Raw genomic sequence first — 144,179 nt, 5'->3', positions numbered from 1 at the left:
CCTGTACGACTGTACCCCAAAAACCCAAAACTGACCCTGAACCCTAAAAATACCCCTTTACCCAAAAACCCAAAACTGACCCTGAACCCTAAAAATACCCCTTCACCCATGAACTGAAAACTGACCCTGAACCCTAAAAATACCCCTTTACCCATGAACTGAAAACTGACCCAGAACCCTAAAAATACCCCTTTACCCAAAAACTGAAAACTGACCCTGAACCCTAAAAATACCCCTTTACCCATGAACTGAAAACTGACCCATAACCCTAAAAATACCCCTTTACCCAAAAACTGAAAACTGACCCTGAACCCTAAAAATACCCCTTTACCCATGAACTGAAAACTGACCCATAACCCTAAAAATACCCCTTTACCCAAAAACTGAAAACTGACCCTGAACCCTAAAAATACCCCTTTACCCAAAAACTGAAAACTGACCCTAAACCCTAAAAATACACCTTTACCCAAAAACTGAAAACTGACCCTGAACCCTAAAAATACCCCTTTACCCATGAACTGAAAACTGACCCTGAACCCTAAAAATACCCCTTTACCCAAAAACTGAAAACTGACCCTAAACCCTAAAAATACACCTTTACCCAAAAACTGAAAACTGACCCTGAACCCTAAAAATACCCCTTTACCCAAAAACTGAAAACTGACCCTGAACCCTAAAAATACCCCTTTACCCAAAAACTGAAAACTGACCCTGAACCCTAAAAATACCCCTTTACCCATGAACTGAAAACTGACCCTGAACCCTAAAAATACCCCTTTACCCATGAACTGAAAACTGACCCTGAACCCTAAAAATACCCCTGTACCCATGAACTGAAAACTGACCCTGAACCCTAAAAATACCCCTGTACCCAAAATTAATTAATATTATTTAATTACCAATTAATTATTAATTAACAATAACAATAAAGTAAATATATTAGCACATTTGCTGTAATTAATTTAATTTAATAATTAATATTATTTTGCACAATTAATTAATTAAGAATAACAATAAATTATATATAAAAAAATTACTATAATTAAAGTAATTAAATAATTAATAATAATTAATTACCAACTAATTAATAATTATACATATGTAAAAATTATAATAATTAATTAACTAATTAATAGAAATTAATGACCAATTAATTATTAATTAAAATATGTACAAACATATATCAATTAATTAATTATTATTAAATTACTTCCCACCCTATTCCCCTATAAACCCATAACCCGCTACAGAACATATTTATCTATTAATAAATTAATTAAAAATAATTAAAAATTAATTCTCAATTAATTAATTAATAATTCCTACTAATTAATAATTAATTTAACATAATTAAATTACTTCCCACCCTATTCCCCTATAAACCCACAACCCGCTACAGTAGTAAAAGACAATATTTAATAAAATAACATTAAAAATAAATAATAAAACATAATAAATACAATATAATATACACTCAATTTATTTAAAACTTGATATTAGTAACATCAAAGTTATTAATTTCGATATTATTAACATCGATATTTACAACTTCGATATTACTGATATCATGCCAATATCGATATTTAGACTGTCGATATTACTTACCTTCGATATTTTTGTATCTCGATATTTAAACTTCGATATTTTGTCTTTCCGATATTTTATTTTCGATATTTTGTCTGTGTACCATTCAAACTCTCTAAATGTTTATTGTAACCCAAAGGGAAGTTCAGTAAGTTTACTATACTTCCGTCTCGGAAACGAAACAGTAAACCCCTGTTCCACCTACTAAGTTGCAGACGTAAATACCTATATGGTGGACCAGGATGTTTAATGTGTGGTTCCGAATAGCCCATATATTTAATAACAGTGCATTTAGTCGAGTTCTTCCCTTCACGTTCTCCTCTATACAAATCATATAGTGCCCTAAGAATAATAGTCTTATGGGAGCGGTTTATTAAACTCGGTGTGGAAAACAGAGAACCCTGCCCTACACTTTCAAGGCAATCTTTTACCGCTTTTAACCACGGTATGCAGTTTGCCCTATCGCATTTTAGACAATCTAAAATTATTTCACGGGTCAAAATGGCAGCCGGGTTATTCCATAGCTTTAGCCAGAAGAGTACTGGTCTCGATCTTACAAAATCTTCTATGTATGAAATATTTAACTCATTGTGGCATACATAGTTAGGGGAACAGATAACCCCGCCGAGCACCTTCCGACAAAACCGGTTTTCTTCCATTTGAATGTGGGAGCATTTTGTGTAGCCCCAGACCTCGGCGCCATAGGTACCAGTTGGCATACATTGAGTTTGATAGATCTTAACCAGTGGTGTGATTACGTCAGCATAGTTGGGTTGTCTCAAAGAAGTGACACAATTTATAGCCTTGCCCAACTTATTCCTAGCATAAGATACATGTGCATGCCATGTACCAGTGTTTGAGAACAGCAACCCCAGATATGGAAAGGTACTGGTACTTTTCAAAACATTTGACCCTGATTTGATCTCGGCAATTTTATAATTCTTAGGACCGCAACTCATGATTAATGATTTTTTAAAATTAGTTGTCAAGCCTAAATCGGCCATAAAAAGAACAAACCCGGAAATTAAAATGCGGAGTGCCTTCGGGGTGCGGCCCATCAGGACCGCATCGTCAGCGTAAAGAAGGGTAGGTATTGGGACTCCATTTACATGAGGTACATCTTTTGTTAAAATACTCAGGGCGCCGCTTAAATTATTAATATACAAGATAAACAGGAGGGGGGCCAGCACACACCCTTGTCTGACCCCCCTACCGATACTAATGTCATCAGAAACTTCGCCAGATTGATTTATACGCACACGTGCTTTTAAATCACGGTGTAAAAAAGCTAAAAAGTGGACCAAATAATCGTCTAAACCATACTCAAGAAGGGTGGACCAAAGGCGGGAACGGTTAACAAAAGAACTCAAATCCATAAATCCAAAATATAGAGGGGATTTCTTGGCAATATTATATTTCGCCATAATCAGATTCAGGTTTAAGCATTGTTCCACCGTTCCAACGCCACTACGGAAACCAAGCTGACTGGGATGTAAGATCTTACTCTCGTCAGCCCAAGTTCTAATCCTTTTAAATATGATCCGCCCCAGAACTTTCAAAGTATTATCAATTAATGAAATGGGGCGGTAACACCCCGGGTCCAGTCTGTCACCCTTTTTGAAAATTGGAACGATTGTGCTGCAGGACCATGTTTCTGGAATTTGCCCATTTGTTAAATTATTAAAAACATTACATAGCAGTGGAGCCCAAAAAACGGGCTCACACTTCAACTGGTCAATTGAGAGGCCGTCAGGGCCGGGCGCTTTATTTCCAGCGCTTTCTAATATTGCATCCTCAACCTCAGATACAGAAATATTAAGTGGGTTTAAGGGTAATAGAGTTAAAGGAGGAGTATCTGGAGTTGCATAAATTTTTGCAAAATGTTCCATCCAGACAAGGCCAGTGATGTTGCAGTTAATCTCCGTTAGATTAGAGCCTATAGATCTTATCTCCTTTACCTCTTTCCAAAACCCTGTGGTATCTTTCAATTCGGCTGAGCGTGCCAGGGAGCCCCAGTGAGATTTAAGCAGTTCATTTGATCTAGTTCGTAGGGTACGTTTGTACTCTGTTCTGAGCAATCTTATTTGTGGTAGGTCCCTTGGTTCAGCTTTAAGGGCAGCTCTCAAGTTCCTGTTTGCTTTGGAACAGAGGGCATCGAACCATCTAGGTGTTTCCACAGCTTTACTAGAAGCTGGTCTGGAGATCTCACCTTTTATTACGGAACAGAGTTCAGAAAATGACGTAATTATGTTAACCCCATGGTCATCAGTGGTGAGACAATTTTCGATCAAAACTGGATATTTTTTGATAATTTCAGCTAGGATTCCCCGGTTATCCACGCCCTTCCAAATTACCCTCAATTTATCAGTTGAAACCTTCAAGTTTTTAGCACCTATTTCTTTTCGTATGCACTTACCCCTCAAAAGTGATAGGTGAATAACAATTGGGTAATGGTCGCTATAAATTTTACATACAACTTCAGCCCTTATTAGAGCATTAGCGACAGGAGGTGAAACAAAAACATAATCAATTGTAGTACCACCCCCATGACCAATAAAAGTGGAAAATGGGGCGGTGCTATCCTCCATACCTACATGTTCCATACAATTTACAAGGTCTCTAGTTATTAGAAAATTTGATAGTTCTGTTCCTCTTTTACATGGGGGGTTTCTTGAATGTATATGGGCATTAAAGTCCCCTCCTAGGCAGATACCATCAAATTTCCCAAATTTCTGACCATCCATAATTTCATCAATAAAATCAAACAAAAGAATAAAATTGGGGTTAGGTAGGGACAAAAAGTCATTATTATAAAAGTTGATTAAACATAGTCTTGTCCTCTGAGTATACGATAATGCCATAAAACTAGTGCAATTTGTTAGCAGGTTCTCAACTTTGACTTCCGCAGTAATCTTTATCCAGATTGATAATCCACCGCTAGGACGACCAAACGGAGGAACTGGAACGATCTTATTATGGCAGGTATACCCCTCAAATAACAAATCAACTGTGCACCAGGTTTCTTGGAACATTAATATGTCATGACAGTTAACCCAATCTTTCCAAGAGGTAATTTCCATCTTTGCCTTCAGCCCGGCAATATTCCAACTAAGAATTTTTAAATTATTATCTGGCCTAGAGCAAGGGCCCTGGTCAGAAACTGGGACGGATGTTAATGTAATGAGCCCTTGTTGTTCACATGATATACCAGATAAAAAGGTGTTAGATGTCGACAGAGGCACCTCAGGAAATGTTTCCACTGACCGATCGATAACAGAACACACAGGAATCGGTTCAGTGGTAGTGGGAGGCAGTCAATCCAAAGATTCCAAATCCTGAAATATTGCAAACCTATTGTGTAAGGGGAAAACCGGTGGGGGCTGCATCATTTTGTGTGGGGGACGGTAGAAATAATTTAACGGTAGGGGTTTCACCACAGTAGATGGGCCGTGTCAAACAGAGGTTCTGTTCAACAGAAATTTTGCAGTTCCCGGGTTTCTAAAGTTAATTACAATGCAGTCCCCATAAATGTTTTTGAATAGAGGACCGACCCAGGTTACTCGTCTTGTGGACAGAATCTCTTTAGAAATGTCATAGCCCACCCCCTTATGCTTTGCTAGCCAGTCTATACACTTATTGTGCAGTTGGACCCACGATTCTCCTTGGCCTTCCCTAAGGGATGGGATACCAGCCAGAACTAAAACATAAGGACAAGCCTCAGGTGGAAGGTGTAAGGCAGGCCCTTGGTGTTTAATAGGCCTAGTGTCTTCATGTGTGATCTTATTATAGCGCTGGCTGGGATCTGGGGCGGCTTTCTGCATTGTGGTAATGCCTGCCGGTGAAATACTATTGTTAATTGCTGTGGATGAGCCAGTTACAACAATAGGGGAAACGGAGGATTTGTCAGAAACACTGGTAGCGATACTTGGAAGCAAAGAGGATTTAGTTGAGGGAACAGACTGGTTGCCACCTCTTGTGCTGTTACATTGGATAACCGCAGGTGTAATAGATGGTGATAAATGGGTAGCAACCTGTGGTTCCTTATCCCTATTAATGACCTGGTCCCCCCTAGTAAGAACACGAGTGGTGGATTCCAGGTCCTTTAACAAACGTTCTACTCTTATTTTATCCAAGCTCACTGTACCTTTTCTTTTGGCATCATCATTTTTAATTAGGTTTTCCAGTCTGTCAAGTCTTTTAAAAATATTATTAAATTGTTTATTCATTTGACCTTCGAGCTGTTTAAAAATAGTATCTGCGATGGTCTCAATAAGATTCCCCTCTGATTTAGAGTAATGACCATTTGTGTTGTTTACATTGGGGAACTCAGTCTGGGTTGAACAAGACATAAAATTTGAGTCTTCGTTATTTATGACTACAACATCACCCAGATGAGATTGATCCTGGGCAGATACAATTCGTTGATTTAATTTCTGTTTCTTCTCCCTAGTCCACATACTTTGTGGTGTTGGTTGGTTTACACTCCTTAATGGCTGCTTCCTTTTATTGTGGGATAATTTCACAGGAGCCCTCTTTCTCTTAGCAGCAGCATTATCAGATACCTTGTTGATAGCCTCCGCAGATGTAGGTTCTAATATAGAGTCAGGGGCTACTTCTGGGGCTATGTATATAACGGTATTTTCATCGTCCAGAACAGTGGGCACAGTGACAACAGAATGTGATGGTTTAACCACTCTAACCTCCGGATTAATGTGAGTGTTGACTTTTAGGCAACTCGTGGCGTGTGGTTGATTAGTGTTCATAGGGCCCATAGAAAACCTTCTTTCAGTTTCGACAATTTCATTGAACGCGGTATCAATTAGTGTCTCAAAAGAAGTTAATATTGAAAATGAGGTATCTATTTCCTGGATGGGGGCATCAGCAGAGTTACTTATGTCCGTGCGATCACCCATTCTATTTACCTGATAAGAGGCAAACCTTACGAAGGAGATGTTAGTGGGGTGGCCCGCCCGACCACTGATGACCTCTGAGGGCCTCAGAGGGCCCGCCCTTTGCCCGGGCTTAGCCCGGCGCTGCTGCCCGCGCGCGTCCCGCGACGCGGAGGGAGCGTCCTGCTAAAGTAGCGCCTCCAGGCGCGCAGCGGCAGGAAGTGGCCGGAAGTGGTCGCACTGCCCTCTGGGAGCTGTAGTCTCCAGCCGCCACCAGCCGCGAGGAATTGAGAACGCGGCAGCGGCGAGACCTACAGCGTCAGGGACCCAGGGGCAGGAAGGCAGGAGAGCGTCTGGCAGGTAGGCTTCCCGGCAGCAGTGTGGCTCGATTTCCCCGCTCCACCGAGGGAGCGTCCTGCTAAAGTAGCGCCTCCAGGCGCGCAGCGGCAGGAAGTGGCCGGAAGTGGTCGCACTGCCCTCTGGGAGCTGTAGTCTCCAGCCGCCACCAGCCGCGAGGAATGGAGAACGCGGCAGCGGCGAGACCTACAGCGTCAGGGACCCAGGGGCAGGAAGGCAGAAGAGCGTCTGGCAGGTAGGCTTCCCGGCAGCAGTGTGGCTCGATTTCCCCGCTCCACCGAGGGAGCGTCCTGCTAAAGTAGCGCCTCCAGGCGCGCAGCGGCAGGAAGTGGCCGGAAGTGGTCGCATTGCCCTCTGGGAGCTGTAGTCTCCAGCCGCCACCAGCCGCGAGGAATGGAGAACGCGGCAGCGGCGAGACCTACAGCGTCAGGGACCCAGGGGCAGGAAGGCAGAAGAGCGTCTGGCAGGTAGGCTTCCCGGCAGCAGTGTGGCTCCCATTACAACGCAGGCATTACCACGCATACCATTACAACGCATTGCGCTGGGGGGCGCTCTAGGATAGGGAATACGTTTAATTTTCTATCCAACCCCTTCCCTAGTGTCCACGGGGACTGGAGTTGGAATAGAAAATTATACTTACCACTATCCAGCACCTCTAAGCGCTATGCGTTGTAAAGGTTTGCGATGTAAAAACCGCATTGTAAAGGTATGCGTGGTAAAAGTATGCGTTGTAACATCATACATCCACCAGACGGTGGTACACTGAGATCTTCCGGTGCCCTTGTGCACAGACGGTGGCAATCTGAGATCTGTTGGTGCGCTTGTGCACCAGACAGTGGTAACCTATGATCTGCCGGTGCCCTTGTGCACCAGACGGTGGTACACTGAGATCTGCCGGTGCCAGTGGTCGAAGTGGGCAGGATCAGAGGCGGGCAGGACGTGCCCCATCTTCTTTAATTTAATAGATTCCTTTTCCCTACTTTTTTATTTTAAACATGCGTCCCGGATGGCAAAAATCCCCACGGCTGATAGTTAAGGCTCGCCTTTTGGGGACGGGTGGAATGGGCAGAGAAGGAAGAGGACTCTGGCAGCTGCCCCCCTTTCTTTGTTCCCCTCTTTCCTCTCTTTCTGTCTCACTCCTCTTCATTTAGTGAAAACCTAGACTTCAAGAAATTAGTATTACCTTCTCTTTCATCCTTTCGTTTATTTGCTCCCCTGTGAAATGGATCCAAACAAGAAAAACGCTTTTCCTGGAAACGTTGTCTTTTTCTCACATTATTCAATTTCTAAGTGCAGCCTCGGGGTGTAGAGAAAAAAAACATTCAAAATATGAAAAATAAATAACTAACTAACTAAAGCAAGACAGAGTGGTTGCAAAGTGGCCAGATTGATTTTATTTACTCCTAAACGCATTAGCGCCTCTTTACAGTGTTTGCCAGTGAAGCGCTACTTTTGTTTTCTCGTCTCTCTTTGAACAACATTGTTTTCCCTGGGTGGGAAAGTGCACTATTCCTGGAGGTACTGAAATACCTGCTTGATGGGTAAATTGGAAAACAAAATGTGTACTGAGGCTCTGTGTTTATGGATGTGGTCTTTTGAAACCATACTGCTTACGTGTGATAACGATATCTCCATCTTTAAATCTGGAAAAATTCTTATCCAAGCCTCTGAAAACCACCTACTCATCTTTGAGCTCCACTTCACTTCTCTATCACAATCCCTCTCACAATTTGTCCCGGCCCCCCTGTATCCCCTCCCCATCCAACTTACAGCTCCTTCCTCTCCCATCATCACTCCCACCCCCCTCTCTCCTACCCTTGATATGCCATCCCCCTCTCCTACACCTAACCTCATCGACCCTTCCCAACAACTCCCGACCTTCCACGTCCCTTTCAACATCTCAAATAACGATCCACCACCTCTCCACCCACCTCGATCCCCTCCCCCCAGCACATTCCCCCACGTCCCCAAGCATGTTGACTTCCCTCAACCACCACCTACATGCTACGACAGCCCTGTTCCCCTATCCCCCAAAATCTCCCAATCCCCGATTGTCGTCCAACCCCCAACTTTCTCCCTATCTTCGAATGTCTCCCAGCCCTCGAATGTACTTGTCCCCCTTTCTCCACCCTCAACCCTTGTCCCCTCTCCACCCCCTTGACTTCCCCTAAATCGCCTATACCTCCTGATTCCTCCACACCTTCTCAGGCCTCCTCCCTAAACTCTAATTTCCAATTCATGGCCATTCACTCACCACTTGTCGATCTCCTCCCGATTATTCCACCCGCTACCTCCTATCCCTCCAACACCTCAACCACACCCCCAGCGTCGCCTACTGACCCCCTCTTACCCCCCTTCCCTAACAATTCTCTCTCCTCTACCCTACCCCCTGCCCCTGACTCACCCCTTGCTCCCCCGAGCTTACTTATATCCACTAATACCACCACGCCTACTCAGGCTCTCTACCTAACCCCTTACTTCCTATGCACATCCACTCACGCTCCGCCTGACGATCTCCTCTCAACCATTCCCCCCACATCCTCAAACTTATCCAACCCCGCATCTACTCCTCCAGTTTCACCTAACTACCCTCTTTCATCCCCTTTTCTAATACTTCACTCTCCCTTAACGCCATCCCTCCAACCAACCCCCACTCTCCCTCACCCTTTGATGCGCCTCATCTCCTATCCCCCAAAGCCCTCCCTTACCCCCCTACGTCACCCCCCTACCTCCTCCTCCATCGACGCCCACCATGCACCCTCCTCTGTCCCCTCCTTCTTCCCACTTTCCCCCATGCACTCCACCCCTTACTGACTTTCCACCTCACTCACCTATCGGTCTTCTAAAAGCTGGTCATCTTATGCCTACCTCCGATATACCCACCACCTCTATTAACAACCATAGTAAATTGAATTCCCCCCTTACGCCTACTTCTGATATATCCCCTACCACTATTAATGTTCGACCACCTCACTATATTCCCCCCCTCCGCCCCATGCTTCCCCCCACCTTGATAACCCATACCCTACCAATCTCTTCAATTTATCCGATACACTTTACGCCTCAATTCCATCCCAGTCACTCCTTACTTTCGTCCCTCTTCTTTGAACTCTCCTCACTCAGAACTGATATCTCTCTCCTCCTTAAAACGTACCCGTCTGTTTCTGACCACACCTCTATGACGTCAAATTACACCGTCCCGCCACAAGATGACACTTTTCTCAAACCACCCCCTAACAGAACTCCTATTGTATCGACCTTCACCGATACTCCTCTCCCCCCCTGTAAATTCACTAACCGAGCTAAGCATAATGGTTACCCCTTAAGCACCTCACCCAGCAACTGTAACACTTCCTCCCCGCCTCATGGTGATACTTGCAACCTAATCTTGGGAACTAACTCTCTTATTAACTCCCCTGAATCCCCTTCACCATCCTCGCCTACCATCCCCTGCTCATCCACAATACCTGTTCTCTTAAACACGAACAGACTCCCCCCTCAACCGACATCTCCTAGACCCCGCCAACTACTTAGATCTATCCCCGCTGTCGACCCTCCCCTCCGGTCCCCTCTCTCCTTCGCTGCATGTTGATAAACTGTAGATCCGCCTCCTGCCACGCAACTGAGATTTCTGAAACCATTCTCAGTGAAAACATTGACATCGCCTTCCTTACTGAAACCTGGCTCACTGCCCACTCCACCCCGATCCTCGACCTGCTTATCCCTCCAGGCTTTTCTATTATCAGGAAGGACAGAATCAAACAACCAGGAGGAGGCCTTGCCCTTATCCTTAAGGAGAATCTCGACATATCACCCGTCCTACTCCAAGACCCTTAGTCTTTTGAATATCTCTGCGTGGACCTCTCTTTTCCTGGCTTTCCCACCACTCGGCTACACACCATCTACCACCCCCCAGGAAATTGCCCCCCCTTCACAGAAGAGATGACTGATCTTATTATCCCTCCTCTGAAAACCTGGCCCTACTGAGATCCAACAGAGCACATTACAAAAAACATATCTTCAACGAAAAAGCCACCTTCCTCCGGTCTCAACTTGACCAGGCAAGAAACCGTCCCAGAGAACTGTTTAACACTGTTAAAAAACAAAGGGGCATCAACACAGGCGATAAAATTATCGCTGCTTTTATCGGCAGAAAACTGCCGATAAAAGCAGCGATAATTTTATCGCCTGTGTTGATAATATGCCCCAAACTTTCTCTGGCCCTCCTAAACTTGCAGCTTCTGTCGATAGATGCGAAGAAATTGCCAGTTTCTTTTCGAACAAAGTCAACTCCATTGAACTATCCTTCTCTTCTCCTCCTCTCTCTCTCCAACCTCCCTCCACCCAACCCACCTTACCTAATATGCCTATTTCACCTCCTTCCCCCTCCCTCTCTCCATTCACCTATCAACCTCCCCCATCCAAATCTCATTCCCCAGCACTCCCAATTCACTTATTTCCTCCTCCCCACTGCACCCTGACCCCACCCTACCCCTCCCTTCTCTCACCCTGCAGAATTCTTCCTCTACCTTTTCCCTTCCTAAAAATAACGCGTCATGGAGTGTATTTAATCCAACCTCTGAAACCACTATCATCAACATCATCTCCAAACTCAAACCGTCCTCACATTCTAAAGACCCCCTCCCCGCCCACGTAGTTCAAGAACTCAAATACACCATTGCCCCGATCTGGACCGCTATCATCAACTCCTCTCTTTCTTCTGGCTGCGTTCCTGCCTCCCTTCAGCTAGGTCAAATCTACCCTATTCTAAAAAAACCCCACTGCCGACACTAACAATCTGAACAATCTACGCCCTATCTCCAACCTTCCCTTCCTCTCGAAAGCCCTTGAAAAATGTGTCCTGTCACAGCTAGACAACCATATCTCCTCCTTCAACCTACTTGACATCTTCCAATCGGGGTTTAGAAAGGGATGCAGCACCGAAACAGCCATGCTCAACATTACTGATGACATTCATCGCTCTCTTGACAAGGGCGAATCCTCCCTGCTAATCCTCCTGGATCTCTCGGCGGCATTTGATACGGTACACCATCCCACCCTGTTGGACACCCTAAAAGTTCGCTTTGGTTTTAAAGACATTGTACTCCAAAGGTTCACCTCCTTCCCCCAGAACAGATCCCAACAAATTAAACTCGGTCACTGCCTTTCTAAATGTCAACCTGTCGCTCGCGGAGTCCCCCAAGGGTCTATCCTCTCTCCAACCCTTTTCAACCTCTTTATGGAACCCCTCACTCTCATTCTCAAACAAGCCAAAATCAGTTACCACCTATATGCCGATGATACCCAACTATACTACAAGATTAAAACCCACAATGACATCCTTCGCCTCAATGACACTCTGTTGAAAGTCCAAGCCTGGTTCCACCTTAATCATCGCCCCGGGTGCCATATTTTTTTCACAAATGTTTCTTGGTGGGCCTGTTGCGTGCCCAGTGTGTGGCGGGCCCTGGGGGGCATTGCTTTTAGGGCATTTATTCATTAACATGTTTATGTCCTATATGTAGCCTTTAAGTCAAACAAAGTGTTTACATTGTAAATAAACCAAATATACATAGCTTCATGTTGTTAAATAACTCAAAAAACGAACATATCTGTGTTTGTGGTAGGAAAAATGTCCAAATAAAATGCCGCAAAATTGCAGCTAAATTTCCATATTTGTGCCACTAAATTTCCATTATTGTGCTGCTAAATTTCCTAATCCATGCCGCTATATCCTGGGGGGTCTACTGGGGCCCTTGTGCACCAGACAGTGGTACACTGAGATCTGCCGGTGCCCTTGTGTACCAGACAGTGGTACACTGAGATCTGCCGGTGCCCTTGTGTACCAGACAGTGGTACACTGAGATCTGCCGGTGCCCTTGTGTACCAGACAGTGGTACACTGAGATCTGCCGGTGCCCTTGTGTACCAGATGGTGATACACTGAGATCTGCCGGTGCCCTTGTGTACCAGACAGTGGTACACTGAGATCTGCCGGTGCCCTTGTGTACCAGATGGTGATACACTGAGATCTGCCGGTGCCCTTGTGTACCAGACAGTGGTACACTGAGATCTGCTGGGGCCCTTGTGTACCAGATGGTGATACACTGAGATCTGCTGGTGCCCTTGTGCACCAGACAGAGGTACGTTGAGATCTTCTGGTGCCCTTATGAACAGACAGCAGTGGTATACGGAGGTCGGCTGGTGCCCTTGTGCAACAGACGGTCGTACACTGAGCTCTGCTGGTGAGCCTGCACAACAGGCGGTGGTACACTGAGATCTGCTGGTGATCCTGCGCAACAGGCAGTGGAACACTGAGATCTTGTGCACCAGATGGTGGTATGCTGAGAAATACCGGTGCCCTTGTACATCAGGCAGTGGTAAATTGAGATCTACTAGTGCCCTTGTGCTCCAGACGGTAGTACACTGATATCTGCCAGTGCCCTTGTCCACCAGGCAGTGGGACACTGAGATCTGCTGGTGCCCTTGTGCACCGGACGGTGGTACACTAAGATCTGCCAGTGCCCTTGTGCATCATACAGTGGTATAGTGAGATCTGCTGGTGCCCTTGGGCAACATAGAGTGGTACACTAAGATCCGCCAGTGCCCTTGGGCAACATAGAGTGGTACACTAAGATCCGCCAGTGCCCTTGGGCAACATAGAGTGGTACACTGAGCTCTGCCGGTGCCCTTGCGCACCATACGGTGGTCCACTGAGATCTGATGGTGCTCTTTTGCACCCGACGATGGTACACTGAGATCTGCTGGTGATCTTGTGTTGCCGATGGGACATGCACCGATTTGCCAGTGCCCTCCTGGTGCAGCAGCAGCCAGGTTTGGATGAGCTGAACTGGACTCGCTGTCCCTTGTGCCAGTGATAAGGGGCCTCACAGGGGACTGATTGCACAGGGATTAAACCGGAATTATACTCTTTTAATGGTGAACGCGGGCCTCTGCCATCAACTGCACAGAGCAGGAGTGGGTGTGGAGGGATAAACACAAGAAGATTAAGGAAGACTGCAGAGGCTGACATGTCAGATAATAAGACAGTGGAGCAAACCAGTGGTAAGCAATGGGAGGTCTTTTAGTCCATTGATAGAAAACAAAATGTCTCAAGGAGACCGCGCATGCGCCGTCCCGGCGAGACCTAAAAATGACACAACAATGAGGTGATATATTCACAAGATGTGCTGCACTATGTTGCAGAATGTGTCTTTCCTTGCTGCATCATTGAGTAAACCCTGCTGCATAGGTTGGTCCTCCCCGGTACAAAAGGGGGTGGTGATGGACGGAGCATCTGAACCAATCAAACACTCAAAACCAGTCATCAGATCTGGGTTTAATCCATCACCGTTCTTTAGCTCACTCTGCCACCCCAGTTCAGACATGGCTATATGCAAATCAGTCTGGCCCTGTGCCTCATGGGAACAGTCCAGCCCGAACTGCCAAGTCATGCCTTCCCTGGACAGGAAAGAAGCTTCCGAGGACCGGTTTCTGGCATTTCGGCCGTCTTCAGCCCGACTTGCTTGAATCCAGTGGCAAAGTGAGCAAGGGACTCACGTCTGAGCATACCCTGCCAACTTATGGCGAACAAAGCGATACAAAAAGGGGTGGTGATGGACGGAGATCTGAACCAATCAAACACTCAAAACCAGTCATCAGATCTGGGTTTAATCCATCACCGTTCTTTAGACCACTCCGCCACCCCGGTTCAGACATGGCCATATGCAAATCAGTCTGGCCCTGTGCCTCATGGGAACAGTCCAGCCCGAACTGCCAAGCCACGCCTTCTCTGGACCGGAAACAAGCTTCCTAGGACCGGTTTCTGGCATTTCAGCCGTCTTCAGCCAGGCTTGCTTGAATCCAGTGGCAAAGTGAGCAAGGGACTCACGTCTGAGCATACCCTGCCACACTTATGGCGAACAAAGCGGTACAAAAGGGGGTGGTGATGGACAGAGCATCTGAACCAATCAAACACTCACACCCAGTCAACAGATCTGGGTTTAATCCATCACTGTTCTTCCCCGGCCGCATGAGTCCAGAGACCCTGGGTACCAGGCGTCTAAAGGAGGAGTGATGACACGATGCATCAATCTCAGACCCTTTGCATTCGACAGGGATGCCCTCTCTCGCCACTTCTATGTGTCTTACGAATAGAGCCGCTGGTCATGGAGATGTGGCCAACCCAAGAAATGACAGGTGTAACCTGCGGTGCGACGTGCTGTCATTTCTTTGGTAAAACATCATCGTTTGCTGACGGCGTGCTCCTGCGACTGCATCGGAGAGGTCTTTGCAGACCCTGACTCTGGGTTTCGCAGACTATGGCGGGGCATCAGGGTATGGAATATATGAGCATACATCAGAACTTTCACCCATGAGTCCTGCAGGACATGAACTGCAAGAACTGGGGGTCGGGACCCCACGTTAGACTGGTGAGGGAGGGACGAGGCACCTGGGAGTGCAACTGACATCCTCACTATCCAGCTGATACTGGGCGTCCACAGCCACTGTGGGCAGAAACAGGACTTTAAGTGGGCCGGGTCTCACCGGGTCTGAGCACCAGCAGTTTTTTAAACGGCGCCTCGAAACGGGTCTCTTTTGGGCTCTGTTTTGTGCCCTGGCACAGGGGTCAATTTTTTCCGGACTGCAGTGACAGCAGGCACATCGATGTCCACCTGCTCACACTGCTCAATTCCAGATGTGGAGAAGGTACGGCATGACGTCATGCCAGGTGAGCGTTGTACGGGAAGGGGAATCCTTTAGAGAGACATTTGCTCTCTGGATTTCCCTTCTCTTTTTGAAACGCAGGAGCAGCACCATTGTGGTGGTGTCACCAGGGCTTTAAGTGGAAGTTTTTCAATATTATATACAGGCCATAGTTGCTGCTTATTTTTCTTAAGCAACTAACAACCACTGACAAAGCCAATAGTCTTGACTTGTTGTAGGTATGATATTACTTGTTGTATCATATATCTGGATGCAGTGACAGAAACAGCAAAATACAAGACTGGAGGAACACTATGCTAAGCACAGATTTTTAGCTTATGTGTTTTAAGCCACACCCCTTTGAGAGACCCCACAGTTTTTTCATCCCACTTAAAGCCCTGGACAGAAATGACATCAGACCTACTGAAATGGTGATGTTTGTGTATACCTTGGTTGGGCCAAATAAACGCCCAAAATTTACCTAGCGTGCTACTCGCCAAAAAAGCACTTCAACACCCCATTAGGGGTAAGAAGCACTATATATATGCACACCTTTTTTCCCTCTGCTATCCCTCCACTATCCTTCTCAATCCAAATAACTGACTAACATATCCACCACTCAAAATACTTTCATATTTCACTTTACTAATTCAACATTAATCCTTCTTGGATTCCGGAGTAGCGTGCTACTCGACGAAAAAGTGCTTTGATGCCTCCCCAGGGGTAGTAAGCGCTATATAAATGGAATTACAATACAATAAAATACTTTGGCATCAAGACTGTAATACGCCTTCCAGGCACTAACGAGCGGTTTAAACCAACCCAAGATAAAGAACCGAAGTAAATATCTGATCATTTTGTGTATCAGTTCAGGACATCCAACGTATCAAGGAAAACGATGATGCCTCCAGAGGCGAGGGGCAGGCTATGGGAGCCTAGGGCTCCCATATGTAAGTAACTACTACAGGGAGACTCAACAGAGAGTAATAGGGGATGGTCGAAACGGAATCTGACAAACACTGGGTCCCCCGTAAACACAGACCACTGAATATATATTACAGCCAAGTAACTGGCACGCTGATGGACATCGAGACACGATATCCGTGAGATCCACCATTACGCCGCTAACACCTGTCTTAGACACCGCGGGCTGTACACCAGCCCGAGGACACACCATGGACCAAGACTGGAGATCTGACGATCTGACGACCGCACAGTGATAGTGGATATGGCTCAGAAATGGGAACATCACATCACTTCTTGGCTGTGAGCACACCTGTGGGCTCCCTGAACACGAGAGGTTTACATATCAACAAGTCCATTCTAGGGTCCTCCCAACGACACTTGACGAAGCAGCTTCATCACCATCAATGCCGGGGGAAGATCTGAACCTCATGCCAAGGTACCAAGGGTAGGAGACCAACCCTTCACAAGCTTCTACATACACCCCAGACGAGGATGCTGGGAACACATGAGAAATGGAGCACGGGTACAAAAGAAGAGATGAGCAGGGAAAGGTGGGAGAGCTAGTGCGGGACATATGTAGACAGAGCTTGCCGGTTCAACATACGGAATCCACCCTGGAGGTTATATTCAGATTGGACGAGAGATTCTTTTAAAAGCCACTGGATACAGTGAATTGTGCGCTCTGAAGTGTACTAAAAGGCATAAAGCATCATTGTGGATGGTAGAAACAGTCAATATCATATGAGATTGTAATGGGGAGGAAATATCCATATAAGTAGTCCTGAAGAAGGTGGTTAGTATAAGTTATTTTCACCGAAACACGTTGCACTGGTGGCCCTTATATGTTATAGATTTAATTCATGAACACACTAGTGACAAAAAAGTAGATGTGTTTTTTTGGAAAGACAAATTTTATTGCTTGAAAATATCTCCCTGTTTTGCATATTTGTATATGTAGTTGTCATGACAATATGTTTTTGTGTATATGGTTTTTAATGGTATTGGCATGTTAATTAAGGCTCTCTGTTTTCAGTTTTTACTGATTTTTGCAGATAAATAGAGGGAAAAACAATTTCTTTTCATTTCAGTATTTATTTTTTAATGTGGATAAAAACGGAAATTGTGTGTTTTTTGAGTCATTCCAATTTCACTTTGCCATGACTGCCATGAGGCCAATAACTGTGTGAATTGATAGGTAAAGGGGTTAAAAAAGAACGTTTTAGTAAAGAGGCTTAAACAGCAGTAGATATGCACAAGGTTGATGCCGAAATTTGCATATTTTCATATAAGTGCATTGATTTATCTTCTGCGGGTGCTCATATCAGGCTTTCAAGCATGACTGCATATTTATTGGTTAAATAAATGTGGAAGTATACCAGTTTCAGCTTTATTTTTTTTCACAACACCCATAATAAATATGGATAAATACAGATAAAGTTGTCAAAAAATAAATATGGATAAATACAGACGGAAATGTCAAAAAATAAATACCATAAAACCGGAAGTCTTAATTTTAATAAGATTAAAGTCAGATATATTTTTCAAATTTGCTGTGGTATTCTATTGTATTTTGTTTTCAGTGTGCGTGTACGTGTATACATTGTGTATGGAGTGTTTGCTTGAGGTTCTACATTTTGCCATGGGAATCTTTAGGTTTTTTGGCATAAACGTTTGGTTTCAAGCACCGGACGATCACCATAAAGTGTTCCCAGGAACATCAGGCAGATGCCGGAGGGGAGTGTGGTGAGGTGGGCATGCCAATACTCATAAGACAGACATGTCCCCAAATAAAAGTTTACTGGATGGAAGAACTGGCAGCAGTCAAGGAAACAAGAGGATTCACAGTTCACAGTTCCTGCGCCTCCAGGCGCCAGAATATTAGGCCTCGGTCCCAACAGACTGGGAAAAAATCCCCAGTGGCATTGGAAGTTCAACGTCTTTTCTAAGCGCTATATAAATGCAATTACAATTAAAATATGTCCATTGCTGGTCATGGCTAGACTGGCTCTCGCCAGACAATGGAAGCAAAACGCAAGCCCAATGTTGCACACGTAGTGCTGGAGTATTTGGGAGCCAATGGCAGCGGAGAGGCTGAGAGCGCATGTATCGGATGCTCGAGGTGCAGATGGTGCAGAATTCTAAATACTGGGACCCGCCATAGTAATGTCAAAGCCAGAATCTGCACCCGCTGTTCCTCGGGTCATCTGAGCCCTGCCCACCTGAGCGCCACCCCGTCCCCCCAGCCCCCGTCCACTGCCAGGCCACTGTGTCCTGTTGTAAAATGTGCCTCCACTCCTCCACCATTTAGGGTGACCACCCGCCCGTAAATTTCACGGATCGTCCGTAATTGGGACCTCACGTCCGTTGTCTGTGAGGAGCCCTTTTAAGGGACGCCTTTTGTCCGTAATTTTGGCCATCACAGGGAGCAGCACTGCTCCCCTGTGAGAGGCCTCACCCCCCCTGATTGCCTCACCCCCCTGATTGCCTCACCCCCCCTGATTGGGCCGCCTTTCACTCCTCCTGGAGCACAAGAGCAGCCCCACCCGCCCATTGTCATTCTGTATGCCGGCTATTGTCACATACAGAATGACAATGGGGCAGTCTGGGCTGTTACAAGCATGTGATGGCCTCCTCCTGCCTCAGTGTACAGCGGGGTATTCTGTTAGATAAAAGGTAAAACGCCCATGCTGAAATATTAGAAAACAGTTTATATAAAGAAGCCTGTGAAACAAGTTAAAAAGAACGGGTTATCGTTCTTTCACTATCTCATCATTTTAGAACTGAAGTATTTTCAATATTATATTCAACAAGCCATGGTTGCTGATTTTTTATTTTAAGGAACTAACAACCATTGACAAAGCCAATAGTCCTGTCTTCTTGTTGGTGTAATAATACTTGCTGTATTATATAGCTGGATGCAATGATGGAAACAACATAATACCAGTCGGACAGAACACTATGCTAAGCGCTGATTTTTAGCCGAGGTGTTTTAAACCACGCCCTTAATTACAGCAAACACCCCCTTTGAAGAGACCCCCCAGTTTTTGTATACCACTTAAAGCCCTGGAAACACCACCATGTCACAGTCACCTCACATCCTGGCACTGTGCATCATGCATGACTCATGACTTCTACGTTTTCAGACTGCCTATGTGCAGGGGCATACTGAACTTTCCCCCACCCCACCCCTTGCGATGGGCGTCTTCTGTCTTCAACTCTGCAGACAAAGGCTCAACTCATAATGTGAAAAGGTGGGTGAGTAAATAAGTGAAGGAATGTGTGGATGGCTGGATGGATTACTGAAAGGATGAATGGATGAATGAAAGGGGGAATGGATAGATAATGAAAGAAAGGATGGATGTATGAGTGGAAGTATGGATGAGAGAAAAGGTAAATAGATAGATGTATGGGTGGAAGGGTAGACGGATGGGTAAAAGTGGATGGGTGTGTGAAAGGATGGATGGATGAGTGAAAAGGTAGATGATAGGTGAGCGAATGGGTGGATGGATGAATTGATAAGTGAAAGGGTGAATGGATAGATGATTGAAAGGGTGAATGTAAGGATTGATGAGTGAATGAAAGGGGTAGATGGACAAAAGGATGGATAGATGAGGGAAGTGAAAGGGTGGATGGATGAGAGAACGGATGGATGAGTAATAGGATCAATGGATGGATTCATGAATGGATAAGTAGGTGGGTGGGTGGATGGGTGGATGGATAGATAAGTGAAATGGGGATGGAGAGAGAAAGGGAGGATGAATAACTGAAAGGGTGAATGGGTGGAAGGATAAGTGACTGGGTGGATGGGTGAGTAAGTGAATGGATGGCTGGATGGGTAAAAGGGTAAATGGCTGGATGGGTGAGTGAATAGATGAATGGGTGTAAGAGTGGATGGATGACTGTACGGATGAATGGGGTGAAAGGGTGGGTAGATGAATAATGGATGGATGAGTGAAAATGTGGATGGAGGGATGGATGAGTGAAATGATGGATGGAAGGATATATGGTGGATAGGTTTGAAAATGGTTGAATAGGTTTGGATATAGATGGGCACAGAGATGGAAGGACAGAATGAATGGTGAAAGACTGAATGACGGATGAAAGAATGATTATACCTTGTAGCACCCATTATCTTAAGTAACATTTCCTATGCACCGACTTTCATGTTAATATGAGTCATTGTCTCCATATAATATGCGTGTGATGTAATGCACTCCGACACCCTGCCCTACATACTTGGGATGAGTAACACTATAAAAGAAATTAAATACACATGACAGACCGTCTAAGTGAAGATGAGGGGCACCATTGGAGGGTGGTAGCAAGGCCGGACTGGCCAACCGGGCATCAGGTGTTTCCCCGGGAGGCTGGAAAGGGGGGGGTGGTTTTGTTACTGGGGGCTGGCTCTGCAAAGTTCCTTGTATATCCAGTAGTTTTCAATCAACAATAAAAGCGGCCCCACTTGTATTCAGGTGTGTTTCACCATTGTCTGGTGACTAATGTACCTGCTGGAGCGAGGTGCGAATTTTGAATCGTCTAAGGCAGCAAGCTGCGGCCATACTGAAAAACCGTGAAGTGCATGGTTGTCTCAACCTAATATAAACGTATTTAGACTTGTACTTAGGTGGTTGTTTATTTACTTACTTATATACTATTGCACGACCACCTCTGACGTGTCTGTAAAATGTACCTTTTGTCCCGAAGTTTTGTCCTGAATTTTGACCTTTTGTCCTGAATTTTTGTCCTGAATTTAGTCCCTTTGTCCTGAATTTTTACACTCAGTCCTGAATTTGCACCCATGCCAGTTGGTCACCCTACCCGCATTGGGAGGTATTATTATTAACGTATTCAGTTTCATTGTGTTAACACTTTACAAACATTGACCCCTGACCCCAAAATACCTTGTTTTGTGTAGTGGACTCGAGGTTTTCTGATACAGACAATATTGGCTGTAGCCATATTACAAGAGGGAGTGAGGGCTTGCGGGCAATGAACATTCCATTGACGCTTCTAGGCACTCCAGCTCACGTGCAAACTGATCTTCATGGTTAACTCAATATATCACACGCAGTGCTTAACTTTTTAAATATACTTTTTTTGCATATTTACAGTTACAGTTGGAAAAACCCAGAAACGCAGGCTGAGGGAGCTACTAATTTAAGGAAATGTTTGTACTCTGCCTGGGGTCACACAATAAATATGAGTTGAGACGGCAAGAGACCTGTCGCCGCGCCTTCTAGGCGCTTCCCTAGTTCTAGACACTTACATTTCCCCTTTATTCTGGGAACGGGCAGGCGTGTTTTCCCATTCCTGTTCTGCATGGCATATATTCCCCTGGCGCATAATTCATTTACTCACCATGGCTGGTGCGATGGGTTGGAGGTTGCGTCACTCCAGGGACCTGGGACCGTCTCGTCGGCTCTCTGAAGGTGTTGGCAGCCCCCGCGCGCCCTTTATATAGCCCGAACCCCTAATCACCTGCGCGCGGCGCTCAAGTGCCTCCTCTGATCGCCACACATTCCAGATGCCGGGATCCCTTTTCGACGCGCACAGCAACGGTGGCAGCCGGACGCGCCTTGATTGGGCCTGCCCTGAAGTGCAGCAATTAAAGGGGCGAGGGTCCCTGCACGCGCCGGGGGGCGTGAGTGAACGTGAGTGGACGCAGCTCGTTAGCGTTCTGGGGCGAAAGACCCGGGAAATGGGAAAGAATAAGCCATGGTTGTGACAAGTGGGGCGGAGTGGTCTTGGTCAGCCAGATTAGTAATTGGTGACAGGGGCAGAGTGCCGGGTGGACAGAGTGTACTGTCCAGGGCAATGAATGGGGGCCTCGTACAGCGCAGCCCGGGAGGGGCACTCATCAGATGGGCCCTCGCTCACGTGAGGCCCGTGAATATCTGTAATACATGAGAGTTTCAGGTGGCCCTCATCAAATTCAGCAGTTGTGGGGACGGTGTGTGGTGGGGGGCGGGGGTGGGCATCGTTTTGCGTTGCGCCACTGCCAACACGTGCAGCCCCGTTCGGATGCAAAGTAAGGGCAGGGCTGTGATTGGACAGCACGTGCACTGATGCTGTGAACGTGTGATCGGCGCGTGCACGTGCACGGATACAATGGGGTGGCACGAGGGCCTCTCCTTCGAGAGCCGCCTACGGTGGCACAGTTTCCGGATTGGGGCAACAGCCGCGAGTGGTAGTGCAAGCCATAATGTAGTGACGTGAGAGAAAAGAGACAACAGCTTGTTAAAGGCCTGGGAAGGGGGGAGAGGGGGTGGGGGCGACTGTCACCGAGGCTGCAGAGTGTGGGTACCACCTGGAAACGAGCACCTCAGAGACTGACACTGTGTAATAAAAAGTGACGTCACAAGTGATAGAGCGACCCCACACAATGACTTCCACTGGGGCCCCTGTGCCGGGCCTCCAGGCTGCGCATAACATCTGCACGTGAGCACCTTCTGCACGAACGCATGCACGTGCACCACGAGCCCCACCCTGATTTTTAGCGGATTGAAATGGAAGCCAAAGATACTCCCTTCACATTGAGGACACGTAACGCCGAGTGCTTCTGGTTTGTGACGACCTCTTGGGGACGTCGATGAATAAAGAGTTTTTATTACTCTTTATTGTTTAAAGGGTCGAAGGGCCGCCGATGGCATTTGTTTGTAAAGTGAGACATGTGGCCGGTGTTAGCAGCCTCCAGGTGTAACATGTCACCCCTGGGCTCGCTGGGAGTGGGGGGGAGAGAAGAGGGGGCGTCCACAGTAAGACAACCCCGAGGGAAGACCTCTTTACGCCCCGTGCAGAGCCGCAGAGGGCTGGTCCTCTATTGCTGACGTCATCGGTGCAGCCTGCAGGTGAGGATTCTGTTGGACAGCTCGGTTTGAAGCTGCAGACGTCATCCCTGCGGGTCAGAGGTCACCAAAGATGGCTTCGTGGTTTGTATCCTGCAGTTCAACTGGCCCCTTTTTAGGGTAATATGGTTTGAAAATGACTCCCAGGGGCCATGGAGTTCAGATGGTGAACGAGCAAAGAAGATGCCTTTACATTTTGTTTTCATCTTATCACATTTTGGACTCACTGGAATTCCAAGGCCCTGTAGTCTTGATTCCACCTCATGCTTCTTTTTTTCCATCACATACAGTTTCTGACTCTTTATGGTTGTTTTTAATCCCTTTCACTCTTTGGAATTTTTTTCTCTTCCTCCTCCTTTCCCACTTTTGTGTTTTTCTCTCTCCGGCCCTGGATAAAAGAATGTTGAAGAAAAAGAAGCACTGGTCATCAATAATAAGTGTTGGTGGTCACCTTCAGCCCCCGCTCAAATTAAGCACTGACACCTCCACAAGACTACCACAGCTCTGACCTAGCGCACACCCCTTCCAGCCCTGCCGTGACAGTGTTGAAGGTAACTTCATTGGGTCGTGAAGTGAGGTTAGCATCCCATGCCCAAACCATCTCTTGAAGATATTTTTGCCACATAATCCTATTTGGCCGTGCCTATAGTAAACACTTTGTTTATCCTTTCCACTAGGCCATCTGCTCTGGGGCAATACGAAGCTGTTCACTGATGTTTCACAGACACCTCCGACAACAAGACTCTGATAATGTCAGAGGTCAGTTGTGCCTCATTCTCACTGACAGTTCTTCCAGGCTACCCCATCAAAAAATACTTTCCTTAAGTCGATCAGAGCACTGGTTGCGACTCGAGACACTGTCTTGTGGCCATCCATCTAGAATGATAATCTATTAGCACTAAGTAGCAGCCCTTGAACGCAGTCCCACTACTGTCCCCGCAATGTCTGCAGCTCCTTTCCTTGAAGGTTTGTCAGGGACTGTAGAGGGGAGAGAGGGGTTTGTGAGTCACTAGTTGCACAGGCTAAATGTTAGATTTGGGCGTCTCTAGTTGGCACAGGTAGGTACTTATGACAAATAGGGACCCTTGCCTCTCGTCAGGGTAAGGAGTACACTCCTAAAATAACCACTGCTCACCCCCTTGGTAGTTTGGCACAAGCAGGCAGGCTTATCTCAGAGGCAGTGTGTAAAGCATTTGTGACCACATACAGTAATCCAGTTACAACACTACAAATGGACACCACACAAGGTTTATATCAAAAATAAGTACTCTTGATAAAGATTTACCAGAAGACCATAAACAACAAAAATACACAATACTATACTCAAGATGGAAGTTTTAGCTTAGTTTAGTTCAGTTCTTAAGATGCAACACTATGCGTCAATGTACCTTACGATGTGTTGTGCTTCCACGACAAGCAATGTCGCAGCGATGGGAAATGCAGCAAAGTTCTGGTGCCAAGAAATAAGGACGTGAAGATCTTCCAGATGCGGCACGCTTCTCCCATGATGCGAGAAGTCTCGATTCCATGCGTCATTTGCAGCGACAACACCCTTGTTCAGCGATGCAACGGCAACAGCTTCAGCTGCGACACTCTTCTCCAACGTTTGCGAGGAGCTTCCGCACGATGCGACAACTACAGCGGCGACATCCAAGATGCGACAGCAGCAGCTCTGACGGTGGCACGCTTCTCCACGGATGCGAGGCACTTTCCTCGATGTGCAATACGACAGCTACAGCACCGACATTCATGATGCGACGGCAGCAACGGTGACACGCTTCTTCCTCGTTGTGAGACACTTCTCTTGATGCGATGCAATACGACAGCTACAGCAGCGACACCCTCCCTTGAAGTTGCGATGGCAGCAGCAGCAACGGTGACACGTTTCCTCTTCGTTGCGAGACGCTTCTCTCGATGCGGTGCAATATGACAGCTACAGTGGGGACACCATCCTTCGGAGTTGCGATGGCAGCAGCAGCGACGGCGACACGCTTCTTCCTCGCTGAGTCGCGCTTCCAGCTCCTTAAGACATGCAATTCCTCAGAAGGCCCAAAACAGCAGCAGTCACTTCCAAAGAACTCTGGGGAGCTGGGGGATAAAGTCTGTTATCCCTGAGACTTAAGCAGGAGGCAAGCTCTTTTCTAAGCCCTTGGAGATCCTGCCCAAGTTTCACAGTGCAGGGCAGAAGCATCAGACGTCCCACAGGAGGTAGAGCCAGCATTGTGGAGGGAAAGCACAGCCTTGGAGCACTTTGTTGACAAGATTCCTTCTCTTTATTCACTGTGCAGGGCAGAGACATCAGCCGCACCTCATGAAGTGGAGCCAGCATTATGGAAGGAAGGCACAGCCCTATTCAGGTCCTAGGTGCAAATCCTCCCACCCATCTAGATGCAGATTGCTCTATTCACCACTGGGCTGACTCATTCGGTCTCTTGGAATCCCCCAGCCCTGTCACTCAAAAACACCAGACAACTAAGAACTGGATCTGAGATCAGGAACAGGACCATGATGCACACCAGACAAGCAATACACAACCTAGCAGAGGCAGGCTTTGGATAGCTAGACAAGAAAATACCTACTTTCTAAAAGTGGTATTTTCAACCACAGAATGTTAAAACCAACTTCACTAAAAGATGCATTTTATCATTCTGAGTCCAGGCATACTAAACTCAAATTTCTACCATGTTCTCCGAGTCAGTTAGGATTATAAGATGTAATCATCTAACTGCCCATTCTGGCCTATGGAGAACAGATAGCCTTGCAATAGTGAAAAACAAAAATGGCTGTAATTCACTATTAGGACATGCCACACACCTCAGAGCATGTCCTACCTTATACTTACAATGCACCCTGCCCTTGGGAATACCATAGGGGTGTCTGATATGAAGAAAAGGGAAGGTTTAGGGACTGGCAAGTGGGAGCACATGCTCAGTCAACACGGCAGTACAAGACTGCACATAGGCTGTGCAATGGCAGACCTTAGACATACTTTTACAGGCCACTTCTGTGGGTGGCACATCCAGTGCTGCAAGCCCACCAGCAGCATTTGGATTTACACACCCTGGGCACACTAAGTGCACTAGACTAGGGTCTGACAAGTAAACCAAACAGTCAATTATGGAATCACCAATTCATACACCAATTTACAATAGGGAGCACTTGCACTGTGGCACTGGACAGCAGTGGCACAGTGCCCAAAGCATCTAACACCAACAAAAACACATGGAAGGGAGACCCACACCAATGGTGCCAGGTCTAACACTAACCAGACCTTAACCTCTTATTCCAATTATTAATCCATTCCAGGCCACCGTTAGTGTGACCTCACTCTACTCTCCCAAGGCTCTTTCTTAATTGTCCTTCACTCGTTAGTCTTATTCTGGAAGAATGGACCAGGTGCCTTCCAAGAAAAGGAGCAGTAGGGTTAATGCAGATCCTTCCCCCCTGACTCAGAATACAGATCAGTCTCTTGAGGGATATGATTGTAGTCCTATAGAAGGAACTGTCCCAGATGAGCTTGAGCCTCATCAGGTTGAGTTCTTGAGGACAGGGGGCCCTTCCAGGGCAGATCTGAGCCAGGAGCAGCTGAACTGCCCTTCTCTTGAACCCATCAGTCAGCAGGCTGCTGCTGAGGCTGCTGGGAATGCTAGTGGTCCCCATGAGATATATTGGGATGATGGACTCCTGTTCTCAGAGAGTAGAGACCCCAAGCCTGGTGCCCAGGAGGTTGTTTATACCTTTGAAATTCAGGGGCTTCCTATTAACACTAGCCCATGATATTCCCTTAGCAGGTCATCTGTGCCAAAACAAGACTTGGGACAGAATTGTCCCTCACTTTCATTCGCCCCACATGTCTGAAGACACAAAGGAGTTTTGTCACTCCTGAGTCGCCTGTCAAGCCAGTGGTAAGGCAGGTGGTACAACAAAGGCCCCCCTGATACCACTACCTGTGGTAGGGGTTCCCTTTGAGAAAGATGGGATCGATATAATTGGTCCCATTAATCCTCAGACAGCATCTGGGCACAGATTTATCCTGGTGGTGGTGGTGGACCATGCCACTAGGTACCCAGAAGCAATTCCCCTTTAGGACCACTATAGCTCCTGTGGTGGCAAGGGCCCTCTTGGGAGTGTTCTCAAGAGTGGGTTTCCCTATGGAGGTAGTTTCAGACTGAGGTGCAAACTTTATGTCTAGTTACTTGACTGCAATGTGGAAGGAGCCTTGAGTGAACTACAAATTCACCACACCCTATCACCCACAATGCAATGGTTTAGTTGAAAGATTCAACAAAACCTTAAAGGGTATGATCAAGGGTCTCCCAGAAAAGCTTAGGCGGAGATGGGACATCCCACTACCCTGCCTTTTGTTTGCATACAGAGAGGTTCACCAGAAGGGGGTTGGTTACAGCCCTTTTGAACTTCTGTTTGGGCATCCTGTAAGAGGTCTATTGTGTCTGGTGAAGGAGGGATGGGAGTTATCTCTCAAACCCCCTAAACAGGACATATTGGACTATGTACTTGGTATTTGCTCCCGGATGGCTGAGTACATGAAAAAGGCATCCAAAAACCTTGAGGCTAGCCAGGAATTACAGAAGGCCTGGCATGGTCAAAAGGCTGTGCTGACTGTTTACCAGCCAGGACAGAAAGTGTAGGTGTTGGAGCCTGTGTCCCCAGCACCCCCCAGGACAAGTGGAATGGCCCCCATACAATTGTTGAACAGAAGGGAGAGTTTACCTATTTGGTAGACCGTGGAACTCCCACGAGCCCCCATAGGGTGCTTCATGTCAACAGACTTAAACCTTATGTTGACAGGGCAGACATGGGCTTGCTCATGGCTACTGATGAGGGACAGGAGGAAGAGAGTGATCCACTCCCTGACCTGCTCTCATAGAACCCTGATGATGGGTCAGTTGATGGTGTAGCCTTGACAGGCAGCCTCATTGCTCAGCAACAAGCTGATTGTAGACAGGTGCTCAATCAGTATAGGAACATGTTCTCACTTACTCAAAGTCGGACTACCTGGTGCACTCATGAAGTGAACACTGGGGACAGTCTGCCTGTTAAAAATAAGATTTACAGGCAACCTGACCATGTCAGGGACTGTATCAGGACTCGGGGTCTCAATGCAGTCACTAGGACTGATGACCATCCAATCCCAAGAGCAGATGAACTTATAGAATCTATGGCCTCAGCCAAGTTTCTGAGCACATTAGACCTTACAGCTGACTACTGGCAGATCAGATTAGCTGATGATACAAAATCAAAGACACCATTTTCTACCCGTAGTGGGCACTATCACTTTGTGGTAATGCTCTTTGGTTTGAAGAATGCACCTGCCACTTTTCAAAGGTTGGTGAACAAAGTCCTAACAGGCCTAGAAGACTATAGTGCAGCATATATAGATGATATTGCTGTCTTTAGCTCCACCTGGGAGGATCACCGGGTCCACCTGAGAAATGTTTTAGAGGCCCTCCTGAAATCAGGCATAACTATCAAGGCTACTTAGTGCCAGATAGGGCAGAGTCAGGTTGTGTACCTGGGCCACCCTGTAGGTGGAGGCCAGGTTCAACCATTACAGAGCAAAATCCAGACCATCATGGACTGGGTTGCTCCAACTACCCAGACTCAGGTCAGAGCTTTCTTGGGCCTGACTGGGTACTATAGGAGATTTATCAAGGGGTATGGATCCATACTGACACCCCTGAATGACTTAACTTCAAAAAGAATGCCTAAGAAAGTTCAGTGGACAGTCAGCTGTCAAAAGGCATTTGATGACCTGAAGCAGGCCATGTGCACTGCACCAATTCTGCAAAGTCCTAACTACTCCAAAGAATTCATTGTCCAAACAGATGCATCTGAGTTGGGGGTAGGGGCTGTGCTGTCACAATTGAATGATGAAGGTCAGGACCAGCCAGTGCCTTTTATTAGCAGAAGGCTGACCCTAAAGAGAAACGTTGGTCAGCTATTGAGAGGGAGGCCTTTGCTGTGGTTTGGGCTCTGAAGAAGCTGAGGCCTTACTTATTTGGCACTCACTTCACTGTTCAGACTGACCATAAGCCCCTCTTATGGCTAAAACAGATGAAGGGTAAAAACCCCAAACTTTTGAGGTGGTCCATTTCCCTACAGTGGAACATAGACCTGGGAGTAAACATGCCAATGTAGATGGACTCTCCAGATATTTCCACTTAGAACATGAAGACTCAACGGGTCAAGGTTAGTTTAATGTCCCTGCATTTGGGGGTGGGGGTTGTTTCGGAGAGTAGGATCTGCTTACTATGGTAACCCCCACTTTTTGCTGGTGTTTCACTGTTTTTTTACTTTAGTCTGGCTAGGGCCCTGCTGTCCAAGACCTCAGCCTAGCTGCTTCCTCTCTAAATTGATTGCATGTACTTTAGATACACTCCGGTTTAGTTATTGGGGTACCCTTTTGTGTCCCTAGTATATGGTACACTAGGTACTAAGGGCATAGGTACCCAGAGGCCTACCAGGGGCTGCAGCATGTATTATGCCACCCCTGGGAAGCCTTTCAAAATGACACCACAGTACTGCTACTGCAGCCTGGGTAAGGTTGTGCATGCCCCCCTTGCTAAGATATAGGTTACCTATATCTACCTTTAATCACTGACACATCTAAACCTATCAGTCACTCCTATGGCAGGCCGTATCCATCCTGAAGGCAGAGTGCTTGGTTTTGTGTTAGAGGGTGCCTATGCATGAGCTGGGTCCCTTTGCAGTTTTTGGAGCCTATTCTGTGAGGTTGTTCTATGATGCAGCCAGACCATATACTCTGAAGTGCATTATAACCTTGTGGTAAATGCTAACTTTGGAATGGCTGCATGGAAACAAGTCGTGTTTGGTATCAAACACTTTGGAATCTTACCCCCCCCCCCCGCCAGTCCTGGCGGCAGGGGTAGAATTCCACCCTTCTAGAGGGAGTGACATGTACACACTGGTCTAACCGGTAATAGTTTAAAAGAGCCCTGGCATCACAAAATGGATGCTGCAGCCACAGAAACGAGTCTGGCCTCCTGCTGCTGACCGAAACTCCAGTAGGCAAGGCCCGGACAATAGGTTTCCTGTCACAGGGAGACAGGCTTTAGTGTATTGGGGCTGGGTGGGTGCACTCTGAGAGCACTTTGAAGTCAGCATTGGGGGCACATTTGGTGTCCCTGTGCATAGCCCAGTTAAAGCCGGTTTCAGGGGCTATCAGTCCCTGCTCTGGTGTGAAACTGGACAAAGGAAATGGGTGTAGCGACCCCTCTTTCCAGACGCTCCCGTAGGTGGGTCCCCAGAGTATGCCCAACCCCCTTTCTTAGTATAAGTATGGGACCCCTGGCAACAGGACTTTAGATTACACCTGGACAAAACTCTGAAACTGAATCCTGGAACTTCGATGCTCTACTAAAGACTAGAGGATGGAAGAATCTCCCTTGGAGTCAAGGAGTGACTCCCCTGCTTGGCAGGCACCAAAGTAGCATCTTGCCGGTCTGTATTTCTGAAGCTTCTGCGGGACTCCGAAGTATTTGCGACACAGGAAGAGATTTCAAGACTTCTCAGAGGATGACCCGAGCTTCCAGCAAAGCTGATACCCACAGCCCTCGTGAGTGACGTGGAATCCGAACTCCTGAACAAAGTGCACATTTGCTAGTGCATTGACTTCTCGACATCTCCTGAAGTTGTGTTTTGGCTTACTTCTAGCCCAAGCCCCGAGCACTATCTGCACTGAAGATTGTGGGCCCTCACTCCACGAGTGTTCCTTGAGCCCGCTTCTTGCATTTCTGCTCGAGGCTCCTTTGCGATCCCTGGTCCATCAACTCGTGGGTCCCTGTGAAGGCAACTCTTATTTTCCTTGGGCTTTCCTGGTTGCTTCAGATGTGCCCTGACTGCCCACCGAGTGGTGAGTCCCTCAGACCTGGTTGGTCTGCACCGAAGCATTTCTTTGATTCCTGTGTGGGTTGCTGTTGCCAAGGCTTGTTGGATCCAAACTGGGCACCGACACTGCAGCACTAGACATCCTTCATGGGACAGCTCAAATCCAGCTCCTGGTTGTCGTCGACACCTTCTGGTCCTCGTGGCAGAAGAGTCAAGCTTCACCTCTTTCACCTGAAATCACCTGACATCTGTGGGCATTCGACTATCGTACCCCGGGTCAATGGCTAGGGACCCAGACTCTTTCCCCTCTGCTTCCAGATTTTTCTCATCTTTGTTCCAGGCTTGGATCACACCGGAAACTTTCCACTTCTTCAGCAGCAGCATTTTTAAGCAGATCGCCATTGAAAACGACGACGAAACCCGACACCAAAAGACACCTATGCACCCCGCTTCCCAGTGTGACTCGAGTACTCTGGTGCTCCTGTGGGTGTTGGCTTTAGAACCCCTTAAGTCTAAAGGGGTTTGCCCAAAGTCCTCCTCTAAGTGTCCTTTATCTTTAAATTTCCAACCGCGACTTTCCCCATAGAAGTTAATTGTGATTTGTGGCTGTGTTCTCACACTGCACGCTTCCCCTGTGGGTTCCCTGTGTCACTACCTTGGGTGGTTCCTGATGGCCCCAGCGGTTCTACAGGCTCTAGGCCTTGAGTCTATGCAAGTCGTGGTTCTTATATCACTTTCTTAATATATGGTTTGGTACGCCCCTAGGGCTCAATGTATATTGTGCTAATTTACTGTGTGCTGTTAAGTTTACCGTATGTACTTTTGCCTTTAGCCTCATAAAGAGACTAGTGGGATGTGTTTCGAATACATACATTCATATATTTTATATATATACCTGGTGTGGTTCTCCTTTCATTTGGTCATTCATGAGATTATAGACTGGGAAAACAAGCTGCTTTACATTCCTCCAAGACTTAGCCTGAAGGCTGCTCTCCACAGCTACCACTAGGATAGCTTTCTATAAAGGTTGTCTTTAACCTACCATCAATAAGGGTAGTTTGGACTGGCACAAGGTGCCCACTAGAATAGTGGACAGCATATGTCAGGCCAACTTCTCACAACAAGAACTGGAACCAAGATCAGGAACAGTAATGTAATGCACTTAAGTATGAATACTAGAAACAAGAACTAAAACTGAGATCAGTAACAGGACCGTAATGCACGGAACTATGAATCCTGGAAACAGGAACTGGAACCGAGATCAGGAACAGGACCGTAATGCACTGAAGTATGAATACTAGAAACAAGAACTGGAGCCGAGACCAGGAACAGGACCGTAATGCACTGAATTATATATACTGGAAATAAGAACTATAACCAACATCAGGAACAGGACCGTAATCCACACAACTATGAATACTAGAAACAAGAACTGGAACTGATATCAGGAAAAGGAACAGGACCGTAATGCACTGAAGCATGAGTATTAGAAACAAGAACTGGAACCGAGATCAGGAACAGGACCTTAATGCACTGAACTATGAATACTGGAAACAAGAACTGGAACTGAGATCAGGAACAGGACCGTAATGCACTGAACTATGAATACTGGAAACAAGAACTGGAACCAAGATCAGGAACAGGACCGTAATGCACTGTACTATGAATACTAGAAACAAGAACTGGAACCGAGACCAGGAACAGGACCGTAATGCACTGAACTATGAATACTGGAAATAACAACTTGAACCGACATCAGGAACAGGACCGTAATGCACTGAAGTATGAGTATTAGAAACAAGAACTGGAACTGAGATCAGAAACAGGACCGGAAAGCACGTAATTATGAACACTGGTGACAAGAACTGGAACCAAGATCAGGAACAGGAGTGTGATGCACTGTACTATGAATACTAGAAGCAAGAACTGGAACCGAGATTAGGAACAGGACCGGAATGCACTGAACTATGGATACTAGAAACAAGAATTGGAACTGAGAGCAGGTAGAGGACCGTAATATTTGAAACTATGAATACTGGAAACAAGAACTGGAACTGAGATCAGGAACAGGACCGTAATGCACAGAACTATGAATACTGGAAACAAGAACTGGAACCGAGATCAGGAACAGGATCGTAATGCACAGAACTTTGAATACTGGAAACAAGAACTGGAACCGAGATCAGGAACAGGATCATAATGCACGGAACTAAGATTACTGGAAACAAGAACTGGAACCGAGATCAGGAACAGGAACATAATGCACGGAACTAAGAATACTTGAAACAAGAACTGGAACCGAGAGCAAGTAGAGGGTCCGTAATACATGGAATTATGAATACTGGAAACAAGAACTGGAACCGAGATCAGGAACAGGACCATAATACATGGAATTATGAATACTGGAAACAAGAACTGGAGCCGAGATCAGGAACAGGACCGTGATGCACTGAACTATGAATATTGGAAACAAGAACTGGAACCGAGAACAGGTAAAGGGCCGTAATACACAGAACTATGAATACTGGAAACAAGAACTGGAACGGAGATCAGGAACAGGATCATAATACACAGAACTATGAATGCTGGAAACAAGAACTGGAACAGAGATCAGTAACAGGATCATAATGCGCAGAACTATGAATACTGGAAACAAGAACTGGAACCGAGATCAGGAACAGGATCATAATGCACAGAACCAAGAATGCTGGAAACAAGAACTGGAACCGAGATCAGGAACAGGATCATAATGCACAGAACTAAGAATACTGGAAACAAGAACTGGAACCGAGAGCAGGTAGAGTACCGTAATGCACAGAACTATGAATAATACAAACAAGACAGGGAAACCTACACACTAACTAGAACACCACAGAAATAGGCAGTCAGGAGACGAACACAGATCCCAAGGGAAGGAATCTTCATATACAAGAGAGGTCTAGAAGTACAGTCAGAAGTAGGACCACAGAGGCAGGAACAAAGAGGCAGGATAACAGGAGACCGAAAGTAGATACAAATAACTAGGCATAACGGGAAAATGGAATAAAATTACAATAGAAACGGAAATCAAAGAGTAAGCAACGGGATTGCAACAGATTATTTATTTATTTATTTATTTTATTTACAAAGTTTTATATAGCGCTGGCTAGACCCGGAGGTATCAGAGCTCTTTACATGAGGATCAGCTAGTTACAGGATACATAGTTATATCAGTTGAATCAGCGAGTTACAGGTTACATAGTTACATCAATTTGAATCAAAGAATCACTGGGGGAGGCGGAGGGAGAGGGAAGGAGACATGAACGGGGAGACTAAGAAAAACAATGTCAGATGACCGGCTGGGTAGGTGACGGCCAAGGGGCAAGACTCCTCTATTGCTGTGTAGGACACCTCCACCGGGCATCGGCCAAGGTTGCTCGGGCTCCACGGTAGATAAAAACAGTTTTGGGGTCCGTCCAGGGGGTGTCACCATAGTTCCATCGAAGGGGGAGGGAAAGAGACACAGACGGGGAGACAAGGAAAAACAATGTCAGATGACCGGCTGGGTAGGTGACGGCCAAGGGGCCAGACTCATCTACAGCTGCATAGGACAGCTCCACCGGGCATCGGCCAAGCTAAACCAGGTAGCTCTTTCGGGCATCAGGCAAAATAGTTCAGTCTCAATACATTGAGAGAGGAGAGAAGGAGAGACATAAATAGAGGGAGGATGCGGGAAGAGACGACAGGAGAGATGAAAGGAAGTCTGGCTAAAGACCGACTGGGTAGTTAACGTCTAAGGAAGGAATCTCCGACCTGTCTCCCCTATAGCTAAACCAAGTAGCTCCATCGGGCATCAGACAAAATAGCTAGATCTCAAATGACGAGGGAAAATCCACAGATAAACAGGGTGGGGACTGAGGGCCAGGACAGGTGAGGGCAGAGGTCAGTAGCAGGAAAGTGGAGAAGAGTAGAGCGGGGAGGGGTAGGGGGTAGGTAGTTCGGTAAAAGTTCCCATGGATCCGCTTCGAATCATTATAAAAGCAGGTCCATTCCTTATCAGGCGCCATCTTGAGGTTAAAACACCGGGTACGATTTTTTTTGTCAGTATCCTGGTGTTGCTGCGATCGGTTGGAACAGCGACCACGGCGTAAGAAGCTCCCGACCATCCGATGTCCAGAGATGGTTGAAACAGTTGTTTAGGTGGGGAATTAAGCGCCTCACTTAGTTGATGAAGGCGGGGCTCCAGCGGAACAGAGGCTCCGAGCAGTCAAGTAGGAACCTGGCTCTTCCTCCACTCCCCTGCAGTGATACCCCAGAATGCAGCACTGAGGCATGGCCCTGACATTTATGGTAATGCGTCCCTCAGTTAAATATACTGGCAGAGGAGGGAAACAAGCAAAACCTTACTGTGCCTTGGGAGTGTACTCTACCATTTATATGAGCCATAGATAACGTTTCTGGTGCCATTTTTGGAACAAGTGTTCCTAGTCTGCAAAAACAATCCTGCTGCAACACCCTTCACTTAAGGAGCACACAGAGTACCTCCAATAATGATCATGCAGCTAACAGGCAATGAACAGCATCCCCAGTAGAGGTACTCGATTTTCATTATCCTGGTGTGTCTGCCATTTTAAAGTCAGGCACAGAACTGCGATGATGAAGCAGATACTTTGATCGGTCCCACTCTAACCTGCCCTCGCAGCTCCTCCAGCCACCATCCAAGGACGAAGGGAAAAACAGAGATACGGTAACGTAGAGCAGCCTTCCAAAAGCCTAGGAGGACTTCCTTCTGTTGCACAATTTCGCCATTTTAGGATCAGGCACTAAATAACATAGTTCTCTTAATGGCCCTCCAACCTTATAAATTAAATACATCGCTTCACCAGATCCCAGGCGTCGGTGTATATCTAAAGCATCTCATTCAGTCGGGCTCTACACGACCTCATCAGACCATCGCCATTCTGAGCCGAAGGGCAGATCCATCCGCCATTTGTAATATCGCAACTAGTAAGAGCCAACACGATCAAAAATAGGAAACTACCGCTGAATGAATATTTCCTTCGTAGCAACTGACGAGTCCAAATTAATACCTATGAATAGCGGGCAAAGCAAAGATACGGTGATTGGGTGCTTCGCTTCAGAGAACCAAAAGCTCTTCCTTTAAATGTGTAATGCTGCCATCTTAGAGTTAAAGTATATGTCAACCAGTAAGTTTCTTTACACTACAGGGCAACAGAAGATAATGTATTATCTTCCCAGATCACAGAAATCAGTGCCAGCATAACAATACCCATTTCCCCAGCAGTCAGTTGTGAGCCACGACCTGACCTGGTCAGAGTCGGTCGCTCCTCCTGCCCCATCGCTGCCGCTGCCTCCGCTACCTTTGATAAGTATTGCCCAGTATTGACCATCGTCCTCCTGTAATTATTGTGCCCGCATTATTGTGCCAGTCATTGTTTGAGCTGATATTAATTGTGCCTGCATTAGTAATTATTTTGTGCCTCATCGTCCTCTGTGCCCCTCGAGTGATTGTGCCTGTGCCCCTGTGATTATTGTGCCTCATCGTCCTCCATGCCCCTGTTAGCATTGTGCATACTTTTGTTTTGGACTCATCCTCCTGCCCCACCCCGCTTCACCGCTACCCGTCACCACTCGCCACCCCGCTCCCGCCTCCCAGCTGCTCCTCCCTCGCTCCGCCCCCCCTCCACTCTCCATTTATGACAGATGCACTTGCGTGCAGCGGGTGCGCCCCATGCGCGCCGAAGGTGCGCCAAAGGTAAGCCCGTCTACGCCCGTCCGCGCCTGGACCGCGCCCAGAGCCATGTCCCCTGGCCCCCGTAAAAACCAACCCACCCGCCTATCATACGACACCGCATCCCTCATTGCACTCAACACTGGCCGACTCCCCGACTGCTATCGAGCAGCCCCAGGACGCACCCATGGACCCTTCACCTGCCAATCCTGCAAGTTCTGCTGCATCAGGACCCACACTACAGCCAATAACACCAAACTGAGCTCAAACAACAACCACCTGAAATGCATCCTGCTCAACACCCGCTCGATCCACAAACACGCCATTGAACTATGGAACCTACTCGACACCACAACTCCGGATGTCGCCTTCCTCACGGAAACCTGGATGAACGCCTCATCAGCACCCGACGTCGCCATAGCCATCCCGGAAGGATACAAAATCATTCGAAGAGACCGCACCAACAAAACAGGAGGAGGCATTGCCATCGTTCACAAGAACACCATTCGCATCATGACCAGCCCCGACGACATCCTCTCAGCCGCCAAACACCTACACTTCCAGATACATACCGATCCCAAGACCACACTCAGAGGCACCCTCATCTACAGACCCCCAGGACCCCGCGCACAATTCAGTGAAGACATCGCTGACTTCATCAGCCCTCACGCCCTCGCCTCCGATGACTACATTCTCCTTGGGGACCTCAACTTCCACCTGGAGAATAACAACGACAACAACACCTCCACCCTGCTGGACAACCTCGCCAATCTCGGACTCAAACAACTAGTGAACACCCCCACCCACTATGCCGGACACACACTTGATCCAATTTTCTCCTCCAGCAAGCACATTTCCTTCAATCACGCCACAGGTCTCCACTGGACAGACCACAGCTGCGTCCACTTCAACTTCAGAAAGAACACGACCCACCACCGCCCGAAACAAGTTCCTCGCAGAAGCTGGAACAAAATCACCACCGACCAGCTCACCACATCTCTGAACCAAAACCCTCCCGCTAGACCAACGGACCCTAATCAAGCAGCCATCAATCTCGCACAATGGATCACCCACTGCGCTGACGAACTAGCACCCTTGAAAAACCCTTCCAACAAGCCAGGAGGCAAAAAAAGCCTCTTGCTTCAACGACGACCTCAAGGACTCTAAAAAGAACTGCCGCACCCTCGAGAAAGCCTGGAGAAGAAACCCAATGACAGACAACATGACCGCCCTCAAGGACGCCACCCGCAAACACCACCAGCTGATCCGCACCACCAAAAAATCAGCATTCAAGGATCGACTAGACAACAACGCCCACAACAGCAAGGAACTCTTCAGCATTGTCAAAGAGCTCACCAATCCCAACGCCGGCAACAACGACATCACTCCCTCGCAAGACCTCTGCGACTCACTAGCCTCGTTCTTCCACAACAAGATCGCAGACATTCATAACAGCTTCGGTGACCAGTCCACTCCCCTCACCACTGAACCGAAGCCCCCACCACCAGCCTCCGCGCATGGTCCCCGATCAGCACAGAAGACACCATCCGCTTGATGAATTCCATCTACTCCGGATCGCCAACCGACCCTTGCCCTCATCACATCTTCAACAAGGCCGACTCCATCATCGCCCCCCAACTACGGAACATCATCAATTGCTCCTTCAACACCGCTACTTTCCCAGAGAGCTGGAAACATGCCGAACTCAGTGCCCTCCTGAAAAAACCTACAGCAGACCCCACCGAGCTTAAGAACTACCGCCCCATCTCGCTCCTCCCATTCCCCGCCAAAGTCATAGAAAAGGCCGTCAACAGTCAGCTCGCCGCCTTCCTCGAGTCCAACAATTCCCTCGACCCCTCACAGTCCGGTTTCCGAGCCAATCACAGCACCGAGACCGCCCTCATCGCAGCCACAGACGACATCCGGGCACTGCTCGACAACGGGGAAACAGTAGCCCTCATCCTCCTGGACCTCTCCGCAGCGTTCGATACGGTCTGCCACCGCACCCTAGTACAACGCCTCAGGAACGTCGGGATACAAGATAAGGCCTTGGATTGGATCATCTCGTTCCTCACCGGAAGAACCCAGAGAGTCCGCCTCCCCCCTTTCAGATCAGAGGCCACCGAAGTCATATGCGGCGTACCACAAGGATCATCGCTCAGCCCCACCCTCTTCAACCTCTACATGAGTCCCCTCGTATCCATCGCACGCCATCACAACCTCAACATCATCTCCTACACAGAAGACACCCAACTAATCCTCTCCCTCACCAAGGACCCAACCACCGCTAAAACCAACCTTCGCGAAGGGATGAAAGATGTAGCCGAGTGGATGAAGAACAGCCGTCTAAAACTGAACTCAGACAAGACGGAAGTCCTCATCCTAGGATCATCCGCCTCCGCCTGGGACGACTCATGGTGGCCCCCGGACCTGGGCAGCGCACCCAAACCAACGGACCATGCTCGCAACCTGGGATTCATCCTAGACTCCCCCCTCTCGATGACCAGACAAGTCAACGCCGTCTCATCATCATGTTTTAACATCCTACGCATGCTCCGAAAGATCTTCCGATGGATCCCCACCGAAACCAGGAAGACGGTCACCCAAGCACTCATCACCAGCCGAAGGGACTACGGAAACACCCTCTACGCCGGAACCACAGCCAAACTACAGAAAAGACTTCAACGTATTCAGAACGCCTCCGCTAGACTCATCCTAGACATTCCTCGCCACAACCACATATCCGGTCACCTGAGAGACCTACACTGGCTCCCCGTCAACAAGAGAATCAAATTCCGTCTCCTCACCCACGCACACCAGGCCCTCCACGACCAAGCACCCAGATACCTCAACACTCGCCTATCCTTCTACATCCCCACTCGCCAACTACGATCGTCCAACCAAGCCCTCGCCGCGATTCCACGCATCCAAAAAGCCACCATGGGAGGAAGGTCCTTCTCCTACTTGGCGGCCAAGACCTGGAACTCCCTCCCCACCCACCTCCGTCTTACACAGAACCACCTCTCATTCAGAAAGCAACTCAAGACCTGGCTGTTCGATCAATAGCTAACCCCTCTCCCTCAAGCGCCTTGAGACCCTCCGGGTGAGTAGCGCGCTATATAAATTTTTGACTTGACTTGACTTGAGCCACTGCACACTGAGCTCTAGGGGCTCAAATAGGTGGAACCTCAGGGAAGAAGCAGAGGTGCCTGGGGAGAGCCAGCTGCAAGGAATAAATCAGGTGCAATGAATCAGGGAACCACCAATGAAGGGAAGGCAGAACTTGGACTTGGTAAGAAACATACTAGAAAAAACAGGAATCACAAGACAGGAAACAGGGAAGCCTGGAACAGAGTGTGAATCAGAGACAAGAGAGATAAAGGTAAAGAAGGCAGATAAAAAAACATCGGAAAGTCCATAGTGCTCAACCTTGGGTAGCTTGGCTTTCAAGCAGCAAGGCTTGCACAAAGAAACTAAGGGGCATCATTAAGTAGGTATTGCATAACCCAAGGGGGTGCAAGTCAAGTCAAGTCAAGTCAAAGAATTTATATAGCGCACTACATACCCAGAGGGTCTCAAGGCGCTTAGGGAGGGGAGGAGGATTACTTGTCAAATATCCACGTTTTAAGTTGCTTTCTGAATGCTAGGTGGTTCTGGGTAAGGCGAAGGTAAGTGGGGAGTGAGTTCCATGTTTTAGCTGCCAGGTATGAGAAGGATCTACCTCCCATGGTGGTCTTGTTGATGCGAGGTACAGTGGCGAGGGCTTGGCTGGAAGACCGTAGTTGGCGGGAGGGGGTGTAGAAGGACAGTCGTGAGTTGAGGCATTCTGGTCCGATATCGTAGAGTGATTTGTGTGCGTGGGTTAGAAGTCGGAAAGTGATCCTCTTATTGACGGGTAGCCAGTGGAGGTTTTTCAGGTGACCAGAGATGTGTTCGTTACGCGGGATGTCTAATATGATCCTGGCTGAGGCGTTTTGGATTCGTTGGAGTTTTTTCTGGAGTTTAGCGGTAGTACCTGCGTAGAGGGTGTTTCCGTAGTCCAGTCGGCTCGTGACCAGAGCATGGGTGACTGTTTTTCTGGTTTCGGTGGGGATCCAGCGAAATGTTTTTTTGAGCATGCGAAGAATGTTGAAGCAAGATGAGGAGACGGCGCTGACTTGTCTGTTCATTGAAAGTGAAGAATCCAGGATAACGCCTAGGTTCCGTGCGTGGTCTGTCGGGATGGGTGCTTTTCCAAGGGCTTCCGGCCACCAAGAGTCGTCCCATGCAGAGGGGGATGTACCTAAGATGAGGACTTCTGTTTTATCTGAGTTCAGTTTCAGACGGCTGTGTTTCATCCATTCGGCAACTTCTTTCATTCCTTCGTGTAGGTTAGTTTTGGCAGTGCTGGGGTCATTGGTGAGAGAAAGGATCAGTTGAGTGTCATCCGCGTAAGAGATGATGTTGAGGTTGTGTTGGCGGGCGATGGCCGCGAGGGGGCTCATGTATACGTTGAAGAGGGTGGGACTGAGTGAGGATCCTTGTGGTACGCCACAGATGACTTCAGTGGCCTCGGACTTGAATGGTGGAAGGCGGACTCTCTGGGTTCTTCCGGAGAGGAACGAGGTGATCCATTCAAGTGCTTTTCCTTGTATTCCGATGTTTCTGAGGCGTTGTAAAAGGGTGTTGTGGCAGACTGTGTCGAAGGCTGCAGAGAGGTCGAGGAGGATGAGGGCGACTGTGTCTCCATTGTCCAGTAGAGTTCGAATGTCGTCTGTTGCTGCGATGAGGGCGGTCTCAGTGCTGTGTTTTGCTCGGAAGCCAGACTGTGAGGAGTCGAGGGATTTGTTGGCTTCGAGGAAGGCGGCGAGCTGGTTGTTGACAGCTTTCTCGATGACTTTGGCCGGGAAAGGAAGGAGCGAGATGGGGCGGTAATTTTTGAGTTCGGTGGGGTCCGCTGTGGGTTTTTTCAGAAGGGCGGTGAGTTCAGCGTGTTTCCAGCTTTCCGGGAAGGTGGCGGAATTGAAGGAGCAGTTGATGACGTCTCGGAGGTGCGGTGCTATGACGGAGTCTGCTTTGTTGAAGATGTGGTGAGGACATGGGTCTGTGGGGGATCCTGAGTGGATGGAGTTCATCAGGCGGATGGTGTCCTCAGTGGAGATTGGGTTCCAGTCGTAAAGGGTGTTCAAGGGGGGAGAATGTTCAGCATATGGTTGGGTGGGTTGGTCTCCGGGTTGGTTGTCGAAGCTGTTGTGGATGTCTGCAATTTTGTTGTGGAAGAATAAAGCCAGGGAGTCGCAGAGGGCTTGAGAAGGGGTGATGTCGTTGGAGTTGGCCGAGGGATTGGTAAATTCCTTGACGATGTTGAAAAGTTCCTTGCTGTTGTGGGCGTTGTTGTCTAGTCGATCCTTGAATGCTGTTTTCTTGGCCTTTCGGATTAGTTGGTGGTGAGTGCGGGTGGCGTTTTTGAAGGCGTCCTTGGTGCTAGTGGTTGGGTCTTTTTTCCAGGCCTTTTCAAGGGAGCGGCAGAGTTTCTGGGACTTCTTAAGATCATCGTTGAACCATGAGGCCTTCTTGCTTCCAGGTTTGCTTTGGCGTTTTTTCAGTGGTGCTAGGATGTCGGCGCTGTTGGATAACCATAGGGTGAAGTTGGTGGCGGCTTGGTCTGGGTTAGAAGAGTGGGCTGGGGTGTTTAGAAGGAGCGATGAGGAGATCTGGTCGATGGTGATTTTGTTCCAGTTTCTTTGCAGAGTTGGTTGGGGGTGGTTGATGGGTTTCGGCTTGTTGTAGGTGAAGTGAACGCAGCTGTGGTCAGTCCAGAGGAGATCCGTAGTGTGGCTGAAGGAGACGTGATTGCTGGAGGTGAAGATAGGGTCGAGTGTGTGACCTGCGATGTGGGTGGGGGAGGTGACCAGTTGTTTAAGTCCGAGGTTGGCGAGGTTGTCCAAGAGGGTGGTGGTGTTGCGGTCATTGTTCTTTTCAAGGTGAAAGTTGAGGTCTCCCAGAAGAATGTAATCTTTGGAGAGGAGCGCGTGTGGAGTGATGAAGTCTGTGATGTCTTCGCTGAATTTTGCGCGGGGTCCTGGTGGTCTGTAGAGGAGGGTGCCTCTGAGTGTGGTCTTGGGGTCGATGTGGATCTGGAAGTGAAGGTGTTCAGAGTTGGCGAGATTGACGTCAGAGCTGGTTGAGATGTGGATTGATTTTTTATGGACGATGGCGATGCCTCCTCCTGTGTGTCCGGTACGGTCCTTGCGTGTGATCTTATATTCTTCAGGGATGGCAATGGTGATGTCTGGGGCGGAGGAAGCGTTCATCCATGTTTCTGTTAGGAAGGCGACGTCTGGAGAGATGGTGTCTAGTAGATTCCATAGGTCAATGGCGTGCCTGTGGACCGATCGGGTGTTGAGAAGGATGCATTGTAGGTGGTTGGTGTCGGGAGTCTGAGGTGTAATCGTAGCGGAGTTGGTGATGGTACCGGTGAATTTGCAGGAGTAGAATGAGAAAGGTCCATGGGTGTGTCCAGGAGCGGCTTGGACGCAGTTGGGGGAGCGGCCGGGGTTAAGGGCTAGGAGGGTGGTGGCATCGTAGGTAAAGCGGGAGGGCTGGGCAGCGCGAGGGGCAGGGGGTCTGGCGCTGGGCGCGGTCCAGGCGCGGACGGGCGTAGACGGGCTTACCTTTGGCGCACCTTCGGCGCGGATTGGGCGCGGTCGCTGCGCGTGAACGCTGCGCGCGGGAGCATCTGTCATATATGGAAGGTGGAGGGGGCGGGGCGAGGCAGGGTCAGCTGGGAGGCGGGCGCGGGGTGGAGCTACGGTCAGGGAATCAATAAACAACAAAATGGCTGCAACGAGGGTGAAATCGAAACTAGCCTGGGGGATGAATTAGAAGGCACAACCGGGCACAGAGTGAAGCGGCAATCAGTTAGCAAAACGCAGGCTTGGCAGTGCAGCAAAACAATATACAACGCACAGTGCACACTATTCAATGAATAATGTAATTGAGCTAAGCAGGCAGCAAAACAGCGCACAGTGCACGCAATTCAAAAGCTTGTGAATTATAAAGTATATTGAGCTAAGCAGGCAGCGGCAGTGATGCGGGGGAGAAGGTCGCGCTGGGGGTGTGCTTCAAAGCGCTACGATACCACGGATCAGCTTGAGAGCGCTCTCTGGTCACAGAGTCAGGACGCCTTGCGTGGGTGGGGGAGCGACCTCTTCCGACCAGGTCAGGAGAGTGCAAGGGTGATGCAAAACCTAAGTAGGATTTATCAAGCCGTGCAACGCCACCTTGCGTGGCCCTGAGCGGCTTGATAAAGCCAGAGTAACGCAACGCAGCACAACACGGTGCACTGCTTTTACGCTGTCCGGGTAAGGCTTTCCATGGGTGGAGCGTGGGTGTTCCCACACATCTACTCATAGAGTCTGACACATTCCTGGATCTACTGATACTGGTAGACTTGGGAAGGCGGGACCTGAGAATGTATCAGAACGCTGCACCTTCCCAGGTGAGGCGTAATCAGGAGAACTATATGATAGTTCTCTTCGCTACTTCCTCTTTCCATGTGTACTGCATTCTTCAGCACACATGGAAAGAGGAAAAGGACTTAGGGGAGTGTTTCTGTGCAGGAGAGCATCCCTGCTTACTACACAGACACCGTTGCACCGTGGTGCAAGGGTGCCGGGAGTGGCGCGAGGCAGCGCATTATGCACCAGCGTTGAGAATGACAGGAATGTGCCGTATGTTGTTCAGTGTGGCACATTCCTGCCCTTGCTATATCACTCAGTGCATCACAGCAGGGGAGTTGCTGCACTGCTTGATGTCTTAGAAAATATGCCCCTTCCTGGAAAGCATGTGGAGAAGTGTGGCTCAATGGTTAGAGCGGCAGACCCTGATGCAGAGGTCTGGCCCGGACCAGGGTTCAATTCCCTCCTCGGCGGGTCTTGGGCTCAATTTCCCCGGACCTGATAATTCTCGCCTCGTGACTATTCCAATCATGGAGTCCCACTCTGCAACTCTGAGCAATAGCTTGCTTAATCTCCACAACGGCCCCAGCAGCGCTTGGCTGAATGCACCACCTTACCCAGGCTGCAGTAGCAGACCTGTGGTGCCATTTTGTAAGGTTTCCCAGGGGAGGCATAATACATGCTTCAGCCCCTGGTAGGCCTATGGGGAACCTAAGCCCTGAGTACATGGTCTAACATGTACTAGGGACTCACAAGGGTGCCTCAGTAACCAAACTGGAGTGTACCTATAATACAGGCAATCAATTTAAAGAGGGAGCAGCTAGGCTGGGGTCTTGGATAGCAGGGCCACAGCCAGACTAAAGTCGAAAAATAGTGAAAAACCAGCAAAAAGTGGGGGTAACCATAGTAAGCAGATCCTACTCTCCTACAGAGAAGCCCATGTATTGTTAAGGCAAAGTGTGGCTTTGCCATTAATGGTAATGGCAAAGTCGAACTGCCAGCGTGACAACTGCCCTTCCAGTCACAGTGGCAGGCTGGGAGCCATGTTGTACCTTGTCACACACAGGGTGGTACAGTCAGTGCTGCAGCCTTGAGCGGATACTCAGCTTCACATGCCTTCGTACCGTGGGAATCATCGTCTAGAGACGTATAAGGAAGTCAGCACTTGTTATTGGGGATAGCCAATTCAACATACACTTTGTAATGGGTCAGAACACTTCCACTGAGAGCTGGTTAGCAGGGCTCAGTACACTCTCAGAGGCAAAAAAACACCAACAGCTAGTAGCAGACTAAGTGGAGGCAAAAAGTTGAGGGAAACCTGCAAAAAGCCTGTTTCTGTTTCCTTACATCCAGGTATCAAGATATAGAATAGAGCACCGCCACAGGATGGGATCGGGCGGGGTTCGGAGGAAGAAACAACAGTAAGGTCCATGATGCATCAGGAAGATGGTGCGGAAACCTGGACTGAAAAGGGAATGGAGAAGAAATTTAATATGTAGAAGTGTATACGAGCTGTTCCTGAATAAAGGCAGGACCGCACAGGGTCGCATGAGCACCAACTAGTGGCCGAATGGTAGAATCTTAAAACACAATGTGTTACAGACCAATCAGAATTGATCTTAATAGATAGGTCACGATTGTCTTTAGATTTAGTCAAAAATAAAGGTTTTTAATTTATGGTGAGAAATTTTGTAATCCACAATTGCTTGAAGGGCACCTGGTAGTTGGCTTCACCTCTTATAGACTTCTACTCAAAAAAACTTTCCTCCAAATTGGTGTTTTCTGAAGTGGGGAACAGTTGCCCTGATGTCAATGACAGATTGTAGAAAACAAAATATGGTGATGTAGTTCATAATAGCAGGTGCGCTGGAATCATTTAGGGCCAGATGTACGACCATTGGATTTAGCGCCTCACAATTTGCAACAAATTGCGAGTCGCAAATTGCGAGGCGCAAATTGCGAGGCGCAAATTGCGAGGCGCCAATTCCAATGTACAACAGTGTCAGAGACACTGTTAGTGATTCCCAATGGGGGTCGCAAAATGCGAGGCGCATCAATATTCATGAGCCACTCGCAATTTGCAACACCATTAGGAATGGCCGGACTCACAGGGATGGTGGCCTGCTGGGCTCAGCAGACCACCATGTCCTTAATTGCTTTTCAATAAAGCAGGATTTTTTTTAAATACAGCCAGTTTTCCTTAAAGGAAAACGGGATGCATTTAAAAATGCAACGTTTTCGTTTAATTTCTTAAGGTCCCTGGGACGCCTGTCTGCCCTTAAAAAATATTTTCCCCTGCATTCCCAGGGGACCCCTTCCCATTCGTGAGTGTTTTACCACCCTTCTGAGAAGGGTGGTAAACTGCGACTGTTTTGCAATCGCAATTGCGGTCGCAAAGGAGTCATATATACCTGGAGAACTCAATGTTAGGAAAAGATGCCCTCGGGACGCCTCTTCCTAATAGCGACTCGCTATTCCTATTTTGCGTGTCCCAAATAATTTGCGACTCGCAAATTGGGAATAGTACATGGCTAACTCGTTTTTTGCAGTCGCAAAGGGGATTGAAACCCCTCTGCGACTGCAAAAAACGGTCGTACATCTGGCCCAGAGTGCTTTATGGGCAAGACATAAAACTTTAAGTGGACAGCAGTGTAATTTACCACTGGTTTCAGTGTAGTGCTCGAGTTTACACATTCAAAACGCTGGCTGCACAGCTGTATTCTAGAACAGCTGGAGCCTGAATTAAATTCCTACCAGACCTGATAGCAGCCGTTGACATGGTCGATCCTTTTTAATTATACGGATAGTGAATGATAATATTCACTATTAGTGTAATAAAAGATGGAGCACATTAGCTGGATTATGACCAAATCTGGAAGCTACGGTAGCTCAAAAATGCTGTTAAATGTGTGTTGTGTGCATGCTTGCGGATGTGTGAATGTGCGCGAGATTGTGTGAATGTGATAGTATGTGTCTGCACGCGTGTGAGTCAAAGTAAGGGTCAAACCAGGGTTAGATTGGTATTGCGGGCACTCAGGCAATGGCCAAGGGGCCAGTATCTGAGTTCCAGCTGTGGGCTGCTTTTTTGGACAGCCTGGGGCCGATTTGGGCGGTGTCTGCGTTGTGCAGATGCCACCAGCGGCCCAGTGGGTGCCTGAGTGGCCTTTCTGGAAGCAGGAGAAGTGTGGCTCACCGGTTTGAGGAGGCAGTCCCTGATGCAGAGATCAGACCCGGGACCAGGGTTCAATCCCCGACGCGGCAGGGTCTTGAGCTCAAAATGTCCACGAACTTGATAATTCTCACCTCGGTGCCTACTCGAATCGTGGTTTCACACTCTGCAACTCTGGTCAATAGCTTGCTTAATCTCCACTACGGCCCCACCGCGATGGGATGCCTGGTATTCACCTTGGGGATGCCCAGTAGGGGTAATCTCGCAGGGAAAGGCCAGGACGGGTTCCCAAAGCAAGCGCCTTGAGACCTTACGGTGAAAAGGCTATATAAGAACGTATGATTTACGATTTATTTACGATTCAGATGGGCGTGCGTTATCTCCCTTTTATGAATGGGCAGAGAGGTCACTCCCTTTCTCTCGCTGGTCCGGCCAATTAATGTTTGCAAACTGAGCGGGGGCGGGGCCTGAGCAGAAGTGGTCTCACTTGCATTCAGGTGTGTTTCACCAGTGTGAATAAATCTGTGCATTTTTTTTATCTAATTGAAGTTAAGTAAACATTCTTCTGCTCGCAGAAGCAGTTTTTTGCGGAAAGGCAATATGCAAATACGGGCCACTTTTTTTGGCTTGCTCGGGCCTATTTTTTATCTCAATCCAACCCTGGGTCAAACGGCGTGTGATGTCACTTCCGCCTCCCCTGGCTTATTGGTGAATCGACGTCTATGTTTCCTGTGGGGTCTCTCCAGGTGAAGTAACCGCGTGTTTCATAATATTCGTAAACTCTAGTCCCCTCTTTTCTCCTTCTTTACTGCTTCAGCGTCGGGTCTTTTCTCGTATGAACTGTTGTCCTTCGCTAAATGTTGACCTCCGGAAGTATCTGCGCCCTCTGCTTCAGTTTATTCCAAATACATACTTTTCCCTCTTGACTGAGGTGCTCCTGCCTCTGGGTACTGCTCGCCTTTCAGTCCAGATTCCGCCATCTTTGTATGGTGTATACGTTCTTGCGTTGATTTGCTCCACCTTCCTTCTGTTTTGGAATGCTTCCTTCTAGCCCACCTCTTTCCCTTCCTACTGTTCTCAGGGGCAGATTTACAAGGAACTGAAGCATCTGCGTAGATGCGTCAGTTTCATTGCGTCACCTTCAAATGTCCTTGCGCCACCATGGATGCACTCTATTTACAATACAGTGCACCATGGCGCAAGGAATTACAGAGGCGCCAGAAATTCTGACGCATCTGTTGGAGGAAAAGTGACGCATTGTTGGAGTTTGTCACAAAAGTGATTAACGGCGGTGCAAAAGTGACGCAAGGGGCTGGTAAATCTGCCCCATCATCTCTCCGGTTATTCCTGGGACTTGTTCCCTGTAGTGAGTATAAGCCTCTAGGAGCTACCTGTGTCCGCTGCGCTGCGTTCCTTTCTCCCCACTGCCGCTTGTCCTCTCACCCAGGCACTCAAACCCTCAATGAAAAGGTGCGACTCCCACTCCCTGCTTAACTAGAGGGCCGAGGAGGTGGGTGGGCGCGGTGTGGGGGCACACAGGGAACACGGATCTTCAGGGACACATGGCGTGAGTGTGGGAGGGCGAGGCGGGGCTCCAGGAAGCCGAGCGACACCTCAGCCCCTCACTTTTAACAGGCGCTAACACTCAAGCGCCTAGAGACGTCCCAGCTCACAGTGTGCGCTATGAGGAATGCGCACTCTGTTACTGGCTGTATTTGAGACCCCAGGGCGCAGAGACACCCCACAGTTGCCCCCAATGCTATGTGAGTATAAATAGGTGACCCCTCAGTGGGGCCACGTGGACAGGGAAGGTGTCACCTCGGACGGAATTCTGATTAATTCCAAATCCCTGGTCTGGGGCCGGTCCAGTAATCCATCAAAGCTTCGGATCAGCACCAGGCGCTAAGGAGCCCGCGGCGCCTCCCCGGACTCTTAAGACGGGAGATGTCTGGGGGGGGGGGGGGGCGGGGTGCCCTCATAGCGCCCCCCCCCCCTTCACCGAGGGGAAGCTCCCTCCTCGCGCTAGCATCACCGCGAGGACGCAGTCCAGGGTGCACCTAATGACGCGTCAGATTGGCTGGGCGATGCCAGGGCGTGACGAATGCTTCAAATGCCGATGCATTAAAAACGAATTAGATGAGTAAAGAAGTAATAAAACGTAAATACACATGTTCGAGCCTTAGCGCCCAGAGGCCGAAGCGCTTCTCTTTCAGGACAGAGCCTCACTTTCAAAGGAGCAGGACAGGCCCCAGACTTCATGTTATTCGTAGTAGGAGAAACGTGTTTTTATTTGTTGACTTCGGGTCAATTTAGTTACTTTATTTGATGTTATTTTATTTTACTTTTTTTTGTTTCGAGGGCAGTTGTAAAACGTAGTGGGAGTGGGGGGGGGGGAGGGAGTTACACAGGCATGTCTGAAAGATCTTTTGCAGAACATCAAGTCCTTTCAAGCCATAGATTTAGTTCCCTCCCCTGCCCGTGGGATACCGGGGACTTCCAGCCCTCCACCCTCTGGAAAGCCGCATTATAAAGTGAGGATGTCCCAGGCTCACGAGTCACGACGCATCCTAAGAGCTGAGTGACGTCACTAATGAGCTCTCGTCTCCCCCACCACCTCCCCGTGACCCCCTCCTCTGAACCCCCTGCGGTGACCTGGCCTCCTCTCTCCAATACATCTGTAGCATTAGCAGGGGGGCGCTGACGTCACAGGAAGTGACCTCATGAAAGTTGGCTTGCACCATCTGACTCATTGCCTCCCCTCGCTCACCCCTTAGATGCGATTGCATCAGAGAAGCCAGCGCGTGAGCAGCGTTCTGAATGAGCTCCGATCTGCCCCAGAGAGGCCAAAGAGTGAATGTGTGGCTCCATTTGCTCCAGTAATCGAGCTCCTGGTAAAATAAGTGGGAGGACGCTGTCCACCCACATGGTACCCCGACTCAAGCCCTGAGCATTAGGAACAGGTGTGGTGGGACCCTATTCCCGCGCCCCCTTTAGGGGGTGAACCGACCTGACAACTGACTATTCCTTTCCATAAAGAGTCCCTTTGGGGGTGATAGGCAATAATTGGGCTCTTCCCTAAATCTGAGCCCCGCTACTTGTCTTCGGAATAGCAGCCCTTTCCTAACTGGTGAACTGTATTCCTCTTTATTCGCTCCTTAACTCAGCGCATGGTACAGTCCAGGATAGGTGGACGCAGCCACAGTCACTCCTCTGTTGAAGAAACCTTCCTGCCACCCTTCCAACCTACACAAGTTTAGATTCAAATCCCTATTTCCATTCTGGTCTAAAATTGCCAAGAATAATAGTTTTCACCCAGTTCTAGAGTGACATTGAGGTCAGCGGCCGAGCCCAGCCTTGTCGCGCGGCTTCAGATCGGGCCGGAGTGCTGGACGGGTGAGATGACCAGTGACTGACCGCCCTCGAAGCTTGGAGGCCAGGGGAGCGGGCAATGCCTGATCTTGTTAGCCCTATGGACTACATTTCTGGGTTGCATGGCGACAGCATCTCCGGGATGATGTTGGGATGTCCGACGTCCTATCTAACAGGTGGGCATCCAATCATGGTGCCCCCTCCATACAAGCACAATCCCCAAGCTCCCATCTGTGGGGTCCCCCACAGCTCCAGCCTTTTTCCTACATCCACATTTCTCCTCTCTGTGTCTTTTGATTCCAGGACCGGCCCAGCGCCTCTTTTGTAGGTCAGAGTCCGCCCCATGTCTGCTGGTGGATGTCCAGAGCTCCATGCGACACCAAAGGGGATGATGGACGGAGCGTTTGAGCAAATCAAACACTCACCCCCAGTCAACTGATCTGGGTTTAATCCATCATCATTCTTTAGCTCACTCCACCACCCCAGTTCAGACATGGCCATATGCAAATCAGTCTGACCCTGTGCCTCACGGGAACACTTCAGCCTGAACTGCCAAGTCAGGTCTTCCCTGGACCGGAAACAAGCATCCTGGGACCGATTACGGGTTCATAACCCTCATCAGCCAGGCTATCATGAATCCAGTGGCAAAGTAAGAAAGGGACCCACGTCTGGGCATACCCTGCCAACTTAGGGCGAACAAAGCGATACCAAAGGGGATGATGGACAGAGCGTTTGAGCAAATCAAACACTCACTCCCAGTCAACTGATCTGGGTTTAATTCATCATAATTCTTTAGCCCACTCAGCCATCCCAGTTCAGACATGGCCATATGCAAATCAGTCTGACCCTGTGCCTCCTCCTATCCCCAGTTCAGACACTGCCATGTCTGAACTGGGGTGGTGGAGTGAGTTAAAGAATGATGATGGATTAAACCCAGATCAGTTGATTGGGAGTGAGTGTTTGATTTGCTCAAACGCTCTGTCCATCGTCCCCTTTGGTATCGCTTTGTTCGCCCTAAGTTGGCAGGGTTTCCCCAGACGTGGGTCCCTTGCTCACTTTGCACTAGATTCAAAATAGCCTGGCTGATGAGGGTTATGAACCCGAAATCGGTCCCAGGATGCTTGTTTCCGGTCCAGGGAAGACCTGACTTGGCTGTTCGGGCTGGACTGTTCCCATGAGGCACAGGGTCAGACTGATTTGCTTATAGTGAAGTCTGAACTGAGGTGGTGGAGTGAGCTAAAGAATGGTGATGGATTAAACCCAGATCAGTTGACTGGGGTTGAGTGTTTGATTTGCTCAAACGCTCCGTCCATCATCCCCTGGTAGCACATCCAGCGAAGTCTGAGCAGCTCATCATCACCCCCGCTGCTGGTACCTGCCCCCCCCCCCTCCTGCAACCACACTCCAAAATGTGGGACCCTATCGAGATGCCAACTTGTGTTTTGGTCATGATGCCTCCAAGACGTCAAGCACTTGTTTTTTTTCATTTAAAAATAATACAAATTATTCTCCCATGTATAGATAATAAATGTAATGTTCCTGTCACCAAGGAGCCTGTTCCATTTTGCCATGATGAATGCAACGCGGCTCTCTTATCAGCCTCTGACGAATCTCTGAACCTCCCGCATCTTGTGCCAATCATGTCTGCCCATCGGACCCACAAGGTTCTAAAACACCAACGCATTTCTCCCTTTTTAGGTCTCGGCCTAGCGAAGGCTGTGCTTGCGCAGTCTCGCTGGCGAGATTTTATGTCTCAGAGTATGGGGGCTTAAACCCGCCCCTCTTCCCCATTGGCTGGCCAGCCATTGGAGGAGATGGGCGTCACTTCGTTTAAGCCCTGTCTTTTCAGATTCAGTGTTTTTTAGGTTCTTTGCCTCTGTGACGTCTTCAGTCACTCAAACCTTAAAAACACGCCCCCCAGTCCGAAAATGTCGGGGCTTTTCGGAAGCCATTTCTGCTGGACCGCCGCCGGAAGAAGTAGAGAAGCTGTCAAGTCCCCCAGTGAGTGCTCGCTTTTCTTGCCTCTGTTCCCTGATTGTGCCAGTTTTCTTGCCTCTGTTCCCTCATTGTGATTGTTTTTCTGGTGTCTGCCCCCTCGCTGTGCTTGCTCTCCTGCCCAAGTGCGCCTGAACTCCTCCCCCCTGCCCGGGCACTTCTCTTCCCCGACCGAGTTCCCCCTCCTTCCCAACGTCTGGGTCAGAGCGCTGGCTCCCCCTCCACCCGTGTGCACCCCCCGCCCGTGATCTGCCCTCTCCTCAGCCACCCTCCGCCCTGATCTTCGATTTTTGCCCCCCTCACATCCACCGACCGCCATGCCCTCTTTCGAGCCCCCGGTTCGAGCTCCGCTGTCACCGGCCGCCCGAGCCTCCACCCGAGCTCTGCTCACCCCGAGGGGTGCTGTCCCTCGAACTCTGCCGCCACCAGATCCGAGCTCTGCCTCGTGTGATCCGAGCTCGGCTCCTCGTCCAGAGCAGCTCCAGTCACCCAAACTGTGCAAGAACCCCACCCCCACCGATGCTGACCCGTGTGATGCGGGGTCTGCTGCTGACCGGGGATGGGAGGCTCAGTGCATCCAAACTCTGCAACTCCAGCAGGGCTCTGAGCTCTGCCCCTCACCCGGAGGAGAACCGTCCATCTGTACTCTGCCCCACCCCTGGTCTGCCTCCGGTGATCCGAGCTCCGTGCACCCCGCGTCTGCGGCCCCCTCATCTGACCCGAGCGGTGCTCAACAGCCCCTGCACCCATCCTCCCCAGCTGATATTCGAGCTGCGCCCCACCCCGAGGAAACTAACTGCTAATGGGGCCCCCCCTCTCCCTTCAAGCGTTCCCACCCCCTGTCATCTCGAGGCGTGCTCCCCCCCTCTACTAAACACCCCCTTCTCGTTCCACTCTCCTTCTATCCTGAGGGGCTTTGGTCCCTCTCACCGGAGAACTCTCACTCCCCACCCTCTAAGGTCTCTCGTTCCCCCTGCCCCGGCCCTGAGGTAACAAACAGTTAGTTGGGGGAGGGGGGGTCCGAGGGTGGGGCTGGGGGGTGGTGGTGGCATCTGTCCGTGATGTAGACTGGGGCACTTAACCGGGGGTGGCTGCAGGGAATGTACGCAGTGAGTGACGCGAAGGGTTGTGTGTGTGTGAGGAGGGATGCACGGTGTCCCCGGCGGGGTGCCATGTGTGTGTTGCTGCATCCGAGGCAGTGAGGCCCACTCTTGCTCCCTGTGACGGACATGCTCGTCTCTTGCTGAGGACTGCACCCCATCCCCCTTCTATATCTATCAGTCGAAGACACCCCTGTCTACTGAGGGTAGTTGGTGCCATGCTGCTTCTGAGGCGCTTTGTACGCTGCTGGGTGAGGGGCTGTGCCCTCCCCTCCTTGCCTGGAGAGGGCCAGGTCTTGCTCTCTGAAGGGCTGTTTGTCTTTCCCTGGTGGCGAGTTGACTCTGCCACCTCCCTCCTCAGCCTGTCCTCTCAGTGAGGGTCAGTGTGCTCGGTGAGGGGCTGTCTCCCCCCCTCATTGGCTGGTTGTGTGTGTGGTTGGCTGTGTGTGTGTGTGTGGCTGTGTGTGTGTGTGTGGCTGTGTGTGTGTGTGGCTCTGTGTGTTTGTGGCTGTGTGTGGCACTGTGTGTGTGTGTGTGGCTGTTTTTGGCTCTGTGTGTGTGTGGCTGTGTGTGGCTGTGTGTGTGTGTGGCTGTGTGTGTGTGTGGCTCTGTGTGTGTGGCTGTGTGTGTGGCTGTGTGTGTGTGTGGCTCTGTGTGTGTGGCTCTGTGTGTGTGTTGCTCTGTGTGTGTGTGTGTGGCTCTGTGTGTGTGTTGCTCTGTGTGTGTGTGTGGCTGTGTGTGTGTGTGGCTGTGTGTGTGTTGCTCAGTGTGTGTGTGGGGCTCTGTGTGTGTGTGGGAGATGTTGTTCTACTTTTCCCAGATGTTGCTGGTATGGGCCCTCTGAAATATAAGGTGTGGAGGTCCGAGTCTTCTTACAGGTCCGAGCCCCAGTTCTGTCCGCCTCGGTGCCCGCTACGCCCTTTGTGGGACTCTCTCCACGCACCCACCCTGAGGAAGCATCCCTCACCACGCACCCACCCCGAGGAAGCATCTCTCACCATCCTCAGGAAACTCTTGAAAAATGTCTTGTTTTCATGTTGGCTTTGCAATGGGTACTGGTGCGATGTAGGTTGTTACACCGCCTAGAGGCCGTGTTGTGTTGGCACTGTACGAGTCATGTTACCTTAACATAACATTAAAAACACAAGTATGGTCTCAGCACTGTGCCAAGCTCGGTTCTCTAAGACATCAGAAAGCTCCTAGACTCGGGACATTCAGCCATTCTCTCATTTCTAGACCTATTGACTGCTTCTAGCGTGGCCTTTCGCCACACCCTGGCTCTTTGGCGAGGAAGGGGCGATGGACCATGTCCGTGGCTGGTTTAAATCTGAAATTGGTGGCGTCAGTAACTCATTCCTGTCCCCACCCCCCACCCGGGCTGCCTCATATTCGAAGAAGATGCGACTATAACTACTGCCCGCTGCCTCTTACAGACGATAGCGCTGCGAAGCTCCTGCTTTGAACCCTTGTCCGCTACAGGAGAACCACTGCCCAAGACCCCTGTAAGATTCAGCCGGGGTACCTCTGCCTTCCTGGGTCTCCCCAAAAACAAACCCAGCTGGCTCCGGAGGCGCTAAACTTCGGCTGCCGACGCGTGCTCTGCCTGGAATTAGGAAACTCGAATCTACACCTTCCATCTGAGGCTTTCACCCCGGCCTCCTTTCGAGAAAAGATGTCTATTTAAAGCCCTTTGCTTCTGTCACCAGGGGGCCTCCTCTGTGCTCCCAGCTCTTTCAAGATGTCTTTCTGAAGTGTGATCCTGCGCAGACACCCAGGGCATCTCTCCTCCGTCCTGCGCGTTAGGAAGCCCAGCCTGGGTGACAGCGACAGGTCGTCTGTCTGCCTCACCCCGAGACGCTTCCCTCTGTCCATGAGTCACACAGTCTTACACTGAAAGTTTAGGAAAAGCTTGAAAACTTTCCCTTTCAATCCCTAGTTTGCCAGGCGCTCCCGTCTACTGCTTCTGTGGAGCCTGAAGCCACTGGGCACCGAGACGGGGGACATCCCATCGAAATGTGGCATTGAAATAGCACAAAGCTAGCGCCGAGAGGCGGAGGAGCGCTGTACAGGATGCGAATTCAGAAGTAAGATCCCATCCACAGGTGAACATCCAGCCAGCATCAATGTAGGATAGTAACTGTCTCTTGAACAAAATATAACATTCCAGGAGATGTGCAGGAGATTCTAGTGTCTCATGACATCAGCGCAGCTATGTCATGAAGCACAGTACACAGAACCAGGATGCCACACATCTCCCTTCTAACAACATGAACCAAATTACAAAAAATTATTAAAGCATAAGTCACACAGTCACGTAGTCTTTCAAATACTCAGGGGAATGAGAGACTCTTGCAGACTTGCGAGGAAGTGAAGAAGATCCATCACTAGAAGCTTGGGAATGGCGATCACGAGAAGCCTCCACAATATCATCACTAACCACCACCACCCTGTTCAAATTCCAAACCCGATGGTCTGCAGTTTTGATGGCGTTTTTAAAAACTTTGATGACACGGATAGGCTCTTTAAAGGTAGTAGAGAGGGCCTTATTGTTTTTACAGGGGTTTTTAATAAGTACCCAATCACCCACTTTGACAGGAGTGACCTTTACCGAATTTCTTGTATCAAAAATCCTTTTTCTATTCTCAATCCTAGAAGATTCACGCACCATCCAATCATGATTGACATCATGAGAACATGGTTGTAAATCATTGACCCATGCAGGTGCTACAAGTGTATTAGGGGTACGTGATCTAAAAAGTTCAAAGGGAGTCTTCCCAGTAACAGCATGGGGAGATATTCTATAAACTTTAACCTTCTTGAAAATATCTGCCCTCCAATCTGTACCAGCAGACTTAGCCATTCTGATGGTTTCTTTAAGAACACGGTTGAATCTCTCAACAGTACCGTTTGTCTCTGGGTGGTACAGGGATGATTTCTTGTGTTTTATACCATGTTCTAACAGAAATTGTTCCATGTCTTTAGAGACTAACTGGGGACCATTATCTGTGAGAATGGTGTTAGGAATACCTTCCCTTGCAAAAAGTTTGTCCAAGAAGGCCACTACATTTTTAGTCTCAATGCCACGAGTAATGGCAATCTCTGGCCATCTGGAAAAGAAATCAACAAGGACAAGAACATACCACTCAGAACCAGCTGAGACAATGGGCCCCAAAATATCCAAACCCACCTCCTTCCAGGGTGCATTCGGTCTGTCTCTAATCACCATGGGCTGGACCTTAGGTTTCGCCACCCTCTCACTAAGAGCACAGTCAATGCAATCTCTAACTTTACGCTCCACTTCCAAATCCATATTTGGCCACCAATATGACCTCCTCAAGACCTCCTTGGTTTTTGAGACTCCTAAATGTCCAATATGTGCTAACGACATAAGCTCATCCCGAAGAGCTAGAGGTGGAACTAATCTAGTGCCTCTAAAAAGTAAGCCATCATGTTCTGAGAGCTGATCTTTGACATGCCAAAATTTCTCGACCCCTCCATTAGACTTTGGTTTAACCTTCCACCCGGTCATTAACAGTTTAAGTACTTCCACAAGGATCAAATCTTCTTGAACCATTCTTAACCACCTGTCTTTATCAATGACAGCCTCCTCAACAACACAAACCATTTCATCATCTTCATCAAAATCCTCTTTACTATTAGCCTCAGAAACAGGAATGAGGCGAGATAACGCATCCGCCACCTTGTTTTCCACACCAGGTAGGTACTTCACGTCAAAATCATAATCTTGCAAACCAACAACCCATTTCGTGATTCTACTTGACACAGCATCAATACCTTTTTTCTTCAAAATTTCACATAGCGGCTTGTGGTCTGTCCTCACCTCAAAGGTGGTTCCCCATAAAAGGTTTTTGAGTTTCTTGACCGACCAGTAAACAGCGAGAGCTTCACGCTCAATCACCGAGTATCGAGTTTCAGCTCCTTTTAAACTCCTTGATAAAAAGAGGATGACTCTTTCAGTTCCTTCTGACTTCTGTACAAGTACCGCACCCAAACCTTTCAAACTAGCATCAGTTATCAAAATAGACTTTTCAGAAGGATCAAAACTGCTTAATTTCGGGGCAGAAGCTAATCTTTCCTTGATGACCTCAAATTCTTGCTGACATTTTTCCTCCCAAATAAATTCCACTCCTTTCTTTAACAAATACCTCATGTTGGCACACAAAGAGGCAAAATCCTTCACAAACTTGCTATAATATTCAGCAAGCCCCAAAAAACTCATCAACTCTTCCTTGTTTTGCGGAGGTGACATCTTAGAGATGGTAGAGATCAAATTCTCTTTAGGTAGAATTCCTCCTTCCGTGATCGTATGACTTAGGTAATCAATGGAAGTTTTCCTAAACTTGCATTTTTCAATCTTGACAGTTAAACCTGCATCACATAGTCTTTCTAAGACAGCAAAAAGTCTAAAATCATGTTGGGAATTATCAATGCCAAACACCAGTATATCATCTTGATATACTCTGACGCCTTGTAAACCTTTTAGAACTTTTTCTAATGCCCTCTGAAAAACCGATGCGGCTGACACTAAGCCAAATGGTAGTCTAACGAACCTAAAAGTGCCATAAGGCGTCACAAAAGAGGTCAAATCCTTCGAATTTTCTTCTAACCTAACCTAATCTGATGGTATGCGGACCTTAGATCAATGGTGCTGAAGATTTTAGCACCTTTAAGAAGCATGAGCATGTCCGCAATTTTGGGTAGAGGATAATGATCTGTAACTACACATTTGTTGAGCTCTCTTAAATCAACACAGAGACGAAGAGAGTTGTCCGATTTCTTGGCTGCGACAATCGGAGCAACCCACTCCGTACCCTCTACTGTCTCTATAATGCCTCCCTTAACCAGCTTCTCCAGTTCATCTTTGACTTGTTCTCTGACAGCTACAGGTACATTACGCACCTTGCAGCAAACAGGTACAGCATCCTTTTTCAAAATGATACGATGACAATAATCATTAAGACATCCCAAATCTTCTGAAAAAACTTTAGGAAATTTCGCTTTCAGTTCACTAGTGAAATCATGGGAAATCAGTGAAACAGTTTGAGATAGGCAGGGAAATGTTTGAGAGCAAACCAGCTTATTATGCTATCTCCTCTTTGAGACACATACATTTTTGCTTTGGTCAACCTATTCTTATAATTAATCACGCCTTCAAAAACTCCAAGTAACTTAATGGGTTGCCCAGCATAACCAAAGGGCCTTATATCAGGGCGAGACAGCTCCAGTTTTTGTCCCAATTTACTCAAGAAAAATTCTTTTGCCACAATAGTGATTTTCGCTCCAGAATCAAACAAAACTTTTGTGGGAAAACCTTCTACTAGAATTTCATCACAAGGAGAATTCTTTGCTTCTTCAGCACTTACGGTTTGTATACAGATTTGACCACAATCTAGATGCTCATCTAAATTACTTTCATTTTCAAAATCATAGAGTATTTCATTCACTCTACCTTTGTAGTTTCCCCCTTTACAACACGAGGTAAAGTGTCCTTTCCTTTTGCACTTACCACAATAGGCTTTCCAACCTTGACATTGTCTATCCGTAGCAAAATGCCCCATTTTACCACACCTGTAACATTTAACTTGGGAGAAATCAAAACTGTTTTCTTTCTTCTTATAAGTTGTTTTGCTTGAAACATTTTCCTGCCTAGACTCCTTTTGGTGATTATCAGTTACTCTAGGAGTAGATTTTACAACATTTACTATTTCTTTAGTAGTTTTGTTCTCACCATTTTTCTTAATGACCTCAACACACTTGATTGAATGTTCTATCCTCTTTGCAATAGTAAGAACTTCTTCTAGGGAAGGTTCGTCCTTTTGCCACAATTCCTCTCTTACCTTTTCAATATAACATCCAAGCATGAACTGGTCTCTTATATGCTCATCAAGACTTGCACCAAATTTACATGAGGAAGCAAGCTTCCTTAAAGCTGTAATATAATTTTCAATTGTCTCTTCTTCCATTTGTGTTCTGCGACCAAAATGATACCTTTCTAAAATTGTACTGACTTTAGGAAGGTAATGCTCATCTAATTTTGCGATACATATTTCATACTCATTTAAATTACCATCATTAAGATCAGGCAAATGATCGAATACTTCTTGCCCTTCTGCCCCCAGACAATGTAAAAGTAATGCTGTCTTCCTTTCAGCACTTAAACTAGATCCACACACTCTTGCATACCTTTCAAATACTTTGCGCCATTTTTTCCATCTAATAGGTGGATCTCCAGGTGAGGACAAGAAGAAAGGGGGGGCAGTTACATTTTGCATGTTGAAAAAAAATTGAAAAAGAGAAGTAAAACAGCAACACAGAAGAAAATATATGAGTTAAATGTGTGTGTGTCACAGTAGGTGGACACACAAGAACAGCTTCTAGTAACAATGCAGTCAATTTAGTGTGTGTGTATCACAGTAGTGGAACACACAAAGCGAGTGTCAAAGAAGGTAGACAAATTGTTGCAATGTGGCAGTCAGTTCAGTGTGTGTGTATCACAGTAGTGGAATACACAAAACGAGTGTGTCGAAGAAGTTAGACAAATTGTTGGAATGTGGAGTAAAAACAGTACCTTCGTGTATCTGTGGTAAAGTTCATGTAAATTGTTGAAAAACGGAGTGAAAACAGTTCTTTGGTATGTTCGTTCGTAAGTTCATGTAGATTTTAAATTTGCCACAGTAGTATTGCCGGTCGGAGTCAGGAAACGCATTAATGTAATGCGTGTACTCCGAGAATGACCAATCCAAAATGGCGCCCGCGTTAGCGTGACTCCCAAGATGCCTTGGGGCACGCTTTGCGTCCTTCCCAGCAAGCCTTGCGAAGCCTTGCGCCGAGACGCGGAGAAGAAGGAAGCTGTTTTGTTTACCTGAAGCTTCGAGGTTCTGTGAAGGCTTGGAGGATGGCGTTCTGCTGCAGCTTCGGGGTTCTGCGAAGAGTTGGACGACGGCGTTCGTTCTGCAGCACGCGAGGACGTTGGGGTAGGACTTTTTTAAAGAATGCAGATTGAAGGCGGTATGTTCAAACGCGGTAAATTGAATGCCACGAAGGTCTCCTTAAAAAAAATCTCTGCTGGATACCGGCAAAATAAGGGTTTAAAACAAAAGGCTCTTTGTTTCTTACCAAATAAAAAGATGAAGTAGAAGTCTTCTTTTCAAAATTGAGTCCATTTAAAGTTGAATAAAGTTGGATCTCACGGTGTACCTCAGGAAAGTTAGGTTTTCCAGTAAAAAGTTTGTAGGAGCAAAGTCCAATTTTCAAGTAAAGTTTGTGAAAACGTTTTTCCTTATTTTAAAAAATTTATTAGAGGTAGGTGTTGAGATCTTTTCTTCTTCCAATGAATCCCATCCTGCGTCGCCAAATGTAACATATGAAGCCACAATCTTTAAGATGAAAGTTCAGGTTTTATTCAGAAGTAAGATCCCATCCACAGGTGAACATCCAGCCAGCATCAATGTAGGATAGTAACTGTCTCTTGAACAAAATATAACATTCCAGGAGATGTGCAGGAGATTCTAGTGTCTCATGACATCAGCGCAGCTATGTCATGAAGCACAGTACACAGAACCAGGATGCCACAAGGTGCTCAACAGGTGACGGAGGGGAGCAGGTTGTGAGTGTGAAAGATTACTTTTACTGGCTCGTGGTGCAGGGGTCTTCGAGGGGTGAGGGCCGGGTTGGAGGCACCTCACAGACATGGGGGCGTCATTCAGTGTAGTAGGGGTACAGAGGCAGAAGCCCGCTGCCTTCTTCTTTCAGGGGCGGCCTTAGGCATGTGCAGGCTGTGCACCTGCACAGGGCCACCAAACCCCAGGGGCCACCACGCCAATATATATCCTTATTATTATAATCCTCTGAGGATGGATACATATTTGCGTGGCGACCCCTGGCAGGGATTTGGCGGCCTCCAGATCTGTCCCACTTCCAAATACCCTGACCCCCCACCTCTTCACTGGCCTCCGCGCTCCGCCCCACCCAGACCCCCTCTTCCGGGGGCCCCCTACCTGGGCTACCTGCCCAGGGCCGCCATGTGCCTAGAGTCGCCCCTGCTTCTTTGCATACGTCACCTACAGTCTGATGACGCCCTGGCTGCGGCTGTGCCAAGGGACACCGCAGGGGGTGAGCTGCTCAGCCAGACAGGCAGCGGTGACAGTCATGATGGCCGGTAGAGGATGCAGCTGTTTTGAAGTTGATGCCTGTGAGCCGGTGGGTTCCATCTGGGGAGGGTGATGTTATGATATTTCTTCAGGCCCTGGAGGAGCTGTGCTGTGGTGTACAGAGTGCACCCAAGGGATGCCAGTGTGGAGTTTGGGGGGGGGCATGGAGCATGACATTACTTCCATCCAGATGTCTACAAAAACAACAGTTGATGGACAGAATGCAGAACAATGTCATACATACACCCCAGTACAGAGATCTGAGCCTAAATCCATCGTTTCTTTGCTCACCATGCCATTCCAGTTTGGACCCAGCCATATGCAAATCAGTCTTGACCCTGCGCCCAATGGGAACAGTCCAGCCCGAACTGTCAGGCTAGGTCCTCTCTGGATTGGAAAAAAGCATCCCAGGACAGTTTCGGGGTTTCAGCCGTCTTCAGCCAGGATAGCTTGATTCCAGTGGAATGGAGAGCACGGGACTCACGTCTGGCACACCCTTCCCACCGGGGTGATAAATGCAAAAACAACAGTTGATGGACAGAATGCAGAACAATGTCATACATTCACCCTAGGACAGAGGTCTGCGTACCATGGTGTGCGTGACCAGAGGTTCTGACACCTATTTCTGGGAAGAACACTTTCACTTTCTTTAGTAGAGGGAGCTGGAAGCCGCCATCCCTTTTTTTTTTTTTAGAGTTTTATGTAGCGCGAACACCCGAGACATCGGGTATCAGAGTACTTTATGTGAGCACCAGTTGTGTTACAGACAAATACATTCATTTGTGCTAGGAACAGGGAGATTAAGGGGCATATTACCGAGGTGTGCGTTGCAAAACGCACAACGCACATCTCCGTATTGCCGGCTATCGCCGGAATTCATCGCCTAATTAGCGCGCAATTATCAATGCGCATCAGGCAGGCGATCAGAAATCTGGCGATAGTCGGCGATATGGCACATTAGCGCATGAAAACAAACGTTGTTTTCACGCGCTAATGTGGGCCTTGATAATATGGGGGGGGGGTGGATTCAGCTTTATGATCCACTCCCCCATGTAATCAATGCCTTAACACCTGATCAGAGCAGGCGTTGGGAGACCTGAGATAAATGAGTTTATTGCAGGTCTCCTTCTCCCGACGCCTGCCTTGGTAATAGGGTGTTCCCACCTCCAACCACATTTTACATGTGGTTGGATGTGGGAACGCCCACTTTGCATGTCATTAGCGATGTTTATCGCCGACATGCAAAGTGGGCTTGGGCCAGACTTGAAAGTGCCCTTGGTAATAGGGCTCTAGCTGTATCGCCGCTTTCTCTGCACAATTCGCCGAGAAAGCGGCGATACTTGCCCTTGGTAATATGCCCCAAAGTGATTTGCCCAGAATCACAGCATGTTGAGCATTGATGCCGAGACTCAAATCCGGTTCCCCAACTTCGAGGTCAACTGCTCTAACTGTAAGGCTACATCCTCTCCCCATTTATTGGACATGTGTTTCTTGAGGATGAAGTTAGCGTCCAGGGTGAATCACAGAGATGAGGGGTGACACAGACCAAATGTGTGTAGCAAGGAAGAACTTTTGAATCTTGTTGGGTGGGAGCACCCTGTTTGGGTGGGCAACCTTAGGCGTCTGCCCGGCTGGTAAAGTACCATTAGGTTTATAGGTGTACACCAAGGCCTAGGTCCTGGTGCACCAGGAAGAGTGCCTTGAAGTCAAGCCTTTGCCTGAGCAGGAGCCACTGGGGATGGGGGGTGGGGGGGTCATGTATTATGGGCCAAGGACCAGGGAGGCAGCATGATTACGGATGGTGAAGACTTGCTGCTGCTCAGGTGGGGTGTACCAGGTAATTCCCATTTCAGTAGTACACGGCGGTGACTTCTGTGATGGTGATGCTTTGTGGCACGAGTACCTTCCTGTACATTTGCATAAAAGGCTATGGAGAGTACTTGGGCTTACAGTGAGATGGATGTAAATATGGAGCAGTGGAGTGGTCTGTGGGATGGATGGAGAGATGAGGGGTGGTAGGGTGGTCTGTGGGATGGATGGAGAGATGGAGTGGTTGGGTGGTCTGTGGGATGGATGAAGAGATGAGGGGTGGTAGGGTGATCTGTGGGATGCATGGAGAGATGAAGGATCGGTGGGCGGTCTGTGGTATGGATGGGGAGATGAAAGAGTGGGAGGTTGGTCTGTGGGATGGATGGAGAGATGAAGGAGCAGTGGGGTGGTCTGTGGGATGCATGGAAAGATGAAGGCGCGGTAAGGTGGTCTGTGGGATGGGTTGAGAGGTGAAGGATCGGTAGGGTGGTCTGTGCGATGAATGGAGAGATGAAGGAGTGATAGGGTGGTCTGTGGGATGCATGGAAAGATGAAGGAGCAGTGGGGTGGTCTGTAGGATGAATGGAGAGATGAAGGGGAGATAGGGTGGTCTGTGGGATGGATGGAGAGATGAAGGAGCAGGAGGGTGGTCTGTGGGATGGACGGATGGATGAAGGAGCGGGAGGGTGGTCTGTGGGATGAACGGAGAGGTGAAGGAAAGGGAGGGTGGTCTGTGGGATGGAAGGAGAGATGAAGGAATGGTGGTGTGGTCTGTAGGATAGATGGAGAGATTAAGGAGTGGTGGGGTGGTCTGTGGGATGGATGGTGAGTTGAAAGAGTGGTGGGGTGGTCTGTAGGATGGATGGAGAGATGAAGGGACAGTGGGCTGGTCTGAGGGATGGATGCAGAGATGCAGGAGCGGGATGGTGGTCTTTGGGGTGGATGGAGATATGGACGAGTGGGAGGGTGGTCTTTAGGGTGGATGAAGAGATGAAGGGGCGGTAGGGTGGTCTTTGGGGTGGATGGAGAGATGAAGGAACGGTGGAGTGGTCTGTGGGATGGACAGAGAGATTAAGTAGCGGTAGGGTGGTCTGTGGGATGCATGGAGAGATGAAGGAGCAGTAGGGTGGTCTGTGGGATGGATGGAGAGATGAAGGGGTGGTAGGGTGGTCTTTGGGGTGGATGGAGAGATGAAGGAGCGGTAGGGTGGTCTGTGGGATGCATGGAGAGATGACGGTGTGGTAGGTTGGTCTGTGGGGTGGATGGAGAGATGAAGGAGCGGTGGGGTGGTCTGTGGAATCTATGGTGAGTTGAAGGAGTGGTGGGGTGGTCTGTGGGATGAATGGAGAGATGAAGGAGCGGGAGGGTGGTCTGTGGGGTGGATGGAGAGATGAAGGAGCGGTGGGTGGTCTGTGGGATGGATGGAGAGATGAAGGGGCGGGAGGGTGGTCTGTGGTATGGATGTAGAGGTGAAGGAGCGGGAGGGTGGTCTGTGGGGTGGATGGAGAGATGAAGGAGCGGTGGGTGGTCTGTGGGATGGATGGAGAGATGAAGGGGCGGGAGGGTGGTCTGTGGTATGGATGTAGAGGTGAAGGAGCGGGAGGGTGGTCTGTGGGGTGGATGAAGAGATGAAGGGGCAGTGGGATGGTCTGTACTATGGATGGAGAGATGAAGGAGCGGTAGGGTGGTCTGTGGTATGTGTGAGCTGTCTTGTCTAGGAGAGCTGAAGCCACCACTGATTCTTCACCCACCCTGGCACATGTAATATATTATATTTGCATTTGTACATGAACTTCTGACCCTTTAAGGCTCACACAGTACATCGGACCTGCATGGCCTGATGCCTGCAGCGTGGGTCAGCAAGGTGACAAAAGGCACATCTGTGGGAGAGGTGTGGCGCCGCGGCCAGGGCGACTGATGCTGGAATCTGGGGACCACGGTTCGATCCCCGGCTCCGGGGGCAGGTTAGCCCAGCACCATGCGACTCTGGGCAATAGCTTGCTTAATCTTCCCGACGGCCCCCAGCGCCTAGAGACCCTAACGGGTGATTGTGCGCTATACAAATGTGGATTATTATTATTATTATTATTATCTGTGGCCCAAGCAATATCTATGCCTCAGTATTTTGCCTCCACAATATTTCCCTCCATTTTTTACACACAGTCCCACTAAGTGAACAGGGAGTTTCTGTCAGGAATCACAAGGGTCTCAGAGGTATCAGGGTGGCCACGAGAGCCCTGTGAGTCGTAGCACTTTAAGGCTGTGGCGCATCGGCCTACGGGGGTTTGGGCGCAGCGAGTAGCTCGCTAGTCATGGTCAAGGGTGGGATTTCCAAGTCACAGCAGGCAGCGGCAGTATTGAAACATCAGGAATTAGGAAACTGCTTGCAACATTTGTGTTGCATTGGCTCTTATTTTGTCGCTAGCTCGGGTAGCGGTAAGGCGGTGGTGGTTTGGGCACTGAGAGAGGCTGGTGTTAGGGTCAAGGGCGGGTCACAGCAGGTCGTTAAATCCGTATTAATAAAGCGCAAACTACTCACCCTTACGGGTCTCAAGGCGCTGGGGGCCATCGTGGAAATTTAGGGAGCTATTGCCTAGAGTCACATGGTGCTGAGGCTGAGCTGATCTGCCGAGCGTGAACCCTGTGGCTGCACCACTCCTCTCCTCCTTAATGCTTTGGGAAGCTACACTCAGTGTTCAGACCTTTTGTCTGTTACTCTGACCTTGCTCTGCAGATTCTGTTCTAGCTTTTGCATACTACTGTGTTTTCCTTTTAAGGCTCTTTGTCCTAGACAAGGGCAGTGTGGGCTGCTGCCCAGGGCCTTCTGTAGCATAGCATTTAAATCTATAATACTCTCAGTTGCTTTGAAAAAGCAATTTTACATGCTTAACAGCATAGAACCAATTCACAAAAATGAACTTTTACCTTGTAAATATTAGGTAATGAGAGAGCTGATGATTGTGGGGTCCCCCCTAACCTAGGGGGAGCACCAAGCAGATGCCTTGAACACAAAGAGCATAAACAAAAAGCACATTTTGTTGAACTTCAGTGGTGATCCCATCATTTTAGGACCACCCCAAGCACAGTTATTGGCAAAGAAACAATCCCAACCAAAGGCCCTGCAAAGCATTATGGGACAAGATTAGCAGTGGCAGTGAATATTATAGTATCCAATATCAAAATAATTCTACAAAGAGCTGCAGTTCACCTAGTTGTTACTAGATGTCCCTCACGAGTCAAATGCAAAACCATTGAAACCCTTTCATCAAGCATTTGCATTTGACTCGTGAGGGACATCTAGTAACCACCAGTTGAACTGCAGCTCTTTGTAGAATTCTTTCGATATTGTATACTATATAATATTCACTGCCCACTGCTAATCTCATCCCATAATGCTTTGCAGGACCTTTGGTTGGGAATGTTTTTTTGCCAATAACTGTGTTTGGGTTTGTCCTAAGAGGATGGGACCACAACTAAATCGTTCAATAAGATGTGCTTTTTTGTTTTCAAGGCATCTGTTTGATACTCTCCCTAGGTTAGGGAGGATCCCAAAATCATCACATCTCCCACTGTTCAGTTTCACCTTTGTGAAAGTACTATATGCACTTTAGCATATAAAGATAGAAATACTTATTATATCATATTTGGTCATGTACAGGAAGCTTTAGACTATATGCACTTTAACATATACAAATAGAAATCCTTATTTAATCATAACTGGTCATGTACAGAAAGCTCTTTGCAATTATGTTGCAATAATTACAGTGTCATCAGCTCCTACCTGTGCGGGAGGCCCATGGTCAGCACTTTACCACCCCACAGGTTTAAGTCTCAGCCCCCAAGCAATTGTCACACCTTCAGCCTGAAATGGCCTGTAAAAGAGATGCTTATAGGTGGCTGAGAGCAGAAGCTGAGGCCCAGGAGTGTGAACAAAGCAGCTTCTGGAGCCATGAATATGTCACGTATGAAAATTAGAGGGGCTTCGCACACTACCTTTCCGCCCAGGGACCCGAAAATCCCAGAACCGGCAAAGATCCTTTCACTATCTCTTTCTCTGCTCAGACAAGTCCCGATCCCTTTCCGGAGTTTGGGCCTTACTGGCTTCTCTACCCCTGGCTTAGATTCACAGTGACCCGCCCTGCTGAAGCTGATTGGTGTACTGTACACGGTATACATGTGTATTATCTGATTATTGTTAATATCACATGCCTTTTATTCAAGGCTGGACTGCGAACCCATAGCAGCCCTGGCAGTTTTCTTGGCCCCTGGTGAAGCTCTGCCTGGCCCCGGAGGCTGGAAACGCTCGCTGCCTGCTTTTGTTACTGCAGCAAAACAAGCTACCAGTAATAAAACTGGCCCCACCTCTGCAAAACCACCCCCACCCTTCCAGCCGGCCAGGGAAATGCCTGATGCCCGGTCCGGCCAGTCCGGCCCTGCTTTTAGTAATACTAAAACACTGCATGTGCCTTCTTTCATTAGTGAGCTACTCTTCTACCCTGAGTGCCCGTAGTGCGACTAGAGACGTGGCAGCAGAGAGCTGTGCAGAAGAAGACCTGGACATTCATTTATATTCTCCCTCTCTCCCTCTCCCTTACTTTCCCTCTACCTCTCTTTCCCTCTCTCTCTCTTCTATTTCCTTTCTTTTGTCTCCATTATCTTCTCTCTCACTCCTTCTCTCTCCCCCACTCTCTCACTCTCTCTCTTTCCCTCTCCCTCTCTTTCCCTCTCTATCTCTCTCTCTTCCTTTCTCTCTCTCTCTCTCCCTCTCTTCCTGTCTCTTCCTCTCCCCCTCTCTCCTGTTTCCACTCTCTCCTATTTCCCATATCTCCTGTTTCCTCTCTCCTCTCTCCTGTCTCCTTTATCTTCTTTCTCTCTCTCTCCCTGCCTCTTTCTCTCCCCCGCTCTCCTATTTCCTATCTCTCCTATCTCCTTTATATTCTCTCTCTCTCTCTCTTTTTTTCTCTCTCTCTCTTTCTTTCCCTTTCCCTTTCTCACTCTTCCTGTCTCTTTCTCTCCCCCTCTCTCCTGTTTCGTCTCTCTCCTATTTCCTATCTCTCCTATTTCCTATCTCTTCTATTTCCTGTCTCTCCTGTCTCCTTTATCTTCTCCCACTCTCTCACTCTCTCTCTTTCTCTCTACCCCCCACCCCTCCAGAGTCTGACCCTGTCTGATTCATCCTACTTGTTATGAACACACTCTGGGAAGTGGGGAGAATTGTCATCAGAAGTCATCAGATAAGACTTGCCGAGCCTGACAGGTATAGATTGCATCTCATTGCCTTTGTGTGCTTCTCCCCAGCCCTGCTGAGCTGCTGAGGGGCACTTGGGGACAGGCAGCAGCTGCTGTGGGGCTGCCACGAATAGAGGAATGCGCATCTGTCAGGTGGACTAGATGGGAACGTTTCGAAGTCAAAAGTCAGGACGAGAATTATGGTCTTATTATGTTCTGCTGCTTGTGCCACTGCAGGGAATAAAAAGAAGGGGGTGAGGGATGTGAGGTGCAGCTTTATGAGCTGAAGTGTGGATGGGTGGAAAGTGTGAGAGTCCAGCGGACAACAGGAGACGCACAATGAGCAGGGGACCAAGAAGTACGGGGCATATTATCAAGGAACGGCGTTAAAATTATCCCCGCTTTAGCGCAGGAAACTGCCGCTAAAACGGCGATAATGGGCTTGATAATACGCCCTTGTGAATTCCCATAGAAGCCCAGGTTAACACCACAACATTGCTTCGAGGCCCCTGGGTCAAGCGTGTGCAACATAAAATCAAATAAATAAATAAATGACTATTGTGAAGGAAGATGTGGATTTTGGCAGGTCAAACCCCCTCCCCCACACACACTTTTCTCTCCCACTTTTTGTTGACTATTAGTTGCCGGTTAAATGATTCTGAGAGTGCATTGAAGCCTGCTAACCAGACCTAAGTGCCTGTGCGCTGATGCTTAAATGTTTATGTTTAATTGGCATAAGTTAACTCACTTATAGTTCCCTTGTATCTGGGACCAGAGGTACCCGGGGTCTGTAGGTTAAAATATCTTTTGTGGACTGCAGAACTTCTTGTCTCACCACAATTATGACAGAATAAAACCTGCCTTCCAGTCTGCCACTAAAGACTGGTTGAGTTTTAAACTACTAACTCAACTTTACCATTCAAACTAATGACAAAGCACAGACCTTCATTTTTAAGATTTATAAGTTACCCCTAAAGTAGGCCTGTTGAGCTCTAAGGCAGGGAGCTGTATATTAAAAGGTAGGACTTGCGTTTTTTGTGTATCCTAAAAGTAAAAACCCAAACTTTCTGGTTTTACTATAGAAAGGCTGGTAGCTCCATTGGTAAGTACAGGGTTACACGCTGATCACTCAGCTGTGCTAGCGTCTAAACGGGACTACGAAAGTAGGCGCTTCAACTTATCAAAAGAATCCTTGCCTTAAATCTGACTCTGGGCCCTTTAACCGCATGCGTGCGGGCGGAATTCCGCTCGTACGCGGAGTTTTGCAAAAGCGCATTTTACGTGACGAGCTGGGCTCGTCATCAGCGTAGCAGGAGGCTACCTCATGACGAGCCCAGCTCGTCATCAGCGTGGAAGGGGTTAATGTAACTTTAAAGTAAAAGGCAACTTTAGAAAGTTGCCACTCTGTTGCCCAAGTTATCTAGTGACCATTTACGGTTGCTGGTCAATACACAGCCTTCTGGCCTCCTGGGGAGATATGTAAACGGCTTCCAGGGCTGGACTGGGAACCGAAATCAGCCCAAACTGCTCGGCTGCCCCCCCATCCGATTGCCGGCCCCCAATAACAAACCACCCGAGGGGCCCAGGCCCAGTCCCTACCCTGGTGGCCCACCGGGGAAACACCCGGTGCCCGCTACGGCCAGTCCGGTCCTGACGACTTCAAGGAAAAGACACAATCGAGGCCTGACATGGAAAAAGGTGTTACCTCTCCCTGGCAAGAAGACAAACAGGGTGTGAGTTAAAAGGAGGGCATCGAAGGGGTAGCTGCCTTTGAAGGGCACATAGTGGACACACATGAAAGGGGCTGCTCTTTTGTTCTGGTAGACAGGTTGGCATTCGGGACAGAGAGGGGGAAACAGTTGCCAAGCTAGTTTTCACGTGGGCAGGTAGCCCTCAGGAAGCCACACTTCTCAGATGAACTACCAAGTGCCACACACCGAGAGAAGGGTTCTGCCATCTTGGGAGTGGGCAGAATATACTGCCTGAGATAGGTAGCTGCCACACATTGCAGGAAGTCATCATCAGACAGTAGAGGACCTGTTAGCCCATTGGCTAGTAGTCATCACATCCCCCAAGAGCACATTATGGACATAAAAGTAGCACACAGACGTCAGATCATGTCGGCACTCGAGAGAGGATCGAAGATGGACGGCCGGGCTGTTCCCTGAGAGGCTCAACCACAAACTGGACCTCACCTTCTGATCATTGGGCTAGCAAGGAGAGGACTGTGCCTGTGTTTCCCTGCTTGAGGGAAGTCATCCCCATCCCCTGACAGAAGAGGTGAACTCCAAGAGTCAGTTGGCTAACTTCCTGTTAACCTCCAAGGCCACAAAGCTGAAGAAGCCGCCTTGATGTGTTGGTAGCCACAATCACTTGATCGCTACTGACAGCCAAAGTGCAACCTGGGAGACAAAGCCCCAACACTCAAAAGTTGAACCTGAATCTGCTGGACCCGGGAGAGTCATTGAAGCGCAGTTTATTCACCCAAGACGGACACTAGCCTTAGTTAGAAGGAACCGCTGGTTTTCATTTGACCGGAGACCAGAAGGGCAGTGGCAACTGGTTTTTGGCTGAACTTCATCTGGACTTTGAAGGACATTGATCTCTGTGGCCAAAGGTGTCCCAGCATGTTGGCGGATTTAGGGGTGGCCCCAGGAAGACACCAGTCAACTGGATCAGCATCCACAGCATCGTCGGTATCTTCAGCATCCTGTATCCCTCGCATCAGGACCACTTCATTGATGTCTACAGTGGTTCACCCAGAGAGCCTGGACGGCAGACTGCTTTGACTGTAAGATAACTGTCCTGCTAAGCCTAACCGGCTCCTGTGACTTGCTCCCTGCTGAACTTGGTCATCAAAGCGTCCGGAGTAACTAAACACAACTTTACAAAAGTTTTCCAAAGTTTCAAAGTAACTACTAACTGCAGAGTTTACCAATGCTTGTTTGTGGTTAGAGGAAAAAACAGTCATTTACAATCTGCTTAATACATTTTATCTCTAGAACCCCCATGGAATTTGTTTGTTTCGGGTGTCTAAAATTCATAAAAATAAGATCTATTTTTATAAATTAGTGTCGGATTTCCTTTGTATTGCATTTCTTTCTTATTCAATTGTTTTGGCACTTTTAAAAGCTCTGCACTTCTTCCTCTGCTCAATCCTGAATGTTCGAAGCCACAGCTACCCAGGGTTGAGCTAACGTTTTACAAATAAGCCCGACTGGTCCCAAGACAGGTTTGTTACTATATTACATGGTGAGGTCGCACAACCATACCATATAATAAACCGCATTTCCTTACAACACAAACATGAAAAGATAAATACAGAATTTAAAATCATCTTTATTGATTGCTCAGCCTTTCACCACCCATCAAAAATCAGCTGAAGACACACAGGGGGAGATTTACAAAACAGTTGTGCAACGCAGCGCAGCCCCCGAGAGGCTGCGCTGCGTTGCGCGACAGAGAAGGAGAGCGTCATATTTTTAAAGAATTGTCTCTCTCCTCCCCTTTCCCTTGCGTCAGTGCTGATTTCACCAGCCGTGCGCCATGCAAACACTTTAGCGCTGTAGCGCCAGGGTGTGTGCATGAGTGTAGCATAGGTGTTGTACAGAGGGTACCCTTCATGCACAAAATACTATGCTAGACACGAGGGAAAGCTTTTCCCACTTTGTATGCGTGCTGCACGGTGCAGCACGCGTGCAAAGCCAGGAAAGGAAGGAGAAATGAAAGCATTTCTCCTTCCTTGCGCCTAGTTGAAAAGGGCGCAGTTTTTTCACGCTAAACTCAATCTACTGTTTTTAGTAAATTGGGCTTAGCATGAGAGAGATTGAGTGGTTGCATGGGAACGCCCATGCACCACCCTTGGTACGCGCCCATGGCGCAATGTAATAAGAGCAGCACAATGCGTTACTTTTACGTTATTTCCAGCGCTAAACCAGCTGGAAAGTTAATTGAAGAAAAAAGATTTTACATTTGTGACGCAAACATGGCGCAAAATCATAGTAAATCACTCCACAGTTTAGGAAACGCTGCCCGAGACGACTCCCTTTGCATTATGAATAGGACCAGCTCGTACATGCGCACTCCCACCGAGAAAAAACAACAAAACACAACTAGAGTTAAACATGACTCGTGTATTTGTAAGGGGCACGGTCACCCAAGGGTATCTTGACGTGGTGTTTATTGTAATCGAAATCAATGGTGCTCATTTTATCGACTTCAAAAAGATGAAAGGCCCGCAGACAGAACGAGTGGACACCCCCGATTTGAATCTGGGACCATGAGGTCCCCCACAGGGCACTACCCTCGGCAGTGAATAATAGATGTTTAGTGTTATCCAAATCAATGGCACTCATTTTCTCGACCTCAGAAGGATGAACGTATATATCGACCCAAAAGGATTTCAACCCGTGACCATGAAATCATACACAGGCCACAACAGTGGACAATTACTCCACTAAGCCACCAGATCCAGACATTTTAGGTGAACTTCTTGCAAACCCCAATAGTAATTAAAGATATAAACCTAAATACATCTATTTGCAAATATATTAAACCGCAAAATGTTCCTAAATGCTTAATTTAAGCTAAACCATGAACCCTAACGCACATCTCCGCCCTTTTTAATACATTCATACATAAATTCATGAATATAGAAATTAAAATGTGGAGCAGTGGCCGGACTCCAACGTCAGTGAGCGCGCCTCGGTCGCCGCCTGGCATGCCTCAGTGCTCCCTGACAGCCCCCCAGCCAGGGGAGGTGGGGGGTGAAGGGCACGCGCCTGGCACAGGCTGGCGAGGGGGGCGGGGCGCTCAGGGCTCAGATGGACTTGTTTGCGCCTCAGTGGCCAAAAAGCGCATTAGTGAGCGTGCATCACCGCCAGGACAAGCAGGAAAGTGTTCCTGTCACAGGCGGCCGCCCCTCCGCGCGAGACGGCCCCAGGTGTGTCTGGGACTGACTGCCCTTGCTTCAGAAGTCAATCTGTGGGGCCCCGAGCCTCGCCACGTCACGAGGAGGTGGGGGCCGGGGAATGAGGCCTCCCAGGTGTATGCATGCCTCACCGCGTCACGTGGAGGTGGGGGCCGGGGAATGAGGCCTCCCAGGTGCGTGCATGCCTCACCGCGTCTCGTGGAGTTGGGGGCAGTGTGTGTGTGAGGCCTCCCAGGTGTGTGCATGCCTCACCGCGTCTCGTGGAGTTGGGGGCAGTGTGTGTGTGAGGCCTCCCAGGTGTGTGCATGCCTCACCGCGTCACGTGGAGGTGGGGGTCGGGGAATGAGGCCTCCCAGGTGTGTGCATGCCTCACAACATCCATCGGAGGTGGGGGCAGTGTGTGTGTGAGGCCTCCCAGGTGTGTCTGGGACTGACTGCCCTTGCTTCATAAATCAATCTGAGAGGCCCCGAGCCTCGCCACGTCACGAGGAGGTGGGGGCCGGGGAATGAGGCCTTCCAGGTGTGTGCATACCTCACAACATCCTGCGAAGGCGGGGGCAGTGTGTGTGTGAGGCCTCCCAGGTGTGTGCATGCCTCACAACATCCTGCGGAGGAGGGGGCAGTGTGTGTGTGAGGCCTCCCAGGTGAGTGCATGCCTCAAAACATCCTGCGAAGGAGGGGGCAGTGTGTGTGTGAGGCCTCCCAGGTGTGTGCATACCTCACAACATCCTGCGAAGGAGGGGGTAGTCTGTGTGTGTGAGGCCTCCCAGGTGAGTGCATGCCTCACAACATCCTGCGAAGGAGGGGGCAGTGTGTGTGTGAGGCCTCCCAGGTGTGTGCATACCTCACAACATCCTGCGAAGGAGGGGGCAGTGTGTGTGTGAGGCCTCCCAGGTGTGTGCATGCCTCACAACATCCTGCGAAGGAGGGGGCAGTGTGTGTGTGAGGCCTCCCAGGTGAGTGCATGTCTCGAAACATCCTGCGGAGGTGGGGCAGTGTGTGTGTGAGGCCTCCCAGGTGTGTGCATGCCTCACAACATCCTGCGAAGGAGGGGGCAGTGTGTGTGTGAGGCCTCCCAGGTGAGTGCATGCCTCGAAACATCCTGCAAAGGAGGGGGCAGTGTGTGTGTGTGAGGCCTCCCAGGTGAGTGCATGCCTCACAACATCCTGCGGAGGTGGGGCAGTGTGTGTGTGAGGCCTCCCAGGTGTGTGCATGCCTCACAACATCCTGCGGAGGAGGGGCAGTGTGTGTGTGAGGCCTCCCAGGTGTGTGCATGCCTCACAACATCCTGCGGAGGAGGGGGCAGTGTGTGTGTGAGGCCTCCCAGGTGTGTGCATGCCTCACAACATCCTGCGAAGGAGGGGGCAGTGTGTGTGTGAGGCCTCCCAGGTGAGTGCATGCCTCAAAACATCCTGCGAAGGAGGGGGCAGTGTGTGTGTGTGAGGCCTCCCAGGTGAGTGCATGCCTCACAACATCCTGCGGAGGTGGGGCAGTGTGTGTGTGAAGCCTCCCAGGTGTGTGCATGCCTCACAACATCCTGCGAAGGAGGGGGCAGTGTGTGTGTGAGGCCTCCCAGGTGAGTGCATGCCTCGAAACATCCTGCGAAGGAGGGGGCAGTGTGTGTGTGTGAGGCCTCCCAGGTGAGTGCATGCCTCTCAACATCCTGTGGAGGTGGGGCAGTGTGTGTGTGAGGCCTCCCAGGTGTGTGCATGCCTCACAACAACCTGCGAAGGAGGGGGCAGTGTGTGTGTGAGGCCTCCCAGGTGAGTGCATGCCTCGAAACATCCTGCGAAGGAGGGGGCAGTGTGTGTGTGTGAGGCCTCCCAGGTGAGTGCATGCCTCGAAACATCCTGTGCAGGAGGGGGCAGTGTGTGTGTGAGGCCTCCCAGGTGTGTGCATGCCTCACAACATCCTGCGAAGGAGGGGGCAGTGTGTGTGTGAGGCCTCCCAGGTGTGTGCATGCCTCACAACATCCTGCGAAGGAGGGGGCAGTGTGTGTGTGAGGCCTCCCAGGTGTGTGCATGCTCGAAACATCCTGCGCAGGAGGGGGCAGTGGGTGTGTGAGGCCTCCCAGGTGTGTGCATGCCTCACAACATCCTGCGGAGGAGGGGGCAGTGTGTGTGTGAGGCCTCCCAGGTGTGTGCATGCCTCACAACATCCTGCGAAGGAGGGGGCAGTGTGTGTGTGAGGCCTCCCAGGTGAGTGCATGCCTCAAAACATCCTGCGAAGGAGGGGGCAGTGTGTGTGTGTGAGGCCTCCCAGGTGAGTGCATGCCTCACAACATCCTGCGGAGGTGGGGCAGTGTGTGTGTGAGGCCTCCCAGGTGTGTGCATGCCTCACACACATCCTGCGAAGGAGGGGGCAGTGTGTGTGTGAGGCCTCCCAGGTGAGTGCATGCCTCGAAACATCCTGCGAAGGAGGGGGCAGTGTGTGTGTGTGAGGCCTCCCAGGTGAGTGCATGCCTCTCAACATCCTGTGGAGGTGGGGCAGTGTGTGTGTGAGGCCTCCCAGGTGTGTGCATGCCTCACAACAACCTGCGAAGGAGGGGGCAGTGTGTGTGTGAGGCCTCCCAGGTGAGTGCATGCCTCGAAACATCCTGCGAAGGAGGGGGCAGTGTGTGTGTGTGAGGCCTCCCAGGTGAGTGCATGCCTCACAACATCCTGCGGAGGTGGGGCAGTGGGTGTGTGAGGCCTCCCAGGTGTGTGCATGCCTCACAACATCCTGCGGAGGTGGGGCAGTGTGTGTGTGAGGCCTCCCAGGTGTGTGCATGCCTCACAACATCCTGCGGAGGAGGGGGCAGTGTGTGTGTGAGGCCTCCCAGGTGTGTGCATGCCTCACAACATCCTGCGAAGGAGGGGGCAGTGTGTGTGTGAGGCCTCCCAGGTATGTGCATGCCTCACAACATCCTGCGGAGGAGGGGGCAGTGTGTGTGTGAGGCCTCCCAGGTGTGTGCATGCCTCACAACATCCTGCGAAGGAGGGGGCAGTGTGTGTGTGAGGACTTCCAGGTGTGTGCATGCCTCACAACATCCTGCGAAGGAGGGGGCAGTGTGTGTGTGAGGCCTCCCAGGTGAGTGCATGCCTCGAAACATCCTGCGAAGGAGGGGGCAGTGTGTGTGTGTGAGGCCTCCCAGGTGAGTGCATGCCTCAAAACATCCTGCGCAGGCGGGGGCAGTGTGTGTGTGAGGCCTCCCAGGTGTGTGCATGCCTCGAAACATCCTGTGCAGGAGGGCGCAGTGTGTGTGTGAGGCCTCCCAGGTGTGTGCATGCTCGAAACATCCTGTGAAGGGGGCAGTGTGTGTGTGAGGCCTCCCAGGTGTGTGCATGCCTCGAAACATTCTGCGCAGGAGGGGGCAGTGGGTGTGTGCGGCCTCCCAGTTGTGGGTATGCCTCACAACACCCTGCGAAGGAGGGCGCAGTGTGTGTGTGAGGCCTCCCAGGTGTGTGCATGCCTCACAACATCCTGCGGAGGAGGGGGCAGTGTGTGTGTGAGGCCTCCCAGGTGTGTGCATGCCTCACAACATCCTGCGAAGGAGGGGGCAGTGTGTGTGTGAGGCCTCCCAGGTGTGTGCATACCTCACAACATCCTGCGAAGGAGGGGGCAGTGTGTGTGTGAGGCCTCCCAGGTGTGTGCATGCCTCACAACATCCTGCGAAGGAGGGGGCAGTGTGTGTGTGAGGCCTCCCAGGTGTGTGCATACCTCACAACATCCTGCGAAGGAGGGGGCAGTGTGTGTGTGAGGCCTCCCAGGCGAGTGCATGCCTCACAACATCCTGCGTAGGAGGGGGCAGTGTGTGTGTGAGGTCTCCCAGGTGTGTGCATACCTCACAACATCCTGCGAAGGAGGGGGCAGTGTGTGTGTGAAGCCTCCCAGGTGTGTGCATGCCTCACAACATCCTGCGAAGGAGGGGGCAGTGTGTGTGTGAGGCCTCCCAGGTGAGTGCATGCCTCGAAACATCCTGCGGAGGTGGGGCAGTGTGTGTGTGAGGCCTCCCAGGTGTGTGCATGCCTCACAACATCCTGCGAAGGAGGGGGCAGTGTGTGTGTGAGGCCTCCCAGGTGTGTGCATGCCTCGAAACATCCTGCGCAGGCGGGGGCAGTGTGTGTGTGAGGCCTCCCAGGTGAGTGCATGCCTCGAAACATCCTGCGCAGGCGGGGGCAGTGTGTGTGTGAGGCCTCCCAGGTGAGTGCATGCCTCGAAACATCCTGCGCAGGCGGGGGCAGTGTGTGTGTGAGGCCTCCCAGGTGAGTGCATGCCTCGAAACATCCTGCGCAGGCGGGGGCAGTGTGTGTGTGAGGCCTCCCAGGTGAGTGCATGCCTCGAAACATCCTGCGCAGGCGGGGGCAGTGTGTGTGTGAGGCCTCCCAGGTGTGTGCATGCCTCACAACATCCTGTGCAGGAGGGGGCAGTGTGTGTGTGAGGCCTCCCAGGTGTGTGCATGCTCGAAACATCCTGTGAAGGAGGGGGCAGTGTGTGTGTGAGGCCTCCCAGGTGTGTGCATACCTCACAACATCCTGCGAAGGAGGGGGCAGTGTGTGTGTGAGGCCTCCCAGGTGTGTGCATGCCTCACAACATCCTGTGCAGGAGGGGGCAGTGTGTGTGTGAGGCATCCCAGGTGTGTGCATGCCTCGAAACATCCTGCGCAGGAGGGTGCAGTGGGTGTGTGAGGCCTCCCAGGTGTGTGCATGCCTCACACCATCCTGCGAAGGAGGGGGCAGTGTGTGTGTGAGACCTCCCAGGTGTGTGCATGCCTCACAACATCCTGCGAAGGAGGGGGCAGTGTGTGTGTGAGGCCTCCCAGGTGTGTGCATGCTCGAAACATCCTGTGAAGGGGGCAGTGTGTGTGTTAGGCCTCCCAGGTGTGTGCATGCCTCGAAACATCCTGCGCAGGAGGGGGCAGTGTGTGTGTGAGGCCTCCCAGGTGAGTGCATGCCTCGAAACATCCTGCGGAGGAGGGGGCAGTGTGTGTGTGAGGCCTCCCAGGTGAGTGCATGCCTCGAAACATCCTACGAAGGGGGCAGTGTGTGTGTGTGAGGCCTCCCAGGTGAGTGCATGCCTCTCAACATCCTGTGGAGGTGGGGCAGTGTGTGTGTGAGGCCTCCCAGGTGTGTGCATGCCTCACAACATCCTGCGAAGGAGGGGGCAGTGTGTGTGTGAGGCCTCCCAGGTGAGTGCATGCCTCGAAACATCCTGCGCAGGCGGGGGCAGTGTGTGTGTGAGGCCTCCCAGGTGAGTGCATGCCTCGAAACATCCTGCGGAGGAGGGGGCAGTGTGTGTGTGAGGCCTCCCAGGTGAGTGCATGCCTCGAAACATCCTATGAAGGAGGCAGTGTGTGTGTGAGGCCTCCCAGGTGTGTGCATGCCTCGAAACATCCTGTGCAGGCGGGGGCAGTGTGTGTGTGAGGCCTCCCAGGTGTGTGCATGCCTCGAAACATCCTGTGCAGGAGGGGGCAGTGTGTGTGTGAGGCCTCCCAGGTGTGTGCATACCTCACAACATCCTGTGCAGGAGGGGGCAGTGTGTGTGTGAGGCCTCCCAGGTGAGTGCATGCCTCGAAACATCCTACGAAGGAGGCAGTGTGTGTGTGAGGCCTCCCAGGTGAGTGCATGCCTCGAAACATCCTGCGCAGGCGGGGGCAGTGTGTGTGTGAGGCCTCCCAGGTGAGTGCATGCCTCGAAACATCCTGCGGAGGAGGGGGCAGTGTGTGTGTGAGGCCTCCCTGGTGAGTGCATGCCTCGAAACATCCTACGAAGGAGGCAGTGTGTGTGTGAGGCCTCCCAGGTGTGTGCATGCCTCGAAACATCCTGTGCAGGCGGGGGCAGTGTGTGTGTGAGGCCTCCCAGGTGTGTGCATGCCTCGAAACATCCTGTGCAGGAGGGGGCAGTGTGTGTGTGAGGCCTCCCAGGTGTGTGCATGCCTCGAAACATCCTGTGCAGGAGGGGGCAGTGTGTGTGTGAGGCCTCCCAGGTGTGTGCATGCTCGAAACATCCTGTGAAGGGGGCAGTGTGTGTGTGAGGCCTCCCAGGTGTGTGCATGCCTCGAAACATCCTGCGCAGGAGTGGGCAGTTGGTGTGTGAGGCCTCCCAGGTGTGTGCATGCCTCACACCATCCTGCGAAGGAGGGGGCAGTGTGTGTGTGAGGCCTCCCAGGTGTGTGCATGCCTCACATCATCCTGCGAAGGAGGGGGCAGTGTGTGTGTGAGGCCTCCCAGGTGTGTGCATGCCTCACAACATCCTGCGAAGGAGGGGGCAGTGTGTGTGTGAGGCCTCCCAGGTGTGTGCATGCCTCGAAACATCCTGCGCAGGCGGGGGCAGTGTGTGTGTGAGGCCTCCCAGGTGTGTGCATGCCTCGAAACATCCTGTGCAGGAGGGGGCAGTGTGTGTGTGAGGCCTCCCAGGTGTGTGCATGCCTCACAACATCCTGTGCAGGAGGGGGCAGTGTGTGTGTGAGGCCTCCCAGGTGTGTGCATGCTCGAAACATCCTGTGAAGGGGGCAGTGTGTGTGTGAGGCCTCCCAGGTGTGTGCATGCCTCACAACATCCTGCGGAGGAGGGGCAGTGTGTGTGTGAGGACTTCCAGGTGTGTGCATGCCTCACAACATCCTGCGAAGGAGGGGGCAGTGTGTGTGTGAGGCCTCCCAGGTGTGTGCATGCCTCGAAACATCCTGCGAAGGAGGGGGCAGTGTGTGTGTGAGGCCTCCCAGGTGTGTGCATGCCTCGAAACATCCTGCGAAGGAGGGGGCAGTGTGTGTGTGAGGCCTCCCAGGTGTGTGCATGCCTCACAACATCCTGCGGAGGTGGGGCAGTGTGTTTGTGATCCGGTGCTTACAATTACTCTGAGGTACATTAAGGGCTAATTACAAAAGGCCATATGTAGAAAACCCAATTGCGCTCGCAAATGCGGAAATTCGCAGAATTTCTGCATTTGAGATCGCAATTAGGGCAGTGTCAATGTCAATGTCAATGTCAATGTCAGAGTTTCTTATATAGTGCACCTGTTCACCATGAGGTCTCAAGGCACACAAAAACCACATGCAAAATAAGGAATCACAAAATTTGTGATTCCTTATTTTGCTATTGCATTTAAGGAATCGCAAATTGCAATTCCTTAAATGCAATGTAGGAAGTACCCAAGTTTTGGCTTAAAGAATCGCAAATTACCACCAACTACAGGTTGGTGGTATTGTGCGATTTCTTTGAATCGGCATTGTTCAAAGTGCCATGTGGGTCACATACATGCCCTTATGGGATTTAGGCCCAGATCTCTGTACTGGGGTGAATGTATGACATTGTTCTGCATTCTGTCCTGTTTGTCACCCCGAGTGGGCTGAGTATGCTCAGACGTGAGTCCCGCGCTCGCCACACCACTGGAATTAAGCTATCCAGGCTAAAGACGGCTGATATCCAGAAACTGGTTTCTTGGAAGCTTGTTTCCAGTCCAGGGAGGACCTGGCTTGGCAGTTCGGGCTGGACTGTTCCCATGGGGCACTGGGTCAAGACTGATTTGCATATGGCTGGATTCAAACTGGAAGGTGAGCAAAAAAACGATGGATTTAGGCCCAGATCTCTGTACTGGGGTGAATGTATGACATTGTTCTGCATTCTGTCCATCAACTGTTGTTTTTGCATTTGTGGGCCACATGTGCACACATGTCAATTTCAGGGGGTGCAAAAGGGTGTCCTATTGACACCCTTACAACCTTGAAATTGCATTCTCAATTTGCGATACTCTGAGAATCGCAAATTGAGAATGTCTTCCCACTCATTCCTATGGGCCTTCTAGCCCATAGGAATGAATGAGAAGGTATTCCTTATTTGCGTGGGATTCGCAATAAAATGTGCTAATCCTACCTACATTTCGTTTTGCGATTCTCTAATTGCGATTCCCTAAAAATCGCAATTTGAGAATCGCAAAATGAAAATTACCTACATATGCCCCAAAGTCTTTAGCGGACCCGATTGAGACCAAGAGGGATTGAAGAGCTGCTGTTTGCATGACATTAAGTCAGGTACAACAACAACAACAACAACAATAATACATTTGTAAAGCGCGCTACATACCCGTGAGGGTCTCAAGGCGCTGGGGGAGGGTGATTGGGGGGGGGCTGCTACTGATCGAAGAGCCAGGTCTTGAGAAGTCTTCTGAGTCTGTCGTATGTGGGTGGGAAGAGAGTTCCAGGTCTTGGCGGCGAGGTAGGAGAAGGATCTGCCGCCGGCGGTGGTTTTCCGAATGCGAGGAGCTGTGGCGAGGGCGTGGCTGGCCGAAGCTGAGTCGGTCATTGAGGTATGTAGGTCCGGTGTTGTGGAGGGCCTTGTGTGCGTGGATGAGGAGCTTGAAGCTGATCCTTTTGTCGATGGGGAGCCAGTGTAGGTCTCTCAGGTGGGGTGTGATGTGGCTGCGTCGTGGGACGTCAAGGATCAGTCGGGCCGCGGCGTTCTGGATGCGTTGGAGCCGTCTAAGGAGCTTGGTTATTGTTCCTGCGTAGAGGGCGTTCCCGTAGTCCAGTCTGCTGGTGACGAGGGCGTGGGTGACGGTCTTTCTCGTGTCAGGGGGGATCCATTTGAAGATTCTGCGGAGCATTGGGAGGGTGATGAAGCAGGAGGCGGAGACGGCGTTGATTTGCTTGGTCATGGAGAGGGTGGAGTCGAGGATGATCCCCAGGGTGCGTGCGTGTTCGGTGGGTTCTGGCGGTGTTCCTAGTGAAGTGGGCCACCAGCCGTCGTCCCAGGCTGAGGGGGTGGAGCCGAGGATGAGGACCTCTATCTTGTCGGAGTTCAGTTTCAGTTTGCTCTCCTTCATCCATTCGGCGACGGCCTTCATTCCTCTGTAGAGATTGTCTTTGGCGGTGTGGTGGTCTTCGGTGAGGGATATGATCAGCTGGGTGTCGTCGGCGTAAGAGATGATGTTGAGGTTGTGTTGTGGTGCGACCTGGGCGAGCGGTGCCATGTAGATATTGAACAGCGTCTGGCTGAGGGAGGATCCCTGTGGGACGCAGCAGATTATCTCGGTGGTCTTAGAGCGGAAGGGTGGGAGGCGGACGCTCTGGGTTCTGCTGGAGAGAAAGGATGTGGTCCATGCCAGGACCTTCTCTTGAATTCCGGCGTCGTGGAGGCGTGCTGTCAGGATGCGGTGGCAGACCGTGTCGAAGGCTGCTGATAGGTCCAGAAGGATGAGGGCGGCTGTTTCTCCTTTGTCCATCAGGATCCTGAGGTCGTCGGTGGCGGCGATGAGGGCGGTCTCGGTGCTGTGGTTGCAGCGGAAGCCGGACTAGGATGGGTCTAGGATGTTGTTGTCTTCGAGGTAGCGGGTCAGCTGTCTGTTGACGATCTTCTCTGTGACTTTCGCCGGGAAGGGGAGCAGGGAGATGGGCCGGAAGTTCTTGAGATCCTAGGAGTCTGCCTTGGGTATCTTCAGTAGGGCGTTGATCTCGGCGTGTTTCCAGCTCTCCGGGAAGGTAGCTCTCTCGAAGGAGGTGTTGATGTTTCTCCGGAGATGGGGTGCGATGACTGTGCCGGCTTTGTTGAATACGTGATGTGGGCCTGGGTCTGATGGGGATCCGGAGTGGATGGAGTTCATGGTCTTGATGGTGTCTTCCTCGCTGACGTTGGACCAGGTGGTCAGGCGACTGGTGCGGGTGGAGGTCGCGGGGGCGGTGTCGGCGGTGGATGTGGGGGTGTCGGAGTTGAAGCTGTCGTGGATGTCGGTGATCTTGCGGTGAAAGAAGGTGGCCAGTGAATCGCACAGGTCTTGTGAAGGTGGGATGTCGTTGGTGTTGGAGCTGGGGTTGGAGAGTTCTTTCACGATGCTGAAGAGCTCTTTGGAATTTTGTGCCTTGTTGTCCAGGCGGTTCTTGAAGGCGGTCCTCTTGGTGGTCCTGATGAGTTGGTGGTGTCTTCGGTGGCGTTTTTGTGGGCTGTGTGGTTGTCTGGAGTTCGGTCGCAAAGCCATCTCTTCTCCAGCTTCCGACAAGTGTGTTTGGAGGTCCGGAGGTCTTTGGTGAACCATCCGGCTTTCTTGTTGGTGCGATGGGTTGTGGAGGTCTTGAGGGGGGTGAGGGTGTTGGTGCAGTCATTGATCCATTTGTTGAGGTTGATGGCGGCGGCGTCGGGGTCAGTGGGGTCGTCAGGTAGCTCTTTGTTGTGCCACTCGGAATATTGGTGCCTCGGACCCAGCTCGCCCAGGCTCAAGGCTGGCCCAGGGTGCCACTTACCATTTGGTACCCTAGCTTTTAGGTCTGGGTTTTGACATCACAGCTGTCAACCAGAAACATTGGTCAGCACAGTAGTTAAGCAGATGTATTGCTAACAGTATGTATAGGGGCATATTCTCAAGAACGTGTGATAACCATCGCAAAAGTTACTTAACGCAACTCCAAACATCGCAGTCTATAGCGGGAAAATTACATTGTGTCAACCAAGCATTCTCAACACGGTGGTACCATGCGATAGTCTCCAAATAACGCGTCAAATGTCTGAGTTAAAATCAACGCCATGCCGCAAAAATGCAAAACGCAAACACAAAAAATCTTGCGATGAGGCCAATTGCGGTAGAAAAAGCGGCAAAAACCAGCGACAGGCCTGCAAATTCCACGAGTCTGGTGGGAAAATGCACCATAAAAACTACAGATACAACGCACCAGAAACAATCTAAAGCATGTAGCAACATGGATGCACCCTGACCGAGCGCAGAGGCCAAAGCAAACCCACAATTCACACAGACCTCTAGCAAGGAACAATAGGGACGGGGACGGCCAAGGAGAAGAAGGAGAGGAAGACAGGGTGCAGACCGCAAAAAAAAATTGATCAGCGTCATGGAGGTGACAGAACACTGCCATCAAATGACCCACAAGTAGACCACCTGGAATGCAGTCGGAGTGTCGAGGAGGTCAATGGAGGAGGCCAAGAGGCGCTGGCATGATGTAACAACCTAAACCAGGCACAAACCCGCTGCCAACTTGAAGGCTGCAACGGCGACAGGAGGTGGGAGTCCTGCGCCACAGGAGGAGCTGTAAGAAACCGAGGCCACAGTCATCAGTGTGGAGACGGTGCAAGCAGTAGGGAGTACGGACACAGCTTGAGAGGACCTGACACAACAGCAACAGGGTGAGTAACGACCAGGGACTGGGGGGATGGGGGAGATGGCCACAATGGCACACATTCACAATGAGGTGTAGCACACTACACACTCACAATTACCCTGGATCATGTCCCTAATCCCCGTGGCAGACTACAGCACACACGCATAGCAAGAACAGCACACCCACATTGACGACAGCGTGGTACAATGCGTAAACCGACACTGCAGAACAGAGGACACAAGTGGCTCTGCACACTCACCGTAACATGCCTACTATATCTGACAGAGCTGGAAACTATGAAATGGAAATGTATGCGCACGACCTCACATCCGTCATGTAGTCCAAATGTACACTGTCCCGAAACAATATTCAGCACCCCCCAAACAGTCACAATGTACATTGTCATACAGTCTGCATGCAAACAAGAACAATGCGCCACCATACATGTCAACACAATGTCAACATGCATCTCCCCTTCACATTGTAGAGGGGCACACAACACCTCAAGCAGAGCAGGATAGGATAGGATAGTAGCTTCTCAAGTGCTCAAATGCCGAGGCGTCTTGGCGCTGGGTGTGTAGGCGAGGCGCGATTCTGCCATAAGCTCAGGGTAACTATTTAACCAGAAACAGCCAGGTCGCAGGTCGTCAGTGACTTCCTGAATGTCATATGGTTGGGTTGAAGTTGCAGGTTGATTGGCATTTGGTTCCAGAGCTTTGCCGCGCAATGTGATAGACTTCAGCCACCCCATTTGGCTCTACGTATTTTCGGAATATTAAGAAGACTGGAGTTAGCGGATCTAAGAGCTCTGGAAGTGGAGTACCAAGAGAACAACCCTTGGGCTTCAGCTGGCCCACCTCCGTATAGTGCCTTGTATACTATACAGAGGGCCTTAAATTCGACTTGCTGCTGAACCGGGAGCCAGTGGAGTGACCTTATGGCAGCCGATGCGGAATGGCCTTTTGGTATGTTTGTCAGTAGTCGGGCTGCCGCGTTTTGCAATGACTGGAGTTTAATATTCTGGGCCTTGTCGATGCCCATGAATAGTGCTTTGCAGTAATCTAATTTTGAGAGGAAAAGCCCTACTACGACCGTTTTTTGAAGCTTCTGAGGGATGAATGGAAAGACCTTACGGAGTCATTTGAGTAAATAAAAACAGGAGGAAGTTAGGCGGTTGATCTGGGATGAGAAATTGAGTTGGTTGTCGAACATTATGCCTAGGTTCTTGACCTTGATGGTGGGAAGAGGACAGTCACCTGCCTGCTTTGGTCACCAGGTGTTGTTCCATAGCGAAGTGCCTTTCCGAACTCCAGTACCTCAGTTTTCTCTGTGTTAATTTTGAGAACATTTTGATTCATCCAATGCATAATGTCTGCCAGACATGCATGGAAGCTGCTAGCAACTCTCTGTGGATGTTCTACTACTGATACTTTGAGCTAAGAGTCATCGGCATAGGAGACCATTGGGAAGCCATGCTTTCTGACAAGTTTGGCCAGTGGGGTGACATACATATTAAAAAGTGTAGGTGACAGGGTGGAACCTTGCAGCACTCCAACGGGAGATGGAAAGTGTTCCAAACTATGTTCTGCTCCCTAGCTGTTAAAAAGGAGGAAAGGAGGGCCAGAGCCAAGTCACCAATTCCCACGTCCCTCAGCTGCTGCATGAAATGTCTGCGCCCGCTGTACACAGCACAATGTAATGTTGTAGGGCCCAGGGCTCTCATGCATACAACAAGACCACAGGGACACATGCAGCTACTATCTTGAATCGACCACGGGCACGTGCGCCTGGCCCCTTTATTGGCAGGGCCACATGTACAGTGACCTCTGTGCTGGATGTGTGTGGGGTGAGTGTAAGCAAGCCAGCACGAGTGCTTGGTGCAAGCAACAACTTGAACAGTGAACACCATTAAGTCAGAAACAAAAAACACCAGCATAACAGGGTCAACTCAGAGCAACATGGAGGTAGACGGAGAAAGTACAGGGGTCACCCAATATGCAAACAGAAGTGTCAGTGAGTTGCAGGGCACTGAGGTTGGGGCACTAGAGCTGACCGTGCTCTTGTGAAGAAAAAGTCTAGGATTGTGTCCCTTCGAGATATTCCTGATGCAGATGCAGTGGAGCGTGTTAGACCCTCATCATCTTCCTCATCAACGTCCCAGGTCTCCCATACTGCTTGAGGTGACATTGCTGCGCAACCTCTCCACAGCACAAAACTCAATCAGTAACGGTCCATGGGTTGCGGTGCACTGAGTCAGTGACACCTGGAGTGCTGAGCGGGAGATCAGGCAGAAGATGGCATCTACGACAGGTGCGAGCAACTCCGTCAGTCTGCCAGTACCGTCATTTCGACTCTGGCAGATGGTGGTTGGAGGTGGTCCTGGCGATGGTGGCATGTGCCTCCTGCGGTGATGCAACGTCCGGGTCAGGACTCGATTTGATGTGTGAGCTGTGGTGGGCCGCAGTTGAGGCCGGAGGCAGCGGACATCGCAGGGCCGCAGACACATGGTGTTGATGACGCCAAGGCCATCGCCTCAGAGGCCATCCAGTATCTCAGAAGAAGAGGTCCCGGACCTGATCTGCACAGAGTTAGTGGCCCCAGATGCACAACGGCCGACACAGGCACCCTGCCACTGGACGGTGACTTGCGGTGCACTGAGGGGCCACGCCAACTGGGCGGGTCCTCATCTATGTCAAAGGTGAATGTGGTGGAGGGTTGCGGGGGACAGCGGAAGGTGTCCTCTAGGGCATGATGTGGAAGGTTTGACTTTATCCAGAAGCAGCAAATGGTGGAGTGGAAGGCGACAGCCTCGTTGCCAGGACCAATTCGGTATCAGCTACATGAGGAGGAAACTACTCCCTAGTCCATAGCCTCAGACGCCACCAAAGTATGACCAGTGAGTATTCATGAATGTCGGGGAACAGACTTAGTGGCACCGGGGCTGAGAGGGGATGCAGTCTGCGAGAATGTGGGTACACTGATATGAACTCCACCATTTCTAAATCAAGACTCTGTGACATACTGGACCACAGTGTAGGCCGAAGTCAGCGGTCAGTAGTGGCCCACAGCCACGTGTCGTTGGCTCGCGATGCACAGAGTTAGTGAAACCAGGGCAGTTGTTGGTAATGTTCGATCACCTCCATAACAATGATCCTTTTTTGTTCCTGACTGCAACGTGTCACCCTCTTACACCTCTCCTTGCGTTCAATATGTACTCTGCCATTAAATAAACAATGCTTAGCTCCAATTGTGCGACCAACTTGACCGCAGTGTAGGCAGTAGGCATTTCCAGCAAGGGGCCACAGAAACGTGTGGCTGTGATGCTATACATGAACTTGGTGTCAACACATCAAAGGGAGTATATGGATTTAAAATCTGCATTGCCATGTGTACCCGGCCATTGCATGATCAAGACTCAGTTCCAAATGTGTGACCTACTAGTACGCTGTGTATGCCGGTAGAGTACGTAAACGAGAAAGGAGTACTGCAGGCCTTGCTCACGGAGGCCGTGATGGTAGTAGCAGGTGGCCAGTGTTGTGGCAGCTTGCACCGGCACGTTGTGGTCCCTCTTCGACACACGCCCGTGTCCGAAGGTGAGCTTTGAGCCCCGGGTGCGCAGGGTCGGGTAAAACTGGTTCGGGGACCAGAGTCCCGGAGCGCAGCAGGTGCACAGACTCGCTGAAAACCCCTCTCACGGCGACGGATTACTGGTGAGGTGAGAGGCACCACCCCTGGCAGAGACATTGGGCATTCCAGAAGAGGACCACGCCCAGAGTTACGTGCCTTTTATTCACACCCCTACACTGGCCTGGTGTATGCCGGGCCAGCCCACTCCGCTCACGCTTACGGGGGATGTCACAAGATACATTTTTGCGTTCTTCCCCACTGGCTGGGGTGACATGGTTGCATCCACTGCCCACTACACTCCATACACCAAAGGTGTGTGTCGACATGGATATGTGTGTGGTCTGCATACTGCAGCCTGGCCATCACATCCATGCCACACTTGGCATTGTGTAAGTTCTCATCCCTGGGTCACTTGCCTCCTTCGCACATGCCTGGTCCCCACCTCTTCCCACATCCTGCTATTGTGTGGCTGAGGTGTCATGCCGTTGATGGCTAATGTACATGGCTGGCCCAGGTTCCCACAGTAAGTTGTTCTGTTGTGTCTGGTGGGTATGCTTGTTGTATGTGAGCTTGTGACGTGTGCATTTCCTGTGTTGTGAGTTGCATGATTGTGGAGTTGAGGTGTGTTGTATGTTCATTTGGTATTGGCCAATGAGCTGTGTATGTCTGGGGTGCCATCCTGGTAGCGCAGGTTGATGATGGACTGTCGACAGATGTAGAGCTCATGCACACTGCCTGGGGGTTTGGGGGCGACGTTGGCAGGGATTCCCCGGTGGTTTAATATTGCCTGGACATTGGTGGGGTACATGCGCTTTCTGTTGCGCTTATTGTGTGCAGTGTTGCCAGGGGGCACAAGTAGGACATATGTGCAGTCAATTGCCCCCTGACACGTGCGGGAAAACAGTTGTGGCATTGATGCCTTGCCTAGTCTTCAGCTGTCTCTGCACTGTATGGGGGGAGTTTAGATATTGAGGTGCAAAGCTGATGGTGTCATCCATGACCGTTGTGAGGAACCTGGATTGGCCTGACTGTGTGACTCCTCCGACTCGTGCGGATGTTGGTTGGAGGGTACCAGTGGCCAACTGGTGCATCACATCCAGCAGCTTGGTCTGCGGCGGGATGTTAGTTGTCCGCTGTGTTGGTACCGTCAGCCTGTGTGCAATGGTGGTGAGGATGCGGAGGTGGTTTGATATTTTGTGCCTGTGGTGGGCTATGACATTCTCTGGTGTTGAGTCTGTGAGGTTGGTGCATTTTGGGAGGCTAGCGGACTTTGTCTGCGCTGCCTAGGTCTTGGTTGGGGGGTGGTGGGGGTCCGGGGGGGGGGGGGGGGTGGGGGGAAGTCCTGGGGGTGGTGGCGGTGGGTGTTGTGGCCCTCTTGGGTGTCCAGGCTGCATAATCAGTTGCTCCATGGCATCTGTTGTTCTTCAGGTGTAGCTCTGGCCTTGGCTCCCATTTGTGGTGCAGGCTGTGGTCTGACTTTACACCAGGTCAGAGCAGGTGTTCGTTTCCTGCTGCTAACGCGCCTTATTGCATGATTTGTGATCTAATCGCCGATCTGGCTGGTCGTTGAGAATGTTGGGGAGCGGTGTTGTTGCGGTTTTTTGCTTGTGAATACATTCTCTGCATCTCATTAGCAAAAGTTGCGGGGGCCATGTGTGGCGATGTTTTTTGTGGCTGATATCACAGGTAAACTGTTGATATGGGCTGTTAGCACCAGCTCGTCAATGGGGCGATACATTTATCCGACTTTGGCTGCGATAAAGTGCATTTAACGCGGCGATAGCTCCGTAAGAATATGCCCCATTGATTTTAGCTTTGGGTTCCCTCTTTCAAGATATTGTGCTGCATCCGGATCGCATTGAGATAGATGACACAACAAGGTTTTGTTGTAAACCAGAGGTTTCCTAAATGGATGATGTGTCTCTTCTCTTCAACTCCCACAAACTCTTAACCGTCTCCCCTGTTGTGTCAATCCGAAGTAATCCACCTACAAATGTCCAAGTAAAAGGTACATTTATTTCCAACAAGTTGCTTCAGCCCCTTCCACCAGCTCTTTCCAACTGTCCCCACTGAGCTCCATTCCCTCGCACACCGACCATACACCGAAGCTTCCACACTCCATGCTCCGTGTGCTCAAGCCATCGCAGCACATCTTTTTCCCAGCACACACTACTAAATTAGATGCAACAAAATTACAACAAAAATACTTTACTTTTTCAAGCAAAAAGCAAAGTATTTTTGTTGTAATTTTGCCTGATAAGGGAGGCAAGATGGCGCCTGCTGGTCAGGCGTGCGTGTGAGAAGCTCCGTTCCGTGATCCGATGATTTTTCCTACCTGGGGCCCTAGCGAGTTGCTTCCAGGCATTTGGCACCGTTCGATACCCCGCGGCTGTAACCGCAGCACCGGCAAACCCTCCAGTGGTCAGTGGGGACTGTAGCGGCTCGGAGTTTGGAGCTGCCGCGGCCGCGACTATCTGTTGGCTGCTGGCTGGAGGAGAGGCGGCGGCGAGACGCAAGGTGGTGGCTCTCTGCACTGGTACTCGGCTTCTCGCAGGAGGAGATGAAGAAAACGCCGAGAGGTGTTGAGACGCCTGGTGAAGCCCGTGAAGCCTGTGGAGGTCTTGCGGGGGGTGTATTCGGCAGTAAGCCCTGGAGTCCTGGAGCTGTGTGGCTGGCGGCTCAAAGGTCGCGTATTCCGTCCCGCTGATGGTGTACGGTGAGGTGGGTGAAAAGTAGAGGAGCAGTGGCTCTGCTCTTCAAAGCTTCAAAGACACTATAAACTGGTTACAAAGTTGCAAGCCGGTACAGCACTGATAATACCACGCTCTAATTTGCCGAGTGCGATCTACTGGAAACTGACTTTATTGTATTTCACCTTGTTGATATCATAGACTCAGACTTTTTTTTCTGTGGGTATTATAGCTTTTGCTCTATTTTTTTTTTACGTATCGCTAAGCAAAAACCCAGTCAGCTCATTATGGGTCCAAAAACAGCTCGCGGCGGTAAAACCAGAGCCAGTGGGGAGATCCAGATTGAAACCCGGGCTGCTCTCGCTGCAAAGATAAAACACGATGGCAGTGGCAATGTTGATTTCGATTCCAGCCAAACTGGTACCCCGAAAATTCCGCAAATGTTCCAATCCATGGCAAAGACCCCAGTGCTAAAAACTTTGGCCGCTGGCAGCACGGATAGCAAAAATCCTGATGTTTTGGAGGCGGAGACCGATTGCGATAAGACTTTGGTGGAAGCGCTTGAACAGCTAGTTGTGTCTCCAGTAGTTTCTCCACGCTATCAGCACCTTTATCACACCCCTTAACCGCTATGGCACAAAGTCCCATTGTTGACGCCACCATTAGTGTTGAATACACACAAGCTCTGGGCATTCCTTTGATTCCAATTGGGGCAGAAGGGCTAGAAGGGGATCCTATTAGCAGTAAAGATAGTGAATTTTATTCACTGTCAGAACAGTCCGGGGGCTCTGATTTGGAGGGCGACCTGGAGGACGAGGCGGAGACCTCATCGCTTGAAATTACCACCAAGGAGACTACATTTATTACTGTGGTAAATCAACAAGTGGATAGTAATTGGGGTGATGAAATCTCTGGTGGGGGTATGTCCAATGCAGATCAAGATTCAATGCCGGGTCAATCAGGCCAGTTTGGCCAAGCAGGCTCTGCTGACCAAGCCAGCTACAGCTACAGCTACAGCCGCGGGACCACAAGCCAAGCTGCATTAGATGTTATTTTAAAGGCCATCTCGGATCAACGCCTGGAGGCTAAGGCTGAACATCTGAAAACCCACACTGCCTGTAAAAATCTCCAGAACACAGTGCGACGGCTGGCGAAATCATGTAATGACTTTACAGATAGAATGGTAGAGGCAGAGGGCCGTATCTCCTCACTGGAAGATCAAGTGGCACACAACAAAACCGACATTGACGGCTTTAAGGCTCAGAAGGATGATGTCCATATAAAACTGGTCGATTTGGAGAATAGATTACGCCGTAATAATTTGCGTATTTTGGGAGTGCCCTAAGGACGTGAGGGACAGGACATCCAGCAGTTTGTCGTTGAACTTTTTGAGGAGGCCTTCCCCGAGGTTAAACAGTGGCATTGGTCTCAGGAGATCCAACGGGCACATCGTTTTCCATTTCGACAGCGACCAGCACAAGCCACGCAAGGCCTTCAATATCCACTTGCCATTTTGATATCATTAAACAACTTTTTGGCAAGACAAACCCTATACGACCTTGCAAGACCGGATAAAAAGCGCTCTGGGAAGGGTGTTGAATTTTTTGTGCGCCCTGATTACTGCCACGCCACTGTAGAGAACCGCTGGTGGCTTCGCCAGCTGATTGCTCCATTTCAATTGAAGGGTGCACAAGTCTCTCTTTTCCAGCCTTCTACTTTAAAAACTGTGTACAAAGGGCAGAATCGTTTTTTTACATCTGAGGCCCCAGCTAAGGAATATCTGAATTCATTAGTGTGAGGGGTTCCTATAAGTATTCCATGATCGATTTTCTATATTGGTTCTCTCCCTCATGCTTTTTTTCCCTTTTTCAACGGATCTGTCCAAACACTGCGAGTTGTTCTCACACACATCTACAGGGCGATAGGCCCTTTTGCCTTAGTTTTGGGGGATGGTCACATGGGGTGGGGTCGGTGGAAGGGTTCGGGGGTCACTGGGGGTTGTGCGGGGATTAAAGGGGGAAAAGTCAGTTCAAAGCTATAAGGCTTCAAGAGTAAATATATTGTTTTTTGTCAACTATGGGTGTCGTCATCTAATGAGTCAATTAAGATGTGATGGCTAGTTATAATTTTCGTATGTGTTCATTTAATGTCGATTTCATTTGTAAACACCAAAGTATCTTACCTCTATGTCCTAATGATTTTATGGAAATTCTAAAAAAGCCGTCACGGATATAACTATTTGTTGAATACTCAGCAGGACTATATGGGGTTACAGGAGTCTAAATAGTGTATTAGACTGGGTATTCCTGTGGTACCCTTTCAAAATTCTATTAATACGGCTGCTAAAATCATTTTGTCTGCCAATTTACGATCGCAGCATTACAAAACTTTATTTAATCTCTATCATACACCTTCTAAAATGTTGAAATGGTGCAATGCTTATAATGGGAAATGCTTTAGGTGTCAAGCGGACATGGCAGATATTGTGCATATTTTTTCTGATTGCTCAGTGTTAAAACCTTTCTTTACATCTATTGAAAAATATCTGTCACATATTCTAAACTGCGATGTGGTAATCTCCAGAGACTTGATTTTGTTTGGTTTATCTAATGACACTGATTTTTTTTTAGGATACTATAAAAATAGATACCTCTTATTCATGGCTATCGCCGTAGCTCGCCTATGCATTTCGTCAATGTGGCTGAAACCGGAAGCACCGGTATATGAGATGTGGCGGGCAAAGTTCTATAATATCTTTTATTTAGAATATAACTTATATCGTATTAAATCCCCTAGGAAAATGCAAAGGGGGACTAAAATTTGGCAGAAAATGATTGATCATTTGGGCCCGTTAGAGGGACTATTTGTCTGATTATTTATGATGGTATTGTATATTTTTTTATTGTATTACTTTTTCTTCTTTTTTGTTTATTTGTACAATTCTTAATGTATTGATGTCCCTATGTGCTCTATCGTATTTTGTATTTGGCTTTGAACTGAACTAATACAAAAATTAAAAAAGTAAAAAATACTTTGCTTTTTCAAAAGGTACTCAAGCACTATAGTCATCCATCTACTTGTGTTTTGTTAGACCTGGAATATCTTGGCGTGATTATCCCTGACGTTTTGCCTCTACCACGTTTGCTTTTAGATGCTTTGGGTACTTTGCCACTGCTGAATAGTGTCAAAGTACAGGAGTTCCCTATGAAAATGTAATGGTGATTTGTTAGCCATGATTCGTATCTTTGCCTTCCTAGTAAAAGTCCCTAGTGATGTGCACTATGTGTGCCAGGGCTAGTAATGCAAGGGCGCGCAGAGAAGGGAACTCAGGCCTGCAGTCTAGGGCCTGCGCGCAGAATGCTAAGTCAGGCCTGGGTTTCCCTTTTACATACACATGGGGGAATTTAGAATTTGTGGCAGGTACCAGGTAACACCTGGGCAGGGTGCAGTGTAGGTAAAAGGCAGAACATAAGCTGAGGAGTGTGTTATGTTCTGACAATGAAAAACTCTCCATTTCGTTTACTGCTGAAAGGCCATCCAGCCCATAGGACAGATTGGGGGAGGCTGGGTGTTGTGCTTGTTAGCCTAGTTTCCTGTCAGTTTATAATGGAGAGGTGAAGTTTAGTATGTGTGAACTCACAGTGTCATAATGCATCTTTCTGTGAAGGTGGTTTTGTCACTGTGTATTTATAAACCACTCTTTTAGAAAGTGGCTGAGTTTAGTGCTCTGAGCCTTTCTGTGTGTCTCTGAATGTGGAATGTCTGTCTGGAACTGAAAGGTGAGAGGAGCTGGGAGGGGTCTTGACCCAGGGATGGGTTGAGATGGCACCAGGCTGCCCTGCATCTGGAGAGTAGGGGGAGGAGAAGCCCTGGAGGTGAAAAGGCCTGGGCTGGTGCTATAAACCAATTGACCCATCTCCTGCTGAGTGATTAATGATCCTGACCCCCAGTATCAAGGGAGAAAGGTGACACTGGGAGGGAAGCACCCAGAACTGATTTAGGGAGGGGTCAGGGACCCCTGAGCACATACAAACTTTAAGACATTAAGGGGTATAACTATGAGAGCTGAAACCCCTGAACATTGGAATGAAACAGATATGAATTGAGACTGAAAAGGCTTGGGCCCATTCTTTGGTCAAGAGGAACCTCTGCTAAAGAAGGAGCAACTGAAGAGACTGCTCTGGATAGACCAATCCTTGCTTCGTGAAATGGGGCTGGTCTGCATTTTGCTGTTCTAACTAAGAAGGAGGCTGTTGGGACTGTGCTTGGAGGCACTGGGCCCCCCTGCTTGAAGAAGACTGTGCTTTGTGCTGTGTCTTGTAACCCCAAGGGCCCGAGGTGAGCTGGCTCCTAGTTTGGAAACACAGGAATATAAAAGTGTCCAGAGAAGACTCTCAGATACTCCATGAGTGTGTCTGCTCTGTCTAGCCAGAGACCTTCGCAAGTTGTGCCCTGTGATCTTGGGCACCTGGACGCGCAAGGGTGCGTGTGGTGGTACAGCCCGTGTGTTGGTGAAGAGCGCCTGGGCCTCGTGTGCACCAAAGGAAGAAGCGAAACTCTGGTGTGCAGTGTGCGTGTCATGGTGCAGCCAGGGCGTTGGTGAGGAGCTCCTGGACATCATGTGCACCAACGGAAGAAGTGAGTCTTGGACATGCTGGGTGCATGTCGTGGTGCGGCTTGGGTGTTGGTGAAGAGCGCTGGGGCCTCATAGGCACCAAAATAATAAGTGAGTCTCCGACGTGCAAGAGTGTGTGTCGTGGTGCAGCCAGAGCACCTGGACATCGTGTGCACCAGGAGAAGAGGGGAGGCTCGAACGCTCAGGGTGCAAGTTGAGATGCAAGCGGAGCGTTGGTGAAGAGCGCCGGATCCGCGTGAGCACCAGGGAAGAGGCGAGTCTCGGAAGCATGTTGTGCGTGTCAAAGTGAAACACGAGGTGCTGATGAGGGTGTGCACTGAAGTGAAGGGAAGTCTCCACAGTGCTGAGGGTGATCCAGCGCTCTCACCAAAATATTGCACAAATAACACTATCTACTACCACAAAACTTACACTACAACACTAGGCCCATAACAACAATAGAGCGCTTGAATCATGAGGCGATAAGATCTAAATATAGTTGTTTAAACCATCTGCAATAATCAAGACCAGCTTGTCATTTTAGAAAGTTTATTTTAACACATCTAGAAAAACTTAGGTTTTGGTATTTTATTAAACAAGCATTAGAAAATGTCATAAAGAAAGATTTATTCAGTATTAATAAAAAGAGCATAAATCAAGAATTATTATTCATTTGCAGAAATAAGTAAAATTAAGCATTTCCAAAATCCTAACTATATTTCTGTCTCTACCCTCATCACTTAGTAATAAAGTAATTAATAAAAACTCCTGTCCTCACGTGTAAAGTCCATCAGCATAACATCGTCCTCCAGAATTTCTCGAGCGTAAGCCAACTATGTGTTCTCTGAACCTATTCTTATACCCTAAATTTTAGCTGAGCTAACTATTTTTCACATTCCAGCAGACAAATTCTAGTTCTCCATTGGCTGAGCCACCTCGTACCACAGTAAACTGTGACACCTCCTTCTTACATGCCCGGGCAAAATTCACTAGTCCATTGTTCATTTAGAAGTCTTGGCAGTTCTTCCTTAGGCTGCTACATTTTGTAGCAACAGCTTCCTTTTAACCTTGAGCCAGTCAGCTATGAACTCCCGTGGCACGTTAACAACCGTTAGCAAATTTCTCCAAAAAGTCATCTTTTTAGCAGTTCATTCCAAAACCTTTCAAAATAATAGCTCAGAGGCCTTTTCCATCCTTTCAGAATTATTTTCACTTGAGCCATTTTCATCATTAGGCCTCTTTTCAAAGAGCGTCAATTTTCCTGCGCCACCTTCCCTGCGCCACTTTTAAAAGGGTACTAATTTTCTGCAGCCATCTCTAAGCTTCATTTGTAAAACTATTATATAAACAAACACAAAGAATAATTAATGAAAGAAATATAATTTGTTCTGTTGCCTCCCATCATTGCTAATAATTAACCCATTAGTCTAAATTACCTAGCAGTAAAGCACAAATAAAGCAGCATTTTATATCTACCAGTCTTCATAAATCCATAAAACCTTATGTGCACCTAGAATAGTAGAAATGACATCACATAGACAAGGGAAGCAAAATAAGCACATGCCATTATTTTAAAAACAGCTGCTATTAGTTATGACATGACAATAGACAAGATTAATGTATTATTTTCCACATACATAAGAATGCAACATAATGCACATTTATGAGCACACATGTTAGTTTCCCGCGTGTTCTGTGAAAATGCATCTTTAAACTAGATTGAATTAGCATACACATAGCACAAGTTGTTAGCATTATTAATTTATTTATGGAAATGTGACTTCACGGGTTTAAACAGATTTCTGTTTTCTATCCCGCTCCATCAACTCCCTCATCTGGTGATTAACAAATCACCACACCACCACCCAATATTTTAGCAAAGATTTTATCTAAGATGAACACGATTCAATTTCACCTATGTTAGTATTTCTAAAGACTTATCTCATCAGTTTATCTACAATTCTCATATTGAGTTTTAAGAAACCCCTCTAGTTCTATTTCTTTCTCTTGTGTAACATACAACTAAGCTTCAATAAAAGTTTTGCAAAAACTATAATTAATAAAATGTCAGTATCTTGCTTGTCATATTAACCTTAAACTTCTCCTTGTTAATTTCTAAAAGAACAATAACCTAAATTAACCAAAGCAGAATTATTAGAAGCATATATATCAGAGACATCTTACAATATCTCTTTAAAATTAGGCATCTTGAACTTGTTGAATGTATTTTCATTAAGCTTGCAAAGAAAAATAAAACAAAAATTTTAAAAAGTTTACCTAAATTTTCTAAAAATTTCTAACACCCCCCTTTTTCAATTTTTTTTATTTTTTTTTTTTATATACTCTTTAAACCTTCTAACAGTTTTTCTTCGACCTAATGTCACAAATTAATTTTTCAGCTAACAGAATTTTTTCGACCTTGTGTCATCTAACAAGATTTCTTCAGCCTTATGCCAAAAATAGAAAACCTAAAAAATTTTAACAGGTATTTACTTCAATCATTGTCACTATTCTTTTCAATCACTTTTTGACTGTGACTATTTACCTCCATTACAGGTATAATTTCTATTTTCTTTCCTGCCTTACTTTTCTTTGATCTCTATCTCAATCTGAATTTTAGGCCTTCATTTTCTTCTGACCAGTTATCACTTTTTCTTAGTAATTTCTTCTTTTGCTTGGTCACATTACATTCTGTTCTCCAAGCTCCTTTTCTGAATTTTCTTATTTGAGAATCTTCATCACTCTCATCAGTTTCAGTGTCAGAAATTTTCATTCTGGACTCAGGTACTTCTTTACTCGGCAACTTCACTCCGTTAGGAACATCGTCTTTGTAGCTGGTACTTGGCAATTCATTTTCTTCTTCAATTACCTTCAACTTCCCAGTTTCAGAATTCTTGTTCCTGCTTTCAGAGCTACTTTTCTGCTTTTCAATACTCTCCTGGTCTTCAATCACAATCTGATCACATTCTTCTTCTGCTTCTTTTTCTGGCAGATTTCCATCATTTTCTGAGTCTTCAGTCACAACGTTCAAGTCTTCTTCAATCAAGGCTTGTTTTCTATTTATGTTCTCCAGATGTCGACCAACTTGTCGATCTTCAAGATCTGGATTCTCTTCATGCTCTTCTTCAGAATCTGAATCAGCAGTTGTGACACTATCCTTATCAGGATTTTCAGGTGTAGTTACACGAAAAGTATGGCCAGTGTCAATCCACCTCTTCAGTCTTTTGCACTTCTCTGCATTTATTGTGACAAGACTGACTGACCTCCTTTTCTGCCACCTTGGTACTAGACAATTTCTTTTTAGATGAACCTTTTTCCTGATCCTTTTACCTGGTAACAGATCAAGTACTTGCTCTTTTTCTCTTGTTTGCACTTCAGTTTCATCTTCATCAAACACAGAAATCATTTCATCTGATAAATTCCTGCAGTTCTCCAAATTGATGCTATCATTGATAGTCATCATTCTTTTCTCTGGTATGAATGTCTGTCTCATGATCTTGTCCATCATAATCTCACGTGGACTTAAATCTGTCTTTTTATCAGTAGTACTTCTCAAAAACATCAAAACAAGTGGAAGGATATCTGTCCACTTTGTACCTGCAGCTAGGCACATTTTTGCATCTCTGTCTTTTATAGTAACATTCTCATGCTCCTCAACATCTGAAATTTCTATTCTATCTGTACAATGGAGCAATTTGTTTTCAATATGTTTTCTGTTATCTGATAACTTTGCAACATTAATTTCATCATCATGTCGCATCTGAAATGTTTCAATCCATTTTGTAATCAAACAGTAAATCACAAAAATGTAGCACAGTTTATCATACAGTGACATCTCACAGAAATCCATTTGTAATCTGGTCAATGAATCACTCTCCTGTAATTCTGTTCCCAATCTCATAATTGTTCTCTTAATTGTATTCACTTGCTGATAAGTCAGACACCTCTGGTAAAGAAATTCTACAATTTTATGGTACATTCTGTTCATTTTTAGTAATCATGCTATTTAGCAAAACTACTCTGTCATCTCTGTGTGTCAAAATCTCATCCTCATCTCGCTGTTTAAATTCTGCACTCAACCATGTGTTTCTCAACCATGTGTTTTTCTCCTCATGGGTTGCTTCATCTTGTAAGTCTTTGACTACCTGCCATGTTTCAACTACAGCTGTTAGTATTAGTGAACTCAAAGCATGTTCATCATTCTTTTTGTATGCTGCACATATCACGACAGCAAACCTTTCTGCCAATTGAATATCATCAATCAATCTTTTAATTAAATTTGCATTTCTGAAAAGTGAACCTATAAAAGTCAATGTTTTAATCTGTTGATCAATTGCGTCCTTCATTTTAATGTCTTCACTCAAAAGAACATCATTTTCATACCAATATTCTGGAAGTGCATTTAATCTTTTTGGACTGTTTTCCTGTTCTTTATTTAATCCTGTATCTGTTTTGTCCGACTGTTCATTAACAAAATTTTGCAATGGCAATGAAGCCATCTCGATCTCTTGAGTCATTACCTGTCGCTGTATTTGTAACTGTTCATTCAGCTCATTTATCTCAATCTCCTTTCCCTTTGAGCATAATTTTGACTCATCAGACTGTATCAATTTAATCAGATCAGTATCAGACTTCTCACTTACCAGAATTGAAGTCATCTCTGTTTCTTGCTCGGTTGCAATCCCTACTAATTCAATCTCAAGTACAATGGAATAAACCTTTTCAGTTAATGGGACCTTTAAATTTGTGGAACTAATTTCATCTTTTCTAAGCGCAGGCACTATCTCTTTTTCCAAAATTTTCATGGACTCCTTCAAATCATTTGATGAATTTACATAATCAGGATTATTAATTCCAGATGTACCAAATATTTCATTATAATTTTCAATTTCATTAATTTTAAAAGAAGTTTGAGCTGGCACTTTATCAATCTGATCTGACACTTTTGGCGTTGCATTAATCTGCTCTAGGGGTTTTCGTGAATTTCTGTTCTGATCCATATTTACAACATTAATTGTACACGGATCTATATTTTCTACTCTGACACCTTTATTATTTATTTTCGCTAATTTGGGAATCTTTAATTTACTCTCGCATTTGGCAACAACCTTTTTCATCTTCTTGTAAAAGGAAGACATTTTCTTTAAATAATTTGATAAATGTACTCTCTAAATTTGCCTTGCAACGTTCGCTGATCAATTAATTAATTTATTTACCACTATCAGGTGTAGAAAACCTTATAATTTGGTCAATTTAATATATCTCCTAATTTATCTGTATCACTAATTTTAATTAACCTGTAAAGAAAAACATCAATTTGCAAAAACAGTAGCAACGTAAAATATTTATTTATATCAATAAATACCAACATATAATCACATGTGTTTTAATTGTACTTAATTTTCACTTACACACCTTCTGCAACATATACCTGTGAAAAAAGAAAACCTAATCTATTTGCCTTAATTTAAATAAAAATGTTTTGCTGCAAAAACCTTTAGACTCCTTCTATTAATTTATTTAAACTAATAATTTAATTTGACTTTAAATTCATAATTCACCAAATGTAATACAATGTTGCTGTTGAAGACATTTTAACTGTTATTACTGCTATAAATTTTATTTAATTTACAATTCAAATAGTAACTTTTTATTATTTGCCTTTCTAATCACCTTTGCTGTTATTGTTAATTAATCAGGATAATCTGCTATGATATTCAATACTTAAATAATTATGTCATCTTCCCAATGTTATGGTCAAATATAAAAACGAAATTCTGGGCACTACTAACACAGAAAATTAAAACTCTCGGTAAAAGTAAATAATGGGTATTAAATGCCTGGGCCAATCACTACTGTTGTTTTACGCTCAGCCAATCACAGTGTTTCTCTAGCAACACTCAACCTATTACAGTGCATCTATCACTGTGATGTGTACACTATTGCTGGTGTTTCCCCTCGCACTCCCACAACCTAAGCAGCCCTTTTCCACAAAATGCGATCTCAATGGCTGCAGCTTCAACGCTATGCCGCTGCTGCAGTCCCTCTCTCCCCTTGTGCGCTTGTCACACATCAGCTGTCACCCTAAAATAATAGCGCGGCAAGAGGGCAATTCAAAGCGGCAATATTTATTTACTTTCTACCATTTACTCAATCTTTGAAGCAACCACGCGCTTCAGCCAATCATGAAGTTGATAGCGATGCACCAACCAATTATAGCACGGCCTTGCCGTGATTCGTCAGTCCTCTCCAGCCAATCAGGACGCTCCCTCGCTCCAATGCTCCAGACGCCTCAGTAAATCCCAACACTGTCCTACAATTACGTTCCAGACACTTTCATCAAACAACATACAATCAATGTGGCCTTAGCTTTCTCTCTCACCTCGCGCTGTTCCTCGCTATAATGTGTAATTTTAATTTAATGTACAATCGTTTTTATTTTATTTAGAGTGTAATTTTAATTTTGTGTGCACTCTCTCGACCACATCATCTATTATACGCTTCTCCTTTTAAATCATCAAAACATCGAGGAAAAGAGAAGTCAAAGCGGTGTCTTATTTCTACATTCAATTATGAGACACTTATAAACAGTTCCAGAGCCTTGCCCAATCAAAGCGGGGCTCACGAAGCCTCGCCCAATAGAAACGCAGCTCACGGAGCCTTAACCAATAAGGTCGCGGCCCTTGTATGACGCTGCGCGTCAATAGCCAATGGGTGCGCGACCTGGCAAGGCCTCAACCAATTACAGCTCAGCCCCCTCGCTAATGTTCCAACATCGAGAGAGGCGAACAGGCTAAAGAAATACAGCGCGTAATGATTTTTATATTGATTAGTTTGCAACACGCTTCGTTTTCACTTTAGCTGCAATACACCTTGTCTTAACAATAGCGGACCTTAAAGGAAACTAAAGCGGAGACATTTAATTCTATAAACTCGGTAAGCGAGCCACAACTAATCACAGCACAGCTCAGCTGTGACGCTACGGCCCTTCAACTAATCAGGATGGGTCCCTGCTATGACGCTGCGGGCACCCTGACCAATGGGAGCGCAGCGGCTGACGTAGGGAGCCGCTGCAGACAGCTCTCTCTCGTACTCGCGCTTTAACAGCCCCCCTCCTTCACAAAATGCATTTTAACAAAGCGCGCTATGCTCTTCTCTCAATATCAGTGTTTGGGAAGTATTATAATTCAATTAAAACGGACATTTATTTCGAGGACGTTTATTTAAACAAAATCTTTTAGCAGAAGGCACTCCAGACTCTTCAATTAATTGGAGTGATAATTTATTATGACGCTTTGGGTGCTTGACAGCTATTTTTATTCTTTAAGCCTTGCACTTACTACACGCATCAGTTTTTAATTTAGCAGAATTATTAAAACGAAGGGAACAACAGTGGAGGCTTAGCTAGTTACTCCATAACAACGCCTCAACCAATCAGGGGGCAGCTTTTCATTATCAATGCTGACGCTCTATCCAATCCGAGCGCGGCAATTCTGACGTAGGCAGCTGCTGCAGCTGCAGGCTCTCTCCCCACACGTTCTCACTCCTAAAACAGCCCCTCCCTTACAATTTTTGATCGGGGCACTTTTAAATGATTTAAATTAGCGCGCAGTGCTTTTAAGTTTATTTAAACAACGCGCAACACTTTATAAAGTCTTAGAATGGTATAGACTTTACCTAGAACATTCCTAAGTACCTTAGAATTACTTTTGGTACATTTTAGTGAATATATAAAACGAAACACATCTGTCTGCTTCTCTAATTAGGATAGTTTACATACATTCAAGTATCCACACTTCGGAATAGACGGCGCTATTCACACTAAGGATAATTTCCATTTGCCAGTAGAGCAACTCTTACCCTACCCTTCTAACACGTAAGAATATGAACTCATTTTCCTCTGAACGCACCGCGAAGTGACAGTATCTAAGAGTTCCACTTGAACATACCTTACAAAACAATCACGCACTTTCACACTGAAAATTCCCTAACTTCATTCACACATGAAATCCGTACAGGACTCTCACCTGTTTATAGAAATCATGCACCGTTAGCAAAATAACACCGTTATCCGTACAGGACTCTCACCTGTTTATAGATATAAAACATGTACCCGTACAGGACTCTAACCTGTTTATAGATAATCATGCACCGACATTACCCTGCCCTTCACTCAAGCTTGAATATAACTAATACTCTTATCACAGTGAGTTTTATGGAAGGCGCTTTGTCCCTATTCTCATGCTGCTCTAATTTCTTAGAAAACCCTCACTTTTCAAGATTCACACCTAGCCCTAAAACTGTGTTGCACGGCGACAACACTGTATTGCACGGCGACAATACTTCTGGTACACGGCGATACCAACAGTGATACTCGGCGATATCACAGAAACAGATCAGATATTCTGCATGACTACCTTCTCATCACACAGTTTTTGTACCGGTACACACATAGCACAAAATAAACAAACTCAACATGTGTTAAAACTTAATCCTATGAATTTACCTACATATATGTATCATGCATGTAACATGTATGTCAAAAACAACATATATAAACCGTCCGATGGCTACCAGAAATTGATCCAGCGCTCTCACCAAAATATTGCACAAATAACACTATCTACTACCACAAAACTTACACTACAACACTAGGCCCATAACAACAATAGAGCGCTTGAATCATGAGGCGATAAGATCTAAATATAGTTGTTTAAACCATCTGCAATAATCAAGACCAGCTTGTCATTTTAGAAAGTTTATTTTAACACATCTAGAAAAACTTAGGTTTTGGTATTTTATTAAACAAGCATTAGAAAATGTCATAAAGAAAGATTTATTCAGTATTAATAAAAAGAGCATAAATCAAGAATTATTATTCATTTGCAGAAATAAGTAAAATTAAGCATTTCCAAAATCCTAACTATATTTCTGTCTCTACCCTCATCACTTAGTAATAAAGTAATTAATAAAAACTCCTGTCCTCACGTGTAAAGTCCATCAACATAACATCGTCCTCCAGAATTTCTCGAGCGTAAGCCAACTATGTGTTCTCTGAACCTATTCTTATACCCTAAATTTTAGCTGAGCTAACTATTTTTCACATTCCAGCAGACGAATTCTAGTTCTCCATTGGCTGAGCCACCTCGTACCACAGTAAACTGTGACACCTCCTTCTTACATGCCCGGGCAAAATTCACTAGTCCATTGTTCATTTAGAAGTCTTGGCAGTTCTTCCTTAGGCTGCTACATTTTGTAGCAACAGCTTCCTTTTAACCTTGAGCCAGTCAGCTCTGAACTCCCGTGGCACGTTAACAACCGTTAGCAAATTTCTCCAAAAAGTCATCTTTTTAGCAGTTCATTCCAAAACCTTTCAAAATAATAGCTCAGAGGCCTTTTCCATCCTTTCAGAATTATTTTCACTTGAGCCATTTTCATCATTAGGCCTCTTTTCAAAGAGCGTCAATTTTCTTGCGCCACCTTCCCTGCGCCACTTTTAAAAGGGTACTAATTTTCTGCAGCCATCTCTAAGCTTCATTTGTAAAACTATTATATAAACAAACACAAAGAATAATTAATGAAAGAAATATAATTTGTTCTGTTGCCTCCCATCATTGCTAATAATTAACCCATTAGTCTAAATTACCTAGCAGTAAAGCACAAATAAAGCAGCATTTTATATCTACCAGTCTTCATAAATCCATAAAAACTTATGTGCACCTAGAATAGTAGAAATGACATCACATAGACAAGGGAAGCAAAATAAACACATGCCATTATTTTAAAAACAGCTGCTATTAGTTATGACATGACAATAGACAAGATTAATGTATTATTTTCCACATACATAAGAATGCAACATAATGCACATTTATGAGCACACATGTTAGTTTCCCGCGTGTTCTGTGAAAATGCATCTTTAAACTAGATTGAATTAGCATACACATAGCACAAGTTGTTAGCATTATTAATTTATTTATGGAAATGTGACTTCACGGGTTTAAACAGATTTCTGTTTTCTATCCCGCTCCATCAAGGGCAGATCTAGGTGTGGACTAAGACCGCCGGAGTGAGGGCCAAGTCAGTGGGGCCCTCGAGGTCAATCAGCAGCGGCCCGGACCAGCAGCCACAGAAGAAATGAGCTGCGGCCCGAGTCCGCCGCAGCCTGTGACGGAGTTCTGGATCAAGGCCCAAGTCGCTGACGTCGGGGAGGAGAGTGAGATTAGACCCTACCAACCCACCGGAAAGAATACTATCCATTCTTATATGTTGATTTTGTATTATGTGGTTGTATCGTATAATTGCTTATATAAAGAATATACACATTTTTTCAATACTTGTGTGGTCTATTTGTGATGATATGATGGGGTTACTGTGAGCGTGGTTGCACATACTGAACACTCGTGCCTTGGAGATAAGCCTGGCTGCTCATGCCAAGCTACTAATGGGGTGAGCAGGGCTATCTCAGACGGTGTCCTTACTTAGCCTAACGTTGAAGCGCGGGGTCATGTCCATTCATGTTCTCCAAGGTGATACGAATAGATTCCTTGCCATATATTGAAGACCATTCCTGTTGTCCAAAGTATATGAGTAGATTCCCTTTTATTGATAGAAGGTGAATTAGCACTATTCAGCTCCATCTGGTTACTACTATCTGGCTCTTTTCCAACAATTCAACCACTGCTTCACTCTCTCACTCCTTTCTGCTATCATCACCTTCATCCTCCAACACATAGTAACACTGCACAGTTATTGTCCTGTGTCCACTCTTCTAGCAGTCTCCATGTCCTAATGCAATCCTATTAAGATTCCACACTCTATATCACTCACTCGATAGCATTTTCAAGCACTTCTACCACTTCTATAGGTTTGTAAAACTTACTATCATCTTTGCACACCTTTCTGTGTCTCTTCACACTAACCCAATCTCCTTCACGGATACTCACAGACTTTACATTGTTTTTGTCATCATTAACTAGCCTTAGGCTTCTCTTCAGTGCCCTTGACATTCTTACGTCTTCCACTGACCAATCTTCTGCTTCAGACCTGAAGAACCATTGAGGATTTCAGTTAGTCCTGGCACTCTGTAATCTCCTTCACAGTCACTCTGTTAGCCCTCCTTGCCTTCACCACTTGCACGTTCGAATCATTGCCACCTTGAACTGCCAGCTAACCAGGACTCTTAAGCACCCTATTGATTCTTTCAACCATGCCATTATCACTAGGATTGTATTAAGATGCCGTCCACTGCCTGACACCCAGTCTTTCAAAATACCAATGAGCCTTTCTTGACACAAATTGTACACTATTATCAATTACCAAGGCAGGAATGCCGTCTTTCAAAAACACCTGATCCAACACCTCCAAAACAGTATCATTGTTTGACCTTTTGACAGTTTTAACACCAGCCCTCTAGAAAACTTGTAAATTATGTAATTTAACGATGAACCAAATCATGAGCCACAATTGGGCCCCTGAAATCCACAGACGCCCAGGAATTTTTTGGTAACCCTCCATCACACATTGGTGGTTTCAAGGTTCTTAAATACCTGTCTGTCATAGCACACTCAATGCATTTTTTAACAATCCTCTTGATAAAAATACCTGCCTTAGCCGCAATTCTGAAATGTCCCTATGCCCGGATGTACATTGTTACCACGCGATGTATTACATTGCGGTACTTTACAACACGTCTTTTACAACGCAAGTAGTTACCACGACTTGCGCTGTAGGGGTGCCGGACTTAGGAATAGTTAAATTTACTATTCCAACACCAGCCTACGTACAGTAGGGAAGGTGTTGGAATAGCAAATCTACTATTCCTTAGCCTAGAGCGCCCTCCAGCGCAAGGCGTGGTTACGACTTGTGTTGTAAAAGACGCGTCGTAACTGCACTGCAGGGTAACATCCGCGTTATAAAGGATGTTCCCCCTATGCCCTAACTTTACAGCAGCCCTTCACAAAGGCTCAGGAGGAATCACACTTCCACATCCTAACATAATTCTTTCTTCAAAGATAACTCTGATTTGATTTCCAATAACGGCCATAGCTTCACATACAATGTCTCCTTCCTTGGCCAATCTTCCTTTGCGTACTTCCGTACGCATTGTAAAGTCACATCTTCTCTACTTTTACACTCCCACAACTCTTTGCTAATCACTGGTAGCTCATTGTGCTGTATAAAAGCAACACGCCTTTCACTTTCTGCATCTTCTTCACACTCTTGTAACTGGGCCTACAAGAAAGAAGATCAGAATTAACATTTTCTTTACCTGGAACGTAGTTTATCTTTTAGCAAAAATCCTGTAGCCTCATTGACAACCGGGCAATTCTTTCAGATGCATCATTTCCTCCCTCCGTCACCAACACTTTAACCAAAGGTTTATGATCAGAGAGAACCATACATGGCCTTCCCCAAACAGATGCTCTGAAATGCAATAGGGCCCAAGCAAACACCAGTGTTTCACATTCTATAACCGAGTACTTCTCCTCAGTGGTTGATAATGATCTATCGGCGTCAAAAATCGAATTTTTCATGCCTTGTTCAGCTATCTGTGAAAGAACTGCAACAATTCTAAGCATGGGCTGGAAATTCGTTCCGCTCGCGAAATCTGCGGATTTTTGGCAATTTCACAATCCACGGATCGGGCGAAATTGCCAAACAATCCGCAATTCGCAAGTTCGCGAATTTATTTTGCTTCAAAAATACAATCTTGCGCGCGCTGCGTTGACTTACCTTGATTCTGAGTTTGCCAAGTTGTTTTCCTCCCGCGAACAAGATGGCCGCGTCCAAAAACGACCGCATGGGTAAGTTTGCGTAGCCGCGCTGAAAAAAAAACCAGCGAACAAGCCAAAATAAAAAAAATTGCAAGTTCGCACAAATTTGTGGATTATGCGGACCGCGAATTCGCTTTCGTGTCAATTCGCGGAATGCGAATTTGCAAATTTCGCCCATACTTAAAAATTCCTTTACAGCTGCTTCGGTAGTTACTGCAATTTCTGCTTCTGGATCAAACCCTTTCAGAGCACTTGTCCTGACAATCTTCTGTTTAATAGCCCTAAAACCTCCCTGGCACTCTACGATCCAATCAAACTTAACTCTTGATTTCATCAGTACCAAATATGGAAACGATACTAGTAAAATTTGGCACATGCCCTGAATAAAATTCCGCAAATCCAAGGAACAACCTTACTTCATCCTTGTAGAATGGAGCTGGAGCATCTTGTGTAGCATTGGCCAAACTTTGCTTGGCTTTGACACCGTCAGCACATAAGACGTGACCTAGATACATAATACTCTCCTCTGCAAACTTGTATTAGAGATCTTTACTGTTGAGCTCTTTTTTTGGAAAACACCTGATGCATAGTGCAAGCGTGCAACATGTGCCTGCCTGTCCTTCCCATAAATCAAAATATCTAATACCATTCACATTACCAAACAACTGAAACATCAACCTTTGAAATACTGCTGCAGAGTATACCAACCCAACTGCCATCTGTTTAAAGTGGAAACATCCTTCTTGTGACATAAAAGCAACGCACTTTCTACTCTTACACAAATGATTTGATCCGCACACATTAAAGGCAAAGAATCAGTTCCACTAAGTGAAATTGTTCACACATTTCTTTATTCTTTGAATTTTATTCTCTTTTTTTGCAGGTAGCCAACGCGTTTCGTCCTCTTTAAGGACTTCTTCAGGGCTCACCAATCATCCATTTTATTGCATGAATGTTCCCTCTTCTCAGATTGGGCAGACCTTCTTGTGTACGTCATTCATTTTGAGTCCTTAGTTGAGCTGACATTATAGAGTATATTCTCTTGAACGGTGTGTGGTCATTGTTAACCCGTAACTTTAAAAGCGTGTTCTGGGCATCCGTCCCTCTTTCCGCGTCAAACACCGCCACTTATTCTTTGAATAAAATTCAAAGAATAAAGAAATGTGTGAACAATTTCACTTGGTGGAACTGATTCTTTGCCTTTAATGTGTGCGGATCAAATAATTTCTGTAAATGTTTGATGTGGAAAGCTTTTTCACACACTAGGAAACTATGGGGTCTTGTTTTCTTTGATCTTTGCACCATATGTTAACAATTTACCAAAACATAAATAAGTGCGGTTTTGTAAATCATTCTGCACTTCCTAATCTAACGTTCCAAGGAAATCTGGTGTCTTGCACACATCAAATCAACTATATAAAAGTTTTAAAACCACCCAACACCTCACACTGTGCTTAAAATCTCACTAACACCTGGTAATGGAACTCCATCGACAATAATGTCATTAAATGGTGATGGTCCAAATATAATCTTATCTTTCAATTACCACGTCATTGTTATATCCTGCCTATGTATGAATGCATCTCTTCTGTTACCGGGGCTCCTAGCTGCTCAGCCAGTGTGAATGTGCTGCGTGGAATGCGGGTGTGAGGTAGATGGATGGAATGTGTGGGTGTCTGTAAAGTAAAAAAGTCCACATTTGTAAAGCGCACAATCACCCGTAAGGGTCTCTAGGCGCTGTGGGGCCGTCGGGAAGATTAAGCGAGCTATTGCCCAGAGTCACATGGTGCTGGGCTGACCTGCCGCCGGAGCCGGGGATCGAACCGTGGTCCCCAGATTCCAGCGTCAGTCGCCCTGGCCGCGGCGCCACACCTCTTCCGTGAGGTGAGGTGGGACAGTTAAAGATGGGCGGAGCAGCAGGCAGGCTGCTCTTGGTGGGGCTGCTTTACTTGAGTGCTAACCTGTAAATAAGATCTAATAAAGAAACCACAAAGATACTTCTCGGCTACGTTTGGTACATCACAACAGTCTTCCTATCAACAATGGAGAAATCCACTCCGAAGTTTCTATAGCCTCAATTATCGCAGCTGAAAACAACTTTTACAATTCTTTAGACACTTAGGGGACCATTAGGATGTCGGGCGGATCGACACCGCCATGCGGGCGGTGGCGATCTGCCCGACATTCTTGCCCACCCGCCACCCGCCCGCCACCCATTTCCCACCTGCCGAGGACCGCGGTGGACGGAAACACCGTCCGCTGCTTTCCAGTTTAATATGGTGGTGGTGTCTATGAGACACCGCCATCCATATTAGTATGGGATTTTGGAGATACCATTGCCGCCACGGAAAGGCAGGCGGTCTTCACTTTGGGGGCCCCCTGCAGGGCCCCATGGTGAAGGCAAGGTGGGGGGTGCACATGGGGGGTACCTGTGGTACCCCCCTGCATTTACATACACAAAGTGGCAGGCACCGCGCGGTGCCTGCCGCTTTGTGTATGCAAATGCCTCACATGCATTTTTAGCATTGTGGCAGGCGGTGCTGAGAGGACCGCCCGCCACAATGTTAAAAATGCAGGATGTGTCCACCACTGTGGCGGGCGCATCCTAATTCCCCCACGGGACCCCCGCCCTTATGGCGGGCGGTCCCGTAATCCAATAGGATGGCGGGCGGACTAAGTCCGCCCGTCATCCTAATGGCCCCCTTACTCTCTAATCAGAACAGGAACATTTCTAGCCTTATATATTTTTGGGAAGGCTTCCTCTTTTAATACAATACGATGGTCGAAGCCACACAATTTTCCTATGGTCTTACAAAAAACTCCAGACACTGTTTCAACATCCTATTTCCAGCGGAAACACATTAATCTGAAATCTAATCTTGTTCACAACTGTTAGAATTAAGTTGCCATGAGTAAACGTCTGTGGTCTAACCCACCAAGAACCAAAGCACCCTTTGTTGCCACACATAATTTGCCAATTGTGTGGCAGGTTTTAACCCTGAACATTAATGTTCTATATCCTAACATATCTATTTTATCTCCACTGTATCCTAGTTTACTCCCAATTTCACACACACACTTCCTTTTCACACGTTCTCATTTATATCCTAAATGGCGAACCTGAATTCACAAATATTTTCAACTTCACACTATCAATTGACATCATACGCTCTGGTTTATTGCCAACTACACATGTATCTTCAACAACCAACACTAATTTACCCCCATAACTCACTTTGCACACCTTGGTATGCTCCTTATCACCTTCTGTGTGACTATCACCACTATCCTCTTGATTCACACACTTTATCCCCTTACCTGTCCTCTTTCTGAACACCTTAGCAACATGTCCTATGCTTCCACATCCCACACACTTTTGTCTCAAAGGAGACACAGTTGGCTAAATGGTCTTTCCCATCACACCTATACCCTCTCAAAGCCTCTTTTATTTGACCTTTACCCCTCATGCCATCATTATCTTCTTTATGAAGGAATGAGCTTTTCCCCCTTCCAGCTACATCACAAGAAGTACCTCCAAACTCATGTTTAAAACATTCGTACATCTTTAAGACACCTCTGCATGTGTCCTCTAGGTAACATATATTCTAATTTAGAATTTCCATTCACCCACAGCCGTTCTTGGATCTCAGGTTCTCTGGTATGCCTCACAACTTGATCTCAGATTAAACCTTCCTTAAATCAGCTAATTAACATGATATATTGCAAGTTTCTTTAAGAGCAGTTCTATATTAATCAATAGTCTGCCCTTTCATTTGTTTTTCTCTGGAAAAACGTAGTTCAGGTTATTCTAATGCACAGTTTAGGTGCAAAGTGGTTATCCAAATCCACTATTGCAGCATTACAAATTGTAGTATCAGTAGTAACAGCTACTCTTGTCAACTGGCTGTAAGTCTTTAATCGTGAACGACCTAGTACATCTAAAAACATGGGGGCATATTACCAACGATTAGCGATATTTATTGCTAACGATGCTTAGCAACGAATTTTTTAACGCTAAGCATCACCGGAAATTATCGCAGAGATAACTTGCTATTAGCAAGGTTTATCTCAGAAGTGATAAAAATCCTCGCGCTAACTGCCAAATGAGAGATTATCACTGGAAAACCAATGATAATCTCTCGAAGTTTGGCGTTAGCTTGATGATAGGGGCTCACAAACTTAGCCATGATATCCACCTTCCATAGGATATCATGGCTAAGTCAGGAAAATGCCAGGTGTAAAAAAAAGCAGTGCTAACCGCGGTTAGCGCTGCTTTTTTTATCACTAACGGGGTTAGCGAAATCCTTGATAATAGGAGAAATGTCGCTTAACAACATTTCTCCTATTATTTTTCTCTGGAACGCCCCCTTTGCATCTCATTAGAGATGCAAGGGGAAGCGTAGATAAAAAGGGTGCTAACATGCGAATTTGCGTGTTAGCACCCTGTTGCTGATAGGGAGATAATTTTATCTATGCTTTCTTGGCTTTTAAAGCCAAAAAAGTGGAGATAAATCCCTTGATAATATGCCCCATCATTTTTTGTGTTCTGCTTTGTGTTCTGCTGACATAACAGTGAGCTCGTGTATTGCTGCCGTGTAGTTAAGGAAACACTCTTCACATTCAATCCATCTCCTGGAAGGTGCTTCCCCTGAAGCTTGAGGTGGGCTGGTAGTGAAATGTGGAGCACACATCTTACCACTATGTGGTGGCAAGGCATCTTGTCTTGTCTAGAATTGAGTCACACCCATACCGTACCAGTAGAACTCAATTGTAGTTTGCCAAAATGTATGTTCATGTAATTTGACTAACAATTAGATTGACAATAACAGAAAATTGTGAATTGCATGTAGCAGCACTTCAGCACTGGTGAAATAGCCAAGACACTCTCTTTCACTTTATTTCGTTGCACGAAAAGTGATTAAAATTCTCATCTCAGCTTCAATAGTCACTGTTGTACTTAACTCCAAGTAGCCGTGATTTACTTCAGGTGGATTTATTAGTTGTAGTTACAGGATGTAGAGTTCATGTGATGCAGCCCCAGCAGGAGGAGTCTGCCTGCAGCTCAGCCCATACTCCTATAGTCACACTCCAGCATCCAGGCACCCAAACATTCCATTCACGTCCATCACACCAACATTCCATGCATCACACTCACATTGACTGAGCAGCCTGGGAGAAAGTAACAAGATACTTAAAATACAGGTTACTACAGTCATGCTCTGAAAGGTACAGCTGCTAGTGATCACAATATGTTTTCCTTTGGAATTTTGTAAGCAACGTGCAAACCATACCCTCACATTGCTGGTTCATACAGTTCTTACCAATTAATGTTTAATTTTGAGAAAAAAAATCACTTGTCCTTGTAATACAACAGTTGTCAGCCCATTTATGTACTGAGGCTGCTGTGTCCTAATCTTCATTGTAACCAGTCCAATATGGCCGCCACGTTGTACGCAAGCATGGGGGAGGGAAGAGATGTTTCTCTGCATTGGTTCTACTTTGTCCACGAGTACAGGCTCCCTAACTGCAGCAGGTTATTCCATTTTTTCTTGTAATTACAAGTCGGACATGCACATTACATTTGAGCTGGCATGCCTGAACTCTTATTGCTCACAGCACTGTGTGCTCATTAACCCATTTCACAGGGTTAGAGTTGGCAGCAGGGTGTTGACTCGCCAAGAAAGCACTTCATCGCCTCGTTAGGGGTAATTAGCGTAATATAAATGCAATTATAATTACTACACTGGTGATTCTTCAGTCCACCCCTTCCTCACATGCCATTGCCACATTTGCTGTCTCAATCCGAAGTATTCACCAACGAATGCTGAACTTAAAGTAGGAACAGGTGGTAGCAAGATGGCAGGTATAAGAATCCTAAAATCCAGCCCAAAAACCAACATTGGCTGCATTTTATGTGATGGTGGTCTGAAAGCGTGCGCCGGGAACCCTACAAATGAGGTGGAAACGACAGGACCTCATTGTCAGACTGCGAGTTACTTTATTGGGTCGAACAGAGGGGTTGGTATGTGGGATATACAGACTCAACAAGGCTGCCATTTTAGATTTATTTCAAGGCTTGGATCAACGCTTGCAAAATGCACTGGACTTAGCCAAGACATCCCCGCACACGTTCAGGTTTTATGCTCCCTACATCTGCTTGCATCAGGGAGTTACCAAAACACTGTGGGGCAGATTTACAAGCCCCTTGCGACACTTTGACGCCGCCGTTGCGTCACTTTTGTGACGCAGCGGTGGCGTAAACCATGAACCACATTGTGTCTTATTTACAACGTGAGGCATCTAGGCAGATGCGTCACGTTGTAAAGCACTGCGCCACATGAAACCTGCATCAGGTTTCATGTGGGCGTTCTGTCGCAGGGTGGGCGTTCCCTCACAGGAAAGCCCCATAAAACTGACGCAGTGAAATCTACAAGATATCACGGAGTCAGTTTTACGATGCTGCTGCATCAAATCCTTACGCCTGCTTGAAGCAGGCATAAGGAGTGACGCACCACATTAAGTATGGGCGGCCCCTGTGGATTGCAGGAGTTGCGTCGCGCCTGCGACTTCAGCAATGCGCCGCCCATACACCACAAGATGCGTCACGCATCTGTCCCACCTTGTACCATGGTGCTCTGCATTGTAAATGTGACACATCCGTGGTGGCACAAGGGGGGGATTACGTGACCCATCTGTTCCGACACATCCCTGCTGTTTTGCAGAGATGCGCCAGAAGTTGTAAATCTGCCCCTGTGGCTTTTGTTGATGACATTTTGCAAAGTGCTATCTACGTCCAGAGTTTTTTTGGCAAGTTTTGGATGCAAAGCACTCCAGAATCAATGCTCATTTTATTTTCCAAATAAGCCAGCCAATTTGTAGTCAACTAATTTTAAATTGTGCCACATTTCTCCTTTTCCTAATGTAATAGGATGTGAGGGCAGGAGACCCATACTTAAATTCCACCATTGTATCTTGAGTTTCTGTTCAGTAACAGAAATCTCTCCCTTAACTTTCAGTGGGTGCAAATCAGGCTATATTAAAAAGTACATTGTCACGCGTTCTATCCAGTGTACTCAGCAGTCAATCAGGATTTATAAAGCGCAGCTAATCTCTCCATAGGGTATCAAGGCGCTTGAATGGCTCATGACTATCTCATCATCAATCCACACTCGACAGTCATCTTGCAGAAGAAGCCATTGGACATGCTTGTTGCTAGGTGAGTGCCTGTGACGTGACTCCATGTTTACACCACGACCTGCAAGGGAAAGGCGCTATAATGAGGCGCTCAAACAACCAGGACTATAAATTGAAGGATATTTGGGATTTTTAAGGGCAGATTAGATCCCTTCATAAACGTGGGAGTGGCTTGGAGTCTGCAGACAGTGCCTGTAAAATTATATCCAGTGTGCTGGTCTAGATAGTTTACCATAATCTAGCAATGCAGAGGGGATTACCAGAGGAAATTATTCAAGAGGGACCGGATGGAGACGACGGCTCCTCTCCCAATCAATGCACATTTCCCCAAGATACTTTACATTTGGCGAAGGGAAGAGAACATAGGGCCCGAATCACAGAACTAACTTAAGAGAAAATCCTAAACTTACTACTTTGGTATTCACAGAAGGCATTTAGTAGTCGTAAAGTTAGGATTTTGTCTTAAGTCTGTCCTAAGTTTGGCTTAAGTCTGTCTTAAGTCAAACTTAAGACAAAATCCTAACGATACTACTATAAATGCCTTCTGTGAATACCAAAAGTAGTACGTTTAGGATTTTGTCCTAAATTAGTTCCGTGAATCGGGCCCATAGAACAGAAATCACAATTAATTATTTTTTAATGTAATGTGTTGTTTGCAAAACATATATGAACGTTCCACAAGGTTTTGAGTTAGCATATTTGTTTACTGCACAAATATATATTTTAAAACAATATAATAAATGAACAAATAGTAAATATGAATTTCACATTGCAGCATTCCTGTATATGCTCATGTGAACCAATTTTATTTTACTTTCACTTAGCTCGACATCCTGCTTGTCTGTTCATTGGCACCTGCCCACCTGTAGTGTTAGCTGCCCACCCCTGCTCTTAATACCCGTATGTGAAGTCCCCTCCTGGACTGAACCTTCACTGATGCCTGGACCTTCCTCACTCTTACACAGTCTTACCTCAGATCTTAAAGATGTATCCGGGCTTCTTATTTCCTCCAAGACATTGCCATCTTTTGTAATGTCCCATCGATGGGACAGTTCTGCCCTCTGAACTGTGCCTGAAAATATAAAGATCCGTGACACATAGATGTGGTATTTGTTGCTAATGTCTCAACAGAGTGAACACATACTGTAAGGAGAGTATCCAGAAAGTCTTGCCTGCATCTCTCTGACATCCCCTGTTCCATGGCATCCTCTAGGGGTCTCAGCTCTGGAGCTGAGGGCCCTGCACCTTCCTCAGACCTGTCTTAGGGGCATAATATCAAGAACATGGACTTCTATTGGAATTCTCCAGGGCATATTATCAAGCCCATTAACGCACTTTAGCGGCAGCTTCCTGCTGCTAAACCAGAGATAACTTTTTAACACCCTCCTTGATAATATGCCCCTTGATGCCTACGAGGCCCAGCCCTGGTATTTTGAGGCTGATATGCAGAATGTCCTTGAGTCACAGAAACAGTATCAGAAGTGCGACTGGTAGGTGGCGTGTTGACTGGTTGGGCAGAGGTGACAGTGGTTTTGATGTCATCTGGTCCCAAATATTCTAGATTTAAAACTGTACTGGTCTCGGTAACCGAAGGTTTTGTAGGATGCGAGTGATGTTCTTGAGCTTCTGACAGCCCTGCTCTCTCATCCTGGGTACCATCACTGACAGTGTTGTTTGGTGTTTCTGTGGTGGGAAAAAATATTATGCTCAGGGCTACCTTACCCAGTATCGGGTCATTTTTTACAAGGTGCCAATGCCTTTGGGAGATGGACTTGAGAGCTCCTTCTTGCTTGCTATGAGCTGTCATCGACCTGGAGTGTGAGTCCACTTTAGACTGTTAGATGGACTTGTGAGTGGACACTTTGACGAACAATACCTGCTCCCTGGTTTTGAACTTAGATGCGTTCTTTACTTCCTCTATGCATCCACCGTGGTCCCCTCTCAAGGCTGGCTTCCATGGTGGTCACCAACAGAAAGCTGCAATACTGTGCCTGGAATGATAAAAGCCTCTAAGAATTATTCAATGCAGCATTGATGGCATTAGCTAATCCTATGCTGAAAGACTGTGCTATAAAAGTGGAAATATACACACACACACACACACACACGCACACGCACATACACACACACACACACACACGCGTTAGGCAGTTCTGGTTATAGATGGAGCGTTTTTTGGTCTGCTAATAAGTTTGGTGACCCTATTTCTTTTCTAATCTTCACAAAATCCCCCCCCCCAAAAAAAAATGGTGGTGGTGGTGTAAGGGCTCCAATAAATTTTCTTTGCACCAACAAGTGCGGGTCTGCTTTCGTCTGCTCCCTTTGGAAGATTGTGAAATCGACAGGTGAAGTCTGCTGCAATATATATATATATATATGTATAAGTGCCCTGTTTTAATAACCATTTAAAAAAACTTTTTTGGGGTTTTTGATTTTTCACTTTATGTTGTCATATGCAGATGATTATCTAAGAACTATTGTGTATGTTTACATCGCTTTAATTATATGCTGAAGGTAGTTAGGATGATGATTTTTTTCCACGTGGAGAAACTTGACTTAAAATCCTGAAATTGGAGTTTTGGACACATTTTAAAATCTGAACATCATGGTCATTTATTTTGTGGTTGCTGTGATTTACCTATTTACATTGAAACTGTGATCTATTAATTGGAACTCATTAATCAGATAGGGATTTTGGGCACTTGCCATAATTTCCTCTTTTAACATGATTGGTGGAGTATTCTTAAAACTGTTTATTCTATATGTTTTGGGTAAACAACGCCACTCTTACTGTTTTTGTGTCACTCCTGAAACTGCATAGATATCTGTACATGATTGATTTATTATTTGCACTTCAAAATTTAACCTTTCAGTCTTTTTTCTTAAGCTGATAGGCTTTTATTTCACATATAAGGCACAACCTACAGTGGCGCGTCATGTGATCAAGCTCTGCTTGTCAGAGCGAAACGCGTAGGGGAGGGCAGCTGCCCGTAATTGCACTGAATAAAATAATGACTGCTTGCACTTTATGGTGTTGGATGGCCTGTTATTGAGCATTTTCACTTGGTGCCGTCTGTGATCCAGCGGTTCATGATTTCTCTTCGATATATATATATATGTATATATTGCCACAGCTTCTTCTTCCTACGTTTAGTAGACCAAAGACACGGCACAGCAACAGATAGTTTTTTGCGTTATTTATTTACACACCAGTGCAAAAAAGAAAGTGCATCAAATGGACGGTCTACGCGTTTCGGCTCCTGCCTTCCACTGGACCATAGAGTCCATGTATATATGTATATATATATATGTTAGTGGCAGTCGCCTCTAAGCAGTTATAGTTAGGTCTGCATTTCCATCGAAAGATAGTTTTTTGGTTTGCTAATAACTTTGGCCCCGTTTGATGTATCTTCAAAAAACATTCTGAAAAAAAACGTCATCCACCGCAGCTCCTTGGTGGAAAGTTTCATTTGTCCATCAAGTGGGTGCCGAGAAAAAAGGGGGGGGAGTCGCAAAATGTAAAATCCCCATGCATTTTTCAAAGACTTCTTGAAGACAGGTTATGGCAAAAAACGCTGATCTGTATGACACCAAATTCGGTTGCAAGCTAGATCTTGGTCCGCAGATTTTGGTGTAAATCCGATCAGTGGTTTCTGAGATATTAAGGGTTAAAAATGATTACATATTTTTGTAGTTGGCACACGAGAGTCTGCGGATGCCCACAGGCATCCTGTGAGAGCACAAAATCAAAAATGGAGACCTGTGATTTGTCTTGAGGCCTATTTTTTCTGTGAGCCTTCACGTACTCGCATGAGCAAGAGGCTCCCGCGAGTCCCGTGAGAGCGAGCGCTCTGATCGACTGGCTGTTGGAGTTTCAGAAATGAAATTACTGTGAAAAATTGGAGGTGTTGTGGAAATGAAGTAAAAAACTTTATAAAGGGGCAGCAGAAAGGCATGCTGTTCCCCCTAGACTTAGAGAGCAGGGATATAAGTGTTAACTACTGTGAGGAAAATAAATGTATATGGTTTTTACCTCTTTTGTATGATTTTGTGGGACTCTTGTGGAATATTGATCAGTAAAAAGGAGTAGATGAGTTCTCAGTACACTATTAGTAGAAATGCATATCGTGGTCCTCGTTTTTTAAAAGAAATATGGAACAGAAAAGTACTGTGATGAGTAAATAGTTAATTGTTATTTTCAAAAATGTTACGATCTTGCAAGACTCATGTGGGATCGTGAAAAGTAAAAGGCGTAGGTGATCTTTGAATACACTGTAGTATGCACACTTTCTACTGTAGGAAGGAGTATTAGTGGAGATGGTGTTTATCAGAGTCTACTACTTATGACTGTAGGCTTGGAAAGAGTTGTGAGTAGAGTCCAGACACTTCCCACTGCCTACTATGCACACTTGTTATCAGAGAGAGGGCTGTTAGCGGGCAGGACCATCCCTCTCCACTAATACTCACACCCGCCATCTGAGAGAGAGGTCCCAGCAGAGAGGCCAGTCGTTCTCCACACACCCTACTATGCACACCTGTCATCTGAGAAGGCGGTCGGAAAGGAGAGGCTAATGCCTCCCACACCCTGCTACGCATATCTGTCATTTGAGAGAGAGGTCTGATAGAAGAGGCCAGCCCGCCCACGCACTACTACGCCCACCCATCATCGGAGAGAGAGGTGGGAAAGGACAGGCCTGTTATTCTCTACCTACTATTATGCACACCCGCCATCTGAGACAGAGCTCTGGAAGAAAGGTAAGTCCATCAACACACCCCCTGTGCACACCGGTCATCTGAGAGAGAGGTGTCAGTGGAGAGGCCAGTCTTTCTCCACTCACCCTACGAGGCACACCCACCATCTGAGAGTAGATCAGAAAGGAGAGTGCTGTCCCTCTCCACTCACTACTTTGCAGACAGCCCTCTCAGAGAGAGAGAGAGAGAGAGATCCAAGAGGAAAGGGCAGTCCCTCCCCACTCACTGCTACGCACACCCTTCATCTGAGAGAGAGGTCAGAAAGGAGAGGCCAGTCCCTCTCCACTCACTACTTTGCAGACAGCCCTCTCAGAGAGAGAGAGAGAGAGATGCAAGAGGAAAGGGCAGTCCCTCCCCACTCACTGCTACGCCCACCCATCATCAGAGAGAGAGGTGAGAAAGGACAGGCATGTTATTATACACTATTATGCACACCTGCCATCTGAGACAGAGCTTTGGAAGAAATGTCAGTCCATCAACACACCCCCTGTGCACATCGGTCATCTGAGAGGAGGTCTGGAAGGATAGGGCTGTTCCTCGCCACTCACTACTTTGCAGACAGCCATGTCAGAGATGAGAGATCTGAGAGGAAAGGGCAGTCCCTTCCCACTCACTGCTACGCACACCCGTCATCTGAGAGAGAGGTCACAAAGGAGAGTTTACTCCATCCACACTGACTACTATGCACACCTGTTGTCTGAGAGAGAGGTCTGAAAAGAGAGGCCAGTCCCACAACACACCCTACTAAGGACTCCTGTTATGCAAGAGAGGAGTCTGAGCAGAGAGGTCAGTCGCTGCACATGCTCTATGTTGCATCCTGCTTTCATTTCTTCTCTGTCCTTCTTAAGTGTTTGTCATTACTTGCTCAGCAGGCATCTATGATGTCACTTAGTGTTCCAATTGTGTATGCTTGAGAGCAGGGACAGTTACATCTGAGGCTGAGCTGGAGGCCGTCTGCTCCTGGTGGGGTTTCTATTACTGGATCTACTTTATTCTATTTTATCTACCTGACCTGAATCTTATCTTCAATAAATCTGATCTGTTTCATATACTGGACTTAAAGACATCAATTTGTTACACTCTACTATGCATAGTTGGTTTTTGGAAGAGAGGTTTGAAAGCAGAGCATAGTCCCTCCTCATACTCCAGTATGCATACACATTATTCAACAGAGGTTTTTAAGTGGAGAGGCTGGTGCTTCCTATATATTACTATTTTCCTTCAATTGTTTTGGGATCCCGCAGGAGTCTTGCAAGAGTAGAGTGCACCCTTCCGAGGTGAGACTTGCCACATGAGGCTCATGCGAAACAGTGAGACAGTTACAATATCATATGGGGAGAAGTAAAAAAAAGGGTGAAGGCTCAACAAATATTTACCATTCTTATTACATGGTTGAAGAAATGCTGTGATGTCATTGGTTGCAGAACCGGAGATAGCTCAGTATGACCTTGGTGCTTTGGAGGAGAAAGAAGGCTGTTTGAGTTGTGCTCAGCAGAAGGGAATTTATGTGGAGCTGAAAGAGACCGTACACTGTTCAGAGGGTGCAGTGAGACCCAGATTGATATACAGAGTCAAAAGTAGATAATACTAACTTTCTGTTTGTGGTAGTGGGGGCGAGCAGATAGGCTTATCAGAGGGTAGGTCTAAGCATTGTTGTATCAGGGCCGGCTTTAGCGCTGGTGGCGCCCAGTGCGACAATCAATTTTGGCACCCCCAGACCCCATGACCACCTCCTCGACTTCTTTCACTACCACTGTGCCCCTCATTTCGCCAATCATAAGTTATTGCTAAACACAGCGCCCCTCCCTGAGGTCAGCCGCCCCTCCACAGGTCAGCTCCCAGTGCAGCCACTACAGCACTGCTCCTGCCCCAGGACACAGCCTCGCCGTGCTACAGCACAGCTCCTGCCCCAGGACACAGCCCAACTGTGCTACAGCACAGCTCCTGCCCCAAGGCACAGCCCAGCCGTGCCACCACACAGCTCCACCCCCAGCACACAACCCGGCCGCGCTACAGCACAGCTCCTGTCCCAGGACACAGCCCGGCCTTGCTACAACACAGCTCCTATCCCAGGACACAGCCCGGCCATGCTACAGCACAGCTCCTGTCCCAGGACACAGCCCGGCCATGCTACAGCACAGCTCCTGTCCCAGGACACAGCCCGGCCATGCTACAGCACAGCTCCTGCCCCAGGACACAGCCCGGCCATACCACTGCACAGCTCCTGGCCCAGGACCTGGTGTGACCGTGCCGAGGGACAGCTCCTGCCCCAGGACACAGCCCGGCCATGCTACAACACAGCTCCTGTCCCAGGACACAGCCCAGGCTTGCTACAACACAGCTCCTGTCCCAGGACACAGCCCGGCCATGCTACAGCACAGCTCCTGCCCCAGGACAAAGCCCGGCCATACCACTGCACAGCTCCTGGCCCAGGACCTGGTGTGACCGTGCCGAGGGACAGCTCCTGCCCCAGGACGCAGCCCGGCCGTGCTACAGCACAGCTCCTGCCCCAGGACACAGCCCGGCCATGCTACAGCACAGCTCCTGTCCCAGGACACAGCCCGGCCATGCTACAGCACAGCTCCTGTGTGGTAAATAAATAAATAATACCCTATTTTTGACTAGACATATATCATAACAGATAGCTCAATAAATAAGAGTCAAGATTCGAGGTAGTAGGAGTTTTTGCAGGTTTAATACAGCATAAGGACAGGAACAGGACAACCTGCATAGGAATAGGATGACAGGGCCCAGCAGCTGCTGGGGCTGGATCTGGGATGAGCGCGCTGACTTTTAATAACAATACATGAGCATATATACATAACGCAAACACATAGCATTACATTGCAGTAGGCGTAGCAGTGGGTGGAGCAGAAGGCGTGACGCGTAGCAGTCGCGAAAGATAAGAGTGAGAAGGAGGTGTAACAGGGCGTATACATAGACATGTGATGCAAACGTAACAGAATATGTCATGAATGGGCGGAAACATAGGAGGGGGCTACCTAAGGAGCCGGGACCTCTAACCTGGTGGTGCGCGCAAACTGGCAATGACGTGTTACGAGGAGAAGCTGGGGGCTATGAACTCTGTGCTAGGAGCAGAGACTAAAGTCTGGAGGGTCGGAGCGACATGTACCTAAACCCTATCTAGTATCTGATGTTTAGGGAACATGTTGATATAAACCAGAAGTCAAGAGGGGAAAGGCTAACTCGATTCTAAGACTGGACCATGCATTTATTCTACATGTAGTGCGTGATGAAGAATATTAAATGACCATTAAATACAGTATTTCTCTTAACATGGAGCCGCATAGGCTAGACAATGACGGAAACTATTGATGTAGTTCAGTAGCTTAGGAATGCAGAGAAGGAGGACTAAACTGATAACTGGAATCATAACATAGTCTTGGCAGACTCAGAGGCAGAGCCAAGCTGCACCGGGCACTGCGAGGCAGGAAGTAAGTGAAGGGTCGAGGATACAGGTGGGGGCTGGATCGCTCCTCAGCGAGGCTTCAGGAGACAGGAGCTGAATCTGGTGTCCGGGCCCTTTTGAGGCCTAGAAACGGGGACTTTATAATGAAATAACGTGCACACTGAGAAACGTGGCAACGTTACTTTACATAGGCCTGATACTCATATTACTCATGGGGACTGGGAAATGACATACCAGAGGTGGACACAACTGTAATTGCGTCTTGAATCGGACATGGGGAATAACATATGCATATTGGTCATGCACACATAACATATGATGGATGACACGTAGAGACACAGAACATGGCAAAATTTACTTTTCCACATTCCCTCCTTGTCACTACGTTTCCATCAGGAAACATCAATATTCATGATACCATCTATCATTTCATACAGTACCATTTGTTCATCTCGAATTGTCTTGGAACGGGATTTGGAACTAGGAGTTATACTAGGAATGCAGGATGTAGCACACATGCCGCAAATCGCAGGGCCACATTGTATACAGAGGCAGCAGCTGAATATGATCGCTACTGCGATACCTAGAAAGGACAGGACTTTCCATCCCCAGGCGGAAATTATATTCCAGAACCAACCGGACCATGTCCAGGTGCCTGGATCTTGGTGTAACAGATGGGCAATTTTATGAAGTCTGGTTATAGCTGAATAAACAGACGGCGCGTTATTTGGAATGAAAATGCAACAACTGGATCCGATGACTCTACAGGCCCCGCCCCTATCGGCCAGTATGACGTCAAGGACGAGACGATTCTGGAGCACAACAATTCTCATAAAGGATTGCTCTTCGGTTAAGTTACCTAGAGCGGAGGCAGTCTCATCTACTACAGCTTCAAGGGTTCTTGTTAACCTACGGATTAGCTTACTGTTTACAACTGTACCTAAATAAGGGAACACACCTTTATCAATATCAATGAATTGCTCTGCAGCAGTTTCAGTATAATCGACAATCGGGAGGTTTCTCTTGTGTCTAGTATGTACTAGGAAGGAATTCCTATGGTAGTCAGGTGGGGCTAGGAAAACAGGTGGCAGTAGGAAGGCAATGTAACAGGTTCCCTCCCAATCGAGGGGCAGACGAACATATGCGGTTTGACCACAAACAAAATAAGAATGACGTGAAGCTTTAAAAATAGATTTCCCACTGTCACTATACTGGATAATAGTAGTACAATCACTATGTCCTACGTGTACAGAACCATAATTACGGACACATAATTCGCCTTTGACTGGTAATACTGAAATAGCAGGTGAGTCTGGAGTAGTATCAGACTGAACATTCAGGACCATGAAATTCGAAGAATAGTTACCTAAATTATACACTTCATTTTCTAGATCTAAACCTGTTCTGTGGGGGAAACCTTGCTTGTCTGGGAAACATGTACTGTTAAAAAAAGACATATCTGTTAAGGATGACGTTAACGTGGACCATGCTCCACACGAACCATTATGTGAAAAAGGATAAGGAAAGAGTGGCAGAACTCCCTTTGACGTCTGGAAAGGGGGGAGTCGACCACACACCCAACAATTAGTGGCATTGCTGGCCTGGTGTGAGTAATGTAACATGCGGATAAATGTATTGTTACGCATAGCGAGGCGGTATGAATATTCGTGAGGAGGCAGATCACTAAACGTGTGCTCTACTGTAACATTAGAAGGCTTATTTACATGAGGAACTGGAAAACACAGGAAAAATGCGTAACTAGTGCAGGAAATCAAAAGGCTGAGAAATAATATGAAACTTAGAAAAACGATACATCGGATTGAGTTTTGACTAACTCTCTCACTATGGGGGTCTATTTTATACATGTCAGAAACAGTCTAACCGTTTCACCTAGGGGAGGACTTAGACAATCAAACTGGCTGACTTATTTTATTAGACCTTAATTTTTGCTTATACTCCTGCTGCGGAGTTTTCTCTAACAGGGGAGGGGTTGTGTCAATGTCATTTGCGGGACAGTCCTTAGAAACAATGTTTTGACAAGTCTTGATATCCTGGGAAATGTTCTTGGAGACCGGTTTCAATCCGTAGAATTTCTTGACGTGCGAAAGGTGCACCCAGCCGCGGCGTCCTTCCAATTTCACAGCTGTACGGGTGGTGAGGAGGACCTGACGGGGCTCCTTCCAACGTGGCTCCAGCGGACTTGATCTGTCGAAGTTACGTACGAGCACCATCGAACCTGGAACGATTTCATGCGGTGCCACCTCGGTATTGTCTGGAAATGTGGCGGCAACCTGTGAACGACATGAGTTGAGGGCAGACATCAAGGAAGCTAGGTAATCTGTCAGCATATTACATGAAACATCAGTAATACTTCGGGGTCTAGGAGTACCCCACATGTTAGGGGGGCGGCCGAATACGACCTCATACGGGGACAGACCTGATCTGGAATGTGCGACCATGCGCATATAAAACAAAGCAACTGGCAGAGCTACTAGCCAGTCCACACCCTTATCTTTACATATTTTGGCAATTAGAATTTTCAGAGTCTGATTATGTCTCTCGACTAGACCGGCTGCTTCAGGATGGCGTACACAATGAAACTTCCACTGGTACCCTAACAACAGGGAAACGTGCTTCATCAACTCAGATGAGAATGGCTGACCGTTATCAGAATATACGACTCTAGGGAGTCCATATCGAGGGAAAAACTCACGAACCAACTGCTTGGCAGTGGTCGCGGCTGTGTAATCTGGGACTGGATATGCTTCTGTCCATCTGGACAAAGCGCATACAACTACAAGAACATACTTGAAACCTCGACATCGCTTCATCTGAATATAATCCATCTGGAGGACCTCAAAAGGGTGGTCAGGAGGCTGGAAACCACCTTGTTCCACCGGGACACTTTTACCTGGATTAAACTGACAACATATCATACAGGTACGGACTTTCTGCTTGGCTGCAGCTCGTAAATGCTTGTTGAACCAAATGTTCTGGATACTGTCTAACATTGCTTTTTCTCCTAAATGTGCTGGACTATGTGCGGTATTAATGATGACTTGAACCATAGAGTCGGGGAGAAACCATGCGGTCCTACCCTTCGTCACCCATCCTTGATCTGTCTGGACCCCTCCTTGTTCAGACCACTTCTTGGTTTCATCGGGAGTAGCATGTAACTGGATATCTATGACATCTTGAGTAGGGTCCTTAACTGTCATACATGTAGTCAGATCTGGAGTGTGTGTCATGTTAACTGGACTGTCTAGAGTCTGTGCTGTAAGCTTGGCTGTGCGATCTGCTAGATCATTACCTTGGGAAATAATGTCAGTGACTTTCGTATGTGCTTTGCATTTCATGATAGCAATGGATGTCGGTAAATGTATTGCATCTAACAGAGCTTGAATAAGGAAACCATGCTGAATCTTGGTTCCATGAGAAGTCATGAAACCTCTCTCCTGCCAGAGCACTCCAAAGTCGTGCACAACTCCAAATGCGTAACGTGAATCTGTGTAAACATTAACTTTCAGGCTCTTGGCGTGTATACAGGCTTGTGTCAGAGCAACTAGCTCTGCTGCTTGAGCGGACAGGGTATCAATACGGTGTGTTTCAATAACTTCGGTGTCAGTAGTCACTGCATACGCGGCGACTAGTTCTCCTGTACTAGTTCTCATACATGAACCATCCACATAAAGTGTCAGGTCGGGATCTAGTAACGGAATGTCTGTCAGGTCTTGTCTTGGCTTTGTCGTAATGTTAACTACTTCCACACAGTCATGTGCGGCAGGATTTGAACTAACTGATGGTAACAGTGTAGCAGGATTCAGGATGTTGCAGCGTCTAATATCTATGTGTGGCTGGAACAGTGTCAATTCATAACCTGTTAAACGTGCAATTGTCAAGTGCTGTGTTTGTGTTCGGTTTAAAAGAACTTCCACGGAGTGTGGGACTTGTACTGTCAAGGAGTGTCCTAAGACTATGGAATCACTTTGTCTGATAGCTAGTGCTGTGGCTGCAACTGACTTGAGGCACGCAGGCAGAGCCTGGGCGACTGGATCTAGTGTGCTAGAAAAATAAGCACAAGGCTTGTATTGTCCTGCTTGGTCTTGTGTGAGAACAGATAATGCTGTACCTTCACGTTCAGTAACGAAAAGTGTAAAAGGCTTACTGTAGTTCGGTGTAGCTAGAACTGGAGCTTGGCATAAAGCTTTCTTTAACTCGTTGAAACTAAGTGTATGTTCAGATGTCCAAGGGAGGACAGTCGATACGGCTGCCTCCTGTGTCGTTAACTGTATCAGTGGCTTGGCTAGAAATGCATACTGAGGAATCCATTGTCGGCAATAAGAAGTAAGACCAATAAAAGCTCGTACCTCCTTCTGGGTCTTGGGCTGAGGAAGACTCGCTATTAACTGGATACGGTCTGGTGTCAACTGCCTACCCCTCTTGGACAGTAAGTGTCCTAAGTATACCACTTGCTGGACACAGAATTGAAGCTTCGAAGGGGACACCTTGTGCCCCATCTCGGCTAGGAAATACAAAACTGTAAGGGATGCTCGCTCGCAGTCACGTTCAGAACGGGCTGTGATCAGTAGATCATCGACATACTGGAGCAGGGCAGTGTCAGTTGGCATGTGAATATTATCTAGTTGTCTCTTAAGTGCTTGACTGTAAATACTAGGGCTTTCTGTGAAACCTTGAGGAGCTCGTGTAAACATATAGCTCCTTCCATTTAAACAAAATCCGAAAAGAAACTGGCTGTCTGGATGAATTGGAACACTAAAAAATGCGTTCTTGAGGTCTATGACAGTGAAGAACGTGGCTTCGGAATCAATAGCAGTTAACAGGGAAGAGATATCTGGGACAACTGGGTACTGCGGAATAATACATTTGTTAAGTTCCCGTAAATCAATCACTAATCGATATACTGGGGGTGCATTTGGATCAGTACGTTTCATGACTGGAATGATCGGAGAGTTACATACATTGGAGTCAGTTTCTACAACTACTCCTTGAGCCATGAGCTCGTCTATAATTTTGGATAAGGCTGCTACAGCCTCAGGTGGCAATCTATACTGCCTGATTCGTGGTAACACTACACCTGGTTTGAGAGTCACACGATGGGGTGTGATTTGCATGTAACCTACATCAGTTGGACCTTGCGCCCATAAATGCTGCGGAACTTTAGACAGTCTGGAATCAAAATCTCGTAATACATAGTGACCCTTAAAGTCACGTAGGAACAATCGTATTCCCTCTGGGGAACAACATATAACTGCACCTAACTCTTTCAGTGTTTTAATGCCTAATAGATTTTCTGGACATGACTTAGTAAGTAACAGATCAGTAGTGCGGGACAATGGACCTACTTCTAGAGTGACTGGCTTTGAAATCTCATTAACGATAGGCTTTCCTGAAAATCCAAGGGAAACATTTCTTGAGCCTGAGAGCGGAGCCCCTGGAACTTCGGCATGACTAATTGTGGTCCTACTTGCCCCTGTATCAATCAAAAACTTTCTGTCTTTCCCTAATACTTGACTGTGAACATAGGGACCTTCTTGATCTACAGGTATCTCGATGAGAGGCAAGCCTACCTCCCTCTCTAGGCTGTTTCATGAATATGGCTGATACTCTGGATACTCAGACTGTGCATACTGGTACATCTGCGATGTAACATGCTGTGTTGCAGCAATAGGCTGCGGTACTGTAACTGTCTGTTGTGCATTCTGTGGCTGAGGAATCTGTGAAACTTGTTCCTGTCTAGGCGGACGTGGTCTTTCTTTAGTCTTACCAGTAGCTATGTTGTGTTTCAGAACTGCACACTCATTTATAAAATGACCTGGCTGTTTACAATAATTGCAGTTCCCTTTAACGGGAGCTGCAGGATGACTGGCTTGATTCGGACCCCTCGTCTGACTGTCTTGAGGAACAGATTGTGCAACTAGTACTTTCATTTTCGTGTCTTTCATACGTTTTCTCTCGTGTTCTTGCTCTTCCCTGATTCTATTCTGGTGGTACTGGAGCATCTGGAGCATCTGGGACGGAGTATTTGCTTGCCAGGTACTTTCAACTTTCAGAACTCGGTTTTTAATTGGTGGACTTGAATTCTCGACTAATTTGGTAACGAAAAGGTGAGGGTATGACTCACTACTTGTCTTGAGACCACTGTTGATACTAAAGCACTTTTCAAACCTAGAATAAAAATCACTAATATCTTCATCTTGTTTCTGTTTACAGGCTGAGATTGCATCCCAGTCTTCTTTTCTCGTTGTTAATAATCTGGGTAAAACTTGAATTAATAATTCTGGTAATTCTTTACATTTCTCTCCAAGACCAGTACCTGGTACACGTATCTTATCTTCTGCTTCTAGGACTGCCCAATCTATCTTTTTCTCTCCCACCTCCCATTCTTTTTCCTTTAGCTTTTCATACACCCCTGCGGGTAGCAGAACCTTTAACATTTTAATGATATCTGGGTAAGTGTATTCTCCCATACGGAGCATGTCTTTTAATTCTCTATGGAACCCTGCTTGATCTTTGTCATGACAGGGAATTAATTTCTTCATTTCGAGGAGTTCCATCTTTGTGATCGGAGTGTATACAAACACTCGCTGCATTTCGCCACCCGCTCCTCTGACTGGGTGGACTTCTCGTAACGGATTCTGTCTGTCTATGTAGAATGATTTACTTTCTGGGGGTGAGACATGAACAAAATGCGGGTTCAAGAATGTTCTATATTTGTGGCGCTGTTCTAGAATGACACTAATTAAATCGGTACCTAGACCTCTCCATTTGTACTGGAGTAACTCGTTCAAGATATCATGTAACGGGCCTGGATCAGAATGTTGACCCTCATACAGAGTAATGAGGTGCTGAATCATATACATACCCACCAGTCGCTGCTCGGCTGGGGGCATTTTCAGAAACATTTGTGCCACTATTTCGTCTGGAAAAGTGGTAGAATCAGTAATCCATCTGACTGCTGATCGGACTAGTTCCTGTTCATGCATAGTACTTAACTCACTATAACCGATTCGTGATTTCAGAATGTGATCGGTAGCTTGAAATACTTGTTCTAGGGAACCTTGTTCTGGTGCTGGATGATGGAAAATAGACTTGGGTTCTAGACGTAAATGGCGATCTGGAAATCTAGATTTTCCTACATACGCTATTCTGGCAGTATTCTCATCGTCTTCCTCTTCAGGATCAGAGGTACTTTCTTTCTCGCTTACTTGTGCTGCTTTACGCTGTTCGTGTATCTTTATTATCTCTCTACGGATTTTCTTGTACATACTTTCCATGGCACCAATGGTATTGTGCTTTCCTTCGGCTATATTATCACTCCATTTTGTTAGAGTTTTCATTTCTTCCGGGTCTTTAGACGGGTAATCCTGTTCTCTTATTAGACAGTTAATTAAGAACTTTAATATCATGCGCTGAATCTCGGCTTTCCTTTGAGACATGGCATCACTAATACTTTGTGGGTCATCCCCTGTACGGATGAAACGATATATCCTGTCTAGATCTTCTTTCATATTCGGCAGGGTGACTAGATACTCGGTCACTCTCCTTACGCGTACGGAATATAAAACCATATTAAACTCGCCTGGAACTGGGTCATAGACACATTCGCCAAGGGTTTGCCTAATCTCTGCAACAGACTTATTACTTTTAGGAGTACGCTGTGATGCTTGAGCATGTAATTCGAGTGCTGATAAACGCTTGTATGGCGGCGGGGTTTGAGGAAGACCTCCTCCTGCGGCCCCTAAACTAGAATCATCAACTGATGCTTTTCGTCCTGGCAGGGTCGGTAATTGTAACGTGGGCTGGACTTGTATGGCGGGCTGACCCGGGGGGGGCTGTTAAGGGCACCCCGGTGTCTGGAGGAGCAGGAATTACCTGATTTACAGGGACTGGCGGAGCGCGAACAGGATTTGCATATTCGGGGACTGTGTCGTCCAGATAGGACGAAATAAAAATATCAGCTGCGGTCGGTTTGTGACGTAGCTTGGTCGGAACTAATGGTGGCGGGAAATTACTGGATGCCTCTGGGGTCGCTTTTGGCAAGCCCTCAGCAAGAAGAGGATACATACCCTTAATGAGGGCATTCCTCTGTCTGTCTGATTGCTCAGTTCTAACTCGTTCACCTATCTCGATTAATTCTCTTTCTTGGGCTCGTTCTTGGGATTCTCTACTTAGTTCTGTCTTTCTGATTTCTTTTTCGGTTCTTTTATGAGCTTCTTTGCGCCATAACTCGATGGCATCTTTCTGTGATTGTCTGGCTTTCTTTTTCCATAATGCTTCTTCTACTCGCATGATGCATTCGGCATCCCATGTACCCGATACGGGCCATCTATACTTTTCTTCTAACTGTTTGGTATACTCTACCCATAAATCTAGATACAATATGGCGCTTATGCCATGCTTCTGATACATAAAGTGACCTGGACTGTCCCTGGGCGGGACGGGAACTGCTGCTTCCAGCAGACCCTTTCTAGTTTTTAACTGACGTAATTTTGAAAATATGGGCATGACTGAACTGTAATCTAGACACAATACAATACACAATAAACACGATACTTATTTCCCATTCATACCACGACATTGGAATACATAAAAAACATTTAAAACAACAGTTCGAACAGAATACTACCTGGAAATACTTGAAATATCTCGAGAACAGAACTGACTAGAACAGAAACTAGATGCACTGCTGAAACAGTACGAAACTTACCGGTCTCTTTAAAGAGACACGTCAGGACCCGCATCCACCGAAGTGGACACTTCGTTTGTGGGACTGTGTACCACCAACCCACAGACCAGAGTCAATTAAATTGACCCTGTCTAGATACCACCCCAGTAACGGTACTCACCGGGCAGCAAGAACGGAAGGCCTCGGACTGGACTGGACTGCTACGACGACGAACTTCGGACTTCAGTTACGGGTGGACCTCCGGATACCTCGGACCTTGGACTCTTGGCTTGGGCTCTGGTCGGGACTCGCCGCGTTCCTCCACCGTCTCGTCTGGATGCTGGACCGCCTCCTCCGTCTCCTCCGTGGGCCTGAGGGATACTTGAGCAGAAATATCTGCCACTGCGCAGAAGAGTTCCGTCACGACTGCAGAGGGTCAGGGGGTCGGCGTGGCTTCACCGACGCGTGGGGAAAGGGCAAGTCCCTGTTCGGGCGCCATTATGTGGTAAATAAATAAATAATACCCTATTTTTGACTAGACATATATCATAACAGATAGCTCAATAAATAAGAGTCAAGATTCGAGGTAGTAGGAGTTTTTGCAGGTTTAATACAGCATAAGGACAGGAACAGGACAACCTGCATAGAAATAGGATGACAGGGCCCAGCAGCTGCTGGGGCTGGGTCTGGGATGAGCGCGCTGCCTTTTAATAACAATACATGAGCATATATACATAACGCAAACACATAGCATTACATTGCAGTAGGCGTAGCAGTGGGTGGAGCAGAAGGCGTGACGCGTAGCAGTCGCGAAAGATAAGAGTGAGAAGGAGGTGTAACAGGGCGTATACATAGACATGTGATGCAAACGTAACAGAATATGTCATGAATGGGCGGAAACATAGGAGGGGGCTACCTAAGGAGCCGGGACCTCTAACCTGGTGGTGCGCGCAAACTGGCAATGACGTGTTACGAGGAGAAGCTGGGGGCTATGAACTCTGTGCTAGGAGCAGAGACTAAAGTCTGGAGGGTCGGAGCGACATGTACCTAAACCCTATCTAGTATCTGATGTTTAGGGAACATGTTGATATAAACCAGAAGTCAAGAGGGGAAAGGCTAACTCGATTCTAAGACTGGACCATGCATTTATTCTACATGTAGTGCGTGATGAAGAATATTAAATGACCATTAAATACAGTATTTCTCTTAACATGGAGCCGCATAGGCTAGACAATGACGGAAACTATTGATGTAGTTCAGTAGCTTAGGAATGCAGAGAAGGAGGACTAAACTGATAACTGGAATCATAACATAGTCTTGGCAGACTCAGAGGCAGAGCCAAGCTGCACCGGGCACTGCGAGGCAGGAAGTAAGTGAAGGGTCGAGGATACAGGTGGGGGCTGGATCGCTCCTCAGCGAGGCTTCAGGAGACAGGAGCTGAATCTGGTGTCCGGGCCCTTTTGAGGCCTAGAAACGGGGACTTTATAATGAAATAACGTGCACACTGAGAAACGTGGCAACGTTACTTTACATAGGCCTGATACTCATATTACTCATGGGGACTGGGAAATGACATACCAGAGGTGGACACAACTGTAATTGCGTCTTGAATCGGACATGGGGAATAACATATGCATATTGGTCATGCACACATAACATATGATGGATGACACGTAGAGACACAGAACATGGCAAAATTTACTTTTCCACACCTGTCCCAGGACACAGCCCGGGCTTGCTAAAACACAGCTCCTGTCCCAGGACACAGCCCAGCCGTGCTACAGCACAGCTCCTGTCCCAGGACAGAGCCCGGGCTTGCTACAACACAGCTCCTGTCCCAGGACACAGCCCGGCCATGCTACAGCACAGCTCCTGTCCCAGGACACAGCCCGGCCATGCTACAGCACAGCTCCTGTCCCAGGACACAGCCCGCCCATGCTACAACACAGCTCCTGTCCCAGGACACAGCCCGGGCTTGCTACAACACAGCTCCTGTCCCAGGACACAGCCCGGCTGTGCTACACCACAGCTCCTGTCCCAGGACACAGCCCGGCCATGCTACAGCACTGCTCCTGTCCCAGGACGCAGCCCGGCCGTGCTACAGCACAGCTCCTGCCCCAGGACACAGCCCGGCCATGCTACAGCGCAGCTCCTGTCCCAGTACACAGCCCGGACATGCTACAGCACAGCTCCTGTCCCAGGACACAGCCCGGCCATACTACAGCACAGTTCCTGTCCCAGGACACAGCCCCGCCTTGCTACAGCACTGCTCCTGCCCCAGGACACAGCCCGGCTGTGCTACAGCACAGCTCCTGTCCCAGGACCCAGCCTGACCGTGCTACAGCACAGCTCCTGTCCCAGGACACAGCCCGGCCGTGCTACAGCCCAGCTCCTGCCCCAGGACACAGCCTGACCGTGCTACAGAACATCTCCTGGCCCAGGACCCAGCCTGACCGTGCTACAGCACAGCTCCTGCCCCAGGACACAGCCCGGCCATGCTACAGCACAGCTCCTGTCCCAGGACACAGCCCGGCCGTGCTACAGCACAGCTCCTGCCCCAGGGCACAGCCCAGCCATGATACAGCACTGCTCCTGCCCCAGGACACAGCCTGGCCATGCTACAGCCCAGCTCCTGCCCCAGGACACAGCCTGGCCGTGCTACAGCACAACTCCTGCCCCAGGGCACAGCTCCTGCCCCAGGGCACAGCCCAGCCGTGCCACCACACAGCTCCAGCCCCAGCACACAACCCGGCCGCGCTACAGCACAGCTCCTGCCCCAGGACACAGCCCGGCCGTGCTACAGCACAGCTCCTGCCCCAGGGCACAGCCAAGCCGTGCCACTGATGGAGCGAGATAGAAAACAAAATTTTGTTTAAACTCGCAAAGTCACATTTCCATAACATGAATAAAATTATTAATGATTTGTGATATGTCGTGCTAATACAACCTAGATTAAACTTTACACGTGGAGGGACTAACATGTGTGCTCATAAACGTGCATAAATGTTGCATCTTTCTGTTTGTGCAAATTAATAAAATAAATTATTGTTTTCGTTTTTGTCATTACTAACTGCTGCAAACTTAAATAAGCATGTGCTTGTTTTGCTTTTCCTTGTCTGTGTAATGTCATTTCTACTATTCTAGGTGCATATGGGTCTCATTGAAAAACGGAGACTGGTAAATATAAACGCTGCTTTATTTGTTTGCAATGGCTAGGTAACATTTTGATTAATAGGGTGGGTTAATTAATTAGTAAACCATGGAGTGGATACAGAAAATACTTTATTTCTTACATTAATACTTTTCTTGTGTTTGTTTTATACTAGAAATCATAAGTTGCCTGCTTTTGAGGCCTAGCTATTTGAGCCACAGAAACAAAGCTGATATATAATTCTGCAGAAAGTCACGAGACGCCCATTCTGAATTAAAACGTTTATTGAAGCTGCATTCACAAAGCAAAAACTGATGAGCTGACATCATTCTGTCGGACATGACCAAGGTCGAAAGTGAACTTTTTGTCAGTCCTTAACTTGGCATCCGCGGAAGTTGCACTGAAAGACTATGGAAGCTGCGGATAACTTAATACAAAGTTGCAATCGCAGGAAGCCTCTGGCTTCACATGGAAGAGACAATGGTCTTTGTAAGACATGATTTTGTGGAACTTTTAAGAATCGGGTGACATGTCACTTGTCACTCTCAACCAATGGGACGTCGTAGATTTCTGAAAACTTTCCTTTGCTAGTTTAGTTAGCGTAGAAAGGTATAAAAAGTCATGCCCTTAGGGTTGGGCTGGCTGCTGCTTTCTGACTTTCCGATGAGGGTGATGTGCTGCTGGACTTTGCGTGGAGCACGTAAGAATCCTCAAAGAACTTTACTTTAATTTCTGTCTATTTAGCTCAGTTAGGGAAATAGGTTTTAGAAATGCTAAACTTTATATAATTTCTTTAAATTTGATTCAATTGCTTAAATTGTGTTTTTCCATATTTCTTACCATCATGCTTGCTTTATTGCAAATAAATTTCATTTATAAAACTTACATCATATATATCATAATTTAGAAAATAAAATCTTACTTTTGACAAACAAGCTGGTCTTGGTTATTTAGAAGTATAGGTTACCATTAGCTAGATCACGTCACCTATGGTGGTCGTTTAAATGGTTGAGTTTTATTCTAATGACAATATTCTTTCTACAAATATATAAATATGTATATAGTGTGTAGATAATGTGTATATAGATTTATTCTGACCACCTGATTCAGTAGGCCCAAAATATATCAGGTTCATAAATGGGTCCATGTTTAGTATAGAATTTTGTTTATAGGTTATGAAGTTGAGTAACGTAGTTTATGATATATTTTCTATAGCCCGCTGGATCAATTATCTGGTAGCAGAAATTGATGGTTGCTAAGAGGTAACCAAAGTAATATGTTGGTTGCTAAGGGTTACGTCATGGTATGGAAATAGGATCGATGTTTTAACACTTGTTAAGTTCGTTTTTCGTGCCTATCTGTAAGCTATACCGGTATAGATTGTGTGGCGAGAAATTAGTCACGCAAGCCATCTGTTCAGTTTGTAGTGATATCGCCGAGTATCACAAAAGGTATCGCCGTGTACCATAGTGTTGTCGCCGAGCAGCACAGTTTTAGGGCTAGGTCTGAATCTTGTATAGTGAGGATTTTCTAAGAAATCAAAGCAGCATGAGAATAGGGACAAAGCGCCTTCCATAAAACTCACTGTGATGAGAGTATTAGTTATATCCGAGCTTGAGTGAAGGGTAAAATTTAACGTCGGTGCATGATTATCTATAAACAGGTTAGAGTCCTGTACGGGTACATGTTTCATATCTATAAACAGGTGAGAGCCCTGTACGGATAACGTCGTTATTTTGCTAACGGTACATGAATTCTATAAACAGGTGAGAGTCCTGTACGGATTTCATGTGTGTTTGAATTTAGGGAATTTTCAGTGTAAAAGTGCGAGTTTGAATTGTATTTTATGTTCAAGTGGAACTCTTAGAACTTTCACTTCGCGGTGGGTTCAGAGCAAAGCGAGTTCATAATTATACGTGTTAGAAGGGTGGGGTAAGGTTACTCTACTGACAATTGAATATTATCCTTAGTGAGAATAGCGCCGTCTATTCCGAAGTGTGGATACTTGAATGTGTGTAAAACTATCCTAATTAGTGAAACGAACAGATGTTGTCTTTATAGTCATTGTTAAGAATTAATTTACACTGAAAAGTGTTCTTAAAATGGCGCTGTGAAAGGATTTTGTGAAGGAGGGGTAAGCGCCAGGAGTGAGAAGCGAGAAACCGCAGCTGCTGTGTACGTCACAGAGCCGCGCTGGGATTGGATGAACTACGTCACAAGCTGTATTCTAATTGGCTCTTGAGTCACTGACGGCCAGTGAGCTGATTGGTAGTTCGGAAAAACTCTAAATTTATTGGTTGAGCAGAAAGTGACGCAGCTCAACTGCCATTGGCTTGTTGGTGTGTTTCGCGCACGGATTGGTTGTTTTGCGGAACATCCCGGAAATATTTTACGAACGAATTTGTGAATTAAATTTAACTCTTAAAAATGAGTTATCATTTTAAATATGCTGAGAAAAAGACAACATTATTTCAGAAATTTAAGAATTTATTTTCACCTGATAAGAAAATCGAAACGCGAGGTGGTAAACTACTTCATAAGTATAAAACACCTGCAGCGTACATGGAAGGTGAATATGGATATCATACTGTCTTATGGTTCGACAGTTGGAAACGTTATACTAAAAACGATGGTGTTTTGGCTTGGCCTGATGATGGTTCATTTAATGTAAGAGTTTTAAGAAACTTACGAGAAAAAATGAATGCTCTTGTTCCAAAACCGAGACCAACTCAATTTGAAGCTTTAGTTGAGTGGGAAGATGAGATGTATCAGTTACAAAGAGAAGCTAGTGGAATTAAAAGACCTTCTAAAAATCCATCATGGAAAAGAGAAACTCATGAAGATAGATTACGAATGTGGAGACAGGGAAACATGAGTGAAGGATTGTATTTAATTCATGAAATGGTAATGGGTTCTCCTACAGGAAAATCTATGGAAAGTGAATCTGAGGATGCAGTTATGGAAGAAATATATACAACTGCTAGAAAGAAACAGCCTAATCAGCCTTTGAGACCTCCTAGATCATGGTCTACTCCGGTGGTTTCTACTGAAACTTCACCGAGTGCACCTCCAATTAGCGAAGCTCCTAAACTTTACCCAAATAATAGTGAAATCACTGAAACTCCTAGAAGATCAGAATTTGAGAATGCTCGAAATGAAGGTAGACATTTTTCAATGACTCCAAGAGCAAGGGAACCTCCAAAAGATTATGCAAGAGAGACAAGAAATGTTGATGATGTCGATTATAATGAATATTTAAGGTCTAAAGAAGAATTAATTAAAAGAATGACAAAAGGCATGGAAGCTGTCACAGTTCCAGTAACAATAGGTCCTGTTCAGCCTGTATTTGATCAAAGAGATACAAACAAAAATGGATTAACTATTCCTTTAAATACAGAAATTCAAAAGCCCGCTGAAAAATTTTATTCAGACTTGACTGAATTAAACACTTCTAGATCGAGAATGCCTGATTTAACCTTTAATGAGGAATTATCTCCAAAAACACCAATGGGTGCTATGTCAGATGTAGGAAGTCCTGAAGTCAGGGTAACCACACCAAAACTTGATGTGGCCAAATTAAAAGCTAATATTGAAGAATTAATAATTGGAACAATTGGCCCAGATAGTTTAAATTACTATCGGGATGATGAACTACTATTCATTTGCAAAAGTATTCAGTGGAAAACGAAAAATAAATATGATCAATTAGAGGATCTAGCTGCAGAACTTGAAATCGATGTAAGTAAACAAAAGAATTTTGCAAAGCATTACAGATTAGATTTTTCAGAAAGTGACATTGAGAGTTTGAACTCAATGGGAAGAATAGTTCACATTAAAGATTTGATCGTCTATATCAAAAAGCTAGGAGAACTGAACAAATGGAGAGTGAAATGGACTAAAAGAAAGGAAGATGAAAGATTGGAAAAATTGTCAAAACAATTTCCAATGAGAGAAGTTGCAGGCGGAGGATATGTTCATGTCCCATGGTCAAGACAGGACATTCTGTTATTCACAAATGACTTTCCAAAATTAAGAGAGAAACCTGTTGAGTGGTACAGGCAAGTCGATAGATTTATCAAAGTGTCAAAAGTTCTGTGGATTGATTTAGATGGATTTTTTGACATTGTAGTTCCATCTGATCTTTGGACAGAATGTAAAATATCTATTAGTTGGCCAAAAGCAGAACCTGAAAGAATTAAAGAAACAGGTGCCCCAAATCCACTTGTAATGGATTTTTACGAGAAAGTAATTGTTTGGATGAAAAACAAAATTCCACCCAAAGAAGTTGATTGGGTTAAAATAGAAAGAACAGAACAGGAAACAAAAGAATCAGTTCATTCTTTTTATGAAAGACTATTGTTAATATTTAAACAATACAGTGGTTATGAAAAATTAGATGAAAAAGACATGAGTCATTTTATCTATAGATTTGTTTATGGACTAAAACCTGAAATTGGAGAAATGATCAGAACTAGTATTGTCGGATGGCAAGCACTATCTGTAGATGATATTCTAAGAAAAGCAAAATATTGTAGCGATGAATTAGAAGTAAAACAAAAGAAGCTGAAGGAGAAAGCCATGTGGGCTCAGGTAAAGGTGGCTGAGCAACAGATTGCCAGCATGGGAAATAAGAACACAAATTTTGTTCAAACTGGAAATACAAACCAGATACAAGGAAAGTTTAAAGGTAATAATTTCCCAAAGAAATTTAGCCCAAAGATAGAAGAGCTGAAACAAAGATTACCTTGTTTTAATTGTGGCGAAATTGGACATTGGAGGGACGAGTGTCCTCATCCTCCTAGAAACTCAAAGAATCCCTTATTGAATCCACAGATGCAGAATGGTGTTAACCTGCAGCAACAGCTACAGATGCAACAGGGGTTAAATGAATTTAATATTCAGCGACAGTTACAACAACAGCAACAACAACAGGTGAATAATCGTCAAGACCAATTGCCACAACCACCTTTTCCGAATTGTGGGGGAGTTCAAAAATATAATCCAAACGTGGGATTTCAGGGATGTGAACAGGTAATAAAACCACAAAAACAGCAAAAACAGCAAAAGGTTCAAATGCAAAATGCTTCACAACAATTTTTATTAACGGAAAGTCAAGACAGTGATTCTGATGATTATTGCTGACGGTGCCCGAGAGAGGAGGAAGAGTGCGTTGTTGGAGCCACTCTTGAGGTTGACCAGTCTGGTCCTTATGTAAACGGGAAAGTTAATGATGTAGACATCACTTTTCTAGTGGACACTGGTGCTACCCGTTCTACTGTTAGATCAGTGGAAATTGAAAACCTACCTCTCTCTGGGGATACCATCCAAGTTGTCGGAGTAAGTAATCAGCAAATTAAAACAGACTTAACTGATCCAGTACCAGTTGAAATTGGAAATTACAAAGATAAACACAGATTTGTGGTTTGTAACAGTAGTCCAGTAAATCTATTAGGCAGAGACATCCTATGTAAAATGAATTGCAGAATATATTGTTCTCCTGATGGAGTTGAGTTACAAACAATGGAGGAAGATGGTTTATACAGGATGACAATGATGATGATGGAAGCAGAAGAAACAAAATTGTTTCCTGCTTTTGAAGAAAAGGATTTACCTGAAGAGCTAAAAGAAACAGTAAAATATGAAATATGGGATTTTACTGGAAATGAGATGGGTCTAATGAAAAATGTAGATCCTGTAAAAATTGCATTGAAACAGGGAATAGAATTTCCAAATACTCCACAATATAAAATGAAAACAGAAACAATTGAAGGTATTACACCTATAATTGAAAAGTTAATCAAGCAAGGTGTATTAAAAGAAATGAAGAGTAGCTCTTGTAATTCACCAATTATGGGAGTTAAAAAGGCTAACGGAACATTTAGGATCGTACAAGATTTGAGAAAGGTTAATCAAATTGTCATTCCATGTTGTCCTGTGGTTCCAAATCCAGCAGTAATTCTATTTCAGATTCCACATGATACTGAATGGTACTCAGTCATTGACCTTTGCAATGCATTCTTTACTGTTCCCTTACATCCAGACAGTTATGAAATCTTTGCTTTCAGATTCCAAGGTAAGACCCTTGGATGGACAAGAATCCCTCAGGGCTATACAGAAAGTCCTTCAATCTTTAACGAACTGTTAAAAAGATCACTAGAAGATTTAGACTTACCAGGTAGGTCTACGATGGTGCAGTATATTGATGATTTGTTAATAGCTGCAAAGACAAGAGAAAATTGTGTAACAGACACAATAATTCTGTTGAATCGCCTTGCAGAAGAAGGACATAAAGTGTCCCCAGCAAAACTACAGTTTTGCAAACAAGAAGTAAAATATCTTGGTCACAGAATAGCAAAGGGAAAAAGACAAGTAACAATAGAGAGAATAAAAATGATTCAAGCAATGTTACCGCCAAGAACACAAAGACAGGTTAGAATGTTCCTGGGAATGGTAGGTTACTGTCGACAATGGATAAGTGGATTTTCAGTAATTGCAAAACCACTACAAAGACTGACCAAATCAGATGTAAAAGATCCAATCATTCTCAATGATGCTGAGATGGAATCTTTTGAGAACCTGAAAAAGAGCTTATGCCAAGCTCCTGCTTTGGGTATGCCAAATTATGAGAAAGATTTTGAACTGTATTGCAGTGAGAGAGAAGGATGTGCATTATCTGTATTAATACAGAGACATGGAAATTTAAAGAAACCTATTGCATACTTCTCTGCAGTTCTTGATCCAATCGCAAAAGCATTACCAGGTTGTTTGAAAGCAGTTGCGGCTACAAGTATCAGCCTTGAACAAAGTGAAGGAATCATTATGGGATTTCCTGTGAAAGTTTTTGTGCCTCATTCAGTTGAAATATTACTGACAAGAGGTAAGACTCAACATTTAACAAGTAGCAGATTGACAAAGTATGAGAAAATCATACTGGGAGCAGATAATGTTTCGATTTCAAGATGTCTGAATCTGAATCCTTCTACATTACTGCCTGATTCTGAAATTGTTGATGACATTGAGACAGAACATGAATGTTTAGATGTCATGGAATTCTGCACAAAACCAAGAAAAGACATCAAAGACAGACCTTTGCCTGAATCGGATTTTGTCTACTTTGTAGATGGCTCATGCTTAAGATCCGAAGGAGGTGTCTTGAAAGCTTCATACTCAGTTTGTACAGTCGAAGATGTTGAAGAAGCATCATGTCTTGAAGGAGTTCGTTCAGCACAAGTGGCTGAATTGATTGCTTTAATTCGTGCATGTGAAATATCAAAAGATATAAGAGTTACCATCATTACTGATAGTCAGTATGGGTACGGAGTTGTGCATGATTATGGACAACTCTGGTCACAGAGAGGATACATGACATCAACAGGATCACCAATTAAAAATGCAGTTTTCATTAGAAGATTAATTGAAGCAATACAATTGCCAAAAGAAATTGCCATAGTCAAGTGTGCAGCACACACTAGAGGAACTGATTATATTTCCAAAGGAAATGCCTTCGCAGACGAGACAGCAAAGTACTGCGCAAGGAAAAATTATTCTTACAATCGGAATAGAAGTACAGAAACTGATTCAAATTCATTAATGCTAACAACTGTTGTAGAAACATGGAATGAGATTAGAGATTTACAAAACGAAGCAGATGATGAAGAAAAAGACCTATGGTTAAGATCAGATTGTAGACCACGTGATGAAGATGGAGTGTGGGTTTACAAAGATGGCAGAATAGTGTTACCAAATTGTTTGATTTCTGACATGGCCAGATTATATCATGGTCCTGCACATTTAGGGAGAGATTCAATGGTCAGACTTTTTAGAGAAACATGGTTCAATACAAAATTTAGAACCATTGCAGAATCTTTTTGTCAAAGGTGTTTGTCATGCCAACAAATGAATCCAAACAGAAAATCAGTGGTGGGGACAGGAATAATTGGTCGAGAGGGTGGTCCCTTTACCAGGTTACAAATAGATTTCATTGAAATGCCCTTACACAACTGTTTGAAATATGTACTTGTAATTGTA

Source organism: Lissotriton helveticus, chromosome 5_1 (assembly GCF_964261635.1).
Source record: "Lissotriton helveticus chromosome 5_1, aLisHel1.1, whole genome shotgun sequence".
NCBI classification, from domain to species: Eukaryota; Metazoa; Chordata; class Amphibia; order Caudata; family Salamandridae; genus Lissotriton; species Lissotriton helveticus.
Note: the sequence above shows the minus strand (reverse complement) of the source record.